The following is a 144179-nucleotide window of genomic DNA, read 5'->3' as shown; positions in this document are numbered from 1 at the left end:
AGTATTTCGGTGTAAGTGGATTAAAAATATTATGTAAATATTTTACACACGCACAGACGATACCTTTAAAGAGATCAAGGAGAAATTCAAGTGCATTCAGTGCTTACCACTTAGCACCGAGGAAAGGGAGAATCTTGGGCCATATTGAACTGTAGACGAGATTGGTTGTGGCTCCCTGGCTGGTCTGGAAGAAATCATCAAGTGAGTGGCTCGGTGGTGCTAATAAGGATGCAGAACGAACCAATGTCAGGTCTGTAAGAGAGCCTAAGAAGCTTTGGAATCCAGGAAAATTGTGAATTTGGTACATGGACTAATAAAATCCCTCCACCTACTTAAAACTGACAAGGTAGGCGTTGTTGTTGCGTGGGTCATTTACACACTTAGACATATCTATAATTCTAATTTACTCTATCTGCTGTACTCTCCTACCCTCTATGGATAGAAAGTAAAGAAAATTGACATCACCAAGAGATGGTGATCTATGAGGGACAGTGCTCGATATAAAATACACAAATAAATAAATCTCAGCAAAACACTTTCCTTCATTGAATGTGTCACAGTTCTTCTGCCGCAGGTGAAGCCCCAAGCTTAACTGGTGAAGTTCCGCTTCCTATAGCTAGATGGTAAACCCAGAGATGATGCAAGTTGGGCTTTATGGAGTAACATAGTCACTGGTTCCTTAACTGTTAACACTTGATTCTCCAAGTCCAGCCAAAGCTTCCATGTCTGCCCCCTAGGACCAGGCAGGCTGGTACTAGTGGTGCACAAAATCACAAAGCTTTTTCTTGCAAATTGTGAGTGTTTCTACAAAATATATCAAAAGTATGCTAAGTGTGGCATCCTGGTTGCAGCTCCTGCAGCAGGTGTCCCTTGTTTTCATCCTCCACACTAAGTTATACATGAGTTGGGCTTTTGCCTGAAAACTGGGACTTCTCTGAACATTTGGGGGCATATTTATGAGGGGGTTTGCATCACATTTGCACCATGCAACCTGGTACATGTGTGATGCAAGCCCCAGATGGGTTTATGAAGCCACGCATGGCCACTTTTTGTGACCCTGAGCAGCTTCATAAATCTAGAGTAAAGCAACACAGCGCAAATTGCTGCATTGCCTTACTCTAACCTGGGAAGGTGTTCCATGGGTGTTGCTTGGGTGTTGCCATGCAACTCCCATGGATTTTGAGGCATTCCCAGATTTACCATAACTGGTAAACCCGGCAATGCACCAAAATGCTATGCGGTCCCACAGTGGTGTACTGAGGAGCAACATCTTTATCTGTCCTTGTTACTTGCTCTTTCCATATGTGCTGTATTCTGCAGCACACATAGATAGAAGAATATGCATCAGGGGATTGTTTTTGTGCAGGAAGGTGTTGCAACTGTGGCAACCATGCACCGTGGTGCAAAGGTGCCTGCGTTTGGGGCTAGGCAGCCAAAGTGGCAGCAATTTAGGGGGAAATGCAGGAATGCACCATATTGACTTAAATATGGTGCATGCCTGCCAATTCCTGTCACACAGTGCAGCACAGTAAGGTGACCTGCTGCACTGCGTATTTTTCTCATAAGTATGTCCCATGTGTGTGAGCATAGTTTGACATAACATTCCCTCACACATATCATATGATTCCAAGGAATGCACTGGTGTGCAAAAGCTTTGCACACCATTCAATAGGGTTACCACTTTTTTTTACCTTGTTTCCTTTTGCTTGCACCTCTTCCTCCCTGCCCCCTCTTCCATTGTTGCTTGTCCTGCCCACCACCCTCCTGTTGCGTTGTTGCTTGTCCGATCCACCCCGACTCCATCACTTCTCATTGTTTGCCCCTTCCTGTCTCACTGGAAAAAAACACCCTAAAGTAACGCCAACGGATGTCAAGATACTGCAAAGGTGCAAACACCACTGTGCTCCCTACTTTGCATGGCCTTTTTGGTGCTGTCGTCATGCAGACCCAAAATGGAAAACTTAAGCTGAGACCTAAGTCTGTTTGGATTTTTTTGTGAAGTCAGAGACTAATCCTATCAGAAAACAGATCACTGACCAACATGACTGAAAGAAATTAACAATGCCACTAGGACTTCCATAGGCAACATAGTGGCTTTGACAATGCTTGTTTTTTGAGGCACAGGAAGATGAAGTGATTTGCCAAGAATCACAGGATATTGAACCTACTCCAAGACTTGAACCTGGTTCCCCAGTTCCGAAGTTGGCTGCTCTGACCATAACGTCACATCCTCTCCCCTCTTGTCCCATGTACTCTACCAGGCCCTCCTCCGCTAAATGAGGACAACTCTGAGACTGCTCATCCAGATCATCATCGGTGCTACAAGATGACAATACATGGTATAACCTAACTCTCCATGTCCGTCAGATCCAGAAGAGACTGCCCTCACTTACGACTCTTACTATAACAGTCCGTCATGCAGCATCTCGCTTGACACATCATGTCAGCACACAACAGCTGGGTGGCCATTCTGACCATGCGCAGTGGAGGGAGCTACTTTCTGCGGTGCCGTCTACCACATCCGCAGAACGCTTCCCCAGCTGTAACCAATGCATTGGGGTATCCAAGAAGCAAAAGCCTCAGCAAGTCTGTCCAGTCAGCTTTGCTATCTTGACCCTCAGCTCTCTCTGGAAGCCCAGGGGCAAACAGGTCTTGAACCAGCCCAACTCTGCATCATTCTCCAAGTCTCCACCACTCTCTTTTTGTTAACAGCCAATCCTGAAGGTGCCAACCAATTACAGACCAGTAAATCGGCCTGGGTCTGGATGGCAAGGGGTAGCAGATGCTTCCCCTAACACTTCCCTACGCCATCTGCTTTCTAGATGTCATAAAAAGGCAAAATATGGCGCTCTGAAAGCCCTAGTTAATTTCAGTAGTTTCGACTCCTTGCCCTTCCCTTTGCCCACGTGCAACAGACAGGAAGCTGTTGAGGGTCTAGAGGGGTCAACAAGGGGTCAACCCTGCAAGGTCATACAGTGTGTGAGGTCATTTCCGCAAACACTGGCATTTTGATGAATTGATGTCCATGGGGGATACGAGTCCCACTTAAGTTTCTGACAACGGGGAGAGAGCAAAAGACCAGGCCAGTGCTTCCTATACATGAAAAACTACTAAAAACAGGTTGCTACTTTGAAGTTGCTTCAGTATGTCTGCCAGAGCTGTCCATCTCACTCGCCTCATCTACTTCTCTGCCAAATGTGGTCTGCTGTCTGGGAACCACTATCCTTCCCATGTGGTGTGGTTAAAGGGCTTAAAGTCAGCTTCTGTTGTTCATGGCCTCTGCACGTGGCACTAATGCAATGTCCATGGACCTGGTTTGAGGACCCTGCCAGTAAAACTTTACTTTTTTTGATTAGTCAGCTATTCTCATAACGATTGGCCCTTTCATACAGGACCTGCTTCCACAGTCTCATATTGATGAATGAAGGGTAGAACTGATGTGAGACATCTCTGCTCTGGATGGTGATGCAAGACTCTCTTGATCACCTCACGAGGAGACCGCCATGTAAGTGGACGATGGATAGACGAGAGCCCACATGTCACTTGAGTACAGAACCCCAGCTGTGTGTGAGGAGGCATCACTGCCATAATCTAAACCACCCACGACCCAGGGCAAGAGTGGTAACTTCCTGCGTCTGCTGGTGAGCTTGCTTCATCCTCAAGGAAATCCTCCATGTGTTTTGAGTCTTGAGAAACACATTGATTAGAAGAAAATACAGTGCTTATAGCTCAAACACTACAAAAGCATTTGGGGTCACATTTATGGCTCATGAGGAGCTAAGTAGTTGTGGTTTCCTTCGTCTGTCATAATTTCACGTACATCATTTTGTTTGGCATGCATTAAATGTTTTTTTTTTCTATAAAGCAATTACTGCACATGCACTTATTAAGTGGTAGTACTAAGGCCAACTGTGTTATAAACCTACAACTCTTTGAGTGGGTCTTGACCTGCTCTGTTTTATTTCCCTGGCAGAATCTAATTCTAAAGAGAGGTAACCTCCAGGGATGTTGAATTTCTAGGCAACAAGTTTTCATGTTTATTTTGTCCTTGGGAGAAGTAGGCCCAACCCCCTGCAGCACAAACCCTTTGATTGCCAGTTTACAAAGAAGGGAACTGTCTGCAGTTGATGTAATAAATGCGTTTGTATTTATGGTTCATTATTTAAAAAAAACTTCATTATTAGGGTGAGCACTGTAAATAAATGTTTTGAGGTAACAGTGCACTACCAGTGGTTCCAGTAAAAATAAAAACGTGTACATACATGTCTGAAAAGTTTAACAATATGAGGCTAAGTATTATGGTCTCAGAATGCTCTCTAATTAGATATAAATGTGTGCGAAGCTTGTAAGTAAGAGTGATGATTATTTTCTTTCAAAATAAAATGTTCTGTAGAAAAAAAAACATTTAGTTACCATGAAATTTTAGGAGCTATTTCTTTGACGCGTCATTCAGTAAAATGTGTTGATGCATGCTAGTATTTCCAAATAGTGTAACTATTTTCAACAAGATTATGGAAAGCATCAAAATAAACAAGCACTGCAAAGCCAACTGATCTGACTTTTTTTGTGAGACTTTTGGTTTCGCCAATGCATGTCTTGTTTTGACATGACTTTTCTAACAATTTATTGTTGCGGGAGCTGCGAGGCCCTCACCATTAAAACAAACACTGGCAAAAAGAAAAAATATTTTTGGCCTCAAAAAACACACATTTCCACCAGTGTCATAACAAAGGCCCCGCAGCCCCCTCCAAGGGGCCCCCTCAGCACAGCACCTGCCCTGAGTGAGTCTGAAAGGGGGGCCCTCCATGCTCTTTACAGGGGGCCCCTTCCAGCTTGGTTGGTTACACCACTGATTACACTGTAGTTCCTGGCCCTGATCAACTAGTTTGTGCTCCAGTTTGCTCCCTGTGGAAGAGCAGAATGCGATTGTCTCAGTAAAGCCAGCCCATAGATAGAGAAATGGAAGTTCAATAAAAACAAAATGTCTTACTCATTCCAGCATCTCCATTTCTGACATCCTCGTGTAATGTAGTTGGGTGTGAATGTCTGAATGTACCTGCTCGCACATAACACAGATGTTGCCAGTGAAATATAACACAGACACCGACACACACACAATAACAAACCACCACGAAGACCCGCGTGCTTCTGTACAAATGAACAAGATGAGAAGTCAAGACTTTTGGCACAAAACCTATTTTTGTAAGGTCTGTGATGAGCGTTAACATTGGTGTGACATGGACGATATCTGAGTGTGGCTGGACATGGGTGCACTGTTGGTTGGGTGTGCAGAAGTGATAAGCACTATTGTGGATCGCTGAGTGAGCACTTACTATAGATAAGTGGTCATCTCTACAATCAATAGAATGTTGCTATATGGCCACGTCACACGTGGGTGCCATTGGTCCCGTGGCGTCCCCATGGCCTGATTGCTCGTGAGATTTGGTATTGTGGTGGTTGCTGCAGGCAATGTAGGTACATTGTACATAAGTACATTGGTACTTCCTTTATCAAGTTGCAAGGCACAGATTATGAGAAACACGTGTCTGGATGTCCCAACAGGATCCGTAGCTTCTTTCCCAGTTTCCAAATCCACCTGATTCCCACACTGAGACATATCCAGTATGATGTCCAGAATATTCAATACCGAACATCTTCCAGACTGGTCCGCAGCAGACTACAAGGGCACAGAGGAAACAGAGCCGAACAAATGTCCCTCCTTTACAATAATCACAAAAACTGACATCTGTAAGAAGCAGAACCCAACACATCCCCTTCCTTTTAAGGACCACAAAATTATATATGTATCTTCATTACGAGTGTCTCTGTTAATTATATATGCGACCATAGTGGGACCATAAACACCTCACTCATCCTGACATAGTGCATTCCACACAATATAGCTCTTGGGACCGGAATGTCCCATTGCATGGTAAAAGAGGTGTGCCCCCGCCCTGAGTGACCAACTGCACGTGAATTTGGTGGCCTGACTTTATTTTGCCCTCAGCACACTATTCAGAATTCTGCACGTGCCTAGGCCTGAAATTGACACTGAGTCACAGACTCTGGCTTTGAGTTCGTATAGGGAGCCATAAGCGCAGCCTTGGATCAGCACGCCACTAGTCTGTGACCCTGTCCTTGCACAGTGAGTGCTGGTGGACGTACTCGTGCTTTTCATCTCTCAGCAGCGGCCAGGCCTTTCACATCTTCAAGGATGAGTAATGCCTACAGGCCGGCTCGGGTAAAGTTCAGTTCATGCGTCATGACCACACTCAGCACTGAGCCCACAGCCACACAACCTGTCTGAAGTCCATGCAACGACAAGTATTGGGCTCCCCGAAAAGTAGCCTGCTACCCATTTGCCAAGCGCTTCAGCACCACGTCAAGAGTAGTAAGCGCTATATAAATACCCCTCCGATATCGTACTAGAGAGAAGAGAAGGGGAGGGTGTGGCGGAAGGGAGCCGAGAAGATGCTGAAGAGAGAGGAGAGGTGGAAGGATGTGTGACTGTGCAGCAGGGTGACAGGGAGCACAGAAGGAAGGGAGGACAGGAGGGCTGGGAAGGTAGTGGAGAGAGAAGGATGTGTGATTGTGCAGGAGAGTGACAGGGAGCAGAGAAGGAGGGGAGGGGCGGAGGGCTGGGAAGGCAGTGAAGAGAGAGGGATGTGTGATTGTGCAGGAGGGTGACAGGGAGCAGAGAAGGAGGGGAGAGGCGTAGGGCTGGGAAGGCAGTGGAGAGAGAAGGATGTGTGATTGTACAATAGGGTGACAGGGAGCAGAGAAGGAGGGGAGAGGCGGAGGACTGGGGAGGCAGTGGAGAGAGAAGGATGTGTGATTGTACAGGAGAGTGACAGGGAGCAGAGAAGGAGGGGAGAGGCGGAGGGCTGGGAAGGCAGTGGAGAGAGAAGGATGTGTGATTGTACAGGAGAGTGGCAGGGAGCAGAGAAGGAGGGGAGAAGCGGAGGGCTGGGAAGGTAGTGAAGAGAGAGGGATGTGTGATTGTGCAGGAGGGTGACAGGGAGCAGAGGGTGGGAGCAAGAGGTGGAGATAAGATGCAAAGGGGGTTTATATGGAGGATTGGCAGCAAGGGGTGCATGGCTGTGGAGGAGGGTGACAGGGAGCAGAGGGTGGGAGGGAGAGGCGGCGGGAAGGCGGAAAGCGGACGCAGAGACAGGCTGGGTGAAAACGAGGGTGACAGGAAGACGGATCACATACTTGTAATTTCTGAGAGACGGAAAGTATTTGCTGCTGTTGGCAGGAAGCCCTGGGGGAGATGGGAACAAGCCAGGGCCGGCCAGGGCTCACTCTCCTGCACTGAGGACCCCGGGGTGGGGGTGGAGGGGGGAAGGGGGAGAGGGAAGGCATGCAATGAGTGAGGGGTTCTTGAGGTCGAGAGATGCAGCAGAGGGAGCTAATGTGCATGTGGCCACCGCAGACTGACCACTAGAATACCCCGGGGAGGACAGAGGAGGGTGCCCGGGGGGGCTGGGGGAGGGGGCTGGGGGAAGCAGAGAAAGCACGGGGGCGAATGCAGAATGTGGGAGGGTGGAGAGAGGTCGAAGCAAAGGGAAGGAATACAGAAGAGTGTCTAGGGGAAGAGAGAATGGCATTGGAGGTACAGATAAAGAATGAGACACCAAGTGATATGAAGAGAGAGCGAACGAAAGAGAGTGCAGAGAGAAAACGTAAATAAGTGAAAGTGACTCTGGTGGAGACTGTATAGGGGAAGCTGCTAAAAAGAGAATATGCAAGAGTACAAACCGGAGGGTATAGGGTAAACCTAAGAGACAGAATAAAAACAGAGTATAGGTACAGAGAGGGGGGGATAGTGTAAACTAAAGAGACTGTGAGAGAGACGGAGGGTTTACGGGAGAATGCACAAAGAAGCTGCGGAGAGAGAAGAGAAGCAAGAGTGCCGAGAGACATCTCCGAGGAGAGTGTAAAAGGCAGATGAAATGGCAACGAGACCAGAGAGACAGAGCAAGGAATGAGGGCACTGAGGGGCAGCACTGGTCAGGATACAGAGACAGTCTATGGGAGGCCCCGACTGATAGCATTAGGGAGAAGTCAGGGGCAGCGCAGCGGAGACAACAGAAAGAGAATCACAGAGCAGAAAGAGGGCAGAGGGCAGACAGAGACAGACCAGGGGAGAGTGCAGCGATAGTGAGCCGAGAGAGCGAAGAGAGATAGAGAAGGAGAGAGAGAAAGATAGCGTCAGTGCCTAATTTGTAAATAAAAACGTGCCGGTGCCCAAAGCGCTCCTCCTAAACTCGTGGCCGCTGCAATTAAATGTTCGAACACGGAATACTGATGCGGCGTAATCCTGAAGCCATTTTGGGCCTCTTTAATCCATTTACAGCCACTCCCTGCTCCTCCAGCTCACTCTTGCAGCTTTCTGCTTTTTCCCATTGTGACGCTTTTTCGTTTTTCTCTTCCTCCGTTTTTACCATATGTGTCTTTTGATCGCAGTAAATGCTCGAGGAACAAAAATAAGTCCCGGCCCTCAAAAATAGTGCCGGTGCTCAGCACTGGAAACAACAAGCACAAATTAAGCACTGGATGGCGTGCAGAAAGAGACAGGACATCGCAGAAAGTGAGGGACGTAGGAGAGCTGAGAGCATCGAAATACAGAATAGGGGAGCGCCTAGAGTACTGACTGCTACAGGGAGTTACAAATGGACCTCGAAGGGGAGAATGAGAAGAAAGACGTCACGGGGGAATAAGTATGACGACAAAGTGCCTAGGGTAGAGCATAGAGACTGCACACATAGAAGTACTGACATAGTACTGGGAGTGTACTGAGGGAAATCACAGCACAGAAAGAATGGACAGGCTTCAGTGGAGACAAAACATGCACAGGGAGCTGTTCAGAGAGATAAGACATGGCATAGTGCAAAGAGGCAGCCTCTCAGAGTCTAATCAGACAGCGTAAGGGAGAGTGCTGAAAGGCAAAAAGAGAGCATTGGAGAGAGAGAGAGTGACTCACCTACACTACACTCCTCCAGGGTCGGTGTCTTCCACAGATATCTCCCTGCATCAGCCTGGGCGTCCTCTGCACGTTATTGCACAGAGGTCTTAGAACAATAACATAAGGACAGGGTCTTTTCTACATCACTCAGGCCTTTATAGCTGCCATCCAAGGTAAGCAAATTGTCTTCTGCACCTTCCATGGCAAATATATTGCATTCTATACTTATTTTAAGGGGCTTTGGGCCAGCCTCCAAAAGCCATTATATCCTCTTTTGTTCCGGAAGCTTCCCCCATTGCTGTGAGACTTTTTAAATCACACCTTGATGCATCCCACAGGAGTCCTTTCCATCGACTACTTGGGTGAATCCATGGGAATGAATGGCACTGTATTACATCTGAAATCTCTCAGTGAGCGTCCTGCCAGCACAGGGAGTGAACAATGACAAAATCATGTGGAAAATCGATGCTACAGAAAGAACAACTCTTTTTGTACTGTAGTATTTATTTTTAGGGCTGAGCACGCAAGTGCTCTGGCCTGTTGTCATCTCTCTGTGGGCTTTTAACCACGCCCACTCTTGCTATTCATTCTTTGTTGTGCTTGTCCTAAATGATTCATTTTTATTGGTGCAATTTGTGATACGTCCCCCCTTTGTGTGCTGAGTTCCCTCCCAAGCGATTTCACTAAGTGAACATTTTTGTTGGCCATCAAACTACGTCACGCTTTCTCCTGTTGCAGCTTGTGATGGCCCTTCTTCTGGTTTCGTTTTGCCTTTCATCCCAGCCTCGATCTTTTCTAGACATTCACGCAGTGAACCAATAACTCTCACGCTCACCTGCATGGCGGCCATGGTGCTTTGGATAGACTTACTTATGCCAAACTGTTTTACTTTTCATTTTCAATTTATGTGGCAAGAGAAGTCCAGTTAGGAATTTACAACCCTAATAGCTCTAACTCGAGCAAACGTGAGACCATTGCATTGCAAAAGCTTGTTTCTAGATGCTACTGTCATTTTAGTGCAATAGGTTTGTCATTTGCACAGCGTACAAGCATACAAGCATCAAACCGACTGGCTTTGCTAAAGCCTGTTCTCAGCAACCAGTGAGTGGGAGAGCCCTAGGCTCTGCCCCTGGAGGTCAGTATTGAAAATAATACTGCAGAAAGGGAAGGCCAAACACAATAGCCTAAGCTAGAAGCACAATAAATTGTCATAGCAAAGCACGAGAACTGTGCTTACAGGAAAGTAACATTTCAACTGTCCATCCATGGCTGCTTCACAGTGAACAGAACAGTAGTGGTCATCCAGGAAGGTCAGAGGTTAGGTTCTATCAAATCCCATTTTGTTTTCGGTTCTAGGATGGGCACCACGTGAGGCTGGTCTCCTCTAGATAGAGCTCCTGGTTTGCATAACTCTTGAATTCTCTCACCGATGAGGAGAATACATTTTATGGCGTGAATAAATTGTTCATAAACCTATGAATATTGCCGTTGAGGTAGACATGTAATGACAGGTAAGTAACATCTTACCTGTAATAAGATTGCAGTTTCACATGCTCTGAACAGAATGCCAAGCAGTGCTCATCTGAGAAGGTCAGAGGTGAGGCTCTATCATGTCGCATCTTGGCTTCTGGTCTATGGCGGACATCAGGCAAGGTGGGCCTCATCTTGGTAGAGCTGGTACTTTGCATAATTCTTGGAAGGAAGAACTGTCATGCATACCTGCTACAGCGACCTCTCCTCTTTTCATCTGGACACATGCGCTTCTTGTCAGCCTTGACATAATACATTTGTATACAGGAAACTATCCTTCTAGCTATATAGCATCTAGCCCCTTATGCATTGCACACACCCAACTATGGCACCTGTCATGCATGGCGGTGTGTGTTATTGCCACTACATAGCGAGGGGTCACATGCCCGCAAACAATGTGAAGCAGGCCTTGTATTTGTGTGTGTGTGTGAGAGAGAGAGAAGGTGACAGTAGAGAAAGAAAGACAGGGAGAGAAAAAGAGAGAAGAGAGAGAGAGACAGAGACAGACAGAAGGCCAGGCCCCAAACCAGCTTCACATCATAAATTGTTACATTAGTGCCTTCACCTGGGTCTTCAAAAGCAGGAATTCATTATATCTGCGGAATAAAGCCTCCCACACAGTTGGCTGCGTGCCATCTAGGTCTGTTTTTACTAACTGATGCCCTGATACAGAGAAGCCCCCAGCACAGGCCGTCTGAACACCTACAGAGAAGTGAACATACATAGATAATACATATAGCATGCCTACTGGACTGGAAACAAGCATCCTGGGACCAGTTTCATATGCAAATCAGTCTTGGCCCTGCAAGTGCACAACCTTTTTGTGGCATACTTTCAGTGTGCCTTCTAAAGGCATATTTGTCTCAGCACCCACGTCAGTAATATGGCGCAAGTGGAGAGGAAAAGTCGTGCCCTCATTTGCATAGGGCCACCCACTATACATTTGAGGGAACCCCTTCTGATGATAATGCTGGCGCTCTATGTACCCCAGCACTATCAGTAGTAGAAGCTGCACAACCATCTGTGGCCCCTTCTGTAATACCAAAGTCCCCCGGAGGCAGACAAAGTAGCTGCAAACAACTGTTCCATAATACGACCCAAGGTATCTGAACTTGTCTGTTTCGCGCAGACAGCCCAAGTCCGAGTAGCAGTACCCAAGGACAATGTCAAAGTACCCAGGGAGAACAGACTACTCTTATTTCTGTTGCGTCTCAGCCCCACCACCTTACCACCCCCTCCAGATGTGCCATCAGTGCAGGGACCGATTCTTCTGGCCTCTGCAGATAGAATAAAGCATTTTCGGTGTAGAGTGAGAGCACGTGTATGGTAGCTCTAAAGCAGATCCTCCAGTTTCCGAGTGCCTGCCGAAGCTTAATAGTAAGCAGCTCCAGGGCCAGGGCAAACAGAAGAGGAAACAGCAGCCAGGCATGTCTAGTGCTACTTTGTATCCCAGAGGTTTCAACACCACCCTTCCATTTAGACCTCAAGCCTTTGGGCTTGTATAATGTAAGTTACCCAAGCACAGAACTTCCTCCCAAATCCCGATGGCTATTCCACAGAATCAAAGAATTTGGCAGTGTCCACTGATGCCCAGGCCAACTATGTGTTGCGGTTGCACACCGAATGCCAAATATAAATTAGACGCATCAGACTGATAGCCGTACTGTGACCAGGTATAGATCCACACTGACCTTCATGGACGAACTGGCCAATCTCCGGCAGCAGTCATATTGCCAGGACCTTACAAAGGACCTTGGTGTTGGAGTTAATCATGGATAAAGGCCTGTAGGAAGTGACCTCCGCTGGATCCCCTCCCAGCTTTAGCATCATGTGTATGAGGCCCTGACCCGGCGCCTTCACAAAAACCTCCCAACAGTTTCTGGGCAATAGTAATGTCAATGATTTGTACAAGTCTATTGGAAAGGCATCACTCCCAGGAGCCTTATGTCGGGGTAGTGCTCACATGTACCAAAGCAACTCCTCTAAAGAGACATCTGTCTTCAGTTCTTCCTGGAGTTTCCTCGGAACTTGCAGCTTCAAACCAGCCAGGAAAGTTGTGATATCTTCCGGGGTCGCAGATACAACGCTCTGGTTCACCACGCTTAGGTGGTCCTTGAACACTAGGTTATTTGTGACCTGGCTGGTAGCTTTACCCTATCCAGTCACTGCAGCTTTAACACAGATGCGGCCCCTTTCTCTCAGTTAATATCCAGGCTAAAGGTGTGCTGGGTGTATCTCCCTCCCTGTGCAACCGCTGCCTTTACTCCTTCCTTGACTGTCTGTCTAGTCTGTCCACCATTTCCCCCAGGGACCTTCTTGCCACTGTCAGTGCTACTCCCATCCCTTCCCCCCTCACACCTCTGTGTTGTAGTTCAGCCAGCACTGATTCCCATGTCATGAGATCTTTCTTTAGTTGTTGCTTGACCATATACTTCGTCCCTAGTACGAATACCCTCAATAACAGGTAGCCATATAGTTAACAAATGCGTTGCATTCTCTGTGTCCAAGTTACATTTTCAATTGAATATTCCAGTACGAACCAACTCAAGCTCCTATTCTACTCCCTTAAGCATTAAAGGTGGTGAAGGCTACAGCCCACCCAGTCCCCGGGTGGAGTACGGGGCATAGTCCACACAGTTCTATCACGGTACACTCTATTCCGTGGCCATCATCAAGGTCTCCTATGACCCCTCCACCGGATCAGGGGACTCCTCTCCAAACTTCTCCCCCAGTGTTGCCACAGCCCCCTCCACAGTCAGTGTGCCATCTCCTTGCACTATTACTTGTGGCCTCCACTGCTGTCTCATATCTCCACGTTCTGACAAGGCCATGTGTCCCTGCCGATAGCCACTTTGCTTCTCTCTTCTGGACTGTGGTCTATGAGACCCATGTTCCTTACCAGGCACCCTATCCCAGAGCCCCATCCTGGACCAAACTCCTCTCCGTGCTCAATGAAGTGGCTCTTACCTGTGCCACTAGTATCAGTCAAGCTGGATAAAACAACATATATGGGAGACTCAGAGCTCTGAGCTTTTGGTTAACATCAATGAAAGTCTTTCTCCGTGCCTGAACCTTCCTGGTGTAATCGGGGTAGATTACGATCTTGTGGTTTTTATGTTGGGTAACCTTGGCCTCATGGGCCGCGGTGAGGATTGTGTCTTGATCCTTGTAATCGAAATCCCTGGCTATGAGTGGTCTGGGTTAGGGGCACCGCAGGCAGCCTAGTCACTAGCACTATATGCACTCCCTCAATGGCGAACATTTCGGATAGCCCCGGTGGTTTTAGTGTTTTGTAGGATCCAATGTTCCAGGAAACACTCCAGAGAGACTCTCTCCACTCCCTTCGGGAAACCATGAAATCAGAAGTTGTTGCAGCATGAGCACCCTTCAGCCTCCTCTGCCCTGTCCTCTAATGTTTTTGTCACTGCCATTAACTTAGACATTTGATCTTTGAGGGTTCTGACCTTCTGTTGTAAAATATCAATGGACTGGTCCGCGGTCTTGACGTTATCAGCTACCAAGCGTAAGTCTATGTGAAGCAAATTGACCTCAATTGAAACTGAGTCGATCTACCCCTCCACTTCAGCACAGGAGCTCTGTATGGCTGCCATTAGGTCCGCCCTTGTGGGCTCCCCTGGAAGTTCCCAGTGACCTCTGTTGTTGTGGCACCATCCTCCGTGCGAGACCCTCGGAGGACCCTTGCATGTATTGTGTTATTGTGTGGCCATGCAAAGCCCAGAGTACTTCATTCTTCCCCATATCACTAGGTCTCTGCCTTACTTTTGGGGTGGACTTTGGGCCCGTGACCCCAGGTGTCTACGAGCTCTCCGCCAGATGTTTTCCACCCTCGCCGGAGGGCAGCGGTAGAGGTGCTAACACCCTCAGCCAAACACCGCAGCCCAACATACCCATCACACTCCCATTTCAAGCAAACCCTGGCATCCGAAACAGGTGAAGGGAACTCACCTGGCAGGACCTCTAGGGTCCTAAAATTAATTTCTGGAATTGGTCTGGTTCACACAAGTCCTTATACATTGACATCTCTGGGAATCACTCAACTCAGCTACCCCTCGCCCACCCATCTAAAATAATAGCTTCACATTCTCTCTTCAAACATACTCCATCCGTCCCTCACATGCACATAACCAATTAGTCACTATGCGGGCACCATCAATCATGCCAGACTCTGCTCATGCAGAAAACTGTTCTTTCCTGTCATTCAGCAACAGCTGTGCCCCCCCCTTCCTTGAGTTCCGTAATCTTGGGCTCACAGGAGCATCTCAATCTGGTGGGCACACACAAACACACTAATTGAAGCCTTATTTAGAGTTTGGTGGATGGGATACTCATCACAAATGTGCAGATGTCTTGTCCATAGTATTACATGTGCATTATCGCCTATGGAACTTGTAATGGAGAAATAAGGTGACAACAGTCATGCTCTACAGAGTATGCTGTCGATAAAACTCTAAATAAGGCCCTTGGACTCCGTGGACATTCACATATTCTACTGCAGGCATGAGGTCTCTACATGCCCCTCCTTCAAACCGTTGCCATTCCCTTGGACACAAACTCTAACTCAGATATCACACACACATGTCCATCACTATAGCAGATGCTTTTCTGTGCAACAGACACAATCAGTCCTGGAAGATACATCCATCTGGCTAGGTGCACATACAAAATACATCACAATTATGTACTAGACACAGAACATCATGTCATAACTGATCATTCAACAATAATATTTTTTATTATACTATCACTTGTCTTAATATGGGCTGAGAATAGTCAGCCTTTAAAACTTCAGATAATTGGAACATTTGAGTCAAGATGCAACATTGTGTGATCATCACAAGAATAACATCCATTCAACCAGACCTGAGTCCCACAGTAATCCCAAAGTTCTTCCTTCCACACCACTTATGACATCTGCACTGCATGCCTGGAATTTACTTGGTGGTTTTGAGTTCCAAAGTGTCCCGGGACACAATTGTGGACCAATACATGCATCCTGGATGTATTTTTCCAGCTCACAGAAAAATAGGCACCTCTAACTCATTCACATTCACACTCAATTGATTAGACACTTTCAGATCCTGTGTTTCACATCAATCTCTCTGGAATCACATGCCGTCAGTAGACAGGCAAACCCAGATACTTCCTGAAAAAAGGAAAGGAAAATGAAGGGCTAAAGCATGTCACTTTAACCAGTTTTTACTTTTTACTCTGTTTGTTTTCTTTTCTTTTCACTTCATGATTGATGTACCTCACTGGTTCACTATGGTTCAGCTAAGCCGATACTCCCAATGTAGGAGCTGTGACCTATTCCTAGTAGTAAGCAAGGTCAGATCATATCCTCAAGGGTGAACCACCGCTGGCAGGGACACATCATTGTTTGCCAGCTGACTGCCTTGTTAGATATTGCGTGCCATGCCTTTAGCTGTCGAGATGGTGGAAAATAAAGGACCAGGGAATTTATAGGCTATCTGATCACATGTGGCTTGAGTCAACCTACTACAGCCCCATTTAGGTGTGGAATAACTTGATGTTCAAAGCTCTAACATGTCTTCTAAGGCTACATCAAGTACCAAATGATCTCCCAAGTAGCTTCCCCAGCCCATTGTGGAATTAAGTCCTTTGAAAGGGACCTACAAGTCAGCTTCTCTCTCCCGATGCCGCAGATATGATCTGTGGAGAAGAGAAAGTTGAACTGGTTCATCCCTGTATCCTTTTCATCTGCGGTGTTAGCTCGGGCAGCACCTCCTCCACTGACCTTGTGTGCCTCATGTTGACCATGAACAGAATAAGTTTCTCTCAATAGGTCTTTGAATGGGCGTACCCAGTTCCCACAGATAGCTGCAAATTAGTTTCCAGGTGCATCCTTCAACTCTAAGAGTCCCTCTAGAGATGGCTTGACTAGCCCTGAGCTCTTGCTTAATTCTGTTCAAATAAGTGGTGTATTTGTTGAAGGCTTCTATCCTCATGATTGTGACATCAAGCTTCACTTGGTGAGCTCCTCCTGGATGCAAACTCAGGCCCTGCATTACACAGCTCCCCTAGTACACAGTTTTTAAAAATGTCATAGGGAGGGATTAGTAATGTCTTTTCAATAATCTTCTTCACATATTTCTCTTCATATTTCCTGGTCCTCTAGAGTCTTTAGTGGTAGGAAGAAACACACTTGTGCTCCCCTATAAAGCAATCCAGGCTGATCACACCGTGTGTAGCTTTACGTCACCCCCAGTGCGGAGGGGTCCAACAATGAAGCATGTCACATCAGTGAGTAAAGATCTTTGTTCTTTTTAGAAAGAAAACACAATTTGTGCCTCATCCCAGTAGGTATCAATCATATTTTTTTTATTCTAATTTTTCACTGATTTGTGCCAGGTGTTGCACATCAGTGGGAAGGTGCACCTTGACACATTGAAGTTATTCTTTCCTTCTTCTCCCCCTTTTTTGTATAGAGTCCGCGCAGCTGGGTTTTTTAGCGCTGACCTTATACCTCCCTAGCCAAACCAACTAGCCTTCAACCTTTGTGCGAACGAAGTCAGGGATGTTGTGACACTAATCTATAGGGATTTAACATTCCAAACGTATAGGGTTGGGAAGATGCAGGAAACGTCTACTTTTCCAGATGTCTTTGTCCCCATGACCAGAGGCTGAGAGGTGAAAGAGGAGCACGTGAATCTTTACCCCAGCCCCCACCACCCACCGCGCTGTCCATCCTGGGGGTACGACTTTGGCGCTGACCAGTTTAACCCATAAGAGGAGAGCGCCAACAGCATGAGCCCAGGTGCACAGAGAAGCAGTGTCTGGTGTGTGCGTGAGGGTCCTTTAGGGCGATTACAACCCATAAACACATTAGAACATCCAGGAATAATTGCCTCCACCTGAGCCTTCTGTCCAGGAACTTGAAACACATCTATAAATAAGGAAACACGGAGATGGCCAGGTGCCAATGGTCTGGTCTTCATTCTCTTAACAAGGGGGCCCTGGCAGAGTGTGTGATTCCAGGGTAGGCAGACTGGCTGACTACAGGGACAGAGTGGATCTAAATCAAGATATATACACCTCCATCGGGAGATATATATACCAGTCACACAGGATCTACCATTCAACACCTCTGTTAGGCCTGGCCCGGGTGGACCATCTGTCTGGAATGAGGTTCTAGATTAAAGTTTTTCAATCATTCAGTTTCACTACGTGGCAGAGATAATTTTGCCTTCCCTGCATGCCCTTCTGGCATCTTTCACCAACTCTACTGAGACCTATAGGGTGCTCTCGTCTATCCCAGTGTGTGATCAGAAAGTAAACCTCTCCTGGTCCCAATAAAAATCAGTGCCTATTCTCCCTGTGTAAGAACTTTGGCCTGGAATCTAGCTGTGTGTGATGTCTGGGATGACCTAAACCGCAACAATGGCAGAGTTGGTCAGGTACCCATTCTCACTCGCATGCCAGCCTAGGTGGCTGGTGACAGGTTATGTGCCATCTTTTCCCAGTCACATCTTCAGATGCCAAACAATGTGTGGTGTTATGGGTACCCTATGGAAATAGCCCACTAGTGGTCTGAGCCTGCAAGTGATCTTCACCACTTGTGTCCCGGGTGGTTGTTGTCCCAACTCCTGGAGAATGCCTCAGGTCCATGCTGCTCGCCAACCTCCCCAACCAGATACACATATTCACGAATGTTCAATCTTCATACATACTAAGCCTCCCCTGCAGGCACAGAACGAATCAGCAAGCTGTTTGTTTCTCACTCACCGAGGCACCTAGGGCACTCACAGGGGCAGTGATGTCCCCCCGTCCAGCAGGGTCCATGGACTGCGGTACCAGCCAAAGAGACGGCCTGAAAACCACACCAGACTCTGTGCCAGGAATTCAGCCTCCAGAAACACAGTCGTTCGCCCCGTCAGGAAGAAGCCGCAACACATGCCTAGGCTAGAGCTGGCATCCTCACACAGCAGCTCTGCCACTAGGGAAGAGCCTCATGAAGGGCATGCTGCATGATGCATTCTCTGGAATATGAATATTCAGCTCGAGGTAGGCTTGCTCACGCTAGGATGGATGTGTATGTGAAAGGGTACTATGACCTCAAAATGTATAAGGGTGTTGGAAGGGTTTCACTTGTGTGGACATCCCTTCCTTGTCTTCTGTTTGTCCCTCCCCTGAAGCATGAACACATTCCAATGTTCATTTTTCAGGCGATAATTTTTTCTTTTTGTTTAAGCGCTCCTCAAGAGTGCATGTGTTTTCCAGCTGCCTCCCTAGTGTGTTTCTCTTCCTCTTTTCACACTCTGTGCTTTGCTCTCTTACTTGCCTGTGTGCTTCTCTCCCCCTCCTGTTGCTTGATTGCCTGTTATTAGTCCCTTGCTCTATCTCTCCAATAGTTTGCTTCCCTCCAAGTGCCCTCTGTGTTGCTTCGCCATGCCCTCCATGTTGCTCCCCTATCCTCATGTTGCTTCCTCCCAACCCCGGGATTCCAACCCTCGCCATTCTTCTGTCTCTTGCTGTGTTACCCGTTTGTGCTTGACTCCCAGACATCTGAGGTTATTAGGATCTGCTTAGCAGGGAGAAAATTACCTGCATGACTTTGGATCAACTTCACAGGGAAACACATACTGTAACTCCACTTCTAAACGGACATGGTGGCACCAAGAGCCCCAGGACCTGCAATCGGGGCATGGGAAGTAATAGTAGAGGGCAGGCCCTCAGCTTCCTATCAATGAAGTGCATGGCTTCCCCTTTTGATGCTTAATGCCAGCTGTGCTCTCGCCCTTCCCCAGACGCCGCAGAGTGAGTGCTACAGAGGGGCAAAGCAGTCGCTCCTACTTTCTGCTTCAAAAGTTTTAAATTTCACTCTAAGACACCAAAGTTTTACATCACTATTTTAAGTTCTCGCCTAACCTCGCAAAAGCCTATTATGGGCCACAGTACTTTAACTGGGATGAAAAAGGTGTGGGTGGTTTGCTAAGTATGGCCTAAGTAATTAGGGACCAGGCTTAAATCATTCCGTGGTTTACACACCTTGCTGCCTGACCAGCATCTTTAGGTCTCTGTGAGTTGTCCGGCTTTGCTTCTAGACATATTTCACAAAAACAAACATATGACTAAAACGGCCAGGCCTATTGGCTTTGTGAGTGTTTGTTAGCAGTGTGATACAAATGTGTGACAATGATTTTGCTGTAAATAATTAGATCTGGTAATTACAAATGGTGCATATGTGACCATCAGCCTGTGTGCACTAGAGAGAGGCCAAGGGCTGGATAAACATGTAACCTGAACACTATCATGGCCCACAGACTGACATCTTCCCTCAGTCTCAGCTCCAAAGCTCCCAGTAATGCCCCATGATGAACAGAACTCACCCAGACTCTGAAATAGGACTCAGCTCACATGCACCATACAAGCATTGGAAAACCCAGAAGCTCAGCCTTTTAGAGCAGAGGGGGATCTCTTGGCTTTGCCAATACTTAGTGGTCGGTCCCTATTATAATACAAAATTGCACTAAAGTAAAGAGAGCTTACAAGTGTTAACAAATTAAAGGTCTTTACTTCTGTAAATATGCAATGTATCTACAGTTAGATATTGCCAAAACCATTGGCAAAGCCAATAGGTTCCGAAGGGGACCTCTGGGGTGCTTTGCCACTGCTTGTCAGTTCTTCTTTCCACAGCAAGTCACGCGTTCCCAAAATGTTGGTGGTGGTAGTAACAATACGGGAACATTTGAAAAAGATATAGAAGGAACTGTAACAAGAGCTGAGTTTTAGGTTTATTCAGGTGGTCAGGACCAGCACAGTTCAGTAAATGACAAGTCACTTCAATTCTCTTCTAATACAACATTCCAGGCTAGTGTGAGGACAGCACAACACAGACATGAGGGCAGAAGAGATGATCAAGCAGGAAGGAAATAGAAAGGAAGCAAAATGTAACAATGAACAACCATTGGTTATTGCTCTTCAGGTGGAGATGTGTTCCAGGTTGTGGCAGTCTGCAGGGCTTGTGGTTCCAGGAGATCCTCAATTGGGCTACATTGGATCAAAAGTTCCTTCTCAAGTGACAGATCTAAAGCCGGGCTGCAGGGCAGTCGAACCTACACCACTGATTGCTTGGTACACAATGCATATGGCCTTTAAAGAGATAGGACTTGTGGCAAGCAGCCGGTGGAGTGCTTTGAAGACTGCTGTCAATCTTGGGTTCAAAGGTTAAGGCACTTTTTTGCAGCTGTGGTCTGGATCATCAGTTGTCCATGTCCCTGAAGTATATTCTATATGCAGGGTCTGGACTGGAGAGGTTGTACTACTGAATATTGACCCCCCTCCCCCACCAAATGCTGCGGTACAAGAATTTCAGGGACAGAATATCGAGAGCCAAAATATTGAAAACTAAGTGCAAATAGGGAAGTGCATATTTACTATTTGTAACTCCACACCTATGTACTTTGAAATTATATGCCCATAAGAGTATATGGTCTGGGAGTCTGTCAAACACGAACTCCACAGCACCATAATGGCTACACTGAAAACTGGGAAGTTTGGTATCAAACTTCTCAGCACAATAAATGCACACTGATGCCAGTGTACATTTTATTGCAAAATACACCCCAGAGGGCACCTTAGAGGTGCCCCCTGAAACTTAACCGACTATCTGTGTAGGCTGACTAGTTCCAGCAGCCTGCCACACTAGAGACATGTTGCTGGCCCCATGGGGAGAGTGCCTTTGTCACTCTGAAGCCAGTAACAAAGCCTGCACTGGGTTGAGATGCTAACACCTCCCCCAGGCAGGAGCTGTAACACCTGGCGGTGAGCCTCAAAGGCTCACCCCTTTGTCACAGCACCGCAGGACACTCCAGCTAGTGGAGTTGCCCGCCCCCTCCGGCCCGGCCCCCACTTTTGGCGGCAAGGCCGGAGAAAATAATGAGAATAACAAGGAGGAGTCACTGGCCAGTCAGGACAGCCCCTAAGGTGTCCTGAGCTGAGGTGACTCTAACTTTTAGAAATCCTCCATCTTGCAGATGGAGGATTCCCCCAATAGGGTTAGGATTGTGACCCCCTCCCCTTGGGAGGAGACACAAAGAGGGTGTACCCACCCTCAGGGCTAGTAGCCATTGGCTACTAACCCCCCAGACCTAAACACGCCCTTAAATTTAGTATTTAAGGGCTACCCTGAACCCTAGAAAATGAGATTCCTGCAACAACAAGAAGAAGGACTGCCTAGCTGAAAACCCCTGCAGAGGAAGACCAGAAGACAACAACTGCCTTGGCTCCAGAAACTCACCGGCCTGTCTCCTGCCTTCCAAAGAACTCTGCTCCAGCGACGCCTTCCAAAGGGACCAGCGACCTCTGAATCCTCTGAGGACTGCCCTGCTTCGACGACGACAAGAAACTCCAGAGGACAGCGGACCTGCTCCAAAAAGACCTCAACTTTATCCAAAGGAGCAGCTTTAAAGAACCCTGCAATCTCCCCGCAAGAAGCGTGAGACTTGCAACACTGCACCCGGCGACCCCGACTCGGCTGGTGGAGAACCAACACCTCAGGGAGGACCCCCGGACTACTCTACTACTGTGAGTACCAAAACCTGTCCCCCCTGAGCCCCCACAGCGCCGCCTGCAGAGGGAATCCCGAGGCTTCCCCTGACCGCGACTCTCTGAAACCTAAGTCCCGACGCCTGGAAAAGACCCTGCACCCGCAGCCCCCAGGACCTGAAAGACCGGACTTTCACTGGAGAAGTGACCCCCAGGAGTCCCTCTCCCTTGCCCAAGTGGAGGTTTCCCCGAGGAAGCCCCCCCTTGCCTGCCTGCAGCGCTGAAGAGATCCGTTGATCTCTCATAGACTAACATTGCAAACCCGACACTTGTTTCTACACTGCACCCGGCCGCCCCCGCGCTGCTGAGGGTGAAATTTCTGTGTGGGCTTGTGTCCCCCCCGGTGCCCTACAAAACCCCGCTGGTCTGCCCTCCGAAGACGCGGGTACTTACCTGCAAGCAGACCGGAACCGGGGCACCCCCTTCTCTCCATTCTAGCCTATGCGTTTTGGGCACCACTTTGAACTCTGCACCTGACCGGCCCTGAGCTGCTGGTGTGGTGACTTTGGGGTTGCTCTGAACCCCCAACGGTGGGCTACCTTGGACCAAGAACTGAACCCTGTAAGTGTCTTACTTACCTGGTAAAACTAACAAAAACTTACCTCCCCCAGGAACTGTGAAAATTGCACTGTGTCCACTTTTGAAATAGCTATTTGTCAATAACTTGAAAAGTATACATGCAATTGAAATGATTCAAAGTTCCTAATGTACTTACCTGCAATACCTTTCAAATAAGATATTACATGTTAAATTTGAACCTGTGGTTCTTAAAATAAACTAAGAAAAGATATTTTTCTATAACAAAACCTATTGGCTGGATTTGTCTCTGAGTGTGTGTACCTCATTTATTGTCTATGTGTATGTACAACAAATGCTTAACACTACTCCTTGGATAAGCCTACTGCTCGACCACACTACCACAAAATAGAGCATTAGTATTATCTATTTTTACCACTATTTTACCTCTAAGGGGAACCCTTGGACTCTGTGCATGCTATTCCTTACTTTGAAATAGCACATACAGAGCCAACTTCCTACATGTACCATGCATGTATATATATGTGGAGTTAGGTATAGAAAATCTAGACTTACCTGTTGAATTGTTTTTCGAAATTTTGTCCAAAAGATAGTTTTTCTGGGTCAACATTTAGGAAGCATGCTAACAGGGAAGTACAAGAGGGATGTAGCCTGAATCCAGAAAGGAAAATGGTATGTCCAGAAATTCATGGTGGAAAGAAGATTTGGCCACTTTACTTTAGATAACAGCGAGAGCTCTGATTCCATGATAACAACTTAGACCTTCTTAGCTAAGCTGAGAGGAGCTACAAGGGTGGATGGTGGTCTATGTTCCACAGGTTAGAATTTCCATTTAGGATACCATGCGTTTCAGGTGGTTGCATGACAAGTATTTGTGTATCAACAAAGGATGCAATCATCTCTGTTGTGTGTTTTTCCAGTTTAATTGGCGTTATGTCTGCTTCATGGTGGTGCAGTCACAGGAGAGATTGAAGGTTTTGATAATGTATTCATAATGTCTGTAAAAGCCCCTAAAAGGCAGGGGTGCAGTGGTCGAGCATCAGGGACACCTGTTTCTGCCTTGAAGGGAATCTATTGGAACAATGGGAGGGGCCTTGGATCCTCTTTGTGAGGTAAGACGAGATCCCTTCCAGGAAGATCCCATTTAGTTTATCCTAAATATGAGGATTGGAGGGTGTACAGTCTTATAAGGATGCAGTCTGTGGGCTAAGGATCTGATCAAATGTCTGTTAAAAGGACTGGATTCTGCTGGCAAAGGTGTCACAACAATCCAACAGCTTTGCTGTGATTGAGTCAGTGCTCCCTGTATAGATGCCTGGTTGTGATTGAGTCTGTGCTTGAGTCTGTGCTTTCTTTGTATAAAGGCCTGGCTGTGATTGAGTCAGTGCTCCCTGTATAGAGGTCTGGCTGTGCTTGAGTCTGTGCTCTCTTTGTAGAAAGGCCTGGCTGTGGTTGAGTCAGTGCTCCCTGTATAGAGGTCTGGCTGTGCTTGAGTCTGTGCTCTCTTTGTATAAAGGCCTAGCTGTGATTGAGTCAGTGCTCCCTATGTGGAGGCCTGGCTGTGATTGAGTCTGTGCTCTCTGTATAAAGACCTCGCTGTGATTGAGTCAGTGCTCCCTGTATAGAGGCCTGGTTGTGATGGAATCTGTGCTCTCTCTGTTCAGAGGCTTGGCCATGACTCAATTTGTGCTCTCTCTGTACAGAGGCCTGGCTGTCATTGAGTCTGTGCACCTTGTATAAAGGATTGGCTGTCTGTGATTGAGTCTGCACTCTCTCTGTATAGAGACCTGGCTCTGATTGAGTCAGTTCCCCTGTATAGAAGCCTTGACATGTGAGTTTGTGCTCGCTGTATAGAGGCCTGGCTGTGTTTGGGTCTGTGCTCTCTCTGCATAAAGGCCTGGCTGTGATTGAGTCAGTGCTCCCTGTATAGAGATCTGGCTGTGATTGAGTCTGTGCTCTCTCTGTATAAAGGCCTGGCTGTGATTGAGTCAGTACTCCCTGTATAGAGGCCTGGCTGTGATTGGGTGTGCGCTCTCGCTGTAGAAAGGCCTGGCTGTGATTGGGTCTGTGCTCTCTCTGCATAAAGGCCGGGCTGTGATTGGGTCTGCACTCTCTCTGTATAAAGGCCTGGCTGTGATTGGGTCTGTTCTCTGTCTGCATAAAGGCCTGGCTGTGACTGAGTCTTTGCTCTCTCTGTATTGAGATCTCACTGTGATTGAGTCAGTGCTCCCTGTATGGAGGCCTGGCTGTGATTGAATCTGTGCTCTCTCTGTTCAGAGGCCTGGCCATGACTGAATTTGTGCTCTCTCTGTACAGAGGCCTGGCTGTCATTGAGTCTGTGCACCTTGTATAAAGGATTGGCTGTCTGTGATTGAGTCTGCACTCTCTCTGTATAGAGACCTGGCTCTGATTGAGTCAGTTCCCCTGTATAGAAGCCTTGATGTGTGAGTTTGTGCTCGCTGTATAGAGGCCTGGCTGTGATTCAGTCTGTGCACTCTGTACAGAGGCCTGGCCATGACTGAATCTGTGCTCTCTCTGTATAGAGACCTGGCTCTGATTGAGTCAGTTCCCCTGTATAGAAGCCTTGATGTGTGAGTTTGTGCTCGCTGTATAGAGGCCTGGCTGTGATTCAGTCTGTGCTCTCTCTGTACAGAGGCCTGGCCATGACTGAATCTGTGCTCTCTCTGTATAGAGACCTGGCTCTGATTGAGTCAGTTCCCCTGTATAGAAGCCTTGATGTGTGAGTTTGTGCTCCCTGTATAGAGGCCTTGCTGTGATTGAGTCTGTGCTCTCTCTATATTGAGTCCTCACTGTGATTGAGTCTGTGCTCCTTGTAGAGAGGCCTGGCTGTGGTTCAGTCTGTGCTCTCTCTGTACAGAGGCCTGGCCATGACTGAGTCTGTGCTCTCTCTGTATACATGCCTTGCTGTGATTGAGTCTGTGCTCTCTCTATAGAGGCTTATCTGTGACTGAGTCTGTGCTCTCCCTGTATTGAGATCTCACTGTGATTGAGTCAGTGCTCCCTGTATGGAGGCCTGGCTGTGATTGAATCTGTGCTCTCTCTGTTCAGAGGCCTGGCTGTCATTGAGTCTGTGCTCCTTGTATAAAGGATTGGCAGTCTGTGATTGAGTCTGCACTCTCTCTGTATAGAGACCTGGCTCTGATTGAGTCAGTTCCCCTGTATAGAAGCCTTGATGTGTGAGTTTGTGCTCGCTGTATAGAGGCCTGGCTGTGATTCAGTCTGTGCTCTCTCTGTTCAGAGGCCTGGCCATGACTGAATCTGTGCTCTCTCTGTATAGAGGCCTGGCTGTGATTGAGTTTGTCCTCTCTGTACGGAGGCCTCCATGTGATTGAGTCTGTGCTCCTTGTAGAGAGGCCTGGCTGTGATTCAGTCTGTGCTCTCTCTGTACAGAGGCCTGGCTGTGATTGAGTCTGTCCTCTCTGTACGGAGGCCTGGCTGTGATTGAGTCTGTCCTCTCTGTACGGAGGCCTCCATGTGATTGAGTCTGTGCTCCTTGTAGAGAGGCCTGGCTGTGATTCAGTCTGTGCTCTCTCTGTACAGAGGCCTGGCTGTGATTGAGTCTGTCCTCTCTGTACGGAGGCCTGGCTGTGATTGAGTCTGTCCTCTCTGTACGGAGGCCTCCATGTGATTGAGTCTGTGCTCCTTGTAGAGAGGCCTGGCTGTGATTCAGTCTGTGCTTTCTCTGTATAGAGGCCCTGCACCGATTTGAGCCTGTGCCCTGTGAGTGAGTGTGTGACCTCTGTATAGAGGCCCTTCTGTGACCCAGTTTGTTCTGTTTGTGTAGAGGTCTCACTGTCTGAACTCTATCCGCATACGGGCTTCACTGTGAGGGAGTATGTGCTCTCTCAATGTTGGGAACTCTTTATGATTGAGTTGTTAGACTCCATATAGAGTCTCTGGTGTGAATGACTCTTGCCCCTATGAGCGCCTATGGGGTGACACTGTGCTCTACCTCTGAGTCAGGAGGTACTAGGATTGACGGACTGAAGTCTGGACACTGTGCCATAAGGTGCCCCCGGCCTTCTCCTTTCCCTTCTGGGACATAAACTCACACCTCAGGTTGGTAATTTCTCAGGACAGATCTGGGACATTTTACAATGATCTCTGATGGTTTCTGTGCCCATACAAGGCGCTGCAGAACGCTCGGACGACCAAGATATGTACACAAAGCAGGGAGAACGGGATACCAACTGTTTAAAGGGATTATACCCATTAAACAAGATATTTCAGGACGGAGCGAGGGCGGCGGACAGTGCCTCGGGCGCACGTGCCAGCATTGGGAAACCGCATAAAAGAAATGTTTGTTTTAAAGCCTGTCACTAAGGCTTTCAATTTCTAAAATTAACTTTTCCTCTACTTTATATATTCTGCATTTGGCACTAAACTACACCCCATTAATTAAAAAAAAAACTTTAAAGCTCCAAATGCAACATGTGGGTTCGGAAACAACAAGCATTGGCAAAGCCAAAAGATCTCGCCCATACCCATGCTGTACAGTAGCGAAGATGCTTTATTGTGGCTAAACTAATTGCCATTAAGCATTTAGGGCTAATCTGCTTTTTTCTTTAATAAAAAGTGCATTAGCACTGAATTTATCATAGTTCTTTATTTTTTTCTTATTTGTAACCATGCTGCACAACATCCAAAGTGCTATACATCATGGCTATGAATCATTGCCCCAGTCACAAATGCCCATTCTGTACCGCAGGAATAAAAGGCAATGGCAGAGTCAATGGTCTTAAAGGCGAGGTCTATTGCTTTTTGTCAATGCTTGTTAGATCTCTGCACAATACCCCTTTGATTATCAGCCAATCAGTTATTTTGTTCAAGCATGAAAAAGAAAAATAATGTAATTTGATGAAAAATCCTATCACATAAAGAAAGAAATTGATTGTGATTGCGCTCATGTCCATATCTTAGTGAAAATACATTTTGAAGCAGATACCATCTGTTGTCACAATAAACATCCATTTAAAAAAAGAAAAAGGTTCCTTTGATGTGTGTGGCATAGTAGAACATAGCTACAAATGGCATGAGGTTTAACAAGAATGACAAGGAAGAAGAACAAAAAAGTAGTACTGCGATCAGCGGTCGGACAGCAATCAAGCTGAAGCACTCAGTACTTGGTCCATGCTCCAGCTGAAAGAAGAGAAGTGAGCCCAGCACATGCTGGCCAATTAGAAGGCAGCAAATAAGAGAGACAATGAAGTCAACAAGTCGTAAGCAATGGGCGGGCTGCAAGCCCCTAGTTGGAAACAATATCTCCTTCAAGGAAGAGCTCATGCAGCACATGAGGTGTCACAGGAGAGACCTAAAAACTGCATTTTATTAAAGTCACCCCACTCGCAATCTGAAATCTACTATTTCAGATCTGTTGCTAGCAGAAACATTTGCAGCTCCTTAGCCATAGTGGTGCAAACTCTTGGGGTGTAGGCAAAATCTGTCAGTTTGTTGGGTGGTTACAAGGGAATTGACCAATAAAAAACCCAACTGTGGCTGGTAAACCTTGACCAGGGCCACTGGAATCATGCAATTTTGCAACATGACTTTTTCAGCATAATTATGGATTTCCCACATTTCCTGCCTTTTCTATCATATGTTGCATAATCAACAGATTTTAACAAAAAATGTTTTTAGTTCAAATGGATCAAAAGTTGATAAAAACACAGCAACACATGTTTCTGCGCAGAGGAATGCCCTTTGCAAAGGTTGACTGGTCACATTTCTGTTGTTTGTTGCTGTATTTGGGTGTTAAACTGGTACTAATGAGGTTAACCTATGCCCAGACAGTGTTAAGAAGAGAGAAAATATCAAAATAATGAAGTAACACTATCACAAAATGTGAAGCATTAGGATGCATAATTTGCTTTTTTATGCAATATAATTTAGTTAACGCTGCCACTTAATTTGGTCTCGCAAACCTGTAACGGTGATTCTGAGAAATCAAAAGATCTACTTTAGACAATTGTAGTAGTGTAAACAGGCGACAAACAGTACTTGCGTCCATTTTCACAAATATATTCCTTGTGTTTTGCTTTCACACTTGTCACCAGAATTCAGGGTCGGCCTGGCCTATAGGGGAATCAGGTAGTGCCCTATGGGCTGGTCTAACATATCAGTATGCGGTCTGGTTTTGTAGCAGTTTTTTTTTTTTTTTAATGCTAGTTTTTTAGCTACCTGTGGTGGCCATTTTTAGGCCCAAATTTACTAGAAAATGACGAAGCACAACGCAGCGCCAAAACTGGCAGCGTCGTGCACCATCATTTTCACAACACAGGGATGCTCTGTTTTTATTTGAAAACGGTGCACCCCTGTGTTGTCCCCTGTTTCTGGCACTAAACTGAGCTGCCTACTGCCAACCTAGGCATCCTTGCACCATCGTGCAAGGATATCTGCGTTGAGGGGTTTGGTTGTTTATGTGTGGGACAGTGGACATTCTACAGCACACACAGAAGTGCCAAATCGCCATTTTGAAATGATTGTTTATGTGCAGGAAGGGACACCGTCTCGCACATAAATAATCATGTCTGGTATTTTGCTCTTTCTATGCATGCAGCAGAATACAGCACATATAGAAAAAGCAAAAAACGAGGAGGAAAATAAGTATTCCTCCTCGTTGCGCCTTGCTCACGCCACCCCTGGGGTGGCGTTAGATGTGGCGCTGCCTGTGGTTTACGAAAACTTGTAAATCTGAGGCAGCATCAACCCCATTGCACACCCCTTCCAACCAAAGGGGTGCGTGTGAAGGGGCGTAAAGCCACCTTGTAAATACGTTGCAGGGCACTGCGCCACCAGAGCGTCACAAAAAGCACCCTCCAGTGGCACTAGGAGCTCTTAAATATGCCCCTTAATTTGGTGCCCAGGCCTATTTTTATCCAAGGCTGACCCTGCCAGGATTTAACTGGTGGCAGTTAAGGGATTTATCCATTCTGTGTTTTTAACAAATGTGTTGATATATGAGGGCCTAAGATATTGAAGTGGGTAACATGCAAAAGAATTAAACACAATACCCCCTTGTTCTGCACCGATGTAAAATCAGGCAAAAAAACTTTGATCATTTGACTCAAAAGTTATTTGTGCAGTAAGGTTTTTGCACCACCAATTTTGACACAATTATTAAAATAAGCATTAAAGAATTGCCATAAACAATTCGCATTTCAGGATCTCTCATTCATATTCCAGTTCTCAGCACATCTGCAAAGCACTATCTGAAAACCCCTCATCTTACTGTAGCCTTCAGATGAACTGTGCTCCAGTCAGTGTTAAATTGCAAAGACTGTCTCTGTCAGTCCTGAACAGTATTGTGTCTGGTATTATACGATGGGAGCCTCAGATCCAGTCTTTTTTAGATTCATGCTTTGGTCTTCCCCACACCTCGAGGGCTGACGTGTAGCCTGCACCTTGCTCGGGCTGGTGCTGAGTGGTGCAGGTCCAGAGTTTGGAGGAGGTGGCCAGTGCCCAGGAAGAATGCCAGTCCTGGGGATCTCCAAAGCCAGACAGACATGTCTGATAGGACCACAGGGAAGGGTCTGGCCAAAGGAGGGCATCCTTGGACAGTCTGTATGGTGGATGGCACACATTGGCCAGATCTACTGCAAAGGATGTGCAGTACCGCATGCCAGGGAAGGTTGTTGAGGCAACCCTTGGAGTCTGAGCTGCGGTGACAGGCAGCGGCGAGGGAGGACATGAAAGCCCTAAGACACCACAGCCTTAGAGACAAATGGGAAACATGGTGTTAGTTCATGCTCTACTTTTAAAATACGATGCACCCTTCCCTGTGAGCCTTTAGGGCCTACCTTAAGGGTGACTTATAAGTATTAACCAGGAAGGTTTAGGCCAGACAAAACCTTAGTTTGCAAGGTCGAAATGGTAGTTTAAAACTGCACCACAGGCTGCATTGGAACACCTTAGGCATGTAAACTTTGTTTATTATCCTTTTCTTTTAAAGAGGCGAGGCCACAGGCTGTGACGTGCTCTAAGGGGGAGTGCTCAGCACTCCTCCTAAGAACACATGTATGTTGGGCCGACCGTCTCGGACCGGCCAAACATACATGCCCAGTGTACTCTCTGCAACCCAGCAACACAGTTGCCGGGCTGCAGAGAGCCTGCATACGCTCCCAGTCAGCCTGGGAGCGCCCTGGCTGGATGCTCCCAGCCAATCCTGACGCTGCTTAGAGCAGCGTCAGGATTGGCCGCAGGGCAGGCTGGGAGACAGTGCCTGCGTGCATCCAGCCAGCAGGGAAGAGGAGCGCAGCACCGGTACGGCGTGGGAAAGGTAAGTGATGTTTTTTTTTAATTTCATTTATTTTAAAGTTTATTACCCCTCCTCCCCAACCCCACCCCTTCCACAACCCTCAAGCCGCTCCTGTATTCAGGGTGTCCCTTCAGAGAGTGTCAGGTTCAACAACCAGTATTCTGGGATGGACAGACAGCAGTGAGGGTGGAAATGAATGCCCTAAGACACCACAGCCGTAGAGACAAACGGGAACGAGGGTGTAGGCTGAAAGAAAAGCATCTCACACAATCCTCTAACTTAAGTGGTTCAACCAGAGGTTCTGGAAATCCCCCTCATCTAGTCTTAGAGTTGTGGCAAAACTGATCCTCTCTATCATGTGAAACACTGAAAGGGCCCAAGAACAAGGATCTCCCCATTGTTACAATATTTCATGTGTCGTGGCAGGGACACCAGCTCTTCTACCCTGGGCAGGCTCGTCATGATGGCAGAAAATCCTCATTGCAAGACGCAAAACAGCAGAGACGTAATTGTTTTTTCCATGCTAGTTTTTTTTTTCACCATGGCAAGACCATGTAATTCTTTATCAGGTCAATGCACCTTAATACATTTTTTTCCTCAGTCCTAAAGTCTGGGCCTGACTTTTAAAGGAGGGTATCAACAGAGTTCTGCATCTTGTTGAATGCGTTACCCCGTGGAGATGCAAAGAGCACGTCAGATGTCAAACGGTGAGCATGTTTTTTCTGACTCTTGGTGCCTGCTAATATTCTCAATTACCCAATACACAACCAGCTAGACCACAATTTGGTGCAGCGCATAAAGGTGGCCAGGGAACCCAGAAAAGCTAAGGCCATCATTTTGGTTGCACAGTTCAGTTCCGTGATAACTAGAGTAGGAAACTGGGTTGTTAGCTAAGAGGGGTGGAGGTCCCACTCAAAAATAAGCACAATACATGTCAGGGCCAACCACAAAATCACTAAATTAACCTCATTTTTAAATCTCTGTTGCTTGGCACCAAATTAGTCTGGCTTCACTTAGATGAACTGTGTAAAGTATTTATGCAGCACCAAAACACTAATAAAGTGAAAACACACAAAAAAAACAATTTAGAACAATAGAGTTAATTTTAATAAATAAAATGACACCCAAATGACAAAAAAATCAAAGAGTTAAACCTTGAGTTATGATTTTTTAATGATTGAAGTAAACTATGAACCAAAAAGCACAAAGTACCAATTGTAGTTATCTGGTTGCACTGGGCCGGGTCAAAGTCACAAGTTCAGGCTGAGCGAGATTGAGCACAGGTCATATACAGGGTCCAGGTTCATCCCGCTGAACATTTGACCTTCTTTAAGTACACTCGGCAAGCTGCAGCAGCGCTTCACATTGGCGATCAATGTGAGGAGATCAGTGTTTTTCATGAGGAGCAAGTCAGGCATTGCAGATCGTCGTTGTTTGGCGCAAAGAGTCAGCCATCACTGGAGCTTCGTGTTGCCAGTCTATGCAGACTATCGCCATTGGTACTGGATCTCGGAGCTGACATGAAGAGCAGGTAGTTACTAGAGATTCCCATTGATGTGCATTTTGGGCAGTCGCTGGGTGACATGAGGAGTCTGTTTGTGATCGTGAAGAGCTCAGAAATCCCTGGAACTTCACATGGAGCTAAGGGCTTGCGATTTTGAGGCAGGAGGAATACAACCTGAGGCCAGCCAAGGTTCCAGGACCTTGAGGGATGCCTCATGGGGATCAGGACTCACTCCAGCAGAGGACAGCCGCAGGGCTCAGGCGGCTCCAGGCACGTCCTGCTGATGCTGGTCAGCCGGCAGTTACCAGGAGGCCCCTGGAAGCTTGTTGTGTTCTTCAGACAGCAGGGCAGTCCTTCTTCTGAATCTTTCACAGGTTCTAGATTGTTCTTATGAGAGGTTCTGAAAGTGCCACATGAATCCCCAGGATCAGCCTGGTGGTGGGGAATGCCTCCTTTGTCTAACCTTCCCACTTTCCTGGGTTTGGCTCCAAACTGTCCAGGGTAAGAAAGGGCAAGCAGGCCTAGTTGTGAGTTTCATTTGTCAGTGGCCAGGCAGGCAGCCCTTAGAAGTAAAGAAACACATGGGCAAGCCTTGTGGCTAGCCATCTGAAGTTTAAGAAGGACTGAGTACAACCCCTAGGACATCCAACTCAGGAGAGCAACACCATGCCCCAAGCCCAAGGTCCTTTTGCTCTTATGTCTCGAAGGAATACACAAAACACCACAGGAGAGCCATTTGCAGTCATGTGACCATGGACAGTGACAGAAAGGAGCATTCACTTTAGGCTGAAAAATTACAACTTTCTAAAAGTGGCATTTTCTGAATAGTAACTTAAAATATGAATTTACAGTTAAAGAGGATTTTTAAATTACAATTCATATGAGTGAAAAATGCATTTCTCTATCTTTTCCCAAACTGAAGATATTACTTATTAAGTGTAATAAGGTACAGTGTCAGTCTGTAATATAGCCATACAACAGAGAAACATGACTTTAGCAGCTTTATTCCTATCAGGACATGTAAAGCTCAAGTGCACATGTTCTACTTTTTAAATACCACGCACCTTGCCCTAAGAGCCTTCAGGGCCTACCATGTGGTGACTTATTAGGATTAACAAGCATTGGCAAAGCAATAGGTTTCACCTTTGTTTTTTCTTTTGTATTCTAACTTACTAACTGAATTATAAATATTAGAAAAAGGTTACAGTAATGTTTGTTTTAAATTTGATAAACCGTTAATAAATGCAAATGTGACGATGTATGCTGAATTAATATCCAAGGGTTCCAAACTTGTAATTTGTACCTTACTTAATATGCATTGTATTAGAGTATAGTAATGTGTAGTTAGTAGAATGCCACGGCACCTGCTGCACCATTCAAATCATGACCCTAGTGCCTGCAAGATAACTGCACTCATGACTGCCTGCTTAGTAGTAAAATATAGCAATATTTGGTGCTTAGGGGAGTTCTGACAACTTTTGGCTCCTGTGTCACTGCACCTGCTGCACCATTCAAATCATGGCCCTAGTGCCTGCAAGATAACTCCACTTGTGGCTGCCGATTTAGTAGTAAAATATAGCAATATTTGGTGTTTGTAGGGGTTCATAGAGTTTTTGGTCCTGTTGTCACTGCACCTGCTGCCCCACTGGAATCATATCTCTAATGCCTGCTAGATAGCTACATTTGTGACTTCCAATTTAGTAGCAAAATATATCTGTATTTGGTGTTTAGAGGAGTTCTGACAACCTTTGGCCCGGTGCACCTGCTACACAATTCAAATCTTGGCCCTAGTGCCTGCAAGATAACTGCTCTTATCACTGGCAGTTTAGATGTAAAATATAGCAATAATCATTGATTAGTGAGGTGCCTAGAGCTTTTGGTCCCGGTGCCACTGTTCCTGCTGAATCATTCAAATGATCACCACAGGGCCTGCTAGATAACTGCACTTATGACTGCCTGTTTGGTAATAAAATTTAGCAACAATCTGTGTTTAATGGGGTCCCTGGAGCTTTTGGCCCCGTTGCCACTGCACCTGCTGCACCATTCAAATCATTCCTCCTTTAACTGAAAGGTAGCTCCAATTGTGACTGTCGGTTTAGTAGTAAAATACAGCAATTGTAGGCATTTAGAGGAGTTCTGACAACTTTTGGGCCCGGCACCACTGCACCTGCTGCATCATTCAAATAACGTCACTAGTGCCTACAAGATAACTACAACTATGATAGCCTGTTTAGTGGTAACATAAAGCAATATTTGGTGTTTTGCGGGGTTCGTAGAGCTTTGGGCCCCAGTGTAACTGCACCTGCTGCACCATTAAAATGACCCAACTGCACTTGTAACTGCCTGTTTAATAGTAATATTTAGCAATAATCTGTGTTTAGAGGTGTTCTGACATAATTAAAACTATGATCTTAGTACCTGCACGATAACTGCACTTGTGACTGCCTGTTTATTAGTGAAATATAGCAATGCTTGGTGTTTAGAGGAGTTCTGACAACTTTTGGGCCTGGTGCCACTGCACCTGCTCACTATTCAAATCATGACCCTAGTGCCTGCAAGATAACTGCATTTGTGACTACCTGTTTAGTAGTAAGGTATAGCAATATTTGGTGTTAAGAAGGGGTCCAAGAGCTTTTTGTCCTGGTGTCACTGCACATGCTGCACCATTTGAATCATATCCCTGGTGCCTGCTGGATAACTACACTTGTGACTGCCTGTTTATTAGTAAACTATAGCAGTGTTTGGGATTTAAGAGGCGTTCTGACAACTTTTTGCACCAGTGCCACTGCACCGTCTGCATCATTCAAATCATGACCCTAGTGCCTGCAAGATAACTGCACTGTTTAGTTGTAAAATATAGAAGAAAATCAATGCTTAGTCTGGTGCCTAGAGATTGTAATCCTGGTGCCATGGCACCTGCTGCTGCACCATTCAAATCATGACCCTAGTGCCTGCTAGATAGCTATCATTATGAGTGCCTGTTTAGTAGTAAAATTTAGCAATACTCAGTGTTTAGAGGGGTCCCTAGAGCTTTTGGCCCCTGTGCCACTGCACCTCCTGCACCATTGAAATTATGACCTTTTAAATTGCATGGTAACTGCAATTGTGGTTGCCTATTATTTGTAAAATATAGCAATCTCAGGTGCTTAGAAGAGTTCTGACAATGGGCCTGATGTCACTGCACCTGCTGCACCACACAAATTCTGCCCTTAGTGCTTGCAAGATAACTGCACCTGTGGCAGCTTGTTTAGTAGTTAAATATAGCAACATTTGGTGTTTGGAGGGGGTTCCTGGAGGTTTGGGCCCCGGTGTCTCTGCAGCTGCTGCACCATTAAAATCATGACCCTAGTGCTTGCAAACTAACCGCACTTGTGACAGCCTGTTAAGTAGTAACATTTAGCAATAATCTGTGTTTAGAGGGGTTCTGACACCTTGTGGCTCCGGTGCCACTGCACCTGGTGCACAATTAAAATCATGACTTTAGTGACTGCAAGATAACTGCGCTTGCAACCTCCTGTTTAGTAGATAATGTTAGTAATAATTTGTGTGTGGTTCCTAGAGCTTTCTGTCACGGTGCCACTCCACGTTCTGCACCACTCAAATCATGGCCCAAATGCCTACAAGGTAACTGCACTTTTGACTATCTGTTTAGTACTACAATATAGCAATATTTGGTGTTTAGGGAAGTTCTGACAACTGTTGGTCCTGGTGCCACTGCACCTGCTGCACCATTGAAATCATGACACTAGTACCTGCAAGATAAATGCACCTGTGACTACCAGTTAAATAGTAAAATGTACCAATAATCTGTTTTTAGAGGGATTCGGACACCTTGTGCCCCGGTGCCACTGCACCTGCTGCCGAAATTAAAATTATGACCTTAGTGCCTGCAAGATAACTGTACTTGTGACCTTTGGTTTAGTATACATTTTTTGTAATAATTTGTGTGCAGTTCCTAGAGTTTTTGGCCACGGTGCCACTGCACCTGCTGCACCATTCATATCAGGACCCAAATGCCTGCAAGGTAACTGCACTTGTGATTGCCTGTGTAAAAGTAAAGTATAGCAATATTTGGTGTTAAGAGGAGTTCTGACAACTTTTGGTCCTGGTGCCACTTCACTAAATCTGTATTTAGTGGGGTCCTTTGAGCTTTTGACCCTGTTGCCACTGCACCCGCTGCACCATTCAAATCATGTCCCTTTTAACTGCAAGGTAACTGCAATTATGACTGCCTGTTTAGAAGTAAAATACAGCAATATTAGGTGTTTAGAGGAGTTCTGACAACTTTTGGGCTTTTGATTTTGCTGGCTTTAGGACTCTGGACACTTTACCATTGCTGACCAGCGATAAAGTGCAAGTGCTCCCTCTGTAAGTTGTATTGGTAATTGTTTTCTCCAGGACTGGCACATTTGATTTAGTAGTAAGTCCCTAGTAAAGTGCACTATGTGTGTCCAGGGCCTGCAAATCAAATGCTACTAGTGAGCATGCAGTACGGATTGTGCCACCCACATGAGTAGCCCTGTAAACATGTCTCAGACCTGCCACTGCAGTGTCTGTTTGTGCAGTTTTGAACTGCTAATTCGACCTGGCCAATGCACCCACTTGCCAGGTCCAAACCTTCTCTTTTACTACATGTAAGTCACCCCTAAGGGATGCCTAAAGCAGACCCATGGGCAGAGTGTATTGTATTTAAAAGGTAGGACTTGTACTGGTGTGCTTTACATGTCCTGATAGTGAAAGTCTGCTAAATTTGTTTTCACTATTGCAAGGTCTATCCCTCCCATGGGCTAACATGGGGATTGCCTTGAAATATATTTTAAGTGTACTTTCCCATTGGGAGCAGATACAGATGTGGAGCTTGGTATCTCTGAACTCACAATTTAAAAATACATCTTTTGGTGAAGTTGGTATTCAGATTGTAGGTTTGAAAATGCCACTTTTAGAAAGTGGGCATTTTCTTGCTTAACCCTTTTGTTCCTCTGTTTGTCTGCTGGAATACAGGTCTGGGTCAAGATGACAGCTGGGCTGTTTGTGAATTCACTCTAGACAGTCACACAAAGGGAGCTGGTGTGTGCCCTGCATATCCTGATGGGTCTTCCTGTGCTAGAGTGGAGGGAGAAGCTGACACTTGCACCTCAATAGGGCTGTGCCTGTCCTTACACAAAGCAATCTCCAACTCCCTGGAGTGTGTCTGGGGCTGGGACGGGGAGAGGCAGGGTCTTGGGCACTACAAAAAAATTCCTTTGAAGTTTGCCTACTTCAAAGGCAGAAATGAGAATAAGTATTGGGCCTCTGAGACCACAACTTCAGAACACTTCTGGATTGAGGACATTATGCCAGGGAGAAGAGCTGGTTGCTGTGGAAGGAACTGCCAGTCTGCCTGCTGCTTTGATGTGCTGGACTGCTGCGTGCTGTGTCTGCCCTGGGAGTGGAAGGACTGGTCCCTGCTTTCAGCATCCTGCTTTCCAAGGATCGCTAAGAGCTGAACTAAGCTTGCCTCCGTTTAAGAAGTCTCAGGGACATCAAAGACTTTGTCTGCCAGTGCCTAGGCTTTTCTGCTGAGAGTCCTGACTTGCTAAGTGGTGCCAAATCCAGTCTCTGAGCCCTTGGAAGTGGAAGCTGGTGACTTGAGGAAAAATCCATACACCCGGCCACTGCAGCAGAAAAATCGACGCAGACCCGTACCGTGGCTGAAAAAACGATGCAGCGCCTGTCTCATGGCTGTGGATTTGACACATCTCCTGCTTCAGCGCAGATTCATCTTTGCCATGTGTCTGGATTTTCCATGCATCACCTCTGGGCGTTATTTTCTTCATCGACGCTGCACTGCAGTCAGGATTCCACACATTGCCTTTCCTGTGAGGGAAAGAATTGACGCATCGCCAACCCGGCAGGAAAAGAATCGACACATCGCCCATCCGGCGGGAAAAGAATCAACACATTGCTTGCTTTTCTGACACATCACCGCCTTTGCAGCCCACAATGTCTTTGTTTTTGAAGCATCCAAGGTACTGTGTGTTATAAGGATACAACCATTGATTCTGCAAGATTAAAACTCTTTTTATACCTTAAAAAGTGATATCTCTACTTGTGTATGTTGGATTTTTGTTGTTTTGATCTTGTTTAACTCAGGTAAATATTTGCTATTTTTCCAAATGGGTGTTCGGTGCTTTTGTGGTGTTTTCACTGTGTTAGTGTGTGTGTGTGTGTGTGTGTGTGTGTGTACAAATACTGTACACATTGCCTCTGAGATAAGCTTGACAGCTTGAGCCAAGCTACCAAGGGGGTGAGCAGGGGTTATCTTAGGTGTGTGACTCCCTTATCCTGACTTGAGTGAGGGTCCCTTCTTGGACAGTGTGCAAACTGACTGCCAACTAGAGACTCCATTTCTAACAGGTAGCCAGTGGAAGCACACTACCAAGTAACCAAAAACCAGAGAGTGTACTTTGGCCACTCTCCATGTGATGGCAAAAGCAGAACAAAGGGCAGAAGAAAAGCGGAAGAGCAGTAGGTGACCTGCTAGTCAATAACAATCAATTAAATTCAAGCGACATTGGAGCGACGTTTACATGAACAAATGGGAAGTTTACATAAGTAAGGGGTGAAGTAGGGGTAGGTTCTAAGTCCCTATAAAGATTTTTTCTTTTTAGAAACAAAAGACTTTGCAGTCAACCGCTGTGCAGGTGAAACCTAAAAAGGAATGTTTACGCCAGACAAAAGGCTTAGTTTGCCAGGTTGAAATGGTAGTTTAAAACTGCACTACAGGCTGCAGTGGCAGGCCTGATGCATGTTTTCCAGTGCTACTTCAGTGGGTGGCAAAATGAGAGCTGCAGCCCACTAGCAGCATTTATTTTACAGGCCCTGGGTACACGTAGCATCATTTACCAGGGAAATGCAAGTAAACTAAATGTACCAATAAGGTGAAGCCCACTTTTGCCATGTTTAAAGGGAGGGCACATGCAATTCAACACTGGTGAGCAGGGGAAAAGTGCATAGAGTTCAAAATGTCAAACAAAAGGGTTCAGCAAATGAAAGCAAAACTTCAAGGGTGGCCCGGCAGAGAGGGTCAAGTCCAACAACCAGTATTCTGTAACACTTACAATGTCCCTGACTGCTAAGATATTGGAAAAATCTCATAATACTAAGACTGAATGTATATCTCTTCCTTAAAGTTTAGCCATGTGGGTTGTTGCTGGTCTTCGGCTCTCTTACCAGACCTGGATGCAGGACATGGGTTTACAGATAGCACCGCATCCCTTTGTTTATGTGAGAACAAGAGGTTGTGCCCTTTTCCACTTTTTGTACCGGTTTTGCATCTTGAATGCCACTGCTCAAACTAATAGTGTATTCTGAGCCAGAGCCCATTACAGCTCCTCATTGCTAGGAGAGCAACATGGGAAGATGCAGAGGAGAAGGTTACACTGAGGTAGGGAGATAGTTACTCAGAACACAAGTGTGGCCTCCGCATGCGATAAGGAAAAGCGGTTTCAAGGAAGCAATCCGAGGAAAAGCGCAGGCCAATTGTCATGCAAAGGACAGAGGCAAAGTGGAAGGGACATCTCCATTGTGCACAGTCATGCACCTGGCCTACAAACTGATTGCATCAATTACCCTGGGCAAGTGAAATATACACTCCTAAATCACAAACACAAAACACACAACTTCAGTAAATTTCCAGCAAATGAGGAAGGAAAAGGGCCCCACGTTCCACACATTTCCTACACATGAGAAAAGCAATGGACCCAATTACAAGAATAGGGTTGATCTTTCAATGGCGAGAGTCACCCCACAGGAGTTTATTTCTGTTCCCTGGACTATTAAATGCTATCCCCTTTGCCAGGCGCCACATAGCTTGGAATTGGTGACTGGGGGTCAGTTGCCATTCTCAGTCGGGGGATACACTTTTGGAGTGAAACCCAACTCAGGTGACCAACAATAAGTTAAAATGTAGAGCATCTCCAGTGGATATGAAGGACGGTCAGATTCACTGGTGAACAAGCCAAGATTCACTGGTGGACAGACAGGGCTTGTCCGTAAAGACGACGAGGAAGGGCAGCATAGCACTCTCCTGCCCTGCAGAGTACTTTCACCCCACATCACCAGGCCACATAAGCGATGAGTGCGCTCATTTTTAGCTGACACATTTTCATCCCATTGGGAACTACATTTTTAAGTAACCAAGGAAATTAGCCTACATCAGACAGTAGCCCCGTTTTACTTACCTGAGAAAACACATTTTCGAAGGAGCAAAAAAAAAAACTCTCTTGAAAGGCACCTTTCACAGAAGGCAAGGAAAGTGAAAAAGAATACTGCTGTCTGAAGGAAAGAATCATGAATAACATGAGCTGGTGTTTCAAGATCCTGCTCTGAGAAGTGAAAAAAAAGATCTTCAATGACTCCTCTGAAGCTGAACAACCTAGAATGGTGCAAGCCCTACCGGCGGTAGAAAATGTTTTAAACCTACAGGTCTGTAGCACTGGAACTAGGGATTCAGGACGTGCTTCAGCACCCGCAAAAAACCTACTGGTCTGGGGACTATCAAAACAGAGTTATATGTGAGTTAGATTATTAGCACAAAGATGTATTTGACTTTCACTCTACATTCTAGTTACTATTAAATATTTATCTGAGTTAGGGCCTGATTTAGATCTCGATGGAATACTCTGTTACAAACGTGATGGATATCCTGTCCACCATATTTCGATCTCCATAGGATATAATGGGATCAAACTACGGCGTCTGGATATTCGTCACATTTGTGACCGAGTATTCCCCTCCGCAAACTCTAAATCAGGACCTCAGTCTTTATTGTTAAGAGAGGAACTGCAATCAATTGGTGTTATCATTACCAGACCTTAGTCCGTGGAGTAAAAAGAGCAGAGGTCTGAGCTAGTGTACTTTAATTACAAACAGAGTTCTGAGGGGCTATGGGTACCATCAGAGCCAGTCCTTTAGGCGACATCAGCCTTGGTTAACAGCACAGCTCTGGCTGATTGTTGGTTTTATTATCAGGAAGATATCTGAGGAAGTAAAGTAATTTTCTGAACAAATCTCTGCGTGTGAGCCAAATGCACAGTTATGGCTGACTGTGGGTAATATTAAGAATAAATCAACTTTCGAGAATTAAAGTAAAAAACAGTAGCACTGATATCCATTTTCTTTATCCTTTCATGTATAAGATAAACAGAAAGAAATTTTAAAACAATACTCGCTGTGCCTCTTCATAGAATATGCCAGCCTTCGGTATAACCATAAGTACTTACATGTCACAAGTATGTCTTTTGAGATTTATTCTTCAATTACAAACACAATGCTGCATTTTCGGAAAAAGCGTGACATTTACTGCACAAAATAATGAGGCCATATTCTGTGACTCAGTGATATCTGTGATTCATCTGGTCCAAATGTTCATAGGGCCATTGTCCACCACACATTATCTTTGGGCCTTATTCCATGGCACGGTGGTACCTGGGGCAGCTTTATCCCACTGCAAAGTGATACTGTGGCCATAATTTCTACTAAGCATGCAATATTCTGGTGACATCATTGCTCCACTATATTCTGCAAGGCAAGTCTCAATCATTTTATAAGAAACCTCAATTTCACCAATGGCTTGTATTTCTCGTGTAGACATAGCATCATATTGAAGACTTTGTAGCAGCTGGAATGGAATGTCATAATTTTCTATAATTTATTAGTGCAATAGATCTGCAGACTGTGCTCACTGTACCCCGTACATTTCAAATTATAGTTACATATTTGCAATAGGAGCCCAAACTGCATCTTTTGGAACCAATTTTTGTTGTAAAAAAATACTAAACTTGCCCGCCTCCTTCCAGAGACTCACAAAAGCACAAATTCAAGCTTAAATATTTTTTCGTTTGCTAAACTGCACATTTTGTAACTAGAGGATTTTTCGATCTCTTCCTGATTTTGAAAACCTGACACTACTGTCTAGCTCCGCCCCTCTGAACAGTATTCTAGTGCACCTGCAGCAGGTACCCTGTAGAGGGCTCTTAAATCAAAAAAACACTATTCTATGTTTTTTCTTTTTGGAAAAAAATACAGCGTCTGGAAATTATTCTAAAATCATAAACCGTTTTGCAGGAGAAACTCAGGCTCAGACACAAATATTCCAGGACCAGAAAGTGAGGGGAATGTTTTGAAAGTTTAATATTTCATTTATTGTACATTTTCAGTGAACTGATTCGCTCAAAACATCAGAAACACAGCACTTGGAAACAAAACCAAGACGCACACATTACAAAACTAAAGGACACTTTAGAAAAGGAGGAATGTACGAAGGGATTTCAGTACTCGAAGAAGGTCCCCCTCTCTTTGAGAAACAATTGTATTCATGGGATGCCTGAGATGTGAGGGCCAGAAGGGGCTGTGACACGGAGAAGGGGCTCCCAACGTGGAATGGTGTTGGGATAACATCGGCCTAGAGAAGTGAGGTATTGGAATATGTTCCAAATACACTTTAGAGATCCCTGGAACAACTCTTTCACTGGTTCTTGCTTGTGTCCTGAAATCTTGCCTTCTCTCTTCTGTTTGGATCTGGGCGAGATCAATGTGACCAGTGGCCCAAGTATGGGCATCGCCAGCTCAGCTGGACGGAGTGGGCACAAGAGTCTATATCGGGCTGAGCACATCAGTCTACCATGGTTCACCTTGAACCATGCTCTGATGGTCAAGGCTTGCTCTCTCACTCATCACTATAAATGAACGAATTTACATGTTTCTGCCACCAGATTGTGTGATGGTTATTAACCACCTCTATAGGACCCATCAGTTGCCTTTTCCATTATCCCCACACAGCTTAGTGCCAGAGGCGCAAATTGGATTTCCTTTGCTAGAAGTTGCCTGAGTTGAAATGGCCAAACTAGCTTTGAGTAGGGGAATGGCAGAAGCGAGAAGTTGGGAGGGATACTGAAGTGAAATTAATAATGGATCGTGGCAAACCATGCACTGATTGGTTCCATGGAGGGATATAGACGATCGGCACATCCTTAGACATTGGAGACACTAGGGATTGTACAGATTTGGATGGTTGCTGGAAGTTCACCTGGATGCCTCAATAGATCTCCCATGAACCATTGATTAGTCACCACAGGCACAGGTAAACTGCCCTTGTATCCAGCCCTCTCTAATGGAACCTGATCTCAGTCTTCAGTAAAGTTTGTTACAATCATCTTTTCTCTACTCTGGGTCTGTGTACATTTATGTCTGACTTCTTTCTTACTGACAACCTCTAGCATTCTGGTTATATCCAGTTCGTGCCTTTTTGTAAGGGATTGTGCTTTGCAATATATAGTTTAATGACCACTGTCTTTGTGCTAGTGCACCCTGTGCTCTTTCTGGAATTTCAAGTCATATAATAAGTTTGCATCAAATGTAAAACCTCGCGTAGGCATGGATTATCTACTGAATCTCTCAGAGAGCTCAGGGTACCATGAGTGATGTGTTTATGAACCCTTCACCACTTCCCGCGGGAAATGTTCAGAGCTGCATTTCTCTCAAATTATGGGACCAGGATATGGAGAAGGAGCTCACTCCATCTAAAAGGGGAACCAGGTCACGATAGGAAAGGAATGTGCTACTAAGAGAAGGAATCTCCTTTGAGGTATTTGGGAACTAGGCGACTCGACAATTGACTGTGATACAGGAGTTAGATCCCGTCGTCCCCTGAAGAGGCATGACCTGGTCAGGAGTCAAGAGAGATGCCGGCAAGGCGGGGACTGTAATACAGACAGGTGGTGCCTCCTCTAGCAAGCATTTCAGAAAGCAGAGACGCAAGGGCATGATTCCTCACTGTACTGAGGATGTAACGTAACATCCTGAGCTGCCGATTTCAGAGCTGAGGACGCTAGGTTTGCATCTCGGTGTCGGCGTCTGGCTCAACTTCCTGTGATTCTGGGCAAATCGCTTAATCTCCTTGTGCCTACAATTTAGCGCCTTGAGACACTCACTGGTGATTTGCCGCGCTTTACAAATGCTGGATTTACTAGAAGAGAGGTCTCAGCCATCCTGCAGCATTAAGCAGGCATCCCTAGGGTGAAGTTCCCCTTTACTGCAGAGTCAACCATTAACAGCTCTTACGCTGGTAATTCTAGGATGGCCGAAACTGATTAAAATACAGCCTCGCGCTTAGAAATACTCCATACACCTCTCAGCCATCTCCCTGCTAAAGAGCCAGTCCCAGTTCGGTGACCTAGAAATGGTCAACTTGTTAAAAGGGCAATCTCGGAATGTACTTGTATTGTCGCCGTTCCCATATGGCAGTGTACAGACTGGTCCACATATGGCAGTGTTCTTCTTAGAGGAATTCTCGGTTAACATCAGACATCAGGTGCATCTGCGAAGTCAGAACTTTTGTACACCCGCGAAGGATAGCTTTCTAGGAATAGGTGAGTAAAAAGACCATTTGACCCCACTGACGTGTGGTAAATCGTGCACGTCATTCAAATATCTGCACAGTGGTGATAGAGCTAGGGTTTCTTCCAACCACACGTCCTCCCCATCTCTTGTACACAACCTACACCTATCTCATTTTCCTCATCTACCTCAACAACCAAAAAGGTGCAGAGTGGCCACTATCTTATCATCGGTTACTGCTTTCAAAATGTCTGCCGAATCCCACCTATGGGCCTTGTGAATTCAAAATGGTTGCCAGAAATGCCTCCTTTCTCCTGATCATGGCTGCTCTTTACTTTAAGTCTCGTGGTCTAACAGTCGTTGTGTTGTCAAGATGTGGGAAAGTGCAAAGCTCTTCTGAGAGGCTGAGGGGGGCACTGAGAAAGAAAATCAGTTATAAAAAAAGGGAAAAAAACTACATTTCATGATAAGGCGCATAAGAATCACAACAACTGGAAGAAAAGACAGGAAGGAAGGTGCGCAGGGCTGGATAGGAAGTGGCGTCACAGGAGAGGGAGGAACATCGTACCAACGAAGGGAGGTTCCAGCAGGAGAGTTGCACGAGTTTTCAAGTGAAAAAGTAGACTGCAGGCCAAGCAAAGACAGAAAAGAGAAGGATAGAGAGGAATAAAAAAAACTTTACAAACATGACTAACATCCCTATTTTTCACCCACCCGGCACCTTCACTAACCCACGCGGGAGGGGCGGGCAATCTTTCTCAGCTATGATGGCCCACCTGGCGGCCTTTCCGATCCATACTTAAGTGGGCAATCTTTCCCACCCATATCCCCCTCCTTACATGCATTCTCCGACATGTTCCACCCACCAAGCCCCCCTTTTGACACACACACGAGGGGAGGCAATCTTTCTCACTCAAAGTCAGCCACAGTCTCACATGGGAGGGAGCTTTCTCTTTGCTTAATTTGTTGAAAATTAAGTACCGGGGCCCTTCTCAGGAGACCAGGGCAGCCTGTACCACCCAATGCTCCTGCCAGCACTGTCACTGAGAGCACCAACACAACTACTAGCCATCACACCCTACAAGTGTGACAATTCAGAATATTACAGGCCACCCAAAGCTTTTAGAATGGTGTGGAATAGTCTGAAATGTTATGTTTAATGTACATTTTTGATGTAAATTTTTAATGTACATTAAATGATCAAGCACTGTGATTATCCTCATCCCAACATTAGACAGAGTGGACTGATATTAGTGCCGATGCTGAGAATTATGTGCCCGCGCTGAGCACTGGAAACCACCAGCTCAAATTAAACACTGCTTTGGAGCCCAGCAAAGCTCCTGCTTTGCCAGACTGAGATGGGCTGCCTCACCACTAGGGGCCCAAGTCCCACAATTTCCTAATGTACCATCTCAGCCACTGAATATAATTATCCACAAGTTCGAAAATGGTTATAATTGAGCATGGAATACTGCTTTCAATGACTTTTAGAATATATCTGCTTTGGAGAACTATATCACAGAAAATAGAGGCCTGCTGTACAAATGGCAATGCATATACCAGTCAGTGTGTGCCCTGCCCTGCATTTTAAGTGGGCGATTGATGGGGCTGCTTTAAAAAAAATGTCAACATAGAGAGGAATCATGCAGTGGACACCTGAGCCACTGTCTGCAGCCCACCACCACCATTGGAAACATGCTCATGACTACTTGAGGGTCACTGCAGGCGGCTGCCTTAGGTCCTCACAGCAAGACTCCACAAGGGGGTGCACCTTGGCAATAAATCACATAAGAAATTGATTTGTTGCTAAGTGAATGGGAGCGTCTGGCACCAAAATGCAATTTGCCTCCAAAAATCTTCGTAACTAAATTAGTTACAAAGAACATAGGCTATGACTCCCCAAAGTTTCTCCCAGACTTAAGACTTTTTAAGGCTGGTATAAATTGCAAATATAACTGATAAGATTTAACTTCCGCATAAGTGTTTCATGACCATCTTGTCCTTTCTTTGTGGTACCTGTCGTATCCATGAGTCAGCGCCATATTAAATGGTCTTTTCCTTTTTAATAATTAATGTGACAACCATATTAGCTTTTGATTTTGCTTCTATCATGTCTTTGGGTCTCCTTTACATCACCTTAATAATTCTCATACCTCTCATGCCAACACAGCACTCCCATCATTTACAAACTTGACCTGCAATCCTATCACCCCAAAGCGCCCCCTGGTTTACACTCAATGGGGCTCTCGACACCACTCTATCCTCAGAACTCTTTCTGGCTTATGCTGAACGGTGCTGTGTTTACCAACATACAACATCCTGTATCCCAGCCAGGAGGCTGGGTGCCTCCATCCTCACCACACAGATCCCTCTTCTCTCATAGGATAGCTCCACCATTGAAACTCAAGCGTGCTACATCCACTCCCACCTCCAAACAGAAGACCCTGATGTAGGGTGCGCATACATGTCTCTCACCAAGGAGAGGTGGTAGACACCCTCAAAGCCCAGAATGCCTTACACTGTTCCCTGCCACTGCCACGCCGGACCTCATAGCATCCCACATGGATGGTGTGTGCACCTGTAGAAATCCCACCTTCCCAACATAGCTCCAACTTTCAATACAGAACCCATGTCTCAGACTGAAAAAGTTCCCTCTGCCTTCCCAAGTTAGCTTCACCTTTCAATCCAGAACCCATGTCTTAGACTGAAGGGTGTTACTTTCCCTCTCACTTCCACACAAGTACGGGCCTGTGCCCCACAAGAGGGTTGGTGTCTCCATCATTCTCATCATAGTAACGCCCCTTTCCCAGCTTAGCTCCGCCTTCCAATCCAGAACCCATGTCTTGTTGCTCCTGGGAACCGGTCATACTCACTGATGATGATGATAAGCACTATGGCACAGATAGCTCCCAGCATGATCATCATCTGTAAGAGAACAAAGATTCTCAGAGATTGTTGGACTAACCAAAAGGCAAGAAGCAAGTAACAGGTCAGTTCCTCCAGGAATAAAACGGTGAGCTTCCAATACCCAAGGATAGACTTCAAGCCGCAGATGCTCACCGCAAAACAACCCCAGGAGCAACTGCTAAGGATCAAACTAGCATCCGAGAAGCTGTAACAAGAACCCACCTTGGTCCCCAGCCTCTCCTTCTAAGCTCCAGGACACGCAGGTGCAAAGCAGGGCTCCAAGCATGTACTGGGGAAGACACAGTCCACCTGCAACAAAGTCACACCCCCTACAACTATTGCCAAAAGGGGCGTTTTTGGACACACCTAGTCCATGTCTTTCAGAAGCTGTGCACAGAAGCAGCACTCCCCAGCACAATGACAAACAAACTCCAGTGCCCAAAACGCACACTTCAGCACTGTTCCATGTGCCTTTTAGTCCTTGCAGCTAGTCAAGTAAAATATATCTCCAGGTTTTATGTTGTCTTTTAGTTGCAGGTCTTTGGAAATCACTTTGTCTGCCAGCATTTATCTCCCGCTCAGTTAGTGCAGGACCCTTCCCAGGTCACAGTTCTAGCCCCCTCTCCAGCTCGGCCACAGCAGAGGGATAATGGCTACCTGCAGACATGTGGAGCCACAGGAAGGGTACACATCATCACACAAATGTTCTTAATAGAGGCTTTTGAAGACAAAATAGTGGCACAACACTAACACAAAATTGACAGCAAATGAAATAGTTAATTAATTGTATTTTATCTAGGGTGTGTAGAAAGTGCTATTGATTCAGAATGAGCTGCCGGAGGCAGGGCCGGTTACAATCCCATAGCCCATAGCGACAAAGTAATTCTCAGCACTTGATTTTCTTTCATCTGTTTAACCCTATGCGCGGCTTAAGCCTCGACGTCATGTGTGGGACGTGGCCTACGGTATTCTGTCACCTCCACATCCACCAGAACTTTAACCAACATGCAGGACACAGTGTTTGTGCGTTAACTCTTGCAGCAATAGTTGTAGTCTGATATCAGGTTTGAACGCTGCAGCACTGAGGAAGCCAGAAGGGGAGGCAGGAGAGATCCTGTTGCTTGTTGGTTACTAATTTCTCTGCAGGAAGGCCAAGGTGTGGTAAACCTGTGGGGCTGTGCCTGTGAGGTACATCCACCTGGATGCAGAACAATATACCTCGGAGGGGCTGTCAGATAAGAGACGTTCAGGTGACTAGAAGCAGCCACTGAGTGACCAGGAGGAGCTATCTGGGAAGGATTACCTACCAGCGAGTGGAACCGACTAAGGTGTCGCTGCACGTAACTGAGCAGGCTTTGCCTACCAAATGCTGAAAGTGGCCAAGGTGGGCATGTGAGGAGATGCTGGGCAGGACACACCTACCAGAGATGGGAAGTGGCAGAAGTGTAGATGTCTGACAGGGATGGGAGGTGTCTTAGCTGTGGACAGCCTGGGCTGTCAGACAAGACATCCCTGCCAGAGATGGAAGCAGCAGAGGTGTGTACAAGAAGAAGTGACACCCCTGGCAGAAGTGGTTGTAATCGGAATGTGGGGCATAGGGTTCAGGATGGCACAAAGCAGATGAAGCCTCCAGGGCACAGCCTAGGTCCTCACCTTGCAGTTCTTCCACCAGTATTTCCTTTTGAGTTTGCCAGCGCTGCTTTCGAATTGGGAAGCCCCCGCCTGCAGTGCGTCGGCCCGGTCATCCAACTCCGACAGCTTCTGGTCCCTCTCTAGCACCTTGTCCACATTTACCCTCAAAATGTCCACCACCTGTGGAGGAAGCAGAGGATGAGAGAATCAAAAGAGAAATGGATGGAAGTGAGCGAGGGCGACGGGAGAAGGTAGACGGTGAGCCCTGAAGAAAGATGGATGAATACTGAAAAGAAGAAAAGGACACCAATAATGCGCACTGCTCAGAGGATTAAAAAGGGACAAAAGAGTAAGAAGGAAATCAGAGGCAGACAGGGTTTGTTGTTCTGTAGAATGTCTCATTGCACTGTGACCCGCCCATCGTGCCTATATTTTGTGTGCTGTGTCTGACCTGCATCTTTCCTGACCATTTGACTCGAATCTTCAGCCCAATGGAGGCTGCTCCACATGCTTTCTGTGATGGCTTCTGCTAACAGACATCTAGACTGTACTGGCCTGTGGCCACATGTAAACTGTATCATCACCTCTAATCAAGGGTTCTTCCTGTCTCCTCTCACCTGGCCATGGGGTAGCTGATGCTTGATGGCAGTTAAAAACTGACAGACAGGACTTATGTATTTTGCCTGCTCACTCTTGTGGCAAAATCGGATCAGTCTTTAATGCCCACAGTCCTTATGGGGTCTCCCATTAAATGTAATCCTGCTCTGGGCTTGCCAGAACCTGCACCCCTAGAGAGCATCTTTTACCACCCTGAATAGATTTTCTCTTTGTGGACTTTTGTTTCTAACACACAAACCCCAAAGCCTGCCAAGCAACAAGGCACATGCACTGGTCACCTGGCTGGGCGCAGCACTTCATGTGGATTTTAGGAGAATCAGGGAATCTGCCTATCTACAGGAATCTCGGCAAAGGAGCATCTGTGTTGTGTGGGCTATTTGCAAATCCCAAATAACTTGATGCCACCTGTCTGTACTCGGAGGAAGACTTTGGAAAATACATGTTTGTTCCTATTGGCTCCATCTGAATTGCACAGGTGGCCTCCACCAGGAAGGGAACTTGTTTCTCTGCCATTATCCACAATGTATGATATATACTGACATTCCTCTGTCAGTATTTCAGCCCCACCAATTAGTTTGGAATTAGTTTAGAAAAATCTCTACGGGCCTGTATTTAGACAATTGTCACCCAGTTCAGGCTCCTGTGTTTACGAGCCTCCCCAGGATAAGACTAAGTCTAGAACAGTAGAACCAACCAGGATCTGTATAGTTTGAGGAAAAAGAAGTGGTTGACTGCTCTGCCTTCCAAAAGCCTCTCCCTGACTTTGTATATTGGGCCTGAGGTTTGCTAACACACCTGCTCTGAAGACCTACTGGAGAATTAAATGCCTGCCCCAGATCAGAGAAGCATCTGCCCAGTGAACCCAAAACCAATATACTAACAATGAGCACAGAGGTCTACAGAGGACCCTACAGCAGAGTATGGGTCTGACTTAGATCTTGGCGGAGGGGAATACTCCATCACAAACGTGGCAGATATCCCACCCGCCGTATTACAATACCATTATATCCTATGGAGATCGTAATATGCCAAGATCCGCCAAGATCTAAATCAGGCGCTATGTCTTTTTAGTGACTAGCTCAATGCTCAGGCTCCTAGAACACCCACCTCTTTTCAATTTTAAAAACTGAGCTTGTATGTTTGTGGTGTGTGTGTTGTTTGGATAATGAAAATATCACTCCTGAGGTTTCACTTCTTCTCTCCCAATAAAGGGCAATCACTGGGCTTCTCTGGGCCTTTGCATCCTCTGTTCCTCTGCACACAGAAGAGGTTTATTTTACAATTACACCGGCAGTTACAAGTGCACTTATATTGCAGGTACTAGGTTCATGATTTAAATGGTGCAGCAGATGCAGTGGCTGCAGGGTCAAAAGTTGTAATAACTCCTCTAAACACCAAATATTGCAATATTTTACTGCTAAACAGGCAGTCATGAGTTATCTTGCAGGTACAAGGGTCATGGTTTGAATGGTGCAGCAGGTGCAGTGGCACCTTGGTCAAAAGTTGTCATAACTCCTTTAAACACCAAATATTGCAATATTGTGCTACTAAACAGGCAGTCACAAGTGCAGTTGTCTTGCCAGCACTAAAGACAGGATTTAAATTGTGCAGCAGGTGCAGTGGCACCGGGGCCACAAGGTGTCAGAACCCCTCTAAACACCGATTATTGCTGAATTATACTATTAAACAGGCAGTCACAGGTGTAGTTACCTTGCAGGCATTAGGTGCATGATTTTAGTGGTGCAGCAGGTGCAGTGACACCAGGATTTAAAGCTCTAGAAACCTTTCTAAACACCAAATATTGCTATATATTACTACTAAACAGGCAGTCACTAGTGCAGTTGCCAGGCAGGCAATAGAGTCATGATTTGAATGGTGCAGCTATATATTACTACTAAACAGGCAGTCACTAGTGCAGTTGCCAGGCAGGCAATAGAGTCATGGTTTGAATGGTGCAGCAGGTACAGAGGTACCAGAGCCAAAAGTTGTCATAACTCCTCTAAGCACCAAATATTGCACTATTTTACTACTAAACAAGTGAAGTTCTCTTGCAGGCACTAGGGTCATGGTTTTCATGTTGCAGCAGGTGCAGTGGCACCGGTGCCACAAGGTGTCAGAACCCCTCTAAACACTGATTATTGCTAAATATTACTACTTAAAAGGCAGTCACAAGCGCAGCTAACTTGCAGGCACTAGGGTCATGATTTTAGTGTTGCAGCAGGTGCAGTGACACCAGGGCCAAAGGCTCTAGGGACTTCTCTAAACACCAAATATTGCTTTATATTACTACTAAACAGGCATTCACAAGTGCAGATACCATGCAGGCAATAGAGTCATGATTTGAATGGTGCAGCAGGTGCAGTGGCACCAGTGCCAAAAGTTGTCATAACTCCTCTAAGCACCAACTATTGCAATATTTTACTGCTAAGCAGACAGTCACATGTGCCGTTATCTTGCAGGCACCAGGGTCATGATTTGAATAGTACAGCAGGTGCAGTGGCACCAAGCCCAACATTTCCCAGAACTCCTCTAGACACCAAATATTGTTCTATTTTACTTCTAAACAGGCAGTCACAATTGCAGTTACCTTGCAGTTAAAGAGTCATGATTTGAATGGTGCAGCGGGTGCAGTGGCACTTTATAAACTACACATTACTATACTCTAATACAATGCCATATTAAATAAGGTACCAATTACAATTTTAGACCCCTGGGATATTAATTCAACATACATCACAACATAAACAATTATTAATGGTTTATCAAATTTAAAATAAACCTTATCCTAATATTTATTATCCTGTTAGTAAGAGAGCATGCAAAAGAAAAAACAAAACTCGAAAGCTATTGGCTTTGCCAGTGCTTGTTATTAATGTGCAATTTATGGGCAAAGATGTCATGAAATTAATGATCTGACTTATTAGACATGGTCTGGTTCATGGAGACTTCTTTAAAAACAAAAACTGCCTTGACACCTTCTTGGCGGGCTTCCATCCTGAGACTGGAATTGAGTCAACATAACTGGTGATAATGGATGATTGGTGAGATGCTGTTGGTGCCCATAGTGCCAGCCAGGGGCGGCTTTAGGGTGGTGTGACCGGGGCTGCTGCCGTGGGTGCTGACCTGGAGTGAGGGCACTGACCTGGGGTGATCTGCATTTTCTGTGGCTCGCGGAGTGGACTAATAAAGTCAGCTCTTACCAGTGCTTTAAAACAAATGAAATGTATGTGAGAGAAATGAGGGGCACTTTTTCTAGGTGGTAGTGAGGATGTCAGAGGAAAAGGTCTGTGGGGTGAGCATGCCACCCAAAAATATTTTTGTAACACCAGGCGCCACCCATGCTAAAGCCAGCCCTGGTGCCAGCAGACTGATCTCTCTTGATTGCACATCATCAACAGTGCAATAATTCTCTGCTGTATTTCTGCCACTATGTCCATAGTGCTATCTTATAGTGCAACTCTTGACAGCCCCCTCGATTTCGCCTTCCAGGGATCACTTGTGAAGCACCCCAAAACTACTTGCCACTGCCAAGCCACTTCAGTCTTTACATTACGTCGACATCTTCTCTTTTCTATTCCAGCAAATTTACGTGAAGCAAAGCACACAGTAAAAATCGCAATGGTGCTGGCTAGGGGGGCCCTTGCACTGCCCAGGCCAAGTGCATGGGCAGTGTAGAGACCCCCGGGGCACCCTGCACCCCATCTCTGCCAGCCTTTACAAGGCGGGGCTACTGCCATGTAATTGCCAGCGGAAAAGGGACTCGTTCACCCCAGGGCAGTGGATTAGGACCGCCACCACTGCCAGACCAATGAAAAGTTGTGATCTGGCGGTGCTGGTGGTCAGACCGTGGCACGATTGCCACAGTCGTATTGTGGCTGCCCGACTGCCACCGAGACCCTGGTGGTGTCAAGACTGCCAGAGTTGTAATGATGCCCTTAGTCTAGTCCACAGGGGACCTGGGCATTCTCTAGCAGGGCTCCCACACTGTGAAACACACGTATCATGTAGCCTCGGCTCCCAGTCGGCCATCTTAGATTTTAATAACAAGGCTTTTCAAGGGCGATGGCCAGCTTCTCTCTGCCTGTGTTTGTTGCCAGCGCTAACAGTCCGGGAGGGGAATGCAAACACTTTGGAAATACCACACCTATCCCAACCATATTTCGGTGCCGGACGTCTTGTTGGGCTTTACATTATTTGTAAACATCTGAGGCTGAATGGTGAATAAACTGGCTACACTTTAGCTGATGAAAGGCAGTGTGGGGAAAACAAGGTGAGCAGGTGATAGCAAAGAGAAGGAAATGCTCTAGAGCTAGACAGCAGAAGAAGGAAGGAGGATTATAAGAGACAGAGAAGAGGGAGAGTGGAAGCAATGGAGAAATAATAAGAGAAAATGTAAAAAAAAAAAAAAAGCAAGGTCAAAAGAGACTGGAGATATAGGCAATGGAAATAGTGGCAGAGAAGTGACTGGTTGACCGAGCTGGAAGAAGAGGGAGCCTGAATAACTTCTGAAGGTGAACTGGCCGTGCAGTTCACTCAAGGACACAAGACACCGGGCCTCCGTGGTGACCCTCACCTCTCCTACTTGGGCCTGTGTCTGCTGCAGTCGCCTGTTACTGGTCAGGTTCGGAGGAGCTCCATGCGGTGGCCCTGCGGGAGCATCAGGACCTCCGGATGCTGGGGCGGTGGCGGGAGCAGACCTGTGGAAAACATTGGTACAGACAGTCAACTTTAAATCATCGAAACCATCTAAAGAGATCACTTTTTCCAATATCTCTCAGGAACCCACAGTGACAACAGGATGTAAGAGGTAATCACTCAGAGGAGGCATGGAATGGGCCCCTTTACACGATTTCTCGGCCACTGATCGCCTCGAATACACGGTCGCCTAGTAGGCAGGCTTTCTTACCCATCCTACAGTGGCTTGTTAGAGCCATCTACATGTCTTTTGTCAGACTGACATGAAGAGTGTACCAACTGTATGACGCTCCTACTATTTACAGAGTGGGGCGGGGGCATCTGCCTTAGTCAGGGGCCCAGGTGCAAGGGATGGTGTCTTACTGTGACCTGAGCAAGGCTATCACCTGATCCTTGTGCACCATAACCTCTGCTGTTTGAATTTATCATCATTATGTCCAATTGTACATTCCTTCAACAAGGGCTTTCATGCGGAGCTTCAACCCCTCTCACCTTTGGAAATGTCCTCTTGTCTCCGGAAAGGCCCCAGGACAGGGTACCTGGGAGCTCTTGTGTGATTAGAAACAGAACAATTCATCATCTATGCCTAGATCACCATATTGTGGCCTCAGAGAAGTGAGAATGTATTTCCACTAGTGAGGGATATGATTCAGTGCTCAAGTTAATGAAAGGAAAAAAAGGACACAAAACAGTAACGTTTCACGAGGATGAGTTGCAGTTAAGTTTTCAAAGGTGAGACATAGGTGCCATCACAGGGAAAAAAAGATAAAGAGAGCATGTGTTTGTCTTTATACCTGGACGTACATTAGCCAGCATACCAGAAGGAACAAATGTGACATCCTTCTCCCAGAAGACCAGCAGGACTAGGCCGGAAAGTTCATCCCAGGTGAGGTTGCAGCTCCACCCATCCAGCCCTTACAGGCCAGAGCAACATTCAGTGAAGCAGACAGGCTGTTGATATACCCCAAGTGAGGGTGGCCCTGACCTCAGCCCCGGTCCACTGTTTGTTGACTCTACCCAATCCGTAGACGGAATCCCTAAATGTCTACAAGGCGGTAGATCCCACTCCAGGCAGAAGAAGAATGGAACCAAAAATGTCTGAAGCTTTCATGAAGCCTGGGCTAAAATCTCCTACCTCTTCCCCAAACGCCATTTGTAAAGATAAATAAATAAATATATGCGTGACCACAAAGTATTTCTCAGGAGCCACTTGCCGGGGTTGCAGAACATCATGGTTGCATAGGCTTTATTATATCTCCAAGTCTATTTCTTCCACCGCGCTACACTTCATCCATCATCATATACCTTCTGCCTCTTTATTACACTCTTGCGAGTTATTTTTCATCCCTGCTTTCTCCATCGTCACGGTTTCCATATGTTTCATTCATCCTCCTGTCTGCCTTTTCTAACGTCCTCTTTCAAGTTCTGGGTCAAACTCTGCTGATGAAAAATAAATCCTAGTCTCAAAAATGAATGCTAGTGCCCACCACCTGTTGCTGGTGCCCACCACCTGCAGCCCCTGGCACAAATTAAGCCTAGCACATCTTACTTCTCTACTGACCTCAACTTCTTGAAGCTGGTGGCCAACCACATCCCAACAACAGTCAATCCAGTTGAAGAATCAGGGAAGATATAACCTGGATGCCACCCCGGCCCATCCATATCAATGCATCAAAAGGCATAATAGGGCATTGGAGGGGGCTCTGAAACATGCACCTCCTATACGCTGATATCCTTTATTGTAAACCTATGATGTAGGATGTGCACAACGCATTTGCTTTTTCACATTTGTTTTAGCATATACCACACTTTATCTGCTGTGAAACGAAAATAAACATGTTTCAATAACCACTTGTTAACCTGTGCTGTCTCGCCCTAGAAATTGACACTAATTCACAAAAATACCAGGGGTAGCAGAAGCAGCGTTATGCACCCTTTGCCACAGTAGAGTCAACGGATTGACCACTTGTCCCAAACTCATGCATCCAACGCTCTCTTACCTCTTGCTGGAGGGCAGGGAGGGAGGGATATACAAGCCCCGTCACTTTCTGCATCCACGACCTCCGTGACTTGGGTCAGCAAGGGCATTGCCATGGAAGACCTAGTAGCTGCCATCCCTGGCCACCCACAGCTAATGCTCGTGCCCCTAATGACTGATATTATTTATTTCTATCTCATTCAATAAAACCTTCAATAATTGCCAACCTTTTGGGATTGGAAATGCTTGTTTTGTTTTTTTCACGGCTTTTGCAAAACGTGATTGCTGGACAAGCTGCAGTGCCCTCGCAAAGCTAGACAAGAAACTGGATAAACACATAAACATGTTTTAGGTCTTGAACTGAAGGGGCCAACTTTGCATGTGAGCCTGATCCTTTCGAAGAGCCAGAAAGCCATCACTCAGTGGAGTTATAAAGCGGCTGGAATTGACTGTCCCATGCTGAAGTGAGCAGAATCAAAATGTGAATGAGACAATATCAGAATAATGAATAAAGACTGCTTGGCCGGAAGCCCCTATAAGTAAGTATTTTATACTTAACATTTTAGTAAAATCAGAAAGTCTTGGCTAATGCCAGACTTAAAAGGGCACCTTATTTTATGATTGAAGCGACAATCCTATTAACCCCTTAGCTGCTGGGCCGTTCCCCCCCCCTTGTTCTGAGCCCTTTTTTGGCTATTTGAGGAAGTTTGCGCTTAGGCCTTCATAACTTTTTGTCCACATAAGCTATCCACGCCAAATTTGCATCCTTTTTTCCAACATCCTAGGGATTCTAATGATACCCAGAGTTTGCGGTTTCCCCTGGAGGAGACCAAGAAATTAGCCAAAATACAGTGAAAATTTCGTTTTTTCCAAAAAAATGGGAAAAAAGGGCTGCCAAAGAAGGCTTGTGGTTTTTTCCCTGAAAATGGAATCAACAAAGGGTTTCTGGTGCTAAAATCACCATCTTCCCACCTTTCAGGAACGGGCAGACTTGAATGAGAAAACCACATTTTTCAACACAAATTTGGCATTTTACTGGGACATACCCCATTTTTACTATTTTGGTGCTTTCAGCCTCCTTCCAGTTAGTGACAGGAATGGGTGTGAAACCAATGCTGGATCCTGGACAGCTAAACATATCTGAAAACTAGACAAAATTCTGAATTCAGCAAGCGGTCATTTGTGTAGATCCTACAAGGTTTTCCTACAGAAAATAACAGCTGAAATAAAAAAATATTGAAATTGAGCTGAGAACAACAGCCCTTTTTCCTTATGTTTTACTCTGTAACTTTTTCCTGCGATGTCAGATTTTTGAAAGCAATATACCGTTATGTCTGCTGGACTCTTCTGGTTGCGGGAATATAAAGGGCTTGTAGGTTCATCAAGAACCCTAGGTACCCAGAGCCAATAAATGAGCTGCACCCTGCAGTTGGTTTTCATTCTATACTGGGTATACAGCAATTCATTTGCTGAAATATGAAGAGTGAAAAATAGGTATCAAGAAAACCTTTGCATTTCCAAAATGGGCTCAAGATAAGGTTTTAAGGAGCAGTGGTTATTTGCACATCTCTGAATTCCGGGGTGCCCATACTAGCATGTGAATTGCGGGGCATTTTTCAAATAGACGTCTTTTACACACTCTCTTATATTTGGAAGGAAAAAATGTAGAGAAAGATAAGGGGCAATAAGACTTGTTTTGCTATTCTATGTTCCCCCATGTTCCCCCAAGTTTCCCGATAAAAATGATACCTCACTTGCCCGCAACAGGAAATGCCCCAAAACACAACGTTGACACATCCCATTTTTTGACAGAAAACAGAGCTGTTTTTTGCAAAGTGCCTACCTGTAGATTTTGGTCTCTAGCTCAGCCGGCACCTAGGAAAACCTATCAACCCTGTGCATTTTTAAAAACTAGAGACCTAGGGGAATCCAAAATGGGGTGACTTGTGGGGTTCTGACCAGGTTCTGTTACCCAGAATCCTTTGCAAACCTCAAAATGTGGCTAAAATAACACGTTTTCCTCACATTTCGGTGACAGAAAGATCTGGAATCTGAGAGGAGACACAAATGTCCTTCCACGCAGCGTTCCCCCAAGTCTCCCGATAAAAATGATACCTCACTTGTGTGGGTAGGCCTAGCGCCCGCGACAGGAAATGCCCCAAAACATAATGCGGACACATCCCATTTTTTCATAGAAAACAGTGCCTACCTGTGGATTTTGGCCTCTAGCTCAGCCGGCACCTGGGGAAACCTAGCAAACCAGCGCATTTTTTAAAACTAGAAACCCAGGGGAATCCAAGATTGGGTGACTTGTGGGGCTCTGACCAGGTTCTGTTACCCAGAATCCTTTGCAAACATAACAAATTTGGCCAAAAAAACACTTTTTCCTCTCATTTCGGTGACAGAAAGTTCTGGAATCTGAGAGGAGCCACAAATTTCCTTCCACCCAGCATTCCCCCAAGTCTCCCGATAAAAATGGTACCTCACTTGTGTTGGTAGGCCTGGCGCCCACGACAAGAATAGATCACACAACGGTCAATGTTGGTCCTTACATGAGGCAGCTGTTGACCCTGGGGTGGTCCATTCCTGACGCAGGCACTAGGTGTAGGCACTCAGGTGGGGTAGTGTTTTTATCGGGACAGGTGAGGAATCACTGGGTGGTAGGAATATTGTGGATCCCAGCATATTCCTGTAGTTTGTGTGACAGAAATGCGAGAAAAATAGAGTTTTTATTCAACATTTCAGCTTTGCAGGGTATTCTGGGTAAGAAAACTTTGGGGAATCCACACAAGTCACACCTCTGTGGACTCCCCCGAATGTCTAGTTTCCAGAAATGTTTGGGTTTAGTGTGTTTCTCTATATGGCCGCCGAACCCAGGACCAAAAACACAGGTGCCTGCCTTACAAAACCAGTTTGTTTTGCGATAGATAATTTTGATGTCTCCACAATACGATTTGGGCGGTGGAATTTGGGGCTGAACTAAATTGGGCAGCTCCCAAGAGAGCACTCTCTCTCTGCTTGCCGCCGCATTCACCTGCTCTCTGGGTTGGGCTAACCCACTATTACTCAGTTGCACAGACTGCTTGCGAAGGGACAGCAGGACTGTCCTCATCACCTCCCTCATAATGTACTGGAAGAGGAGTTATTGAATGGGACTCCTCCGACTGAAAAATCACTCCCAGAGTCTGCGCATTGTCCTATCCCTCAGATGCTGTCTCAGTATCTGATGTCTCAGTCTCTGATCCTATGTCAGAGCTGTCCTCTATAACCCGAGTGACGGCAGCAGTCATCCATCAAGATGCCATCTCTGCTATTGGCTAAACTGTTGCTCTAAAACACTAGCCTACGTAGACAGTCACAAAATCGATGGTGTGTGTGAGATACGTGCAACAGTAGAGGCCACCTTACCTGCGCTTCTTCCCTCAATCAGCACGTTCTTTCAAGACACTCAACAAACCCCTTGTCACATACCATTCGTCACAGTCTTTAGCACCTCCTGCGCCCAGTCCAACAATCATTATTGGTGCTCAGACTCCCTCCTCCTCGGATTCCCTCATTACCACCCAGCAAAAGTGCCCTTCATCTCTCCATAGCCGCCCTCCACCCCGCACATACATTTCATTTGTATTATAGCGCAGGTAATGGCTGACTTTACTAATGTACAAAGCTATTTACATAAAATACAGATTTGCTCTTTTCAGTAGGCATATAAACCTTCTGCGCTTCTTTATGGCAATAAAACTGCCACTAGACAAGTCTGACCCTTTTGTAGCAGAAACATAATCACAATACTTACTTGACTTTTTTATTGCTGCCTAAAAGCTACAGTTGAAAAGCGTCCGTTGAAGTATGTGCATTGCTTTGAAGACGCAAGCTGCAACTGCAAGACAACTGGTGGCAAATCTATATACAAATATATATATATATATATATATATATATATATATATATATATATATATATATATATGTATATATATATATATATATATCACTTTTATATGTGGGTCTGTTTTCCTGGGGGCCGATCGCAGCCCCCAGGGAAACCACACACATATTGACAAAAGTGATATATATATATATATATAGATCTACCTCTATATATCTATATATCTATCTACATAGATATATCTATATATATATATATACATATATCTATATATATCTATAGATCTATCTATAGATATATCCATGTACATAGATATATCTACATAGATATATCTATACATATATATATATATATATATATATATATATTTTTTTTTTTTTAGTTGTTGTATAGTTTCCTTGGGGGCCAAAATGGCCCCCAGGGAAACCCTACAACAACTAAAAAAAATATTGCCCCCACAGGGGGTCGCCCTGCCCACGGGCGACCCCCTGTCCGTTTATTTATTTTTTGAAAAAAAAAAATAGCCCCCCGGGGGCACATACCTTTTAAAAAAAAAAAATATATGCCCCCGGGGGGGGGGGGGGGCGTTTTCCGAGCGGGCCGACCCCCCCAAGTGAAATCCCTGGTGTCTAGTGGTGTTTCCCGGCCCCCGATCGCAGCTGTGCTGTGATCGGGGACCAGGAAACACTTTCAGAAGGCCTCGTAAGAAAGGGGAGAGTCTCCCCTTTCTTACGAGGCCTTCCCGAACGTGGGGAAGGCCGTTTGTGGCCGTTTTCCCCATCGGAGCAGGAAGCAGCACCAAGGCTGCTTCCTGCTCCGATGGGGAAATCGACATTGTAAAGTCACAAACCAGGGGGAGACACGGAAGAGCTTCCGTGTCTCCCAGGGATAAAAAAAAAAAAAAAAAAGGATTTATTAACCCCCTCCCTGGTGTCAGCCACTGGGCGTGACCCACGCACTTAAGCGGTTAATCGTCTATATCGCCGAGGCGACCCTCCATCTTTTCATGACCTACCCTTCATTTTACCGTCTCACCCCCCAGTAAAATGAAATTATCAGTATTTTGCTTGGACAACCAGCAATATTACCAACTATATCAATAGAAAGTTAAAACTGGGAGTAATTTCAATGTCAAATGGCCCTTGCAAGACTGAAGGGTCGGGGCAATGATAAAGGGAGCTTCTATGTTTTTCACTGAAATAAAACGAATTTCAAGTTAAAATTCATTGACAGTACTTCAGAAAGCTACCACAATTCAGCCTTAAAGAGACAGGTATAACATGACCCAAGGCAGGAATCAGCTCCTTAATTCATTTGCATGATCTCTGCATTGGGAGTAAATTAAGGGTTTTTGGGGAGGAGTTAATGTTCAGCCTCTAAAAAATGACAAGTATTGGGTGGTGACAAGCTGCTCTCAACCCCTGGTTGATTTTTTGTAAAAGGTGCACGATTTTGACAAAAGAGACTGAGACTCTTGTGCACGGTGCCTTTGCTTAAGGAGTCCTTTCAAAATCCCAAGACAGCCTGCAGGTGGCATAAAAAATGCATGCAATGTTAAACAGCACAAAGAAAGTGGCCTTGTCTGCGATCTCCAAACAGCATCATTATCCGCAAATAAGAGGCATTAGCAAGCCACTGCAACCACTAGTCTTTGCATTGTTACTACACGCATAATAACTGTGTCTAGGGCTACTACTGAGCCACCATTCATGCAAGTACTATGAGGGCAAGCCTTTACACCTCACAGCATCATTTATACTTTGCCTATGTGCGTGAAACACACAGAGAATATGATGGAAAAATACAGCCTGGAATCACAATTTTCCTCATGTTCTCACCGCTCTGTTGTAGCTCTAAATGTGCAATTTTTTACCCCAACATTTGAAGTCTTTCCACTCAACTTCATCTTCACTCATTACAAGTCTTCATTCCCCAAAGACTTTTCCACCCAATTCGAAATAGTTCATCTTTGTACACCGCCTTCTCTTGGACGCACCATTAATCCTTTTTACCGGGAACTTTGACGTACCCACCCAAGGCCTAATTTGTTTGGATTTGGGAAGACGTCCTCTCATTAAAACAAAGGGTGACATCCCAGTTTCTGCATGGGGGGTGGACACACAGCCCATAATAACCTCAACTGCACTTCACAGTCCAGATGATTAGTCAATGGCATCTGTAAACTCTCATTGATTAATCTAGCAAACCTCTCAACAAGGCCATTGCTCACAGGATGATACAAAAAAGGTTTTCCTATGTTTATCAAAATAGAGATTACAAATAAACCTCACACTCCCTTGAGGACAAATGTGTCCCACTATCTGTCACCACCTCTTCTGGAACACCCTCCCTGGAAATCAAGTTATTAAAAAATGTAATCACATGAGGAAGTTCAAAAACTCCACATCTAGCCCAGACAGTGAGAAAACGAATCCATGACTACCACACCAAACCTAGGTACACCTTTTCTCACATTAATGAGACAGATGATATCTAACCCAAGTTTCTTCCATGCTTTTCTGGAATGGGTGCCGAATCCACTAGCCATGGAACAGTGACTAGGGACTTGTCACTAACTGTGTAGGGCATTCAATCTCTCATAAAATGCTCAACATTTCTTTCTAAACCTACCACCAAAAATTCTCCCTCACCTTTCTTTTCACATCCCTCATGGAAACATGAGCCTAACAACTTTGCTACGTAATTTCTCTGACAACTCTAGTACTTCTGTATATCTCAAATACCCTTCCACTGGGGCTCATTCCTGGTAATGGGCCAGTAAATAATCTTAAATCATCTTCTAAATTCATACACACAGGCCACCCTCACGATCATACTCCATCACTCTATTGATCTCTACCTTCCTCCACGGCTTCAGTATGGGACCTCCACAAGACCACACTAAGGAAAACACAACAACCTGGCCCTTCTGTAAGTGAACAATTTAACCCTAATTGTAAATTCTGAACCTCACAAATAACACCAAAAAATTCCAAAAGTGGTTCATGTCCCACCACCAAGTCAATGTCTCCAGCTCGGTGATGGAGTAAATGGCTTCAACCACCTCTAAACTGCCAGAATCAAGGCCTTCAGCTCATCCTAAACTGTAGAAGCTTTTATTTTTCAATACCACACAAGGATCTTGCAAATCAAATGGTTAAAGAGGAATGGCATGAGCAAATTCTTGCTTGACCTGTTGAAACTCCTCCTTGCAATCCTTGTTCCACACAAAGCTTTTGTTCTCCTTAAGAGGTTTACAGATGTAATAGGTCTTTTCTGCACAGCTAGGAATCAATCACACCTAAGAACAACTTCAACTGGTCCTACGCACCTGGTGTAGGGAAATTATAAAAAGCTCTAACTAAACTCTTTTGAGGTTCCCCACATCATGCTGGCAACTAAAAACCAAGACAATCCACTTTTGAGGCACCTGATTTTCACACTTGCGCCTTCAAGGTAACATGTTTGTCCTTTAAGATGCTCAATACTCAAACCAACTTCCTATCATTTGTATCCTTATTCTGACAGTAAACTAACAGATTATCTTGAAAAAGCACAACTCCACCTAAGTCCTTAAAAAAACTTTTCATAAGTTACTGGAAAATTTAGATCTCACAGATCTACATACATCTCTATAGCTCCATTAGCATATGGCTCAACACAACTAGGGATAAGAAATCAGAGCTCTCAATTGCTTTAATTATCTCCTATTTGCACATAATTTCTAATTCACTCCTCAACTCTGACCTGAAAGCTCATAGAACGCTTGTCACTGTATTAACAATGGAGCAGGCATCACACCTTAACTGTACACAATGGGAATACTCCTTGAGTTTTCCTAGTCTACGAGAGACCATGTCCTGAAATTCCTTAACCAATACACATCCCCCAAAGCACATACATAAGCATTCTTTCTGCAACAAAACTTGTTCTGGGTTGTTGGGCTCCAGAATGATTTCCAAACTTTTCTACCCGATCCATCCAAGCAAACAAGACTCACATCTAGCATTTTTGGTAGCGTAACTTTTGAGCGTTAGTGTAGCATCAAACGAACCCACTAAACCTACTACATTAATAGGCTTGCCCCGTAAGCCTCTGTGTTTACACGGGTCTCCCTCAAAACGATTCCCTCAAACTTTTCCCACTCATTGGTCCCTATTAAAGTTAATGGAGAACCTGAATTTGCCTTCATCTTAACAGGAGCACCGGACATATTAATAACACCATATGGTCTGTCGAAAGCACCCTTGTTGAACACACACTTGTTGGATCGAAGCTTTTTGTTACCTTCCACACTCCCCTACTCGCTTTCATCCCATCCACGGATAACAACACACATAAGGTCACATATTCATCACTACTACTAGACTCTAGAAGCAAAGTTCACTCTGAAGAAACGGATTTGTGTATCCTAATTGACGCAGATTTACGTACTCTAGTATCTCAACCTTTGTATTTACGTTTGTAAAAGAGACGGTCAATGGCAGGACCAAATTAAGCATTACCCAAATGTGGATTACTTCCACACCTATAAAACTACACCAATTTGCATTCTTACACTCGGTTTGTAGTTCTTCTTGGGTTTTTTAGCTACTGTCTTGACCTACAGTTTTTGTCTTATGCACGCTAATATATCAGCACACATCTCACAGGGTAATCACAAGCCTCGCAGAGTAATATCTACATAGGCCACACAGGCTAATATCACACTATACAGGCTGCAGGCTTCTAAAGTATAGGCCCAGCAAGAAAACACCTACAGAAACTCTCTTCACAGAGGGACCAGTTGCTGTTTGTGTGTGAAGAATGCACCTGGATCCGCGGCTGCCGCAACGCAAGGAGTCCTTTCCACTCCTTTCATCTGAAATGACAGCGCCATGTCTTATCCTCCTCCCATCTACCCACCTTTCCCAGATGCAGATCAAGAGGAGATGGACAGCATAAAACCACTTAAACCTGGCAGAAATCTAGAGAAGGATTTTTGTGCTTTCCTCTTCCAACTTTATAATTAATCACAAGCCTGTGGGATCCTTCATGGCACTGAGCCCAGAAAATATACCATGCTGCACCAGTCCTTATCAATGCTTAGCTGTACAGGTAATCCCTGATGGCACACCACAGCTGCCCTGGCTGAGGTGCCACTCAACAAGTCAAATACACAGGGGTGTAGCTGCATGGGTGCTAATTAAAAGGTGCTAGGGTAGAAATGCACTTTGCCCATGGCACCAAAAGACCTGCAGACATCTCCTGTGCCCTCTTCCCATCTCTCCTGCCTCGCAGGTGGACCTGGCTGGTCTGCTCCTCATCATAGTTTGTATTTCTATTTACTTTTTTATATATCACAGACATTATCCCAGGCCATGTTCCAGAGCCTCAAGGAAAAGAGTAGAAAATGGTAAACATTTATTAATCACAAAGGTATCATGAAAAGATGCATATTTACATTTCGGAACAAGATTAGGGTTGACATTGTTTTCTCATGGTATTTCGGTCTGCATATTCGGTTACAGTTTTACAATACATGTTATTTGTATAGCGCTTACTACCCCTGTGATGAGGCATCAAAGCACTTTACGGTCAGTAGCACGCTACCCAGAGCCTAGTTAGTGGTCAGTCCATTGGTTATTGGGGTTATTTTTGCATTCTCTTTCCGTGCATTCCAGCCAGTTTCTTTGTGATAATTGTTGACATAGACGTGATTATTACGGGAGCTACGTGAGGCACTATTGCTAGCTGGAATTAATATTGTTATGGTTTCCAAAGAGACTTAAGGCAGATAGACATGTGATTTTTAGAGTAACTTGAATACACATGAGGGAGACGGAAAGTAGAATGAAGCAGAGGTCGATTTAAAAAACAAGTGACGGAAGGTCAGTTTTTCATGCAGGATTTTAAGGGTTATAAGAGGTCGATAATTTTTGCATGCAATTTGTGGATGTAAACCTGTTGAAAGAAACAGTTTCAAAAGTATGTCTCACAATAAAAAAAGGAAGCACAGTGTGACAAACAAGAGCCTCTTACACTACACTACATCATTTTTAATGCTATAAAGTATTGGCATTTATGCAAATTATATGCACCATAAACAATATATTTTATAAAATCTTTGTAAACATCCACCAGCTTAAAAATATAACATGACAATTAATATAGACACATTGCAGTAACCATTAGTATTCTCAGTGCCGGGTTTGAGACCCATTCAGTGTCTGGATTTGACGGTGCAGGCCCCTTGATCTGCCTGTACCTGAAGAGCACCCCCACAGAGCAGACACCATGTCCAGCAGAATGGATGTGTTCGGGCCACCTTCTCCTTCTAGGATCCACCAAGCCTCCTAGTGGCAGATAGAAGTATCATATCCAATGAGGAGAAAACCCAGCATCGAGTTATAATGGCTTGTTGTGCATCATACAAGCTCTTTGGCCTACAATGACCGTACACGTGAAATTTTAAAGCACCTGGTAAACAGATTCTATACCCTACAGGCTACCTGTAGGCATGATTGGAAACCTCACCCATAAAATGAAACTCAGGCTGGGTGACAGTGCATTATAATGTACATATTGATATTCAAATTATAAATAGTACTTTAAGTAGTGTGCATATGCTACGTACTATACATGTAAACAGGAAGGCAATAGGCAACTCGACCTGCTATCCATCGAGCTTTGTATAGTGCTCTGAAACAAGATGGGTTAAATCAGCACTTTATAAAAGACTACAACTAAAAACGAGCATTGGCAAAGCCCAAGGATCTAGCTTGCATTTTAGGCAGTGACTAAAATATGGAAATAAACTTGCTGCAGTGAAAAAACAAAGCATAAACCGTTTGTTTCCTATACATAAATAAATCTACGAGATAAATAATTTAATGTGTTTTGATGGAGTGTACTTTTGAGATATAAAATCGTCACTCATGCAATGCAGTGTTCACACCTAAGGGAAGGTGGAATAATACACCAAACAGCCAATAGCTCGAGGTGAGAGGGAAATACTCCTCTGGGCACAGCAAAAGCCTAGTCTGGGTATGTTCAAAGGATCAGGGGCCTAGCTATCATTGCTACAGCAGGTGCAGTGCACTGGGGACCACAGGCCCCAGGGGCCCATTGACCCTTGATAATTGCTGTATTTTATCACTCACCAGCAGTCAAAGGGGCCATTTTTTTGCTTGCACCAGAGCCCATGGCATCCTTGCTAGCTAGATTAGCAGCTTGGTAACAGTGGGTTATGCAGGCAGCTGCCATGTCATGTCAGACTCAAAAAATAAATTCAAAAGTGAAAGGAGCAAAGATTTCTCCCAACAGATGCCATGGGGAGCATATCAGTGAGTAGAGGAAAGGAAAGGGGTAGGCGATCGTTTTTAATAGAGAGTAGAGGCCAGAGTGGAGAGTCGCGATTTTAATCCGTGTTTGTGCAGAATCCACCAAGTAAATCCATAATTGGCCAGAGAGACTCCTGGAAACAATTGCCCACAGATGAAGTTAATGTAGCCAATAAGAGCTGGACCCCTCCTGCGGGTTGTGGGAGTTGCTGAGCACAGCACGCTTCAAGGAGACGCAGCCCCTGACACATGGACCCTGTGAGAAGGGCTGGGTCCTTCCGCTTGTGGCTGCTTTCTAACCACAATGCAGGAATCATGGTTTGATAGCTCTGTGGGGTGTCCCAAGCATCAATGATCAAAGTTTAGAGGTTGCCGCTCCCCGGAATGGCGGGAATTCCTCTGCCACCCCTTCCAAGTCTCAGCCTTCCAAGACTTTAATTTACATGATCATGGTGCAGCGGCTCCCATGAGCAAGTAAGCACTTAGCAAAGCAACAAACACCAGAAAGGAGCACTTCAGAAGGGGGTGGGAACAAAGGACAACGAGGAGGCAGATGGAAACGTGCAGTTTCCTTGGTGGGGGCGTCAAGTGTTGCAGCCCTGCCCCCCTTCTTGCAGCGCATCATCCCTCATCTGGGGCAAGTCTCCCATCTTGGAGCACAGTCTCATCCTCGGTCATTCTTATTGGTGCCATTGATTGGAAAGAGTCGCGCGCCAGAGCCTTTAGTCTAAAGACCCTCAAACCTCATCCCTGTGGGCTCCAAGCCTCGCGATCTCTGCCCAGGCGTTGCTGAGGGCCCGGGTAGACATGAGTGGGCCCCTGAAGTGCCGGGCAGGGTTTCCAAAGTAACTTGGACTGGAGATAAAACTCATGATTACAGAGGGATGAGTGGAGGTGGACTATGAAATACCCCGCAGTGGCGTAACAAAGGCCCCCGAGGCCCCCGTGGTGCGGGGGGACTCGAGCCCCAGGGGCCCCCCTCAGCACTGTACACTGCCCCTGACTGGGACGGGGGAAGGGGTCCCCTAGAGGTAGTTAGCAGGGGGGCTCCCTTAAGTTTCGCTACGCCACTGATAGCCCGGTATTCAGTTCCTTTTGTTAACAGACCACTAACTATTCCTTGTCACAAAGCAATGGAGCTTCAAAAGCAGCTTCATCAACCTGAGTCTGGGATTAATCCCTTCTGTATATATTTTTGTCTATAATACTCCACTTTAAATTCCCTGAATACATCTTCCTAGGTTTAAGTTCACAAAACACTAAAATACTCAACAACAAATTCAATATGGCCTCCCCTTCCCTGTGGATCTGAATACCACTGTATCATTTTGAAAAGCGACGAAGCCATTCATATATTTCAACAGATTACTCCCTAACACTCTATACCACTGAGGCCACTCGAAGCCCAAAACCAGACTAGAAACCACAGTCAGCCCTTTAAAAAATGTTCAGCGCACTCTCCACTGCAAGGGGTTGCATCTCGGACGGGGCCATGGGTGCATGGTTTGGTCATGGCAGCCCATCCTGGTCTGAAAGCAGACCTTGAGCGCAAGCCTAACCCGGAAATCCCAGAGGGGCAGAGTGGCCAGGAGTTTCTGTCCGAGCAGCATCCACGTTCACTGGAAAACAATGCCAGGTAAGATAGAAGCTACCACATCCCTCAACCCTTCTGAAATACATCCTCACAATAAGCAGATCTTAAATCCAGTTTGGAGAAGCATTTCCAATAACCTAGGGTTGCATTTAACTCAGCAGTCTTGGATTATGGATTACCCTCAACCAGCTTTGGTTTGGTTTGAACTCCTGATTGCAATGGGCACATTGTTCACGATTATGCTTCTAAGCTACAACAATTGGGAAAGGTAGGTGGAGGGTTAAATACATTCAGTAATTGTCTTTGAACATAGTAAATCCCACTCTTACAGTCAAAGTAAGATTTGTGTAATTACATTCAAAGGTCACTAACATTATCAGAAACTACTGCGTGCTTCTTTCAAGCCCCTGGATGGTCAGCCTTAGGCACAGACCGCAGAGAAGGGGCCACTGGCCGCAAAGACTCGAAACCAAGTAAGTCTAGTTATCCTGGTGGTCTGGGGCAACCCATGCCACAGACTGGCGCTCCCTGCACTGGTTAACCCAGATCGCATGCCCGAAGATGAGTCCATCTCAGTGAAAGGGTTTAGGTGGGCTGAAGAGGGACCCCCCTGGGCAGAGCTGTCCATGAAGGTGCAATGGACCAAGCCTCAGATGGATAGACATGTTCCCTGGGTTAGATGTTGAATGTTTCTTAGGGGATAACCCACTGAAATGTTCTATCATTTCTTTTTCTCCTCGCTCTTTCTCTAGGCCCTTTGTCTTTGCCCTCATTTGCTATCTTGCTGTTCTAATTCATCTTTCCCTTTGTCTCCGTCTCTTTTCTCTCTTCCATTCCTCTATTTTCCTTATTTTGAATCTCCTCCTTTTCTATCTTCTTTCTTCCCTTTGCCCTTTTCTTCCTCTTTCAAATTTGGCTCCTTTGATTCTGAGCCCTCTTTCTCCTTCCATGTCTCACTTACTGTGTGCCCTGTCTTACTCTTCTTTCTTTTCTCTCTCACTTCCCCCTACTCTTTCCACTCTCCTGCCTCTATGACTCTCCCTTGCCTTCTCCTTTCCTTCTGTATCTCCACTTTGTCTGAACACCATCCTTATTCTTCAGCCTAGTTTCCCTTCCTTCTCACTTTCTGCCTCTTTTTCTCTTTCTCTATCTGTTTTACTTTAGCTTTCTTTCCATCTATCACTGTTTTCTTTCTTTCCTCTTGCCTCCTACGCATCTCTCCCCTTCATTTCTCTTCCCATCTATCATCTTCCTTCCTTATTGTATTATTTTTTTCCTCTTGAGTGTCTTGGTTGCTCATTTGCTCTCTCCTCCCCCCCTTCCCCGCTTCTTTCATCATGTTCTCTTTCCTCACTCCCATTCTCTCCTTTTCCTCCCCTTCTTTTCTCTCCCTTCCTCTTCCCACCATGTATCCCGCTCGCCTTTCACTTCCACCCTCTCTCTCTCCCTCTTTGTATCTGCCCCATTTTTCTCTTGTCTTTGACTCACCCTTTTACCTTCATCTCATATTCTCTTTCCCTCCACCTTTTATCTCACCTCTGCCACTCTCTCTCGCCTTCCTCATACTTTTCTGTCGTGAATCTACTCCTCTTCTCTTCTGTTGTCCTCTTTCATTTCCAAGTCTTTTTTCTCTTTCTTTATTTTCTACACTATCACCCTCTCAAACTATATCACAGCGCCTGCTCCCTCAAATAGCCAATGCACTAGATCTATCCAAAACAAGACACTAGGACATCAGAACTCACCTCTTTTTCTTTCTATCTCCACAGAAACAAGTATAAACAACCATCAATACACCAGCACATAATACATCCAAGAAACCCAACCCATACAGATAGATGCTCCAAAATTCTACTAACATCCAGTCTGTACAATACCAGCCTTGGAGAACAATATTTTAAAAAAGTAATTGCTTTAAAAGAACTTCGATTTAATAAATGAGCAACTTTCAACTGCTTGACTTGTGAACCCTCCATGTAGGCTAAGATAGCAGGACATTAGAACTGCATTGGGAATCCTCAAACACGTCTACTCTACAGATTTAGGTTTGACTCCTAGATAAGTGACCACCCATACAATCACCTTAAGTTACATCTCCCAAGTCAAGAATCCCTAACGCAGAAGATACATCGATTCCAAAATGTCAAGCACCTTAGCCAGGATGTAGGTGTCCCCTGCATAAAGAGCTGGACACTCTGGTAAATGATAAACCAAGACTGGGAAACATGGAACCAGGGGCAATGGGTAGGACTTAACCACACTAGCATAATGACAAGTACTTACAATCTCAAGCATTAGTCTAAAAATATCTATCGGCCTAGAGTAAGGAATGCACAATACAGGTCAACATGATGAGATGCTAATTCAACATCAGGATAATTACTATAACAGCTAGCTAGAAGAGCTACTACAGTACAGCTACTTGCTCCAGCCACACGTAGAGAAATTAGAAAAACACAACGCCTTAAATCCGGATCTGCAATGGACTTGCGTCTTGCAAACATAAGATGACGTGTGTTAGGCGGCAAGCAGAAAGACCAGGAACCCTTCAATGAGCCAACGAACAGAAAGGAGCCACAATTCTAACAGGGGTTAGGATGGAAGATATTTCAAAACAGCTAATATTCAGATAATTGAATGAAGGCCTCTGCTCCGCTCTGAGATGGGGACCACATCCATCGCCAAAGAGCAGGAAAGAGACCAGAGTGAAGACAGAGCCACCCGACTTAGGGCCTGATTTAGAGTTTGGTGACCGGGCTACTTGTCACAAACGTGATGGGTATCCCGTCCACCATGTTACGAGTGCCAAAGGATATCATGGACTTGCACTATGAGGACGGGATACCTGACACGTGCACATTTGTGATGGAGTAGCCTGTCCGCCAAACGCTAAATCTGGCACCTAGTCCTTTTCAGCATGGCCAAAGTGAAAGGTGACCAGGACCTGCACTTAATCATTTCTTGAAACTAATGGGAGGTGAGAGGGAAACCCATACTGGCCTTTCTGCAATTTCAGGCCAGACTCTCTTGTTTTCAGAACATATGTAAGAAGTAGAGAAGATGCAGTCTACTGGTTGCAGGAAAACTGAGGCCAACCTCATCTGGAGGGCTTGTTTTCTTCTTGGCTTGGGGTTTAGGCCACAGAGTCAGGATTTATGCTCCTTTTCTGCTGGAGGTACCAAGGCTCGGCCTTCCACAACTGGAAAGACAGGAGAATTGCTAACAAGACCCAGTTGTCGGTTGTCTGTGTTATTAAACACTTGCAAGACAAAAGCACTATGCCTCCCACAATGCACTGTTCTGGACTTGAATCTGCACCCGTGCCTTGGTGTAGGTCACCATGCAGCCATATATTATATTGACCTCATTGCTTCTCTTAGCGCGACTGATATCTTCAGTGGGTTCAGACCTTACACTGGTATGCGTATTGCTCGAATGAGTGGCTTTTCCACCTCACCCGTTACTCATCAATAATGAACCAGGCACCAGAGACTAAGCTGTGCTTGAGGCCCCTGGGAGTGAACTGTGTGCTGTGCACCTGGGCCCTCAATCCGGTGCCTGGGCAATGTTGTTAGCCCTGCCCATGTGGAGAAGGGCAGCCATTTCCTTTTGAGCAGCATGATAGAAAACAACCCAGGGGTAGGGGGAGAGTTCTGTAGTGATACAAGTGATTCAAAGATGACATTGCTCAGCTCAAAGAGCAAAACTATAAAACCTAGAATGGCAGAAGCCCTAGTATGAGGCCAAGGAAGCCAAAGCCACTGAAAAATACAAAGGAGTGTTTCATAGTGCCATGAAGTGAGACAAAAAGTCATACTTTGCTGACTGCATCAGCGAAGCTCCCATGCAAATTATTGAACTTTTCACTACGTACCAGGCACTGTCTGATCGAGACACCTTGACAATCACTCATGTGCCTCACAATATTGTTCACGCATACTTGAATTCTTCTACTTTAAAATCAAAAAACTCTGCAATGATTTTGCTAACACACTGGTACAACTGCAATCTCCCCACCCTGCCACCTCTGAACAAGCTTTTTTCCCCAAATTCCAACATCTTGAAACTGTTAAGGTCATACATTTTGCCTGAAGACACAAGCGCCAAAGTCCTGTACACACCCCTGCTCAGCGGCATGTTATAAACACTCCCCCCTCACTATAATCTTTCAAGGGTTGTCACTGTTCCTCCCAAACATGCCATCATCACCCTTCTCCTGGAAGAGTGTCTCAAACCAAAGGATAGTGGTAAACTGTCTGCATACCTCCAACCTTCCTATAGCCAGCAAATCCTCCAAAGTATGGCAAAGGGTCAAATTCGAAAGTATGTGAAACAAAGTCTTATTGTCCACATCCATCAATCAGGATTCAGGCCCATATGGGGCGCAGGATTCTTCTTAGTAAACATCAGCGACAACTTCCTTCTCTCAGTGGACAAAGGTAAGACAGCACTTCTCATTCTTCTGGACCTCTCCGCTGGCCATGGCACAGCCAACCACACAAGACTGCTGGAAAAGCCTGGAAAAGGGCTGGCACATGAAGACCAACTCTACTATGGAATCAATCATTTCTTGTCAAAAGAAATCACAAAGTAAGATCAGGTCAATCAAGACATCTGCACACCCAGTGTCATGTAGCGATGTTCTATAGGATCATTCCTCTCAGATGAACATCTCTATAAACCCCAAGGCAAACCTTCTTGAGCAGTATGAGGTGAATTAGCTGAACTTCTAAATGTGCTTTCGCAATAACTAAATCCACACCTGGGTGGGTAACAGAGATGTTAGAACCTATACTACCTTGTACATTTCTGTAGACCAATGGGGGCTTTTACAGCACAAATGGAGCTAAACAGAGATTCTAAGAGTGTGAAAAACAGAGCTTGACAGATTACCCTTTAGCTAGCCTGCAGGCCTGCATACCCCTCCATCATTCGCTTCAATGCTAAGAAACCTGCAAATCATTTTTGACTCAGAAGGTTACTTTGCCTCCAAACTCTGCCACAAGTCAATGCAGCTCTCGCTCTCATCTCTGAAGATTCCACCTTCTACTCCAAAATGACCACAGGCTGGAGCTGATGAGAGTGCTTGATATAATACATCTCGAATACAGCACTAGGACAGGCTCCATAAGAAGCTCATTGCCAGGCTTCCAAGACTTCAGAACTAGCCAGCCAAACTGCACTTAAACCTCTGGAAGTGCAACTCTATTAAACCTGCTTTCAGTGTGCCCATTGGACTCCAATAGCACCAAGGATGAAGTTCAAGGTCCTCTGCACCAGTCATAAAGCATAGAGGAACAAGCCCAGAGTACTTGTAGACCCTAGGAACACACTGTACCCCATCTAGAAACATTCATCCAGCGACAATGAATTTGATCATCGCAAAAGTCTTTCAAGACACAGCAACATGCAAATTCCAGTGGTTCAAGACTCTAGATTGTGGAATTCCATGATTCCATGAAACCAGACATGAGATCCAAGCCAAATCACATTCTACTCAGTAAACCCTTAAGGAGCAAGCTTTTTGGAATTTTTTCAACTACATTCATCACAGAAAAGGGGTTTAATAAGTGGCATGATAAAACTTGCGGAGCCCCCCCTGCAAAGTACATGGCGCCCCCCACTCCCTGAGCCACCACCTACACCTTTTGCTGTGGGGGACCCTTGGAGCTCAGGCCTCCCGCCCCACACCGCACCATGGGGGCCGTGGGGTCTAATGCTACGCCGCTGGCTGTAATTGAGGAATACTGGTTATGGGTTTCCATCCCCCCGATTGGACGGTAATGCCTCTCCTCTTGACCTGCATTTTTCATTATCTTCAGTGGTCCCCTGATGTAATGAAAGGAAATACGTAGTTGTGAAAAACTGCCACTTTTAGCATTGTCACCCTCCTTTTTGTGGACTTGTGCTAATGATTTTCAGAACTCTGCACACTGGAGTACTGCTGTCCCTTCCACAATGCATGGGCTCTGACCCCCAAGCCATGGTAAAATTAACTATCCCCAAAGGGCATATTTAACGTTCCATAACGGCCAGAGTATAAGTGTAAGAAAATATCTCAGCGCATCAGAAAGTTAAATGTCCCGTACGGAATGCAGCACCAATTGTGCCAATCACTGTGCTGACAAAGAAAATATGGCATCAGGTTTCCTGCAGCTTTCAAACTTGTCTGCAGATCTGTCAAATTAAGGCTTTTAATAGGAGCGAAAGTATGTTAATTCTGTATATTTAAATTCCAATTAAATTGTGAAGTCAGATTTTTTAGACATATACAACTTAAAAAACAAAAACACTTTCCCTGCCTGAAGCCCATGTAAGCTAATACATTGGCCTGTGTGCACCCGGCCTGTCAGTGCTACTTTGATGGTGTGTGAAGTTAAGCAGGGCAGTTTAGATGTGTCCAGGAACTTCACTAACTTAAAAGGGACCAGGAGAGAAATGTATGTGTATTTCTCAGAGATAAAGGAAGCCTAGAAAAGACATCTCAAGGCACACTTTTGCCTCCTGGCTTTAGTTTCAGTGGAGGAGGAGCTCTCCACAGAACCACTTTGCAGTGGTTGAGTGGGTGGGGACTGCCATTACCTTAAACACCCCTCGACGTGCCACAGGGTCCCTTGAGGGTGAGAAAGATTTTGCCAAGTTGAAATTAACTGAATATGGTGTACTGTGGTTTAGTTTGCTTTGAGACAAATAGGATGTTCTGCAAAAGATGAATGTTTTGCCCTGGGAGACTTTTTGTCCATTTGTCACAGAGTCTCCAGGAGTCATCCCCATCCACTGGCTAGTGAATGAAACAAAAGTAGCACTTTACCCTCAGAACACTTCCTGGACATGTGACAGAACAGAGGAGGCCTCGACCTGCTGTCTGGACCCTGACTTGTCTGCCTTGTGCCCAGGAATAAGATGTGGATGCCAAATATTAGCTGCCTAATCTTCTGTGTGGCTACAGGGATAAAACAAGCCACAATAAACCTTTTTCCTGGTAAGTCTTATAAGTGGCTAAGGGAAACTGCTGCTGAAAATCTAAGAAGTTGGGACTTTCAAGACCTCCACAGCTTTAGCGAGACCTTGAGGCTAAGGTGTCCAATTTAAAAAGGACTTTGGCAGGCTTCAACTTCAGGATTGCCACTTGGAAGATTCTGAACTTTCAACTCAGTGCTTTTCTCACCAAACACAACAGCTTCAGCAAAACCTTGTTCAGTGGCTATCTAGATTCAAATGGACTTCATCGGATGAAGCTTTCAAACTTTCCATGCTGCAGGATCATGACGTCCATGAAAAAGACTAAGGGCCTGATTTCGTTGACAGATGGCTCGTCTGTCGAAATATAAATCCAGTGGGATATAATGGAATTTATATTTCGGGAGATGGGCTATATGTCATCGTTGTGACGGAGTGGCCCGTACACTGAAATCTAAATCAGGCCCTAAGTCATAAGGTAAAAACTTTGACTGAGACAACTCTCTGGGTGTATCTGTCACGTGCTCCATTGCAGTCAGCCTGAAAATGTGCCCAGGTCCCGGTCAACCGCGAACAGTGCTTTTGTGATGGCACTTTACTTTTTCTTTGTGCTTTTTGCCTTAAAACTTTAAAATTCATATTACCGGACCCCCCTTATTAAACATTTGTTATTTGGTGCCATTTTTTTAATTCAATTTTTCTTAATTTTTGGAAACTGGTTGTGGGATATTTATTGAGTTGTGTGTTGACTTTATGACTGTTTTAATGTTGCTAACTAGTTTGCAAAGTTTCCTAAATTAACCCTGTCTGCTCTGGCCATAGCTATTAAGGGTTTAGGCCAGGTTTAAATTATTCAAACTGTGTGTCTGACCTAATAGAATGTTGGGAAATATTACTTGGATAAGACTCATATCCTCCCTAACTAATAATCCATTTTCTTACAGCAGTATATTAAACAATACTTGCATAAATACATGTATGCTGAGATATTATTTTGCTCATGAAAATGCCAAGTTCAGAACGAAAAACCCCAAAGTCAACACCAGTTAAAATTGTGGTGCAGAATCTGTGCAAAAACCCCAAAATATTGTTTTACTATCAACAGGTAGCATTTCTCACCATTGGTCAAATTCAGTAAGCCCTACAATATAGGATGGTACAAATAAGTGATAGATGCCCCCATAGGTGCATTAAATCTCGGACAGGTACAGCATGGGTCTCCATTTGATGACCCTACCAGAGAGATTACATCTGGATTTAAAAATTAGGCAAGCAAAAACCACTCCAAGCAGTCATGCAGACCTCTTATGTGCTGGCCAGGGCCCAGAGGGTGGTCTTGTCCATACTCTTGAAAATACACCAACTTTGGTCTAAATGTGTGACCCAATTTCAACATTTTGGGGATCTCGTTTGACTAATTTTTCCGTTCACTGAGTACATTAACCAATAACTTGAGAGGTCACTGAAGGATGGTTGCAGCTTTTCAAAACTTTTAAGTATTTTCAGAAGGTGGTAGTGAGAGACATTAAACATAGACATATACTGTGGGGCATATTTATGAGAAAGTGGTGCATCGGTCCCCATGCACCACTTCCCTTGCATCGCCCTGCTCCACCTAACGACACCATGGTTGTGCCGTAATTACAATACGGCGCACCATGGTGGTCGTTACCAAAACAGCATCATAATTTTTACTGTTTTGCTGCACTAGCGTCAAAAATGTTGATGCTGGTTCAGCCAAACCCAGTGAGGCCCACTAATTTTAATGGGTGTGTCTTTTTAACGCTTGCCTCAAGCAGGCGTTAAAAATGACGGACAAAATGTCAGCGTAAAATCTAGTAAATTTCACTGCACCATTTTTTCAGGACTCCCTGCGTGGGAATGCCTCTCTTGCACACATTATGCTTGACGCAGCCATAATGTGGCGAAAGGGGTTGCAAAGTGGAGCAATGCATGCATTGCACCACTTTGAAAATCTGGTGAGGGGGAAAGGCCACCTTAGTGCCAAAAAACTTACGGTATGGCGGCAATAAGGCATTGCAAGGGGCATACAAATATGCCCCTATATGATTCAGAAGGTAACTGTTTTGCATTTTGTAAGGTGGACACTTTAAATGTTTTCTAAATTGCAAACTCCATGAGTTACATTTTGTGTTTAACTGTACTTAAATGTGTGCCTTTTTTTAATTGTGCCTCCCACACATTCTCCAGAAGAATGAGGTCTCGCTGGCCCCTACTAAAAGAGAAGTAAATATTCTTTTTACTCAAATCCCCTTTGACTCCCTTACCCCCTTCCTCATACCGCAAGGTTTCACTTTTAGGAGGCGACCTCAACTAGAGTACGCTGAGCCAAGCACAGCTCACGGGTTTACTAAAGGATGATGAAACACATCAAAAATTGGGTGATCAATCCTGTGAAATTTTCCATACAATTGACTTGTACCTGTACTTCAGGAGCAACAAAAGTGTAAACATATTTTTACTCTTCAAAAGTTTTGAAAAATAGAAAAAATGAAGGATGTCTGTTCCCAAAATGTTTGAATGTAAATCCAATGTTCCTTGAGCTACTGTGCAGGCAAGTCACAGTGCAAGAGCACATGCTGGCTCATGAAATAAGGCTAAATCCAAGAGCACATTTTAGTAACAGGAAGCAAGACAGCACCGAACCCGGACCTTCTCTCAGGGGGGTCAGACGACGCAGACTTTGTTACTTCTCCTTCTCCAAGGTAGCCCCAGTAGTCCTTCCCAATCTACCAAATTGCCTTGTTTCTTCTGCTGGCTGGATTAAACACAGAGGATCCAGATACCCTGGTGGCAACAGACAGTGTCAATCTTACACAGTGAAAGGAGATGACAGAGGATGGCCAGAAGCCTACAGACAGGTTGGTAAGAACCAGCCAAGGCGCAGTCTGCAAGGCTCACGTTCCCTTGGAAGGGTGCTTCAGTGGATGGATGTGTTGGAATGGATGGCTGGAGTTTGCTTGTGGAAAGAATGTAGAATTAGGAAAATATTCAGGAGTAGTCATCATTCACTGAGAAAGCAAGATGCCCAAGAGCAATGACAGCATCTTTTGAGAGTGCACTGGTGGATCACCCACAGGAGAGTGGTCCTGATGCAATGGTTGCCTGCTGGAGTGTACAAAGACTATTCTGGAGCTATGAGAGGAGAAAGTGGAGGTAATATAGTCAGGTGGAAGTTTCAGTACTGAGGACATTTATTAAGCCCCCAGAACAATACAAAATAGAGACCGGGATTTTGTAATAAGGAAAATATGGTGTTCAAAGGCTGCATGGTTAAGAATTTGGAATCATGTAAATGGGTCACCTGTAAAATGCTATTCATTTTAAGGGCCGCTGGGGAACTTTTAAATAATGACTCCCTGACTTAAATGAGCTCTGGGACCCCTGTCAAAAATCAGGAATAAAGGGATAAAAGACCAGGCAAAGAGGTCAGACAACGGGTTTTCAAGAGTTAAAAAAACAACAACTACAGTCACTGGTACTGAAGGAATGAGCGAAGGGTGGTGCTCGGCTTGCTATCACGTATGGCATTAGATGTAAGACACTGAATATCCTAGACCTAACCTCACACCCATAGTGCTGGCAAGTGTGGGGTTTGATGTCATCAGTTCTCGGGTGACAAAAGGGTAGAAGGAGCTCTAGTTTCCCTGGTTGCATTAGATGATGACTTAGAGACGAGGAAAGGCCAGGTGGTCAAGAGCACCTTATCCCCAGGGAACCTAGGAATAGTTCTTGAACACGAGGGTACCTTCAATGGATAGTGGTCTCTCCAGTGAAAATGGCAGTGGTCATTCCAAGTTACACAGTCAATGCATTCTGCACAACAATATGTGCAGCTTCAGTCATTGTGTTGGCTGTGACTAGGTTGCAGGCAGTGAAACAGGAGAATACTGAAGAGTGGCCCCTAGTCAAGAGAGCAAACGTAGGATAATAGGATAAGGTAAAACTGGAACATAAGCATGGTAGTTTTGACAATCCCAAGTGAGTTATTGGAGCCAGATGTGGGTGAAAATGGGACATTACTTGTGCGTTAGAAGAGCTGCCCAGTTGTGGCAGAAGAACGTACCAAAAAGTAGTAGGAACCTGGTATGATACATCATCAGTGTACTGGCTCATAAGACTGCATGAGCAGGCAGAATCCCCAGTAAGGCTCCATGCTTGTTTAATGTGTACTGGAAGGATAGTGAATGTTACATTACGGCCTAGAAGCATTTGAAGGGATTATCCGAAGGCTGACAATGCTCCAGTGCCAGGGTATTTTTTGATTAATCAGGTACATCTGGTCCACTTGTCTGACCACTTGGGGATGAGAAAGACAGATCACTATTCCTGGCCAGAAATGTAAAACAAAATACAATGTGAATCGTTCAATATCTGACATGTGAAGATGGTGACTGGAAACTAAGGCATCTTATATCCCATTCTTAGTAGTGAGTGTATCTGTTGAGAGGCTTGGGAAGAATACTGGGCAGGTGAATATCATGGGAGTGGTTGACTATACCATGTGGTACCCAGAAAAATGTATCTTCAGACTTATAACCATGTTATGGAGTGCAAGAGCCATGGTGGCCATTGAAGCCAGTCTAAGGTTCCCCAACAAAATTGTCTCAGACAGGGGGACTAACATCATGTTGGTTAATATGAGGCCTATGTGCGATATGGCATTCCACCCCATGGCAGCAGGATTAGTTGATAAAGTGAATAAAACTCAGTCACATGAATGAAGGTTTAGAGGAACCATTCAAAGGAAGTGGCCTTTGTCGCTGAGGTCAGAGGTCCACCATTCTTGGTGAGTGGGGCTGTAATGGGATACCTCACTTGCAAAGTGTTGGCAAAATAAGTCTGGCCTGAGGAGGACAATTACTGCTTGTTACAAAATGTGAGAGGCTAACTTAGGAGAAACCTACCACACCATCATCTAAAGCCTACAGCATGGGAAGGACAGGTGTGTGAAGTTGCAAGATATTTCCTCCACACACCTCATGCAGCTTTTTCAACACTTTAATAGCTTTGCAAAATATTAAACAGGCGTAATAAAAAATTGTGAGTGTGGAAATAATGCAAAATTAGCTTTACTTAATAAAGCTCTGCAAACAGATGATTTTAGTGTGATAATTATATTCCCCAAACAGGGTTTTGTGAGAAAAACTCTTCTGGAAAACATTTTTGTAATCCTTTTTACTTGCAGACAAAGTTGTTGCCTAAGATCTCACTACCAAACTGAGGTAAGAGTTGCAAGATATTGAAGACAATGGTGCATTATCTACGTTTCAACTCCTGCCTGTCCTGATGGCGTGGCGTTTATGCCTATGATGAGGCCTGGATGCAGCCACACTGATGAGTGAATAGCCAGTTGACTCACTGAATCACAATGAGAACCTGGCATTGGTTCACAACACGCCTTATATGGCGTCACCCTTGAAGAAACCAGTGGCAAGCGTTGAGTCTTGGTAGCCGGTGAGGGTCTAATACACTGTGTCATCACAGTGCCAATGCCACATGATGAGGCTCGAGCATCTTCTGACTACAGCCCAATAGTCTCAGCCAATGGGGAAACCATTGGTATCTAGATAACTCTAAGTATCCGGAAAGCAATTACAAAAATATGGGGGTCATTTTTGATACTTAAATCATGAAGACCAGTGTATTGTCTGTTTCAACACAGCCTCCCAGATGGGAAGGGAGTGGTCCTACTCGGTGTAAGAGAAGCGAGAAAGGAACAAAGAATCCTACAGTGTAATATAGCAAAGGTAGCAATCCACTGAGAATGTCAAAGCTTGGTGCATCGGCTGCCAAAGTACTCTCGATGCGAGTTTTGTCTGGAAGTATAGCAACAATTAATTAAGGACATGATAATCCGTCACAAACGTGATGGAAATCCCGTCCCCTGTATTACAGGTGCATTATATCCACTGACATTTGTAATATTGTGGACAGGTTATCCATCATCTTTGTGATGGAATAACCCACTGCTAAACTATAAATGGGGTCCTAAATCCTGATACTTTGCATGAACAGCTAAAAGTCGAGGAACTTCCACAACAAATGCAGAGCAAAAGGAAATAAATACTGTGGAGTCTTGCATAATGTAGAACTGAACCTTTATGGCACCCAGAGGGCTTCGTATCAGTAATCGCTATAATAAAATGTATGAGAGTTTGCTTCAGAACAGTGGTTCCCAACCTGTGGTCTGGGGACCCCGGGGGGGGGGGTCCACGAAGCCTCCTCAGGGTGTCCCAGACTGCTTAGAAAATTAAATAATATTAACAGATAATTACAGTGTATATTAATAAAGTGGTTAATGTACAATTGAAGATTTTGAAACATACTTTAAATGTCAAGGAATTTGAAAAAAAAAGATACAAATTGAGATAAAAATGTAATTAGTATCCTCAGATTGATTTGTGGGAGCAGTGCAGGTACAACAAATAGAACACAGTATGGACGATGTGTGGCTTCAATTGAATTTAGAAAAGCTCCAACCTTATTTTTTTTTATTTATAGTTGTTTGCAAATTAAAATAAATATGTTATCATTTGTGTATGTTTTTGATGAATGCTTGTTTTTGTGTATTGTTTTACAGTTCAAATCATTGACAACATTTAGGCCGGGGTCAAAGGATTCCAGTAATTATTCAGTGGGGAGTCCCCGGATTCCACTAAAGATTCAGTGGGGTCCCTGGGTTGCAGTAATGATAAAGTGGGGGTCCACAGAAGTCAAAAGTTTGGGAACCACTGCTTTAGAATGTTTAGGTTGACAGGTACACACAGAGGAATAAAGGCATGTGATTTACAGCTCCGTGTGTGGCCGTGTCATACAACTGTTACCACGCTACAAATATGACCAAAGCAGGGCAGGTGCTCCCGGAGGCAACCAACGACCAAGTCATGTTGCTTCAACAAAGGCTTAGTGAGTGAAAAAGGTATCGACCTAACTTTATATGTATGCACTTCTCTTGAGCTATGCAATGAACATCAAAGAAGGACTATATGGTTTAAATAGTTGAATGTAAAATGTCTGCCAATGTCCTGTTGAAGGCTTCGGCCGAAACGCGTAGACATTTGGTTGGGACAGCGTGTGTGTCTTTTTAATGGTGAGCACATTGTCGACCGTTTCTTTGTGCTTTTTGTACCAACTTTTGCTGGTGTGATTTACCTGCAATCTAATCTTTTTTCAATAAACAGCAGCCGATGAACCTATCGAGAATAAGTGGTTTTCTGAGTATTTTACCAGCTGGTATTGAATGATGTGCAGCCCTTGGTGTGCGATTTAAATACACAATTTTTCTGGATATTTTTGTTCCGCGTTATGTCTGGTTCGCGGTAGGGCTAGCACGCCGCTTGGAGTGCGCGTGATACAACGTTACCAGACTTGCTTTCAAAGGAGGATTCTTCACGCTGCACCGCGTCGCTTGGATACATTGTAGCTCCCCCGTAGAGATTGCTGTTGCCATCGTAGCAAATCTTTCCCCCTTGGAGGTAGGGAGGATTGGTGCCGGGGGTAGCCGAGATTCATTTATTGGATGTATTACGACGCTCGACTCGGATAGACTAGTATAGTCGTACATCCGAATCATTCATTTGAACTGTGTCATATTGCACAGATTTTTTCTGTGTAACCAGCGCTGCGAAATACGAACCACTGACATACATCGGCGTGCTTTGTGTTTCTTTGAACTTTTCACACACGCTGTCCCTATAGTAACGGTCCGGCATTTGAGTTTGGTTGAACTATTTATTTTGTTTTGGATTCTAATTTTTGAATGAAGCGTTTGATTTTTTCTTTCTTCTTCGTTTTTCTATCTGGAACTCTGTATTGGGACTGATTCTGAATAGACGACAGTTTTTTCACATATTTTCACACTGGTAACTTGGTACAATTTCTTGGACTCAATTTTTTGGACTCATTTTTCAGTTTTTGAATTGTTTAATGCATCATGGCGAATCGGAAAGCCCTGTGGGAACAAGCTGCCACTACTCTATTTGATAATGTTTCTGGAACCTCAATGCCTTCGGACTTATCTACACGCACAGCAACCACCATTATTTCTGAACTAGAAAAGGCAAGAATTTTAGAATTAAAAAAATGGTGGGAAATGACCTCATTGACCAAATATATACAAAATGGTCGTGTGCCACGAGGTCTCAGAATTCTAATATTGCCTACCCTGGGTGATATAGATCCCGATCTTCTAGAACAATGGAGAGCGCATACATCTGAATGCTCAGTTAAATTGATGGACACTTTGATTATTCAATCAAAACGTCGTATGGAAGAACAAACCCATAAAATTGAACTTCTTACTAAAGAACTAGAAAAAATGGGGACCTCCTCAGAAATACAACAATTGTTAATGAAGATGGAAGAACGTATAACCAAAAAAGAGGATGAAATCAAGCTCCGCAAGGCCTCTAAATTCAATAGAGACAAGAAAGATTATGAAATAGGTAGAATTTATACATTTGCTCGTAAATACAATACACTCAGAGCACAAGACAAAGTTATGATGATGGACAGTCCCAATATAACAACCAATACAGCAGAAGACAGCTCGGATTTGAGCTCATCAGCTGACGAAGCTTCAGCCAATAAACTGGATTTTCACGGGGAAATGAGACTACTACGATCAATCACGCCACAATCAAACAGAAGTCGAGGACGAAGTCGAGGAGGTTCAAGACACGGAGGGGGAAGAGGCAGAAATCACAAATATCAAGACTAGAGAGGACCTTTCGATCTGACAATTCCAATATCATTGTAAATATCTCTAAAGTACAGCTCACCTCTAATCAGGAGCGAATTCTAAATTTAGGATTAAGTTTTTGTCCTGACAATCATTGGGATTATGTTGACACCAGAATAGAATTGTATAAATATACACGTAAGTTGCGGCTGTTGAAATATTTTTCCAAGACAACACAGGCCACTACATCTTGTTCCAACATTAATGTAGACACTTTATCTGGTTTTCATGTCAATGAAGCGCCTGATTTAGTAGAAATTGGCAGGTTGGGTTGTTTGGATGATGTCAGCAATGATACAGGTGAAGAGAATAACATTTTGATTGACATGGGATTTGTTACTAACAAGACCGTGGCCAGCAGGCTTAAGCCCTCCAGCAGATTTAATCCCCAATTACCGACTGGTAATATGATTGATTTGTTCTATGAATTGGTAGTTGATGACGTTGATCGGTTTCGGAATGATTGGAAAAGGGTTAAAATGAAAAAAGCCCAAAGAGTGAATTTCTCAGCCTCAGATTGGAAAGATCTAAATGAGCTTAAATCCAATAACACTATTATCATCAAACCCTCCGATAAAGGAGGGAATATTGTTATTATGGATATTAATAGCTATATGAAGGAGGCTAATCATCAACTTTCCAATAAACAACATTATCAAAAACTAACCACTAATCCCACTAATGAATATCAAACCATCTACTGGGAGATGCTTGATAGCTGGCACACTAAAGGGCTAATTGACCAAAATGAATATCTTTATCTCAAAGTTTTGTTTCCTAGAATCCCTTGTATTTACTTTCTACCAAAGATCCATAAAAATACAAAACATCCTCCTGGTCGACCTATTGTGAGTATGAACTCATCCCTATTAGAAAATACCTCCCGTTTCTTGGACCTTTTCCTATGTCCTTTTGTCACCGAATTGCCGTCTTATCTTCGTGACACCAATGACTTTCTTGCTAAGATTCATAATGTTCCATGGCAACCCAACTATCTATTGGTAACCATGGATGTGACTGCATTATACACTTCCATTAAGCATGAATTTGGCATTCAAGCATGTTGTCACTTCTTGGGCACTCGTAAAATTGAATTTCTTCAACACACTAACATGCTGATTAGCATGTTAAGATTTTGCCTCACCCACAACGCCTTTCTATTTGACAATCAACATTACTTGCAGAAACAAGGGACTGCAATGGGAGCTTCATTTGCTCCCACGTACGCCAACCTTTACATGGGCTGGTGGGAAAAGGAGATAGCTTGGTCTGACTCTAATGGCAAATACATGGAACAAGTGATACTATGGGTCAGATATATTGATGATCTCTTTCTTATCTGGGATGGTGACGAGATTTCTCTCAAACAATATGTTGATATCTTGAACAACAATGAGCTGAACATTCACTTAGACTTGAAATATAGTGCACAAACTATAGAATTTCTTGATGTCCAGATCTCTATTGAAAACGATGTCTTACAGACAACCATTTTTCGTAAACCAACAGCCTGTAATTCAATCTTGCATGGCAATAGTGGTCATCCAAAAGCTTTGAAATGGAGTATTCCATATAGTCAATTTCTACGGGCTCGTAGAATCTGTTCTAATTATGAGTGCTTCAAGATTGAAATCATGACGATGACACAGAGATTTTTAGAGAGAGGATATCCTTTGAAGATCCTTAAAGATGCACACTTGAGGGTTTTGAATATGTCTCGAGAAAAATTGCTTTTCAAGCCTGATAATATTCATAATCAAGATCACAATAAGGTATCATCACCTAGACTATTCTTAGAGTTTAATTCTCAACATTCGCATTTAAATAATATCATACAGAAAAATTGGCATGTTTTGAGACATGATTCTGCCATCAAGGACAGTATAGGTCCACATCCATGTATCACATATCGCAAAACTCAATCTTTGGGTAACCATCTTACCAGAAGCCTATTTCAGAGTCCCAAAACTAATATGTCATGGTTGGCCAAAAAAAGCTTGGGCTTTTGGAAATGTGGACATTGCAAATCATGTTTGTATGCACAGAATACTCAGACATACACCACGTTCGAAGGAAAAATTTGTGACATAACTGAACGTATCACATGCGAAACTGAATACGTTGTATATGTCATTGAATGTGGGTGTCGCAAGAAATATGTGGGCAGTACCATTCATAAACTGAAAATCAGGTTCCTGCAACATCTCAGAGCCATTAAGAATCATGATCCATCCTATCCTTTAGCTAAACACTTTTGGGATGTACATGAAGGTAACTGTAGTTCCCTAGCATTTTATGGTGTTAAAACCATTGCGGTCCATCCCCGAGGAGGCAATAGAATTGCACATTTGAGACAAATGGAGTCCAAAACTATTTTACTTTTAGGTACAGAACACCCTTGGGGTCACAACTTGGACGCAGAGCTTCATGTACATCTGTAAGTTTTTAGATTTTCCCATACAGAGATATACACATTTTTTTACACTTTTTTACATTTTCTCACACATAGATTTTGTCCAATAGAAAACATGAAATGAAATTGATGACTTTTTTAGAATATTGTGTTTTGTTAGGATCCTTACTGATTGATTTTATCATTATTGTTATTACTATTAGTATTAGCATTTGCCGGATTGATATTTAGTGTATTTTGGTAATAATTTTTTATTAATAATTTATTCACTTTTAGGGTGTTATACTCATCTATTTTATTCCTATACTGTTGCATAGGTCCTTGGGGAGGATAGCGGCGCACATATACATTCTCCTGTTGCTGAATTTGTGGGGTCTATTTACAATTTCCTAATCGATAACAATTTGACCTATGATATGGATCTATTAATTAATCTCTTCAGATTCCTTTTAGAATATATTAATTTATAGGACTATGACTAATTTAATGAATTATGATGATGAATATCCATTTATTTATTTATTCCACGTTGAAATCGCTTTTACCTGTATTTTACTTTGCATTTTCAGAATTGACTGAATTTACTCTATTTATTTGTCATCATTTGTCATCTATTTATAGCCTTTATATGAAGTGGATGTATTGCAATCAATTGGCGGTACATATATTTATATATATTTATATATTTATATTATTAATTAATTGCATTTATATATCAGGCTTTTAAAATTAAAACTAAAATCAAAATCAAAATTAAAATTATTAGGTATAAGTGGGTAATATGTGGACATCAAAAGTAAAAGGAAAAAGGAAAAATGAAAATTGAGAAAGAGAAGAGAGAAAAAAACAGCATACATGGGATTTGTTTTGTATTCAAGAATTGTAGACTGTGATTACAATTAATTAATTTTTTAGTGTTCACAGGTGACCAGACTATATTTGTGATAATGTATTATAATATGAGAGAAATATATAATGTCACATTTTTAGTTCATAGTTTATTTCAAAACATGCACAGGATCAGGAGTTTCTTATTTTTAAGTTAAAATTGTGACGTTATAAAATGGCCGCTCCATTTGCACTTCTCTTGAGCTATGCAATGAACATCAAAGAAGGACTATATGGTTTAAATAGTTGAGTGTAAAATGTCTGCCAATGTCCTGTTGAAGGCTTCGGCCGAAACGCGTAGACATTTGGTTGGGACAGCGTGTGTGTCTTTTTAATGGTGAGCACATTGTCGACCGTTTCTTTGTGCTTTTTGTACCAACTTTTGCTGGTGTGATTTACCTGCAATCTAATCTTTTTTCAATAAACAGCAGCCGATGAACCTATCGAGAATAAGTGGTTTTCAGAGTATTTTACCAGCTGGTATTGAATGATGTGCAGCCCTTGGTGTGCGATTTAAATACACAATTTTTCTGGATATATATATATATATATATATATAATTTATTTTTCAGCAGTATTATGAAATGCGGACTGGACCCATTGACTGATAAGGTGCCTTAGATAAGTTCACTTTCCATCCTCAGTTGTACAAATATTTACAGACACTACAAATACACTATCATGTTATGTGAAATTAGACACCCATTAATTTACATATAATCTATGATAGGGAAAGAGAATAACAACTTTAGTATGTACAACAGTGGGTATAAGACAGACAGCCAACATATTTACAAACTACTGCCAACATTTATAAAAATCGTATGTGGGTGCTCATGGCACACAAAGCAGAGATTTTTTTGCACGCAAAGTTGTCATCAGTGCAGCGCTACATGAATTTCGGTTGTGTATTACCAAACACCATATAATTCATTCAAATTGGGCGTAACAGGATATGAACACCTAACTTTGCACTGAGTCGACAAAAAGTCTTGTTAACTATAGTAGCCCAAACTGGCTTTCCATACAATCCTTGCATGCAATGAAATCGAGCACAAAAAATGGGGAAAAAGGGAAACTGCATTATTTTAACCATATGTAAAATGTGCAATTTGCGTAAAATTACACGTTATGTGAGTGACAATGGCAACTGTGTGCACAGTTCATACTCAGCAATGTTCACCTCATACATTGCTCGCCCTTGCATCGTTGTGCACCGATGAGTGTCACACAAAGACGCCAATATTTGTGTGAGTGCAACCAATAACATTATCAGCCCGCGACTCATAGTATAGACAGCAATGTGTTATTTGTGTCAGTTCGCGCAATGCAGCACTACAGATTTCTGTGCCACGCAGCACGAAGTGTGGCAAATTTTAGCCATAGTACTTAGTTGTGACTTTGCTCTCCAAACAGCTCACATGGGTTTGCTTGGAGCCAAGAAGCCCCAGGGCTGATATTTATGAGAGCTACAAGGAACAGTGGTCTAGGAGGGGTCATGCAGGACCTAAGCAACTCTAAGACAACTGTACTTGGAGGAATAGATAGGGGTCCAAGAGATCAGTGGAACTACTGACTGCCAGAGAATGAGGAAACGCAAAAGAAGTCAAGAAACTTCACAAGTTCATCAAGATGCTAAGGGTCTGGTGGAGCCCTGGTTGAAGGCAGCAGTATCTGGAGGCCAATACTGAGCAGTGAAGCTTGGAAGTGGTTCACAGGTCCTGAACATCTGCATACTATCTAACAAGAAGAGTTTACAACAGCTGCTATTGAGACATAGGGAAGGGCTAGCGTTCCTCGGTGCAAGAGCCATCCCTGGGGTAAGTGAAGTTCTCCTTCAGCCGCCCAAACATATCATCAAACAGGAGTTGACCACTCGGACTCGGTGCAGGAGGATAGAGCACAACTGACTCTCTCATCAGGCATGCCTTGTTCAGTGCACTTGCCGATATGTGCTGAGACCAGGTTGTCCCCAACTGCAGTGGAAACCAGAAAATATTCCCTTTGATTTGGTAAATTTACTTTTAGCAGAAGGAAGAGAGGAAGGCACCAGAAGCAAGAAGGGTGAGAATGGCACCTGATCAAAAGATAGCAAGACATTTCTTGCATAGGCAGGCCAATCAGTGAGGGAATCAGTATCTATGCTGGAGAGTTTGTTCAAGTCAAGTGGGCCATTGTGATGGAGGTGCCAGAAACTGAAGCATGGCCAAGGGAGGGGCAGGGATGCGGCTGGAGGTGAAGAGGCTTGTGTTCTCTATGGGCAACATACCACGGTGCACCACATCAATAGCCAAAGTTCCAAAGGATGCCAAAACGATGTAATTAGACTGGCTTAGATGTACCAACTGAATATTTTGCCCCAGGAACCAGCTGCTTACGCTCAATTCCAGCCACATTAGCTTTGAAAATACCTTGATGTGACACAAAATAAAGTCCTCACAAATAAATAATACCAATATTGCAGCTCATGTTCCCTCTTTCACTATGGATCTGACAAATGTAGAACATGTGCAAGTATCAGAGGGATCTAAGGGCAAAAATAGAAATCATCCATGAGTCTCACCAGCATTATGCTTCACTGAGTGAGAGGAGAAACCAAAGATCATGATGCGACCACACCGAAAAAAACAGACCAGTATCAGAGTATTAGACCATGAACTGTGTGTATTTCCATAGGCGACACTCCCAGCACCGTGACTAGAAGACACTGTTTTTCAGTATTGAATCTGAAAATAGCTGTTTTCAGTTTCCTGGAGGAAGCGAGGACCAGCAAAACGCAGCTTTCAGCAGATGTCCTCCCCATCCACCTGCAACAGACCATCTGCAAAAAGAGGTGCATCCAATGTTTCTGATTCACCCATAGTCACACTGCTGTACTTGTGGCACATACTACAGTGTCTAATAAGAAGTGCAGTCCACTTCAGTTCTACTGCAACAACCTCAAGCTGTTGGCCACTTCATCGCTAATAGTCTAATAGACGTTGGCCCATCAAATGCGCATGCTCCCGGAACCTAGCTTGCCGAAATATCCAGAAAGAGCTACAGTGTTTCCTGGGTTTTTTGAGCAGATATTGAAACTTCATTGGTGGCTTTACAAAACCATGGGGCAGCTCTCTAAACAAGTAGGTGTCCACTTTCCAAGAAAAAGATACAGTAGACTGTTCCACCAGCTCGCTACCACCACGTACAAGTGCCTTTAAGACCAAAGTAAAATGGAAATTAGCAGGGATCCGGTTGAAATTAAAAATACCTTGGGATTCCCTGGTTATCACCTTTATCGATCGGGACCGCAGGTATGATTAAAAACCAATCCGATGGTATATGAGAGCAAGGGCTCATGCCATCCCTTTAGGCCAACATGTCTCTGTCCTTTATAAGGCCTAACAAGGTCCTGGGCATTCTCCAAAGGATCCCTATGAGAGAAGCCTAGCTGCTAATTAGTCAAAGAGGCACACAAGAGGGAATTCCTCCCTTAGTTTGGGAGGAGCATTACCCTAGATTAGCCAGGCTACTAGCCTCATAGTTTGGGGGAACGGAGTCCTCTATAGTCACACTTTTGTCAAGAGAACGCTGTGCATGCACACCTAATTGGATCGAGCCCACCTTCCAAGCCGTAACAATACCTTATCTCATAGGGATCCTTTAGCCCTGAAGAATGCCTGGTACTTGGGTACCGGTACTTAGGCAGATAGCTGAGGGACCCATTTCAGGTGCACCAAGTCCAAAAGGAATCCCTCAGCCCATCTACAAGATGAGTCCCACAATCTGGGCAGATGCCATGGCCCCATTCTTCAACAACGCTCCGCCGGGGGCCACGATTTCGGCCTCCTGGAGAGGCTCTATAATTGCACACATCTTTAAAGGAGGGAACTAACTTGACCCAGAGACTTACAGGCTGATCTCCCTTATTGATACCGAGGTGAAACACTACGCTGGTATTTTACTTGATCATCTGAGCAAATGGGCAAGTTTCCCTTTAAACCAAACAGGCTTCATGAAAAACATAGGCACTACTACGAACCTGATGGCTCTGGCACTCATCGTCGACACCTCCATAACAAAGAAGCTATCACTCTACTTGTGTTAGATTAGCTACAAAGCAGACTTTGACTGAGTCATTTGCAAGAGGTTATGGGAAAAGCTAAACAGCTGGGGTATACTCCTCTTGAGAGTAATCGAAAACCTATACTCTAACACATGGATCAAAATCAAACTGGGCAGTGGTGGCAGCCTATCCAGGGCCATTCTGACAGGGAGTGGCCTCAAGCAGGGGTGTGTCTTAGCACCATTATTAATGAACCTATTCCTGGCAGATCTTCCCTCAGCCTTGCTTCAAGTTAATTCCCATCCACCGAAACTGGGGTCAACGCATCTGTCAAATCTCCTCTACGCCGATGACCTGGCGCTACTTAGCCGCACCAGGGTCGGCATAGTTCGCCTTTTGGGAACAACGCAGGAATACTCTCTGGCCAATGACCTGAAAATAAACAGTAAAAAACTAAGATGATGATCTAAGCTAGAAATAGCCGTAAACGGGCAGTTAACTGGTATCTTGATGGGAACAACCTTGAGGAGACGAAGGCATACAAATATCTTGGCATTTTATTCGATAAAAGGGGTTCTTTCAAACCCCACCAGGAGGAAATTAAAAGAAAGGGGATTGCCCTTCCTGCTGAGCTCTCTGCAGTGTTTAAGAACTTGAAGGGCACGCACTTACTCCCATCTTGGTAATCGCCAGAGGCCAAGTCGCACCCACCCTGGCATATGAATCAGAGGCCTCTGGGGCCGAGATGCAACCACACTGGGCATAATAGTAGCACGTATACTGTATACAGACACATTTTTCAGGTCCACAGCTACACATCACCAGCCTAGATAAAGCTTGTAAAGCAGCATTTGTACTCTTTTGCCGTACGCTTAAACTCGCCGCGGTACACTCATTAAACTATTGGGTATGGGTGGACATCATTAAAAGGCCACGCTCGCCCGCAAGAGATTACCTTGAAGAAAAAATTACTATGTGTGGCTGGCCGAACTGTGGCATGTCGCTGCAAGTCATGATAATAAAGCTGTTCATAAAACAGTCAAAATGATCTCCTCATTGGAGGATAGATCTACTTTAGAGCACTGCACACATCCCTGGGCCATACTAAACAGCTTTATGGCCCTAGAACCCCAGGAATATCTTGGATTATAGCTAAATAGCTACATTTCAGGGTCACGTATTGGGACCCTGCCATCCCTGATGCACAGCAGGCCCTGGCACAGGACAGGAGGGGCAATGACCTGCTGTCTATGCGGCTCTGGAACTGAAGACCGTCTGCACACCATTTGCCTCTGCAGTTCTACTTTAGATACACAACGCAAATGACTTCGCCCATCTCGAATCAGCTTGGGACGTGCTCCTGTAGACAAGCTGTCCTGGCTTGTCTTAACTCTACTCTCCCAGGAAACATTGCGCGAACAGTGAAATAATTTTGGGGAGTTGAGACAACACAAGTAAAAGCAATCGGACAGCCAGCAGGACACGACTCATGACTGTCCTCTTCATGTGGTGCTAGCTGACCACTGACCAACTAAATGCAACCCTGTTCACCATGCCCTATGGAACGCTGGCCCCTCCCTATGTCACTGCCTACGTCCTGCACCCGTCTTGATGTGACGTCCACTTGTAGGACTAGACTTTTAAGAAGTCCATAATTTTAATGCTTTTATAATGCTTATTGCCCTGTTCCACTGTTTAAACGGTGCTATTTTCTTGTGATTGCTTTGTACTAAAGGGGCAGCCCCTGAACAGTCTGCGTTTTTTAAATGATGCAAACTAGTGTGATGTTTTTCTGCAGGCCTTAACTTTTAACCAGTGTTATACCTTTGTTTTATTTCTTTTATAGCAATACTCCTCCCAATGCAGGGCGTCAGAGCGCTTTACATCAGACATACACATTATACATTGACAATAAATTCTATAAATGTGTAAATCAGTGTCCAAGATGTTTAACATAAGACAGTGAGGGTTACAAGGTGTAGGAGTCACATTTCCATCATAGCTTGCTGTGCTATATTGGAAGGATTACAATTTCCAAGCTGCAAGTAACAAATGAATGCCTGTGTTAAAAGCAGTAACTCGCTTACTTAGCAACATAAAATAAAAATCTGTAATATGCAAATACTTTGCAGGAGACACATTAATCCTCTACGTTATGTTGATTCAAAATTTGGACTAGAGATTACACAGGTCTCTCCTTCAAATGTGTTACCCTCCAAAGTTATCTTACAATTATTATTGTTCCCTGGGATGTACTGGGCAATCATAGATCTCTGAAGCAGGTGCCTTAACCCCATAAAATATTTTAAAGTGAAGACTTTGCAACCAATTAAGCAGAATAGATTTACTGCTACGTTTCTCCTAGATGCAAACTTCTGTGTGGCAGAGTTAAAAAAAAAATTAGAAATTGAGGGCCACGTATTGTGTTGGGTTGCGTTGCGATTTTGGCAGAAACCATACACAAATTCTTATTTGTTAAATCTCATAATGCGCTCAAATCTACTCATGATAAACCTGCAAAACGTGTGTGAAGGGTTAAGATCTGATGTCACTTCTTGTGATGTCACTTCCTGTGAGCTCATGGGTTATGATATTACTTCCTGGGATGGCGTGATGTCGCATTGTGATGTCACCCACCATGATGTCACTTGCCTTCTGCCTAACTTGGTTAGTCCCATCACTTCTTGCTTTTTAGGACTTGTGCCATGCTAAGCCCCCTGTGTCACTTCTTTTCCAGGGAAACAGAGCTGGTCCGACTGAAAAACGTTTTCACATTACACATTTACATTCCTCCTCGGTGGCCCTGTGGTAGATCGTGGCCACTTTTGCTTGCCTGCGGCTCTCTGACTGCACTGCACGCTCCTCTGAGAAGCAGATGGGGGAAGGGTCTTTGTGCAGGCTGCAGGCAGAACCATTACATTGCCTGCGCCGGCTCCATCGAGCTAGTGACAAGAGGCTGGAGAGCGGCCTCTGGCAGGGCTGCTTCCTGCAGATGCAATTACCAGGCATCAAACAGCCTGGACACGGATGACGCGTTCTGCAGTTACTTGTGTTCTGCGCATGTGCATGAGCGTGCGCGTGCATGTGGGTTTTGGGCTTGCATCTGCACTGATGTGCGTGTGTGTTTTTATTTTATGTGTAGGAGTGTGAACCGCTTGTGTATTGGCGGGTGCCTGTCTACATGAAGAGGGAGCGCTTTCCTTGTTAGTGGACTGTGTGAATGGAGAGATGTGTGTGTATATCTTCAAACAACGTGTTAGTGCTTGCGTGGAGAGATATCTGTGCAGGTTGTGAGTGTCAGGTGTATATTGTGTCGAAGTAGGAGCAGGGTGTTGGCTGGGTGGGTGTTTGATTGGTGTCTGTGCGTGTCTATCTCTTCTGCATGGCTGGGTACCTTCTGGGTACGCAGGTTCGCTCAGTCTGGGTCTGCTGGTGGTTTGTGTCTGGTGTATGCCAGGGACGGAAGGGGCCAGGGAAGGAAGGGCACACTGGAACGGCCTCCACATTCCTCCTTGCCTAAATTATCATAGATAATTGCACCAACCAAGGTCCTGGTTTGAAATTTCGGACAAAGAGGAATAAACAAAACAGGAGAGCGATTCACCACTGATCCCCACATTATCGTCAGCAGGTGCCAAGACATTCCGGCGTAAGAACCTCAGATGCTAAGGTGGTACACCAAAACCATCACCTCCCTGTGCGGCATACAACAAGACTTCAGGACCTAAACTTCAGCAGCATGGCCTACACCTTCACGGGCAGCACGGGCAGGTCCTCAAGAGGCACAGAAACTTATTCTAGTTCACATCACAGGAGGATAAGACCCTCAGCTGCTAAGGTGGTGGTACACCGAAACCATCACCCCCTTGTGCGGCATACAACAAGACTTCACGGCTAAACTTCAGCAGCCTGGCCTACACCTTCACGTGCACCATGGACAGGTCCTCAGGAGGCCCAGAAACTGATTCTAGTTCACATCACAGGAGGATAAGACCCTCAGGTGCTAAGGTGGTGGTGCACCAAAACCATCACCTCCCTGTGCGGCATACAACAAGACTTCAGGACCTAAACTTCAGCAGCATGGCCTACACCTTCGCTTGCACCATGGACAGGTCCTCAGGAGGCACAGAAACTGATTCTAGTTCGCATCACAGGAGGATAAGACCCTCAGGTGGTAAGGTGGTGGTACACCAAAACCATCACCTCCCTGTGGGACAACGAATCGGGGCTCCTTCACTAAACCTTAGCACTAGGCCCAACGCCTTGCAGTAGAGCACACCAGAAACTGACTCCAGCTCACACCCAAGAGCAACTAAACAGTGATTAGGAGAAGATGATTAGACTCTTATTTATGAAGATGGGACTGCAACCTCGGCAACTCCTCCTCCACCTGCCAAGGACATTGGAGCGGCATCACAACCTTTTACATCCTACTGTAACCACAGCTCTGGGCGGAACTGAGACTGCCAGGCGTGTGCCAACCAAAACCCAGAGCTAGTTCCCTCCCAGGAGCAACAACATTAATGTGTTGTCACTGTCTACCGCAGCGCGTCCTTGAAGGAAGGTCCCAGGGTCACAATGAGTATTGTGGTAAACGAGTACTGCACTACCCTCATGGGGGCCTTCATGGACCCTATTAAGTGTTGTGAAGATTCCATACATACTTTTCAGGCACACAGGTTTATGCATCTGCCCGTTAGGGAGAGCATTTCTATTGTCAATTGAGCAATTTGTATTGATGTATCAGAGCTATCCCTGTGCCACATTCAGCTCAAGTAGCCAGGGAGATTGGGCATCCTGCCCAAGAGCCCAGTAGAAGAATAAATTTGCCTCTGGACTATTTAGGTTGAAATCTACCAGACAGTGCAGCTGTCTGATAGCTAAAGACTACTGGGAGACTTTCTGAAAGCTGAACAAAGAATTAATTCTGTCCATTGCTTACTATTGGCTTTGTGGCTTGAGCTAACATTTGCTTGCTTTCAGTTTGCTGGCTTTATTTGTTTTAGACTGTCTGGAATGTCTTTGTCCCTCTGTGGAGCATACCCTGTTTACTGTATTCTTCCACTAGTGCTCTCTTTCTGTAAACAGGTCTTTAAATGTTGTTATTTTGTCACGCTTACTGTGCATTCAAAGACACAGATCTGTCTGACTCTATCTTCCACTTGAGCTTGGTGTTTACTTTTCTTTCTCTGAATTAAAACTCAGAGGATTTATCTGACAATCTGGGGGTATGGAGGGAAAGTCTTTTTTCTAGCACACAAGAACATTTAAATGTCTGCAAATGGACTGTGCAAGTATTTCAGAATATATCAGAATTAAGAAAGCACAAATGGAGCACATGTTTTTGTGATTTTGGAGTGTGCTGGAAACAAATATGTTAATGTGATTAAAACAAATCTATAAACTGGGTGATGCCATTTCCACATATTACTGTTAGTGTGCTCTACAGTATTATCAGTAAATCTCTATGTATGTGCAAATGTAAAGGTCATTTCAATGGAATATGTGTTTTGTGTAATAGCATGTTCACTACCTCACCAAGCATACGCCACTCCACACCACTCTATGACACTTTACTCCACTCTATGCCACTCCACTTTACGACACTTTACTTCCCCTATGCCAGGGCATTCCATACCACTCTATGCCACTCCACACCACTACACAACACTTTATTCCACTCTACGCCATGACACTACACTTTAAGGTTCTCCACTCCACAACACTCAACTCTCCCCTATACCATTAACTTTCATCCATGCTGGTGCTGAACAGCAGCTATGCTGGTGTACAACGTGGCTAAAACACATTGGCAAAGCTAACAGCTCTTGCTTATGCAAGACCTATTGGCTTTGTCAATGGATGTTTTAAGGGGTTTGCTCTAAAAACAGAACTAGCACTCTGTTATTTGCACCTTTTAAGACGAAACACAGCACCAACTTCCACTTCCACAACCCTAGGGGTCAGGGATAGTTGTGTCACAGCATTTAGGTCATTGAAAGTTATCCAAATACTTTTTCAGATATAACTGCCCATCTGTCTTCACATGGTCCGTCTCCATCACACTCTTCACCACTTGTCAAGGGAGTAGAGACAGTCCTTAAATTTGTAAAAATAATAAATAAGTGCAACTGCACACCTTTTTTAGGAGCCTGCTACTGGTGCTGTCGAATGTTCAGTTGAAAAATACCAAGACAGCCTAGTCTTTATTTCACCCCATACCTCTTTCTTCTACCACCCTACACTTCCTGTATCTGTGTCTTATTCGTGTTATGTTCTTTTTCACCCCTGCTTTGTCCCTTTGTCACTGTTCTACTAGCTGCTACTTGCCCCTTCATTCACTCCCATTTTGACTGTATCTCCTTTGCTCTGGGTCAAAGTCTAATGCTGAACAATTAGCCCTGGTCCCAGTAAATGAGTGCCAGTGCTGGCCACCTGCAACCACTGGCTCCTATTAGGTACTGTTTTTGTGTGAAACAGGTGTTTCTGAAAGGTATGGAAGGGTGGAGTAGACTCAGTCATGGAACAAAAGATACTTTTTTGCCATATAAGTGGTGTAAATACATTCCTTCAATTGGATTCGGTTTATTGGCATTAGGAGGAAGGAAGCTTTAATCTGCCTTTCGTGGTTTGAATGAATGACTTTCAGATCACTGCATTGACTGTTAAATCAGTGCACTAAATTCCCATTGGTGTATTCAGGCTGCGATATGCAACCAACTCTGATCAAATTCCACCAGCGCCAGCCTGTGCACCTTTGTTGGACAAATTCTTATATCTCCCACGGGGCAGTCCACCTGTGAGAGCAGGTGTGCTCCAGTGAACACGACTGACACCAAGCATGTGGATGGTGAATTGAAATGTTTGTATACATGCCAACATTGTAAACCAGGCAAGTGAGAGAGTTTGAAAAAAATCGAGGGAACGTAAGTCCCTATTTTGTTTTATGGAAGTAGGGGCAATTCCAGACAGCTAAAATGCAGACATTTTTTACTTAAAACATCTGGTGTCTACTATCTGAATCATGTCTGTTGGCATGTTGGTGTATGCTGGTTGGATCCTGGTCAGGGGTATTTATGTACCATAGCAACACAAAAAGATGATGGACGGAGTGCTGTACAATGCAAACACTCACCCCCAGTCACAGATCTGGGTTTAATCCATTGTTATTTTGCTCACCATGCCACCCCAGTTTGGACCCAGCCATATGCAAATCAGTCTTGACCCTGTTCCTCATGGGAACAGTCCAGCCCGAACTGCCAAGCCAGGTCCTCCCTGGACCGGAAACAAGCATCCTGGGACCGGTTTCTGGGTTTCACCATTCATCAGCCAGGCTAGCTTGAATTCAGTGGCACAGTGAGCAAGGGACCCACGTCTGGACATACCCTTCCCACGTAGGGCAACTTAGGCAACACAAAAGGATGATGGACGGAGTGCTGAACAATGCAAATACTCACCACCAGTCACAGATCTGGGTTTAATCCATAGTTCTTTTGCTCACCATGCCACCCCAGTTTGGACCCAGCCATATGCAAATCAGTCTTGACCGGTTCCTCATGGGAACAGTCCAGCCCGAACTGCCAAGCCAGGTCCTCCCTGGACCGGAAACAAGCATACTGGGACCGGTTTCAGGGTTTCACCCTTCATCAGCCAGGCTAGCTTGAATCCAGTGGCACAGTGAGCAAGGGACCCACGTATTTATGTACCATTCTGGTCTTGCCCCCTGCACGAAAGCAACCCTTCTTCGTCATGCGTCTCTATAAACCCAACCAAATCCATCTACAGTATATCCTCCAAACTGGGCCACTGTTACCAATCTTTTGGGCCACTAACAGCCATCCATAAGTACTGAACCACCCACCATCACCCTGAGGCCTCTTAGACTATATCTCTCAGGAGTGCAGTTCCTGTGTGAGGCTAGGACCTCATTAGGAACTGTTTATACTGGGCCATCACTAACGGCCCGCCAGAGCTAGGCTTGGGCAGTATAGGCAACTGCCCAGGGCCACACCCTCAGGTCACCAACATGAGGGCCCACACCAGTATGCCACAGCCAGGCCAGGACAGACCAATCCTCTTGTGCCCCCTGCTCATCTAATTAAGAACAAGGTGCCTTGTTGCAATTGTGTCCACAGGAGGGCCCCTACCCCTGGACTCGCTGCTATGGTGTAGTGAGGGAGGCCTAGGGGTGGGGGCCCCCTGCTGTGATCCATTTGCAAGGAGAAGCATTCTGCAAGTTTGTCCCTCAATCAGGCTTCCTGCCCCACTGCCCATAGGGGGCGATGCGGGACACACATCGGCCGTGCTGTTTAGTGTCTGCCAGTTTTAATCCTTTCTCATGATAAGCAAACCTCACACCTTCAGCCCTGTATGTGCTGTAAAACAGGTGCTTGTTGCTGCATAAGAGGGAGGGGCTGCAAGCCTGGGAGGGGTCTGCACAAAGCAGCTTCTGGAGCAGGGCAATCTATTGAGATACAAACAGCCGTGAACGTGTCATGTAGTATGCAAATAAAAGGGGCCTTGCACATTCCCTTTCTGCCAGGGGCCCCTAAAATATAGCATCGGCCCTGCCGTCTGCCTATTGTGTATATACGGGCCTGGCCTTGTTTCTTCCGTAGATGCTCCAGAAATAAACAGTTATTATTCATTATTATCACTTCACCCGTCTGTGATAAATATTTTGCTCGGTCTCCTGCTACTACAGAAAGCGAGCAGATTTAGAAAGCAGAACCACCTTTTCTTGCCGGCCGAAACCAGTCTAATCATTGCGGGGTGCAGCCAGAAATGCTCACACCTGTGTTTTCCCACTATCACATGACGTTCCTGGTGCAGGAAGTACGTCAGCAGGACTCCCACTTGTCCTTTTATCCTGTCATTGAGGATAGAAGCTGTATGAGTGACAGGGGCGGGCGTAGCCTCACTGTGTTGCCAGTGTTTTGTTGAGGGCTATGCACCTAACATTATAGAGGTACTGTGTTGTATGTCAATAATTACTCAGAACACAGTTAACATTTCACACTGGTGGTCGGCATACGCGGCATCCACTCTCCTCACTCCCGAGTGCACCACCTCACACCCTTTTTATTAATTCTCCTCACGTCACCCGGGTTAGTCCTTGGGCATCTATAAATGGTAAGGGGAGAGGCAGCATCCCCCTATGTTACAATGCACCATTGGGAGAGTCCGAGCCACAGTTACGTCACTGATGCCACTCAGCTCTCCTATTAGATCGTTTATTGTAGGTGTGAGGTGCCTCTCCCTTTTTATGGCCGCATTGGGCAGCCGCATGTACACACAGATATGCACCTCGCCAGGCTGCTTGGGTTTCTTGGCGACCACAATTTGGGATACCCAGGGTGTGGGCCCCATAACCTTTTCGATGATGCCGGAGGCCTCTAGTTTGTCAAGTTCTCGCTCTACTTGCGGTCGCAGATGGAAATCAATCAATCAGGGATTTGTAAAGCACGCTACTCCCCCGTGAGGGTCTCAAGGTGCTTGTAATGCCACTGGTTGGACAGTTTTGTCAATGTGCAACTTGATCTCTCGGCTTTCCAACGCATCTTTTCATGAGACACTTGTATAAGGCTTATCATGGCCTCCACTCTCATCGGCACCTTCTCAGAGGTCTCCAAGGACAAACTCCATTAATTTTTAGAATTTCGAATCCCATAGTTGCCTTGATAAAGTCTATGTGACGAAACACGTGTCGGCTGTATTTTGGATTCGTCATCTCTTAACAAGAATAAATCGTCATCAACCGAAAAGATTGTGTCTCTGGACTCTGCTTATACTTTTCTACTTGGATGAACACTATGTGGACAATTTTAATGTTCCCTTGTTTTTAAAATGATATCTCTGGTTCTTCTGGTCTCCTTGCTGCCTCATCCCAGCTTTCCATCCCTCCCTCTTTAGCAGTAGGCACACAGCTAAATGTAACTACTAGGAGCAGGCTCATGGAGCAGCTGTGCAGTCTCCTGTCTCAATCGAGCTGTCTGTCCTGTCTTACTATCTCGTGTTATGGTAATACTGCAAAACTCACGAAGGATCATGAGGTCTCCAGAACCCCTAATGGCATTAGAGGACAGTCAGGCACAGGTATGTGAGCATTATGAAATCCTTCATCAATGTTTGCTAAACTTCACATGTGTAAACAAGGCCATTTTATCTTTCAATGACGTTAAAGCTGAATACACCACTATAATAATTATTTGCTCACATACCTGTGCCTGACTGTCCTCTAATGCCATTAGGGGTTCTGGAGACCTCATAAATATGTTCTTTTCCATACATTTTTGAGAACCACTGTTACGTGAATTTGTAGAACTCATTAAGCACAAATTGTTCAAAAATGATTCCTATCAAATCTAAGTATACTACAAATGCACACATTTATTTATCATTTTAGTTTACTTGCTAAAGCACTTTTATTTACACCACTTTACAAAAGTACATGAAGTCAGTATATAAGTAATTAGTGCAGAATTGTAAGGCAACATCATAATCAATAAGAAAAAGCAAAGGCCAGTGAAATGATGCACAAATCCACAGAGAAACAGAAATTGAGTGTTATGAATCAGTTGCTTATGAGTAGAAATTACTCCCTTTCACATGCAAAGTTTACAAGGAGGTATGTCTCCATCTCTTTTCATCGAATGAAAGGTGTGGTGAAGGGTCAACCCTGACAGCTGAAAACATGTGAGGAATGTCTGGAGACTACAAGTTACACATTCATAGTGTAAAAGGCAGATAAGGCTCAATGGATACAGGCTCAAAGTCAGCAGCAAAACAGTAGAAACACTCAAGTAGTAGCAGATGGTAAGTACCCTTCAATCACCCCAAGATTCTCAAAGTGTGAGAGGAATGGAAGTAGATGCCAGAATATCTAAAAGCTAGGGAAATTGATGCAGTTCCTGATGCAGCATGCATCACAAGAGGCAAACTACCTTGAATTCATAGAATGAGCACCAAGCAGCCACACAGGTCCTCTGCATCTGACAAGACCCAGAAAAAATGATTCAGCAGTATCTCAAGCACAGGTCCAGAAGTACTGGACATGAATGCTGAAGAAAGGGAGTGGAAATGGAGATGATGGGTGCTAGAACTGGAATGTCCCCAGAGTAACACACAGGAGTGTTCCCTGAAAGCCCGACTTCTTGTGAATCTGATATTTTTGTATTTTGGCTCTGGTGTCATGCTAAGTAACCATATGCACAAAGGCCTAAGATTGTCCCTGACAATGAGATATCCAGGATGTGTCCTGTGACCTGGAAGGATGTACCAAGCACATCCTCATAGAGAGAGTGCACTAATGCCCCTGTCATGGGTTTAGCGCATAATGTGGTGGTGGCATTATACTGTTTTGTAATTCATACTGTGACTAGACCTTTGCATCTATGTTGGCCAATTGTGGGCTACTTTCATTTTTAAAGTAAAGTTCCACTTTTATGTGTGATTCAGAAACGTGCTGATATCTAGTATGCATGTCAGGCTTGTGTGTACAGTGAGTATATGGTACATACATGATAGTAGTGTGTGTTGTGTTTGTTGTGTGTGTGTATGTGTAGGTGCTGAAGCCAGTGGGATCCATTTTGTATGCCTCAGGTTTGACATGGCACAGGATGGGAGATGAGGACAGCTTCCCCAAACAGTGGAAGTTAACTATCTGCCTTTATATAGCTGCAGGATGGACACCCTGACACTTAAGTGAAAAGAGTGGAGAAAGGGCTACCTATAGAAATTCAGGGAAGACTTTGTAAGCAAAGGGCTTCTGATTACTTCTCCTTAAGCAGTGTCATTCAGTTGATGGTGGAACTGAGAGGAGGGACCACAGTTTCCATTGTGCAAGATGGAGAAGTTTCTTGGCCAGGCCTGTCTTTTTGTCTACCCGTGACTAGTGCTCAGAAAGGCTGGTCACAGGCAGATGTAGAAACCTCACATGACACTTTGTTTATGTTGTGGGTCCTTCTACTTGGAGACAGCCCCATTGGTACTTGCGGTGAGAAGCATCATTTTACACAAATATGATGTCTACAGAGCAGCTAGAGAATGACACCTTGAAAGAGAACCAACCAAAACTCATTCTAAAGGTTGAGCAATGGATTCATATCCCCTGTCTGGAAGACGTGTAGAAAAGTGGGAAGCAAATCACCTCACCTTGTTCCAGTTTCAAGTTCTTCATGATGAAGGAAGAGAAAGCACTACAGGGTACTCAAAGGACTGTTGTGTGGCAAGGGATGGCGTGTGTCTGACAGCCAGTCTCCAGAGGTGGTGGCACATTACCTGAAGTCTGCACTTTCTGCTGGAGGTTCTAGGCGTCTGCCTAGTGCTGAGACGTCTGCCAGCCTCCTGAGACACAGAAGGAGTACCCCTGGCCCTGCAGGAGAAAAAGCCCAGCATGTTCTTGGTCTGAGGGACACCTAGAGAAAGTGGACTGCCTGAGAGAGCAAAGCCATGAGTGGTCCATGCTGTGATTGGTCTCCTGGTCTCTCTCTGTGGTTCCTGTTGAGAACTGCACCACAAGACTACTGATGTTTCTACTCCACATGTGCCACACGGATCGCTGCTGTGGGTCATAATTTGGTACTAATAGAGCTAGTGTGAGAAGACATGATGTCGCTGAAAGATGACTGATAGGCCTAGGATGAGTGCAACTGCCAGGAACGCATATTCCTCTGCACTGGCCTGGAGATGGGGTGCAACTACAATGCCGCGAGGTCCATCTGCTCTGTCCACAATGTGGAATCCCTCGACACCGTCTCAGAGGTGGACTGTAACTACCTTGTCATGGGATCCACCTGCACCGGCCTGTAGGTAGGTCGCAAGTGCCTTGTCATCTGAGCAGACTGCACCAGCTGAGAACTGGGCTCTGACTGTTGAATAAGCCAGATCGCGTAAAGGACCCCATCGGGTTGCATTGGTCTGTTCCAGGAAGGTCACAAATGCTGAGGAAACGAACTGACCTCCTTTTCAACAGCTACAGGAGCAACATGCAGGTCCGGTGGGCCCCGACTTCTGTTCAGGACAGAGGAGCTGCAACATGCTGATGAGAGAGCCAGGACTTAAGGCTCTTTCTACCTGCAGGTGTCACAGGGGTCAGAGCAAAGCAAACTGACTGCGTATTTAAACCTGTGGCAAATGTAATCTGCATCAGAACCTGATCCCATTTGTCATGTTTCAAACAAACACACACAAACACACACACTCCAAACGGTGTCTGACAATGGAAACAGATAATCAGAAATCAGGTCATTAACCCACAAAACATCATACATGTTTGGTAGGACATTATCCTGGATCTTTTGTAGGCGTGTGGAAGTAGTTTCCTCTCCCACAGGTGATTAGCACATGCCAGCAGGCTTTAAGAGTCCATTGGGTGTAGACTATAACACTAGAAAATACTTTGCAAAAGTATTGCATTACATCAGCTAAAGTTGCTTCGTAATAAACCACCTCCTATTAATACCCAAAACCCTTAATTCTGACTGACCATCTGTAACACTCCACAGCACACATTGCGACTATGCACTATTTAGGAAGAGTTATAGTGCTATAACTTCTTGGTGTAATAAAATTAGTGTAACTGATGTGCTGTTGCACTTTTCAGACCTTTATTCGGTGCTGCCTTCTATGCCCGTTTTAAACTTGACCTTCATTTGTACCTCTGTTTATTCAGTTAACAAATATATAATTTTCTTTTCTACAGAGCACTTAGCACTGCATAAATTACAATTTTGCAATTCTGTATATGGCAAATAGCATTCAGGGACATCTATTATCAGAAGGATGAATGGTAAAAATGCCCTGCTAAGAATAAAAAACAGAGCATGTTAAACAAACATCTTTGCCGAGGGCGGAGTGCTGGCTCACTTCTGAATAAAGCTGCATTTCGTGTATTAAGTAGAAGGATCTAGAGAGTTTTTCATTTTTTACCCTACGTGAGAATGGACTATTGTTTCTATTCTGCATTATGAATGGCATCATGACATTTTAAGCACATTAAACACCGCTGTAGTATGTTGTGTTTGCATATGCCGTTTTAACTTTACATATTTTTTCTTTGGAAAGCAGAAATGATGTGGCTTTAGATAGCAGGGGCTCTCTTTGGCTTTTTAATGGGAGGTTTTTTTGTTGGAAAGGGGTGCTGTAGGGCACCCCTGTGTTCATGCCACACGAGTGTCCTTGTCATTATTTTAGTTAGTATGTGGGCCTAGGGCCCACTACTTTACAAGCAGGTCAACAACTTCACTGAAAGCACTGAAAAGTAAACAGCTGCCAGCTGGATAAGGATGTAAGAGAAGAAAGTTCACTTAGCTGATCTAAGATTAAGTGCCTGATTTAGAACTTAGCGGAGGGGAATACTCAGTCACAAACATGTGTAATGATCCCATTATGTCCTATGGCAATCGTAACATAATGGACGGGATATCTGTCATTTTTGTGACGGATCATTCCAGCCGCCAAGTTCTAAATCAGGCCCTAAAACCTTGCTAGGATTCTTTGGAAGTTGATTCATCCGCTGGTATTGATTGCCAAAGTGAGATCACGCGCCCTTTGACCTCTGATGGCCTCATGGAAGTGACTTGTTGTCTCATCCTTAGTTCTCTATTTAACCTCTATTTTGATGCAGAGGGGCTTGGGGAAGGGCAAATATTGGAAAATACAGAAAGAAAACGGCGCCCAGAGTCTCCTCTACTTTCTGTTCCATTGACAACAAGAGGGTTTGTAGCTGCTACACCTGGCTCTGCGTGCCCTAAAGCAGAGAACTTCAAATTGGGGGGTTGGGTGTGACAAGTCCTGACCAAGTGGATCATCAAGCTGCAAATGGCCATTAGTAACTTCTTTGATCACTCATTTCCTGCCTCGTACTATATGTCAGAGGGCCTTTAATTAACTCTGAAAGCCCCCTTCCCCCACATTATCCCCCATTTCTGATAAAAGATCACACTGTGGATACTTTTACACTCAGTGAATCAGGCTGCCCATTGCATGTTGGCAACCATAGACTTGACTGAACTTTTTAAAGGTATTACTGAACATAACTGAAATATTTTAATTGTTAAGTACCTCTAGAGCTGCTGCATTTATAGAATAATTGTGAAAATATATGTTTGTCATTTCGGGGTGCCCCAGTGATTTTTTTTTAACAGGGGAGGCAGATCACCGCAGTAAAAAGTTTGAAGTCCACTGCCCTGTGAACCCTTGCTCTCCAGAAAAGTCGTTCCTTTATATACCCTTTCTAGTACTTTACAAAGGCTGCCGTCATGCATGCAAAGAGAGCCCTTCTCCCCAGGCCCCTTGTGCAAGGGAAAGCCATAAAGGTTAGGGAGGCATTGGGCCCCTCTCCCCTATGTGCTCTCGCACCACTGTACCTGCAGCACCATTGATAGCTGCACCCCATCACCAAAGCCTCTTTTCAGACAGTCTTAACTATTCCGGATGCCTGGCCTTAACTGCTTGTTAACCGCACTGGCCAATTAGGCTCATGAAACAGCCTTTATTTGCCAACCTAGCCATAACAGAAACAATGCCATGCCTCACTGAGGGCAGGGTGGGACTGGGAAGGAAGATATGCCCAGGCACCAACTTTAAAGTGGCCCTACTGGTAAATGAAATAGCTAAAAGCGTGGCCCAGTTCCCAAAATTGGGGCAGTTTTGAACTTGTAAATTAAAGACAAGCTGTATAACTGGTTTGCAAGGCATGGATGATTGCATGGATTCAGGGGTGTAGCTCCAGGAGGGGTGTTTGGGGTGTTACACACCTATAATAAATGTATTTTCAGATAAATAGTTGGGTAAAGCTGCTTTCAATCAGGTATGGTGAGATGTCTGTCAGATTACACTGAGCATTTTTACAAACAGACAAAATCACACAATTACTCTCATCCTCTGTGTTCTGAAAGTCACTGAAAATATTGGTTATTTTGCAAAATATTGTGTTTTCTCTCCTACCAATCTGCATACCTCTCCCTTTCCATTACCACTTAGGACCCTCTCATGCACCCTGCTTGTGGTATAATGTATTTAAATGTTATATGGAAGCAAGATTGTTGGAAAAATCTGAATATCACCCCTCCCCCAATCTTACTGACCAAGCTACGCCCCTGCATGGATTGGTGCTTGCTGCAGGCGATGTTTGTTTTCATATCATGGAACTCAACTGCAGAAAACCAGCACAGCAGACCATAAAAAAGGCCCATAAACAGCCACATAATATGTCCCAATAACTGACCTGTGAGGCCAGTCCTTCAGTCCCTATAGACCAGTCCGACCCTGATTGAGGTGGCCGCTGTTTGCATACACCAGAGGTCTTCAAACTGTGTGATGCGACCTCCTGGGGGTCCGTGAATGCCTTCCCTGGAGAGAGGGGGCAAATGAGTCTGCAAATACTTGTAAAGAAGATAGCCTAGAAGCAGGACTAGCGGTTTCCTGGCTGACTTCATTTACATGTAGCACTTAAAGTGCATAAAAGAGTGTGCAAACTGTACTACCGAGTGCCATGCAGGGTCAGTGAGTGTAAAGTCTGGGTCAAAGATATCTCAAAAGAAAAAAATATTTCCCTTTTTATTGTTTCTTTCATCTTCATATAACTCCATACAAAATAACATGCAGACACTTCAAATAACAAATAAATGCAAGTTAAACTAATCAAAGGGAAACATACTCTTTTACGTTATGAAACCTCAGTTGGCTACTGCGGTCACTGCAGATGTCTATGTGTGACCAGAGTCAAATAATCCTACCCTGATTCATAGTGAGGAATAGTGACTTGACTTTTTATGACGCTTAACATCTGTAGGTATAATTGGTGCTGCAGTTGCAGAATTGTGGCTGTTTCAGTCTTTCCTTGCTTGCAATAGAGGCCCAGGGCATACTTGCTGTGCCAGAGTTGCTTTGGACCTCGAAGCAATAGCCGAAGGGAGGGGAAAAATAAAGCAAATCACGATCCTTAATTTGGGCATCAGAGAAACACGGCGGAGAAGATGAGAGATGGGAGGGAGAGCTGTGGTGCTAGATGGGAGGATGGGTGATTGTGTGAGATGGGACCCATGTTGTTAACAAAGGATAGAGGAGACAGCTTGCTTCGCAAGGCAGTAGCTATCATTAGTGAAGCAGGTGCAGTAACACTTTTTCCCAGAGATTTGTGGGGTCCACTGCATCACAGTTATGGATGTTTTGCTTTACAAAATAGGTGTGGGGGCTCACTGTTCTTGCTAGCATTAGGGCAGGTGGCACTTTTGCTGACAAATGTGAGTGGGAGCTTATTGTTTTCCAGAAAGGGACAGAGCTTGTTTTAAGATTCAAGTGATGGTCAGGCGTGGTGGAAAACAGTGAACGAACAGAAGGAGCTAGCCTGCTTGTCAGCGCTGCAACCATCATTAGTGCAGCAGGTGGACTTGTATCGGGGCCTACAGCACTCCAGTTGTAGAAAGTAGTGTTTTTGGTCAGTTCTGTTTTTGTTTGATGACGTTGCAATTTTATAAATCCCACATTTAGTAATTTAGGGCCATATGTACGAACACTTTTTCCCATAGACACAGAATGGGGGAAAACCTTTGCTACATCTGGCCCTTAGTGTGGATTACAAGCTACAGAAAAGCACCCCTGAAAATGATCTCATAATCCCTGCCATCTATGACCAGCCTTACTGCTTCCTGCTCCCTAAATCCTTGCTGTCCGGCTGCCTTACTCTCTGCTGGACTGCACCTCTTTTTTCCCTTACTAAACGGAGCTCCTTGCTCTCGCGCAGCGCACGTTCTGCCCCGTGCTGCACTGCACCTCTTTCCCCTTACTAAACGGAGCTCCTTGCTCTCGCGCAGCGCACGTTCTGCCCCGTGCTGCACTGCATCTTTGCCACCTGCGCCACGGCCCCCTCGCCACAGCTGCATCGCACTCACAACTCACTCCAATGCCCGGCCCGCACCTTGTTGCATTGCACCTCCAGACTCCTCCTACATGCAGCAGAACACGCACCCCGTCATGCTTCATTCAGTCGCACGTTGGCAAGCTCTCTCCTTTGCTGTGTTGCACTCCCCCCCTGCATTCGCTATCTCCGCACGCTGCATTGCACCCCGACACTTTACTTCACTACTCCCACTCTCTTGTCATACAGATCTGTATTCCATCCTCTGCTGAACTCCTCTCCTATCCTTTTCACAGTGCTTAATTTGTGCTTGTTGTTTCCGGTGCTGAGCACCGGCACTCATTTTTGAGAGCCAGCGCTTATTCTTCTGCCTCAAGAATTTGCTGCGAGCAAAAGACACACATGGGAAAGACGTATGAAGGGAAAAACGAAAAAGCGTCACAATGGGAGAAAGCAGAGAGCTGCAAATGTGAGCTGAAAGGGCAGGGAGAGGATTTAAATGGATTGAAGAGGCCTAGATGGCTTCAGGATTACGCTGCCTCTGTATTCCGTGTTCCCACATTTATTTGAAGCAGGACCGTGTTTAAGAGGAGGGCTTTGGGTACCGGCACCTTTTTATTTACAAATTAAGCACTGCCAGTGCTTAATTTGTGCTTGTTGTTTAAGGTGCTAAACACCGGGACTTATTTTTTAGTGCCAGCGCTTATTCTTCTGCCTCAAGCATTCGCTGCGAGCAAAAGACAAATATGGGAAAGACGGAGCAAGGGAAAACGAAAAAGCGCTACAAAGGGAGAAAGTGGAAAGCTGCAAGAGTGAGCCGAAGGGACAGGGAGTGGTTTTTATATGGATTGAAGAGGCCCGAGATTACTTCAGGATTACGCTACCTCAGTATTCCGTGTTCGCATATTTAATTGCAGCAGCTGCGTATTTAACATAAGGGCTTTGGGCACCGGAACCTTTTTATTTACAAATGAAGCACCGAGCACTGCCCTTTCACCACTTGTATGCCCTTGTGGCATTACAACTTCCACTGCTGTTCTTCATTGGAACCCCCCTCCTATGTCACACTGCAATTCTGCACCATCTGTTGCTGCACAACTTCCCCTTGAGTTACGTCTCACACATACCACGCCTTTGCTACGCTACACATCATCCCCCACCATGCATTGCAGTGTGCTACCCGCTGTTCAGTGCCCATCCTCTAGCTACACTGCTCCTTCTCCCAGTGCTGGAGTGAAGAGGAACTAGCCGGATCCCTGATCTAACAGCTGTTATTCAGCAGGATCAGGGATCCCTCGAGCCCCAGTGAAATATGTTGGGTCGGTCCCAGTGTAGTTTACCTGGACACATTTAAGCAGCGCCCGCACCTTGTCTGCTTGGAGCAGTAACGCGCAGAGAGTGAGGGGAATTTTTATTTTCTCTTCCAGCTTGGGCCCAAAGCAAAGGGCAATTTGAGGAGCCCTCAGCCCACCTTTTGTTGGATTAGAATCCTAGCTGGGGGCTCTCAGCATCCTCACACCCAGATGCCAAGGCAATGGGAAAATAAAGGCACAGCTTGTTATCACTTCACAGGTACTTATGAGAAACTTAAGTATTTAAGAGATTTGGAGTCATGTTTTTTGACTCTGTGCACTCCTGTGTGTAAGAATGCCATGTGTATCAGTGTCTGTATTTACACCAATAAGGATTTAAATAGTACTTGCTATTCTATTATTTCATGCTCTTATAGCACTATTCCTCCCACTGCAATGTGCCAGAGTGCTCTACATCACACGCATGCATCACACACTGACAATAAATCATACAACTGTGTAGTGTAAATCAATGTCCAGGACCTTCCGTCAGACAGAGAGGGTTCCAAGGTGTAGGAGTCACACGTCATCTTTACTCTGGTAAGAGCATATGGCCAGGAGAAACACAAAGTCAGATTTAAAACACAAGACAGAGCTTTGTGCTGTCCTTTATTCCTACCAACACCCCCCCTTTTTAGCAGCCTTATAATAGAAGGTCTTGCAGTTTGCATGCTGGTCCTTGGTGCTGGTTCACCGCTGACTGTGCTATGCCTGAAAGGTTGCACTTTAGGAACTGCAAGTAATGAACTGAGCTGTGTGTCAGAGCCAGTGACCACTTACCAGTCCACCCAACATAATAATCTGTCACCCGCATGTTGCCCCATGTGATTGCAAGAGACGCATTAACCTTCTATTCTACTTTATGGGTCAAACCTGGGACAAGGGAAAACAGATCTCCCCAGCAAGTGCTTTAACTGCCAGAGTTATCTTAACATTAGTATTCCCTGTGATTTACTGGCCGGACAAAGCCCTCGGCACAGGTGCTTTAACCCCATATGTTTTTAAATGCAGCATTTGCAACTAATTAAGCCAGGACATATTTGCTTTAACATTTCTCCTTCGTGCCAATTTCTTTATGAAAGGGTTTCTTTAAAAAATAAGGTATAAGTTGACTGTTAGACTGCTTTTTATGACTTCACCCCTTGTGACTTCACCCCCTTTTTGTTGCACAACTTGACCCCCAATTAATGGTTCCAGGTGCAATAGACCCCAGTCATCCCTTCACCCCTCTTTGCTCCACCACACCTCTCTCCTGCACTGCTGTCCATCCATCCTGCTGCATCGGTGCTTCAGCCCCTGCTGCACTGCAACTCCCTGTTTAATCCCTCACCTGCACTGCTCTTCATCCCCCTTGTAGCACTGCATTTCAATTGCTACACTGCATGACCTCTTGGCGCTGTACTGCGCCCAATTACACTCCATGGTTATCCCCTCAGCTGCACTGTTTCCCATCTCCTTCATAGCACTGCATCACAACTGCTGCACTGCACACTCACATCATCGCAGCCTTCGCCCCCTGGGTCCCCCCTACCACCATCGGGCGCGATGGCAGCCCACCCTTTCACCCTTAATGAGCTGCATCCCTCTCCCTTGCCAATCTCCGGTTCGGCACTGCAAACTCCGGCTCTGCACTGCATCTCCACCCCTTGCTGTCACGACCGCCTTACCCGGACCACTCTCGGTACACTGCCCTCCAGAGTGCCTGTCTGCACTCTCTTTCTGCACTGCATTACTTCTCATTACTGCACGCTCGTGCTGCACTGCATTGCTTCTCATTGCTGCACTGCATTACTTCTCATTACTGGACGCTCGTGCTGCACTGCATTACTTCTCATTACTGCACACTCGTGCTGCACTGCATTACTTCTCATTACTGCACTCTTTACGCACTGCATTACTTCTCATTACTGCACGCTCGTGCTGCACTGCATTGCTTCTCATTACTGCACACTCGTGCTGCACTGCATTGCTTCTCATTGCTGCACTGCATTGCTTCTCATTGCTGCACGCTCGTGCTGCACTGCGTTACTTCTCATTACTGCACGCTCCTGCTGCACTGCATTACTTATCATTACTGCACTCTCTTTCTGCACTGCATTACTTCTCATTACTGCACGCTCGTGCTGCACTGCGTTACTTCTCATTACTGCACGCTCCTGCTGCACTGCATTACTTCTCATTACTGCACGCTCTTGCTGCACTGCATTACTTATCATTACTGCACGCTCTTGCTGCACTGCATTACTTCTCATGACTGCACTCTCCCGTTGCAGCTCTGTTTCCAGTGGGGCCTTTACTGCCACACTGCACCCATCTCTGTATTGCCCACTAACACACCGGAGGGCTCCAGTTGCTTCAGGCCCCGCTGCGTCACCCCGTCTTGCTGCAATGCACCTACCAGTGCAGCACTGTCCCAGTTTGCACTTTCTTTTGCACTACAAACCATCCTCTTGATGATCTACACCATTCGCCCTTACTACGCTGTCGCCGTCTGTCATCCACTGCACTCCGTTTCCCTTGCTGAACTGCACTCTCCCATGGCACTGCGCCCCCTCTTGTTGCTCTGCCCGTCCCCGTTGCTACACTGCACCCCATCAGTGCACCGCACACCCTCCATTTGATTCAGTGCAGGCCTCTCCCATGCAGCACCGCACCCCCGCCGCTTGCTGCACCGTACACTTCCCGCACTGCACCTTGCTAAGGCCACCCACCTTTGCTGCACTGCTTTCCCTTATAATTTACTGCATTTTACTTTTTTGCTGCAATGCACCAGTTACTTCTCGTGCACTGCACCTAGCCCGCCTCATCTGCACCCCAATCAATTGCAAACCTCACCCCTGCTGTAAAGCACTCTCACTGCACTGCTGCACTGCATCTCTCAGAAGCTTCGGTGCACTGTAAAACCTCTCCTGTGCTGTACTGTACCCCTCTGCTGTACTCTACTGCTCCACTGTCCCTCCTGGATGTACAGATCTCCCCCTTATCACACTGCATGGCCCTTGCTGCACTGTATACCCACTTTGTGGCACTGCAACATCCGAACACTGCAACTGCCCTTCACATTTGCCACCCCCTTACTAAACTGCCCACATCCTCCTCTGCAACAGGATCTATTACCTTTCCCTCACTACACATCTCTCCGTGCACTGCTCCTACCAGTGCTCTGTCCCACTTCCGCCTGGTGCCCTTGCTCGAACACACCACTACCCTTCACCACGCTGCATCTCTTGGAGCAGTGCACTGCAACCCGCTGTCTCATCGTCTACCCCTTCTCCACCGTAGCTCCCACTGCCCCGTCTCTAGGCGCCGCTGCGCCCCTCGTTGTACGGTGTCCGGTCACTTTGCTCAACCGAACGACCTTGCTGCACTGCTGCTCCCTGCAGTAGGTCACTGCATTAGGCCTCTCGACATTGCTGAGCCTCCCTCCGCCCCAACGGTGCACTGCACTCCTTACCCTCGCCGTCCACCCGCAATACCTCACCACCCTCCTCGCTGCACAGTATTATCCCTCGTGCTGCAGTGCACCATTCCGGCTTCACCTACCCGCTGACGCTGCACTTCCCCCTCGCTGCACCACCCCTCGCGCCGCGGCCCTTCCCTCTCCCACCCCGCACCCCTCTTCCACCCTTGATGCATTGCAGCACGCCCCGGCCCCTGTTTGCTGCACCCCCCATATGTCCCTCTCCCAAAGTGCACCTCCCCCCGCCCTCCCCCTCGCGCTGCAGCACCCCCTCACTCACATGGCTGAAGCTGGTGCTGATGCTGCAGGATGCTGAGCTCGTGCCCGTCTTACTGCGGCTCGGCATCGTGCGCGCGCCTCCTACCCCCCTCCCTACAGATCACTGACAGGCGCATTCAGATTCATACCGAAGAGCGCCCTCTGCTGGCTCAAGGAAGTAATGCTCCCTCTGCAGGGATCTGCGGTTAGCCTCATGTCCCAACCCCAGTAAAATAGCCCAGGAGGTAAATGCAGAGTGTGAGCAAAACTGCAGATATCGGCGTGGCATCTGCCGGTCACGGTCTTCCATCGTAGTCAGTTCTTACCTCGCCTGCTGCAGAGAATTTTATAACGAATTCAGGTCGGGGGCTACAGTAAGCCGGGGGTTACATGCGCATATAACATCTGTTGGTAGTACATGATGCTACCAGCATAGCTCAGTGTGTTATTGTATCTGCTCCAGAGATATGTGTATCACCTTCAAGTCGCGCGCACAGATCCAGTTATTGTGGCCATCGCACACGAAGGTACATAAAACGCAGACAAGGGTTTAAATCCCCATTAGACAGCTCAGGGGAATAATGCAGCCACTCCAGGGCTTTGTGTGTAACCTGCTGGGCTGCATTAGTGCCTCTCATCTAGCAGGACGAGACACCATCCTCCTGGACAGGTCGGGAGCAGAAACGAGCGAACACGGATGTTTGATAGAAGTCTACTTTTTAAAGTTGTGATGAGAGATTATTTGGAAAAGGCGGAGACTCATATTAAAACGCCTGGGAAGTTGCAAAGTTTAAGTCTTGCAAGTTTTGCAAACATTTTCACAGAAACGAAGTAAATAAGGTATTCACATTTCCACATGCTTGGACTTTCGCATGAAAATCGGGACTTTACACGTTTGTGAGCGAAATGTGACAATTTACACACAAAGCTATGAAAGGTGTGAATCACCTTCAAAATACTCGCAAGTTAGTGATGCAAAACAGTTTCCCAGTACCTGTCATGCTCAGCTTAGCACAGCACATCCCACCCAAGCGGCTAGAACTCCACCTACTCAATTGGACTGTGAGCATGCTGCCCACACTGGAGCTGCACCCAGGCACTTCAGCATCAGGGCACTAATGTACAGGAGGCCACTCTACACCCATGTGAGCACTCACAGCTACAGATGTGTTAATAGAGAACTGTGAGCACTCACAGCTACAGATGTGTTAATAGAGAACTGTGAGCACTCACAGCTACAGATGTGTTAATCGAGAATTATGAGCACTCACAGCTACAGGTGTGTTAATAGAGAACTGTGAGCACTCACAGCTACAGATGTGTTAATAGAGAACTGTGAGCACTCACAGCTACAGATGTGTTAATAGAGAACTGTGAGCACTCACAGCTACAGATGTGTTAATAGAGAACTGTGAGCACTCACAGCTACAGATGTGTTAATAGAGAACTGTGAGCACTCACAGCTACAGATGTGTTAATAGAGAACTGTGAGCACTCACAGCTACAGGTGTGTTAATAGAGAACTGTGAGCACTCACAGCTACAGATGTGTTAATAGAGAACTGTGAGCACTCACAGCTACAGGTGTGTTAATAGAGAACTGTGAGCACTCACAGCTACAGATGTGTTAATAGAGAACTGTGAGCACTCACAGCTACAGATGTGTTAATAGAGAACTGTGAGCACTCACAGCTACAGATGTGTTAACAGAGAACTGTGAGCACTCACAGCTACAGGTGTGTTAATAGAGAACTGTGAGCACTCACAGCTACAGATGTGTTAATAGAGAATTATGAGCACTCACAGCTACAGGTGTGTTAATAGAGAACTGTGAGCACTCACAGCTACAGATGTGTTAATAGAGAACTGTGAGCACTCACAGCTACAGATGTGTTAATAGAGAACTGTGAGCACTCACAGCTACAGATGTGTTAATAGAGAATTCCTTCAGCTTAATTAAATATATTCATTTTCACAAATAAATCTTTTAAAACGCATAGCCCAAGCTTTGGCATGAAATGCATGAATGGATTGCTAGTCCTGATGAAGACCCTGTAAATGTCCCATGGGTCTGAAACGCACCGCATCAACAGACGAGCACATGCACAAGGACCAAATCAAAAAATTACATTTCTGATCAGGAGCCCTTGTAATTGAATGGACATCCAACTAGCTCCCACCCATAGGTCCCCTGCTTGAAGGTTTTATTCAGAATTTTCCTTTATTCATTAAAAAAACTAGTGATGCCCAACATTTAACAGGACTAAAGTACAAATAAGATTGGGGTCCTTGGACAATGTTTACGTTTCTGAATTCTTTCTCTTTTCTCACATAACCAATAACTTTGTTAACCACTCTCTATGGTGAAAGGGTGTGTTCACTATAGAACAACAATATTGTGTCATAAGGTTTTAAAACCATTGTATTTCTTGGTGTTTAATGTTGTTTATGTGAAATATTTTGTTGTGAAGAATATATGTGAATTATATGTCCATTCACAATAACTTGGTGCAAACAAACAAGTAACATTTTTGTTAAATAGATACATGTGATTAATTCACACTCACAAAACTGTGACATAATAGTGCTTCGTTTGCATAAACAATATGTTGTATTTAATGCGACAGGGGTATTGTCATGTATTTCAGATATGAATCGGGCATGTTACCCCTTCAGGTTGATAGGGCCCAGCCGCATATCAGCTAGCCCAAATGGCTATCAGGTTGCAAATGTGGTTACCACAGTAGAACAGTGCTTGTCTGATTAGGATCTAGTTTATCACAATCGTGAGAAACATTTCACTACTTTCTACAGTTTGTACTAAATCGCCTGTGATTGGGCCAGATTTATTTTCACACGCATGGCATAGGCACATTTGTCTATCATAATTAGTAATGCTGCTTTTGTACGAAGGTGCAGTTTTCCATACCGTTCCATTTCACTGATGAGCGGCAATGTTTACATTGGCATACACCATGTTCTTGAGTTACAGGCGTGATATAGCTAGCGGTGCTCTGGAGAAAAACACATGCAGAGTCGCCCGAACTAACAGGAAGGAAAGCAGCGAGCTCTGAAACACTATGTTGTCGAACAATCAACAACTACATGAAACTTCAGTCAGAAGTAAAACTTTGCACAGACCAATGCTTCTTGAGCCTTGCTTGGTGCAGTCAACAGAAGCCTGTGCGAAATGCAACCAATAAAGACAGATCCAGTAGCAGCAAGAGCAGTTCATACAGTGCCCATCCCACCCTGCAGCCAGCGGCTAAGTCCTCTTTTTAGCTCCAGGCTGCAGACAGCTGTATCGTCTGTTGGCAGCGCTAATGAGTTCCATACTATCACAGCTTTTATGGACCTAACATGTGCCTTTGATACAGCAGACCTTTCAAAGCTATGGTCCTCCATGCTGAAATGGGTATTGACTGGGACATTGTTTCCCTCCTTAGTAGGCACCATGGTCAGACGACAGCTAGAGTCTGCTACAGCAATGGAGGGGATCTTACAGAAGAATTTCCGTCACTCATTGGGGTCAGACAAGGTTGCATCCTGGCCCCTTTTTTATTTATATTGACTCCTTGGGGGAAATACCTGACTAGGGCTGGAAAAAACATCCCTAATGTGAATTCCAGAGAAATTCCTCTTCTGCTTTACGCAGTTGATGCTGTTCCCATTGCTTGAACAGCCAATGCCCTTCAGGTTCTTTTAGGGGCTTTTAATAATTTTATGGTTAGCTTAGGCCTTAGAACTAATCGCACCACATCCTTTGTGATGAAGTGCGGCCTACAGATTTCAAAGACCAAAAAATCTTTACTCAGGGGTGAGGACATTTTGAAAAACCCCCATTTTACTTACCTCAGGATCTTGTTCGACGTAGACCTCAAATGGAAGTTTTTACTTAATGTGAGAGTGATACAGTTTCAACGGACAATAGATGCTGTTTTCAGATTCTCTAAGTGGTTGGGCCACAAGCTGGTGAGAGAAATACTCTATTTTTTCAAAATCAAATGCATGCTGGTAGCCGCGTTTGGGGCTGGAGTATGGGGCCATGTGAATTGTAAAGCACTGCAAGGAATCGAAAACAAGTCTTTAAGAAGGTTGCTGGCAGACCCGCAGCCTACCTCAGCCATTCCCTGTCATGAAGAGGTTGGGCTCTCTAACACAGAAGATTGTATTAAGCTGCAGCCCTTGCTGCTCTGGGCTAGGATATGGAGAAACCCTGAGGCACAGCTATGTAGAACTATTACAAGGGATTGTATGACCCTTGATAAGAATCAAGGCATTCCCTGGCTAAAGTATATCAAAACAAGTTGTCAAAGTCTCTGCACTCCAGCTTTTTATAACAACCTCTACTGTTTAGTCTCCATCTCCTGTAGAAAAACCAAAGAACTCTTCAAACAATACACTGGTATGGCGCGGGGTGATTCCACATGTGGCGTGACCACCAGCAGTCCTTATGGTGTCTCAGCGCACCCGGAACTATACTTACAGCTTATGCCCAAAGAAAGTCATACATTTTTATAGACAAGGGTCGCCTTACATCAGTTCATTTTTTAAAATTATAACCAAAAAGCACCTGGTTTCCAGCTCTCCCGCCTTGTCACTGTGAATTGTCAGCAGAACAAAGCACATTGCATTTTGTACTGTTTTGTTCTTTTTATTCTGTTCAAAGAAGAGTTTTTATGCCCAATATTACGTCCATTAGAAATTGCGCCAGTTGGGTAATGTAAGGGTTATATATATGCTGTTTTAAATTTTGTAATAAGTACTATGAGGGTACACTCTGGATATTGAGGTCTGTTTTTAATCTCAGGACCTCTGTATTTTATTTGTTTAGTTTAAATGTTCTGTGTATTTTTATGACTTTATGGCTCAAAAGAGCTGCATAGTGTTATGATGATGATGGTACCACTACAGCCAAAGCACAGAGTTTTCTTTTACATTACGTTGCAGGTGTGGCAGAGTATTGGGTTCACAATTTGAAAGGTATGGAATAATGGTGCCACCCTGTGTTCATTTTGTATATTACATGCAAGCAGATGAACTGGCTTTGCCCAATGCTCGGTAGGACTCGCCTGAGACAGCGCTATTGCACTGCCGCTTGCAATGATGTATTGTTGCTACATAAATAAAAAACATATATTTAAAAAAAAAGCGTATTTTAGGCTGCTCATTACTTACCATTGGTTAGCTTAATTGTCAGTCTTATTTTCTTCCTTTCTATTGGAAGGTGGGCGTGGTATGAATCTTATTTTCACTTTGTCTCCCTGTATTTTTTTTCTTCTCTGAAGCATGGAACAATTACTGATTGATTTCTCAATTGGTGTTCTTCTTCGCTGCTCGTGCTCAGATTGTGGTGCTTTTTGTGAGTACTCATTGATTGTCTGTTCTGCTTACACACTCATGTCAATCTAGCTCGCGTTTTAGCAGTTTTTATGCCACTTCGTTTTAGATTTTTCATTTTGGGCCCACTCCTTGCTCATTGTTCGCTTTCCAGATTTTTCACTCTTCATTTTCCAGTCAGTCGCTTTTCGAAGGCCAGAATTTTCCAAGCAGTATAACAACATCATTTATTACATTTTAAGAAATGTACACGTTGTAGCATTCATTAAGGGTGCATTTGTTTAGGATTTCCCTTCGTTTTGATCGCATGCTGTGCAATGCTGCCCTCCTTCCCAACTTGGAAAAGCCAACACGAGTTCCATCTTTTTAAACTGCACCCACTGGTGATACTGGTGGTTACCTAAATGCATGTGTACACATGCTGATAGAGGTTCATAGCTTGTACACCACAATAACACAACATACATTAACAAAAGTCCATACCATACTGTACAACAACAAACCATATTACACAATATCAAACCACATATAACGTACCACACTATTTTATAACAGTCCATACCGTAGCCTACAATACAATGACCGTCCATGCATATTATACCAGATTAAACCATACTATACAACCACAAGCCACACCAAAACATACCATACACTAACAGACCATACCATAAATCAACAGGCCATACCATATTATACTGTACCGTACAATGACAGGCCATACCATATCCTCACCCTCACCTTCTTTTACCTCTGCCCACCTCTGAGCAATCAAGTCACCCCACCTCCCTTTACCTCTACATAACCCTGAACTCCCATCACCCTCGCCTCCCTTCACTTAACCCACCACTGAGCCCTCAAGTCACCCTCACCTCTGCTTAACTCTACCCAGCCTTGAACCCTTAAGTCACCTTCACCTCCCTTTACATCTACCTACCCCTCAGTCCTCAAGTCACCATCACCTCCCTTTACCTCTACCCATCCCAAAAACCTCATCACCCTTGCGTTCCTTTACCTCTACCAACCAGCAAACCCTCAGTCACCCTCACCACCCTTTACCTCTACCCATCCCTGAATCCTCAAGTCACCCTCACTTCACCTCTACCCACCCCGTGGCCCTTAAGTCACTCTCTCCTCCCCTCACCTTTACTAGTCCAAGCCCTCAACTCACCCCCTCTTTACCACTTCCAACCGCCTAACTCTCAAATCGCACCACCTCCCTTTACCTCTACCCACATTCAGTCCTGATGTCAGTTCACTTCCGTTAACCTCTTCTGCCCCTCAAGCCTATATTCACTCTTACTTATCTTTACTCTACCCATACGAAGCCCTGGCATCACTTTTTTAAATAACATAAAAAATATTTTACAAAAAGAAAAAAAAAAAAACCTAACTTGTACGGTAAAGACTGCTGGGTAAAGGCCCTGCATGGCATAGGCTCTTTCCCCCTCAGACAGGACACACATGTTTTGGGGAGCACTCTGTTGTTTTATGCCCTTCAATATGTTTGGTGGGCAACTTCCCCTACGTGACAGTCTGCCTCTCCCACACCCACCACAGTCACCCTTTACCATATACTTTAGGTCTTGCCTGAGATAGCACGTGCTGTCGCTTGCAGGATATTTTGTTTACTTAGGTGGCATAGTGCCCACTGATTGCTTACTATTGGTTGCCTTCATCACTACTTTCATTTCCTTGCTTCTCTTTGGTCAGCTAGTGCTGGTTCGTGTCCTCTTCAAGTGTTTTTCAGTAACCTGGAGCATGGCCCAAGTACTGGTTCCTGTTCCCAGTGTCTTTATACTGCTCGCTGCTTTCACAGGTATTTTTTTCCTTTTAAGCGTACTCCCTTCCCTTCTCCCACTCTCGCATTGTTACTTGCTCTGACCCCATCCACTTCCGGCGTTGCTGCTTGTCCTTTCTGCATCTCTACCTTTGTTGATTGCTCAGTTCACACACCCAGCCTTCTCTCTACGTTGCTTGCCCCCTCTTGTTCTGGCATAAAACAAGCACCCAAAAGTCTAGCCAATGGGTGCCAAGATGCTACACAGAAGCACGATACTTAATAGTCTTGGTCGATCAATTCTCATAGTAGCTCAAGGTGAAAATTGTAAAGAAAGCTTATCGCAACAGCGATCCCCAAGTTTTTAGACACGGTTTCTCAAAGTGAGGGGTTACGAAAGGCACTGAAAGTGACAACTGGGTGCAAATGAAATGCGCGTGCGCTGAAGGATCCTTGGAAATGAATAGTATGCTGCAGAAAACCACATCAGTCTATCACTCGGGAGGAGGAGAGGGGAGACCTAATCGGGTGATTAAAGGGGTAATGCAGTTGGCCGACTACTGTAAGCCGAGTTGTGTATTGTAGGCGAGGAAGGCCCTGGAGGTATACATAATTACTCTCAGTAAAGTCCCTGCTCATGGTCCCTGAAGTAATTAGAGGTAGGACACTAGAGAGAGTTTATCGGGGGGTGGATGAATAAACCCAGAAGTTAGGAAGAATGCTGACGTTCAAAGAACCTACAAGGAATATTATGACAAAAAAACAAACACACGTGAAAGATGTGGTTTTGAGGATTGGCCCATAGATCCATGTGAAGATAGAAGAAAAAGTTTAGAAGTGTGAAATCAAGTTCACGGGACAGTATAGAAGTGGAGAAAATAATGAGCATTTCTGCTTTAAGTGGTGGCAAGGTATAGCATACAAGTGGTTTGGCACTAAGCAGGCATGAGTATGGAAGGGAGTAAAAGGAGTTTGAAAGTAAAAGGCTTTAGTGGTGGATGGACGAAGAGGATGGTTGTATTGATGGTAGCAATGATGAAGGTGGAAATTGAAGATCAGAGACTGATTGCATTGGAAGTGGTGAGAATGATGGCAATGCTGGCAATTCTCCTGAAGCTCAATAAGTAGTACCATGATGAAGGCCAGTGAGGTGGTTAAGGGATGGAAGGGGACGCCTTGGATTGAATCAAGGAAAGGTTTGGGAGGAATATTGTTAAGACCAAAAAGAGTAGGTAATTACATATGTGAATGTACTGTCCTGGAGCTGGTTATTTTATGAGACGGATATGTAAATGTATATACTCCAGGGTGTTGGAGAAGTATGACTTTGATCAGTATTGTAGATACACTCTTTCCCTTTAACATAGTTCTGTGTTTTTCATTCTGTAATTCTATCTTTGATTATGCTCTATTTTACATTCTGGGAGAAGTTGATGAGGTGACACTGGAGAGGCTGCTCACAAATTGAGGGCTGCTCATAAAATATTTTATTGTGTGGAGTATCAATACGACTTCTGCATCACTACTGTCAGGATAGGTCTTCCAGATGTACTAAGTGTGTGCAGTGCCTTCATGAGTCTGGGATACACAAATGAAAAATTGCCTTTTACTGTGGTGTTCAATATGGAATGGGGCATACAGGATGAAAACATATGCTAACATAATATTAAGTAATAGCGTTACGTCTTATGGAACAATAATGAATAACAGCCTTAAAAAGCCCCAAGCATGTGAGCTGCTAGACGGTGAACCATGTTGGCAAAGAGCTAAGCAAAAATACCTAAATGAGGCAGTGTTACTACACAAGTTGCTAGAAATAAATAAGAACATTTAGAGAGAGAAAAAACACCAAAATAAATGGTAGTCTTGGTAACACATATAGTGATTTCATATACATTAGTGACTGCCTTGTTTTTGCGGTCCATGACCCACTAAGTACCATGCAACAATAACACTTTCCACATAGCTGCATATGGCCTTCAGCAATAACTACCTGCTTTTGGTTCCAGACCATCCATTCCACCTTCAAGTAGATGCCCCTCCAGATTCACAATCTAGCGAAATGCAGATATTTATTCTCCCAGGTATCCGTGTTTAGGCAGTACGAGTCCACTGAAAATATGCTTTGAAATTCTTCATGAGCCTTCTTTTTCCCCAATAAGAACTGGTTTTAGGGATTCTAAAAAACACTCATACTTATACACAGACACTCACGTGCAGATACACACACTCGTTCAGAAATGCCCTGCCATGTTCTTCATCCCTCCTTCCATACCAAGCAAGATACCTTTGTCAGCTCACAAAGGTTAAGAGTCATGTAGGAATAGTGCATGCTTACTATACACTCTCTCATCCAGTAGACGAGACACCAACACTTTTAGGTGAAGCCTAGGCATCGCACAAGCGCTGTCTCTCGACATGTTGTAATCTACATCTGTGGGCTTGCAACACTCCCATCACTTTCATTCGTTCCTTGGCCTGCCTTTCAAAATCCCCTTGATTTCATAGGTAAATGCTTTACGTTTGTTCCGCCTTGAGGCTGCTTTGTTACCATCTTGAAGACTGACCCTGTTACATGGCTTATTGTATGATCGGCCACATACCTTAGTGTGGCGCACTACTTTTTTTTTTTTTGCCCCACCAACTCACACTGCGTGGCCATATGTTGTTTATTCCTAATTCTTGTGATGGGCACGCTGCTGCTTCTTTGTGGTGTCTGCACACAAAGGCTGTAAGCTGGATTTTTTATTTTATTTTTAAATGTATTTAATAATTCTTTTTAGAAAGGTTCATATAGCGCAATCTCAATCGGAGGAGCGCTTTACATGACTGTATGAAGCTTCATATGGCGAGACCTCAATCAAAGGAGGGCTTTACATGAGTACCACTTAACAAGTTTAGCAGTTGAAAAATATACAAACTGGTGCATTTAACACACAAAAACCCAGAAATCCTCAACGCAGCTCTACTGGCACAGCAGGAGAGCCGATACTACAATATTCACTGCACTCAAGAAACTCGCCCCATAATACTTTGCTGGGCATTTCTTTTTCAAAACATATTTTGCCCATAACATAGCCTGTGGAGGTCCTACAACAACGGGACCACCACCAATCCTTTCAGCACAACACGCTCTTTCTGTCTAGGTCATCCCTGGGTCCCCACACTAGGTTGGGGGGTGGGGGGGCGGGGGCAAAATAGTAACCTCTCCCACCATTCGTCTTTTTATGCTCTCTCATGACTGGAACTTTTGTTTTACTGCTGGGAGCAGTTTGTGTTTTCTGGCCTTGTTTGTATTGCAGTAGGTCTGCTAGGCTTGAAAATGTGTAAGGCAGCACACCCTCTAGGGGTTACATATAAGGTTACACTGCAGTACTTTCTGCCATTCTCATTTCATGTTGTTATGCCCTCTACGGGATGACTATATAGTTAAGTGACCATGGGGGTCATTACAACATTGACAGTAAAAGGCGCTTACCGCTGTGCAGAAGACCGCCAAAACACCGCTGCAGCCACGGAATTCCGCTACAGCTATTATGACCCACATCTCAGAATCCGCCGAAATTCAGACACCCACACAAGACCGCCACACCAAAGGTCAGTGATAAACTGGCGAAAACAAAACCTCCACCATCACACCAACAGAAACACGCCCATGCTATCACGACCCACGAATCCACGCAGCGGTCTTTCTACCGCGGTATACCATTGGCGGTACACACTGCCGCGCTCAAAATACACACAAATCTTCAAAACACCGCCACATTGGACAATTCGAAAGACACACACCTGATACACATACACACACCACTCCCACACACCCATTGCAATATAAAACACACACCCACATCACCCACAAACCCCTACGACCAAAAATTAGAGACGAAGGCAACAGAGAGAGCACAGCAATAGACAACCCCACCACACAGAGGCACACCACACCATCACCCACACAACATTACACGCACAATACACCACACACCACTACACATCACCACACACATCAACACTTACATCACCCCACACATCACTCACACCACCTCATGTCACGCCAAAGACACCCCAGGTTTTCCGAGGAGGAGCTCAGGGTCATGGTGGAGGAAATCCTACAGGTAGATTCACAGCTATTTGGCTCACAGCTGCAGCACACATCCATAGCCAGGAAGATGGAGCTATGGCAAAGAATAGTGGACAGGGTCAACGCTGTGGGACAGCATCCAAGAAATCGGGAGGACATCAGGAAGAGGTGGAACGACCTACGGGGGGGAAGGTGTGTTCAGTGGTCTCCAGGCACAACATCGCGGTACAGCGGACTGGCGGCAGACCCCCACCTCTTCCCCACAACTAACAACATGGGAGGAGCAAGTCTTGACCATTATGCATCCTGAGGGCCTCGGAGGAGTCGGTGGAGGAATGGACACTGGTAAGTCAAATCTCAACTATTATACCCCCACACCCTACCTGCATGCCATTAAACACCCCCACCCTCACCCCCTCCCCTATCACTCCAACTCCTCACTAATGTACTCATAACACAAACCACACATCCCAACACCAAGTCCTGCATGACACAACTAAGCATGGTCACCCATCACTAAAGCATACTCACTGCACATACCCATAACAACCCCCTAACCATCATGACAAAAGCCCCCACACAGGAATGCTTGCACTCGGGTACACGGTCACCCACCCATTGCACACCATGACACACACACATGCAATAATCATGCCCTTATATCCCTGCAGGACCACTACGGAACGTCACCACACCAGAGGGTCCAGACAACTCCACTCCACCCCACCCACAGAAGAGTCCCACAGTGACGACAGCAGCCCTGCCCTACTGGATCCTGATGACCAGCTGGACCATCGTGGGCCTCGGGACAGTCGGTTCCCCTCACACAGGCACAGCCCAACACTGACCTTCCACCCTCTGGTAACACCAGCACAGCAACCACCCAGTGGGCCCATACCTCCGTACCCAGGACACGTCAATCAGCTGTGTGTCCACCACTACAGGGAACCCAGGATAACCCACCACCCCAACAACAACAACAGGGACCTGGGGGCAGTGGTAGTGGGCACACGGTCCAGGGGACGGAGGCCCAGGAACAGAGGGGAACTGGGAGGGCTGCTGTGCGACAGGGGGCGGACAGGCCAAGGGAACCCACTCTCCACGAGGCCCTATCCTCCATCATGGGAGCATACCACCACTCCCAGGAGACAATGGCGACGGTCCTGGCCAAGTTTCAGGAGACCCAGCACCTGCAGGACGAACTGTATATGGGGTTCAGGGAGGAGCTCAGAACCATCAGCTCCGCCCTGGGCACCATCGTAGGGGTGCTGAAGGACATACAAAAGACCATGAGGGACACCGTGGCACTCCAAGGGGCCCCTGACGCTAGCATGGACGATGAACTGCCCACCACCTCCGCCGGCGCTAGTGGACAGGACGCCCCGCCACAGGACCACCACACCTGCAGACGGACAACCACTCCGCAAGCGGTCCCTGAGATCCAGGAACAGGACAGAGCAAGATGGCAAGACCCCTGCCAGGAAATGAGACCACCCTGATTGTCCTCCCCCTGTCTCACTTTGTTACCCTGTCCCGATTAGAACTGCCCCAGCTCCTCTTCCTATGCCCATATGGGCAATGCACATGTGAGACTAATAGACTGGACTCTGCCATGGACATTTCTCCACCGTCCCCCATCACCATATCACTACCCCCCTCCATTTTTGAGCACTGCAATAAACACCCTTGAACCACAAAACAATCTGGAGTCAGTCTGTGATTTGGTAAATATGTATAATCAATGACAGTGTCAACATGCTTTCCATTTTTATAGCCAACATACCTATGTCACACATCACAAGTCCTTGAAGGATGCAAGCAGTTGACACACGTTGCTAACCACACATGTGAAACCGTAATGGAAAGGTACAACTCAGTGACCAAATACTGCTATGAAATGACAGACAGGATAGAGGTAGAAGTGTGAAAGTGAATGTCATGGTAAAAAGAAAACTGTTCTCACCTGTGTGTCACTGGAAATATTGCCGTATGACTGACTCCCTGTTGTCTATGTCTTCTTCCTCAGCGTCGTCCTCATCACTGTCCACAGCTGCCACAACACCGCCATCTGAACCATCCTCCTGCAGAAAAGGCACCTGGCGTCGCAAAGCAAGATTGTGAAGCATCGAGCAGGCGATGATGATCTGGCACACCTTCCTTGGTGAGTAGAATAGGGAACCACCTGTCATATGGAGGCACCTGAACCTGGCCTTCAGGACACCAAAGGCGCGTTCGATCACCCTCCTAGTCCGCCCATGGGCCTCGTTGTTGCGTTCCTCTGCCCTGGGATTCCTCACTGGGGTCAATAGCCAGGACAGGTTGGGGTAACCAGAGTCCCCCAATAGCCACACCCGGAGCCTCTGGATTTGACCCATCATATAAGGGATGCTGCTATTGCGCAGGATGTAGGTGTCATGCACTGAGCTAGGGAACATAGCATTTACTATGGGGGGGACATGGGTTCCATCAATAGCACCTATGATGTTGGGGATATGTCCAAGGGCATAGAAGTCACCTTTCACTGTTGGCAAATCCTGCACCTGAGGGAAAACGATGTAGCTCCTTACGTGTTTCAGCAGGGCAGACAACACTCTGGACAACACGTTGGAAAACATAGGCTGGGACATCCCTGATGCCATGGCCACTGTTGTCTGAAACGATCCACTTGCAAGGAAATGGAGTACTGACAGCACCTGCACTTGAGGGGGGATTCCTGTGGGATGGCGGATTGGTGACATCAGGTCTGGCTCCAACTGGGTACACAGTTCCTGGATTGTGGCACGGTCAAACCTGTAGGTGATGAGTAAATGTCGCTCCTCCATTGTCAACAGGTCCACCAGCGGTCGGTACACCAGAGGATTTCGCCATCTTCTCAAATGTCCAAGCTGACGGTGTCTAGGAAGGACAACAGCGACCACAGAGTCAACAAAATCCCAGGTATGAACCCACAGATACACAGAAGACGACACCAAAGACAAAAATCTTCGTGTATGTGTGTCGACTGTAGGCCTAGGTATGTGTGATGCAGTTGAAAATTAAGCCATGTGGGCTTCTGAAATGGCGGCTGCCTCACCTCTAAACTGGGACAGTGGGATGTGAGGTAACTGCGCTGGCGTTGTACACCGTCGTGCTAGGCGGGCGAAGACCTTGGCGCAAAGCTGCATTGGTTAACATTGGACCCAATGGGTCCCAGGAGCCAATGATGAAGTGCACCGGCGGTGATGATACGCACCGTCGCGGACGTGACCGCCATTTTCTATCTGTTCAATCACTTGATACCTGATCTTCGACAGGAGAGGACCTGCACTGCAAGTGCTGCTGTGACCTCGGTCTGGAAGAGACAATGGCTGCGGCGTCTAGGGAAAGGGCCCCTGCCTTCACTGCTCAGGAGTTGGAGAAGCTCGTGGACGGGGTCCTCCCCCAGTACACGCTACTCTACGGTCCTCCAGACCAACACGTAAGTACACAGGGAGCACGTTGTATGGGCTATGCCTGGGTGGAGAGTGCTGGTTGTAAGAGGGAAGGGGGCAGAGTGCAGTGAACATGAAGGACTGTGAATGCATGTGCCACATGGCAAGGGCAGGGATGGGGGCCACTCACTTCGACGGTGCTCTTGCTAATGACTTCTCTTCTTCCCCTGTGCATGTCATGTAGGTCAGCACCCACCAGAAGGACATTTGGCGTGCCATCGCCAAGGACGTCCGGACCCTGGGGGTTCACCAGAGACGGGGCACCCACTGCCGTAAAAGATGGGAGGACATTCGCCGCTGGAGCAAGAAGACGGCGGAGGCTCAGCTGGGGATGGCCCCCCAACGTGGGAGGGGTGCCCGTCGCACCATAACCCCCTGATGTTCCGGATCCTGGCGGTGGCCTACCCTGAGTTGGATGGGCGCTTGAGGGCATCACAGCAGACACAAGGGGGTGAGTACACAATCATTCTGGGAACTTTGCGCGCAGTTGAGTGGTCTAGGTGTGGGAGGAGGGCTGTGGGATTCCCTAGGCCAGGGCGACTTCTATAGGCTAGGCCCCTCCATAATGCAGGCCATGTGGCACTCCACCCCACCACAGTAGAGTGCCAAGTACAGGTATACATGCCCCTGTGGCATCCATGTGTGCAGATGTCCACCATAGCCATGTAGGCCAGATCCCAGGAATTGCATCTGTAGAGGCCAGGAGCACGGCGTAGTGCAGGGGGCTGCTGTGTCTGTATTGTCCGCCAACGGTAGCGGTATGCCATGCACTCAACCTGTCTTTCTTCTGTCGCCCCCCCCACTCCCTTTTCTGCTCTCCATGTTCTTTTGTGCATGTGCATCAGCATCATCAGGCGGAGGTACAGTAGCACCGGAGCACGAGGGAGCTGCATCCCACATGGCCATGGAGGGCCACACCACGAACTCAGAATGCACCAGTGGGACGGAGGGCGAGGGGAGCTTCACATCGGGCACAGGATCACCAAACAGCGACACATCCTCTTCCTCCACTCCCAGACCCCCTCCAACTACCCATCCCAGTGTGCGTCATAAACTCTCCCTCAGCAACGTTGACCTCTTTGCCCCCATCCCCACCCCTCCAATTCATAAGACCCGTAGTAGCACCTCAGCCAAAAAGACTCCAGTACCAGTGGTACGTGTTCAAGGTGTGTGGAGTGCACCGGCCACCAGGGCAGGCAGTGTGACACGGAGCCAAAGCACTGCCAGTCCACCCCCTGTAAAGCACCCAAAGTTGGAAAGTGGCCGACGGGACAGGGTGAAGACTCCTGGCGGCAAAACTGGTCACAAGGATCCCAGGGGGATTGCAGAGTCAGCGGAGAAGGGCGCCATCCTCCCCGGCGGCCGGGACGCCACCGCCAGCACCATCGTCACTGGTCAGGAGACCACCGCCAGAGTCATTGCCCAGGAGGGTACGAGTATCGTCACTGGTCAGGAGACCACCGCCAGTCAGTGCCCAGGAGGGCACGAGTATCGTCACTGGTCAGGAGACCACCGCCAGAGTCATTGCCCAGGAGGGCACGAGTATCGTCACTGGTCAGGAGGACACCGCCAGAGTCAGTGCCCAGGAGGGCCCGAGTATCGTCACTGGTCAGGAGACCACCGCTAGAGTCCGTGCCCAGGAGGGCACGAGTATCGTCACTGGTCAGGAGAACACCGCCAGAGTCATTGCCCAGGAGGGCACGAGTATCGTCACTGGTCAGGAGACCACCGCCAGAGTCAGTGCCCAAGTATCGTCACTGGTCAGGAGACCACCGCCTGGAAGGCACGAGTATTGTCACTGGTCAGGAGACCACCGCCAGAGTCAGTGCCCAGGAGGGCACCGGCTGCCACAGCCCCGCTGGAAAATGAGGGACCGTCATGCCACACACCAATGCACAGATCAGAGACCGCCATGGCAAAGCACCGCTGAACAAGGGAATCACCGCCATGGTGAAGACCGCTGAACAGGGCACAGCACCGCTGAACAGTGCAGAGAACCGCTGAACAGATCAGAGACCGCCATGGCAAAGCACCGCTGAACAAGGGAATCACCGCCATGGTGAAGACCGCTGAACAGGACAGAGAACCGCTGAACAGATCAGAGACCGCCATGGCATAGCACCGCTGAACAAGGAAACACCGCCACATCAAGCATCGTTATCCCATGTACAGCGGGGACTGTGACGGTACAGGAACCGTCACAGGGAGCTAAATGCAGTGTGGGCACCATTCCCCCTCCAAAACCGTTGGAGACGGTTATCCACTTGAGAGACTGTGGCTTTGCACTCCCCAGGATGGTACAGTGGGCAAGCCACCCACTGTAGAGACTTGAGAGACTGTGGCTTTGCACTCCCCAGGATGGTACAGTGGGCAACCCACCCACTGTAGAGACTTGAGAGACTGTGGCTTTGCACTCCCCAGGATGGTACAGTGGGCAACCCACCCACTGTAGAGACTTGAGAGACTGTGGCTTTGCACTCCCCAGGATACATCAATGGGCATGGAGCCCCGTCGTGGATCTGGCGTGGTGCTGTAATCCGGCTGAGGTGCCCCCCCCCCCCCCCCCCCCCCCTTCCCTTCCCCGAGGTGCCTGTTGTATTTCTATCTGATGCCCCAGCAGTGTTCTCTCCGTTTGTGGACAGGTATCGTGTGTGGGCCTCGCCCATGCATTTTTGGCCCAGTGGTGCACGGACATTGATATGTGCATACCTGCACTGCTTCTCGTAATGTATATACTTTTGAATGTGTATATATATATATATATCTGTATATATTTGGTAACTGTATTTTGATACATTACAATTTTTTGAATGATTTCCTTTGGTATTTGCATTCTTCCGGGGGGGTTGTGGGTTGTTACTGTGATGTTTTGACATGCATAGCTGTGTGTGTTATAATGTGCGAGGGTGGGTGTTTTGCGTGTGTGTCCCCCTGACTTTTGCCTCCCCTATGTCGTAGGTGCAGTACTCACCGTTGTCTTCGGCGCCGCCGTTGCTGGTGTTCATAAATGAGCAGGAAGACAAGGGCAGGTAGGATTTGTAATTCTGGCTCCATGGTGGCCTCCTTCCTCGTGGGATGTGTAGAAGGTGAGCGTTTTCCCATTGCAAAAGCTGTTTCCGCCGTGTTTTTATCCACGGTGAATCCGCCCCGGAAAAGGTGGCGGATTGTGATACTGTGGGCGGTACATTGTCTTCCGCCTGTCTGTTGGTGGTGACCGCCACGCTGCTTGTCTGTACCGCCGTGGCAGTCGGAGTGTTAAAGTGGCTGTCTATGTTGGCGGTTTCCGCCATGGTCATAATTACCTTTTTTTGTCCGCCGGCCTGTTTGCAGTATTACCGCACCTTTAACACCGTCCGCCAGGGTTGTAATGACCCCCCCATGTTTCTTACAAATTCTATTTTCTATTATGTACTGAGCATTACAATTAAGATACTACAATATTCTCTGCGGTCGGACTTGCCCCATAATGCTTTGTAGGGCATTTCTTTTACAATTTTTTTTCCCCATAACTAACCATGTGGTGATCCTAGGGCGATGGGACCACCATCAAAATGTTCAGCACGACACACATTGTCTAGGGCATCTCTGGGTCCCGACACTAGTTTTGGGGTGGGGGCGCAAAATAATAACCCCTCCCATCAGTCAGTATTTTTTCAAGTTCTCTCATGGCTGGAACTTTTGTTTTACAGCTGGGAGAAGTTTGTGTTTTAAGGGCCTTGTTTGTAATACTATTCTAGCAGGCCTGCTAGTACACTTACTAGGCCTGAAAATATGTAATGCACTATGGCCTGTAGGGGGTAAATATATGGTTACACTGCATTACATTCTGCCATTCTGTTTTCATGTGGTTTCAATCTCTAGGGGCTGACTATATGGTTACATGACCATATTTCTTACAAATGTTATTTTTATAGCGGTGCTCTCTAGGGGCTGTAATGAGCGTTACAGTTAAGATGCTACACTATTTGCTGCTCTCAGAAACTCGCTCCATAACGCTTTGCTGGGCATTCCTTTTACAAAACATTTTTGCCTGTAACTCACTGGGGAACCCAAAATAATTATTTAAAAAAATATGATAAATAAAGGCAATATTTTCTTTTTTTGCTGCAGATAAAGGAAGAATGTAAATGCAAGTGCTTTTGTTATACGCAGGGCCACTGGTATTATGCAGTAGAAAGGACCAAATTATGCAGCAGGGCTGACCAATTTATGTGGCAAGTCCAGTTATGCATCTACAATGCCAATAGCTCTAACTTAAGCAAACGCGAGACCTACTGCATTGTAAATGCTTAACATCTGCCATTTACAGTGATATGAAACAGGACTAAATTCCAAAGCAATTGCTATACAAATAGGTATTATAGAAAGTATACATCTTGTACTCTTTTTGATGCTCATGCTACTTACGGTGCATTATTCTAAAATGGACCTCTATACTCAAGCACAGACGCTGCCGTACCTTCATTTGCTATGTCACAAATACATCGATTTTCATTCCTTACATTATGTAGGGAGAGAATGCTTAAGAAGTTTAGAACCTCAGCTACAGTACCCCACAGCTTCTACTCTAAAGCAATATTTACGAAGTCAAATCAGAGCACTATTTCTTTTCTCCATGAACAGATGGGGGGGGGGGGGAGGAGGGGACAACAAAACCCTAATGACGATGCAATGAGCACAATCATCCGCATCACATTATGCAGCCATGCCTTTCGAAAGACTCATGTATGCAAAAAGACGTATACATGTGTAACTATGCATGCGTGAGCCTAGTGAATGATAAGAGGTGTCATTTTATTTATAAGCCACAATGGAGGAAGAAGGAAGCAACAGGGAATGTGTGGAAAAGGGGACAAGTATACATTGGAAAAGCAGCACACGAGAGATTTAGTTGGGGAGGGGTGAGCAACACTGGTGCACATCAGATCTGGAAAACACATGCTCTCTCATGTGCTTAACGAAAAAGACAACAATAGTTTCCCAAATGTGAACAGTGGACGGATACAAGTCAGCCACATAAAAAGTATGGTAAAGAGGCTACGCTCCAACTATGGGACAAACGCAAAAGGATGGCATGCCAGTCAATAAGCAAGCAAGCAAATAAAAGTGACAATAAGCCAATCAATGGTAACCAATGAACAGGCTCTATTGGTATATATATATATATATATAAAACACATATATCATATACACACAAAAGCGTACTGAAAAAACAAAGGTTAAAGTGGTGTTACAGTAACGTGAAGAGGTCAGCTATAAAATGCCAATTTAAACATACAAAACCACTACAAATCACTAGTTATAGGTATCTGAAGTAATTATAACTTGTACTCCATGATAACTATAACTCGTGCCCTCACCATGAACAAGCAAGACATCTTGCATCTGCATACAAAGAGGCAGGTTTCCAAAGAAACCATGAAGCCTTCTCATTCTCTACTGATACCAACAATAATGTACCCTCAAAACGCAGCCAATCGCTGCCCCTGTGCGCTCTGCCTTTTGCAAGCACGAAGAATGTACAGACAGCCCTGAACTCGGGGGACTCACTACCCACAGCTCCTACTTAGGGCAGACAACCCCTATCCTTGGGTATCACTTCCTGTGCCCCCAAAGCCCCTCTACCCAGTGGCAAACACCAGATGTGCCTGGGCATTACACTTCTAGTATGTCCCTGGCTTTCTAAACTCCTGGTCTTCGTACTGCCTTCAACCTCTCTAAACAGAGGTGTGTGAGAAAGACCCACCCCCACTGGGCCTCATCATCTACCCCTCTTTAACAGGTGGATCCCATTAGTTCGCAGACTTCCACTTAGAAACATTTAGTACTTTTGACACTGGAAATCGATGGGGAACTTGGATGATACAGATAATAATCATGGAAAGGTAATTCATTATTTAATTAATGTAGCCATTTAATTTGTATTTGGTTAATATGTGGGTGTCACTGATGTCAGTAAGGTGAGGTTACCTAAATGTAATTTAAGTAAATTAGGCACACAGAAAGGGGTTGATGATGGATACGCATAGTTTTGCTTTAATACCATTTATTTAATCTATGGTTGCAGTTGGCATTAGGGATACACTTACTGCCTTTAAATTAATTTCATTATGGTCCAGGGTAGATAGCAAATTATGACCGTCTGGTGCTCCAAGCCATAAGGCTTTACAAACCTCCTCTGCTGACCTTTAGATAGGGTTGCGGTGTAGAAATACCGAAGAAGGCCAATTAAATGGCAGCTTTCCTTAAACACTGGCCTACAAGGTCTGTAGGCTCTGCGAAACACTATGATAGGACCACCTAAAAAGGTACATGATTGAACATAAACAAATATATGATGTGGAAAGTGGAAGAAATTGGATCGCAACACTGTCAAATCCAAGAGACAGCCAGAGAAGCAGCCTCCTTGTGGCAAATGACTAGATTGTAGAGGAAAACTGTGAAAACAAAACAATATAAACACTATCTATGAGGGGAGTTTGGATCATTATATATTTTTTTCATACAAAGGAGCTGCAAGAGCAGTGGAATAAGGCAAGCTGCATCAAACTAATTACATGAGATAGTAAACAATTTGTGTTTAAGGAAAGTGGACTCAAAACCCAACAAAAACGGTCTGTACAAGAATAATAGGCAAGCAGGTATATTTCTGCTGTTGTGTCTGCAAACCTGTTCCTAAGTACTACCTGGTGATAGCAATGCACACTGCAGAACATATTTCTTTCCATGTGTGTTCTTTCATTGTAGTTCTTTCCAGTCGACTGCCTGACCCCCTCCTCCACCTCAGACAATTCGGACCTAGAAAGATTTCAGGAAAATCTAGCCTATCTGCCTAACATATTGTGTTTCCTCACACTAAGAAAATTAAGAGCCAGGCCCTGCCCATGTAGGCCAGCAGGTCACCCATATGTTGCTAAGGGATACATGTGCTTCATCCACCCCGCTTGGCCATGTGCAGCACTGCCACCTAAGGTGGGTGAGAACGAAGTTATGACATCTTGCTCATATTCAACTTTCCAAGAATGACATGTACAACAGCGACATAAATCACTGCATCCATCCAACATCCAAGTTAGGCCCCCACACTTTAAACCTCAACCATGGTCTGAATATTTATTAAAAACAAGATTACCATCAGTGAAATAAGATGAATCTACAGAGCTGAGAAAATAATCTTTAATTGCAAAGATGCCTCTTCCCTTCATTTCTCCACTTTGGAGCATGCTAGCAACATCACAGTCTTCCTCCTGCACGAGTCAGCGGTGTTTGCCATATCGGTTGAAGCGCTTGTACAGGAATTTAATTCGCTTGTTAAGATTGTGAAGGTCATCTGTAAACATAAGGTGCCCAACAAACTTCTTCTTTCGGATGCAGCGCTGCAGCTCATTGCCTCGCCAGCCCTTCAGCCACTTGGGGGCAATGATGAGATCCTTGGGGTGTGCCTTGAAGTCTCCTATATGGGGAGGAGGGAAAGAGACATCATGGTCATTGTATGGGAGGGCTACATGTACTCCATGGTTTCCAGGTAGCAGCATGACTCGCTGGTGCACATCCTACCGGGTGCAGAAGAACATCCCCCAACAAACTGTATTTAATCTGCTCTGTGCCGGACTCTGTGTGCTTTGAACCTCAGCAAGGATAATACCAACCTGTGGTCAGGTGACATCCCTCCCCGTCTGCTGGTCCTCCTTTGAAGGACAATTTATTGTGGAAGTCGTGATTTGAATTTCCTTTGTTAGATGTGGGGTTGGTTAAAACGACAACAATTCTCCAAATGGGGCAGATCTGGAGCAAAAAATAATATTGCCACCCGTTACTCCCATACCGAAGGGAAAAGGTGCTACGTCTTGTAAACACCTTGTGACTAGTGCAGCAGGAACTCCACTCGCGGCAACCAAGGGAAAATATTGCTGTCATATTACGGTTCTATCGAAAAAAAATTGCATATCATGATGGAGGGTTTGGAGGGTGCAGGGTTTAACATGCAGTTTCTATTTTAACAAACTGTAAACTGTGCAAACTTCTCCAGGTAGGCCGATATGGAAAGTGGGACACAATGAGTGGAACGAGCTGGGATGACCAGCACTAGAAAGAGACTTCTCAGTGTCTTTACACCCATTTTGTTTCCTTGGATTGTCATTGGGAGTCCTGTCCCTGTGACCTACTAGTTTTCCATTTTTAAAATGTGCTCAGGCTGCGCTAGCTTTGTTATGTTATGTTTAATCTATTTTATGTTATTTTGCTTTATTTTCCTTAGTTCAAAGTTGTCAGGAATTGCGGGGGGGGGGGGGGGGTGACTCGCTTTTTCTGCAGTGAGCAACAGGGCTCACGTTTGTATTCCTTCTGCCTGCCCCGTTAGTACTATTTGGTGCCAGATTTGCAGCGCACAGCACCCGTCATCTGGAATTTGTCCGACAACAAAGTAAGTCTTCCTTGTCTCACTTACTCACAACATATATCTTCTCTTTTTAAATCCACGCTTCCCTTAGGCAGATATTTCCACTCCTAACAGGAGAGAGAGAAAGAGAAGAAAAAAAAAAAAATAAAAAAAAAACACACACACACACACACACACACCCCCCACCCCCCCCCCCCTTTCAGCAATATTAGCACTTGTTGGGTTAACTCCGCTTCTCCTTACGTAACTAACCCTACCTCCTAATCAGCATGCATGTTAATTAATGTGCTGGTACTCCATAAAGACTATATGGACACCCACAATCTCATTCAAGATGCACATCTGGATCGGTTATTCATCGAAGGGTTTTTGACTCATGTAGCATCTGACTTGACCTGGCTTCTACACCTGGTTATTTGGCTACGCACATCCCTCACCTCAATAAAAGGGGAGTGGCCTAGATGTAATTTTAAAAGCTTCCCTAACTGCATTACACATGACTCTTGATCCTTTTCTGCATACAAAACAGAAGGTACTAAGATCACCATTGCTCCTACTTACTCACTTAACTGCATTCTACCATGTTACTCTCCTGGCTCGGCTAGCACATTTTGCAGTTTCTTAGCAGAGTTCCTTTCTCTAATCAAACTTGGCTCCTCTCGTTGCCTCCTCTTAGGAAATTTAAATATTTGGGCAACCTCCGACCTTGCGGACTCCTGCACAGCTTTGGGATTAGTACAACTCATGACTGGTCACACAAAGTATGCATGACTTATCATAGACATTCAGTTTGCCACTTAAACTTAGTAGATTAAACATGGACTGATCACTTGGCCTTTACCTGGTCTCTCTGCCCACATTCAACCATCAGAAGTCCTTTAGACTCTTTTTCACTGTCATCACTCTTGATACAAACTAGATAGAGTAGTCTTACCACCATCCTCAATTTGGATCTAACTGCATCTCGCTCTGCCCCTTTGCCATTTTAAATGCATAGATCCTTTAAAGCAGTGGTTCTCAACCATTTGTCCTCTGTGGACCACTACTTTATCATTACTGGAACCCGGGGACCCCCACTGAATCATTATTGGAATCCGGGGACCCCTCTACTGAGTCATTACTGAAAGCTGGGGATCCAATCTGTTTTTAATTACATTTTCCAAGCAGTCACAGACCCCCTAAGGAGGCTTTGCAGACCCCCAGGGATCCCTAGACCACAGGTTGGGAACAACTGCTTTAAAGCATGATGATCAAGTTACTCTAAAAAAAATTCCTTTGCCACTGTGGTTTAGCCTCAGCCCCTGGCTCTCCAGGGACCTCGAGCTGGAAAACTGCTTTGTATAAAAGCAGTAACCATAGTGCTCTAACTACTCTACTAAAGCACACAATAGGCACTTATTAGTGCTTTGATTCTATAGAAAATCCATCTACCATGCCCAGGAGCAATAGTCTGACGCTTTCATGCCTCTGCAAGCCAACTCCCACACAGATCTTTAAACTTGTTTCATCTTAAAGTAATCTGATCTGCTCTAAAATTCCTATTCAACCTCCAAGGCCTCTGCGACCTTTTTCGCCTTCTTTCACAAAATAGTGATTTAATCTGCAGTTATTTCTTAGGGGATAATGGACCACTGCTTACCCCCTTCTACCAATTAACTGGTTTCCCATCCCTACTCTTATTTCTTCCAGCATCTCGACTGGACCATCAAACGTAGACTCCCCTTTTGACCCATATCCTCCATCCCCTACCTAAGGCAATTAGATCCACTGTAGCTAATCTCTGGAAACTTTCTATGGCCAGCCCGTCTACCCCCTTTGACTGGAAACAAGCACTCCACAGTTAAACCCTCACACCTTCTCTTCCAGATTAAAATTTTGAAAAACACTTTACTTCTGTGTTCGTTTCTGGAACCCAGGAGAAGTCTACCCTCCATTCAATACAGTTTCCTTCCACTGCACAGTAAAGGAAACAGCACTCTTCTATACCAGTGACGAACTCCGGTTTACATTAGATTAAGGGCCTCACCAGTTCTTAAACTGTCCACAACTTTTGAAATGGCAGCACACAAAATCCTGCTATTGCGTCTACATCACACTAGATTTTGAGAGAATACTTACGCCTGGACTGCTGACCATCTCAATGAATGATCCCAGGGAATAAAATGTTCACCCTCCCACTCTGCCTTTAGCAAACTCGAATATGGTGTCCCTTAAGGTTCATCACTCAGCCCTACACTCTTTAATGTCAATGTTGCTACACCAGTCAAGCGAGTTCCCTTTCATTTCTTGTTTTATACTTTTTACAGATGACACAAATCTAGCTCCGGCTGGATGGTCACGATTCTTACAACTGCACCAATTTAAAGAACTTTCTCACTGCAGTAGTCACCTAGATAAGTCAAAACTTGTTAAAATTCAAAGAAGACACACTTCCACCCGAGATGGTGGCGGCACTGAACTGCCTCCTCACAGCTCCAATCAGGACGTTGAGTACTGAAATGTAAAGAGGTGTTTCCCAGCTCCCACAGACTGCGCAAAGTGCCTGATCATACTAAGAGCCAGGAAAGATCAGTATGACACTCCCCACTCTCTTGCACAGATCCAGTCTGCTGAGGTGAGCGCAAAGCTTAGGGAGGAGTGGCTCCAAGATGCAGATTACAAGGAGGAAGCAGTGAACAGAAGCCACTGGGACCGGCCCGCCCAACAGGAAAAGTAGTACTGGACCAAGGCTTCAGCCGGGGGCAAATGTAGTGCAGTCCCCCAACAGAACAGTGGCAATATCATTGGTGCCAACAAGTATTGGAAGAGGGTGCAAGGCTAGGATTCCGGCACTGTGCATGGAGAGCCCATCAAGGGAAGCCTAAAGAGGCGAGAAAAGATCTGTCTGCCCAATACAGCCTTCTGACCTTTGAAGGAATTTTGCGGAGGAATTAGAAGGACGTATGAATACAGCAAAGTCCCCACTAAAGCTGAGAGGCGATTGGGACTGCAACAAGGTGCAGAGGAGGACCTGAACTCAAAGGTCTTGGGGGGGATTGCACCAGGAGTGGACAGTCCAGGCCCTGCCTGTATGACCACACACAGAAGATATGTCAAAAACACTAACCGGCAGTGACTGAGTCTAACAGAAGAAGTGAGCAGGATGGCAGAGAAAAAAAGTGGAAGTGGGTGTTTGACCCTGTAAATACAGTACTATGCAACAGTGAGTAGCAACATAGTAAGTGAGACAATGATTTTGATGACAGCCAAGAAAGACAAAAAGAAACTCTGGGGGATGCTACAACAGCACAAGATGCCAAGGACCTATTTTCAAGGTGAATCCGAGGAGTATGACTTTCAGGTTAACTTGCTGTAAGTGTAAGGAGGTCTAAGTGCCCCAAAATACAAAACAGTGTGGACTTGATCTTTGATAACAGGACCTAGATATAATCAGGGCCACTGGAATTATGCGCGCTTCGATTTTCACATAATTACATATTTGCCAGATAATCCATCATCTTCCACATAATCTGCAGATTTCACCAAAACAAATTTAGTTTCTAGCTTTAACGGTTCAAAAAGTTATTTAAAATGCATTGACACGTTGCAGCGCAGTGGAAGGCCCTTTGCTAAGATAGACTGCACACCCTCCTGTTGCTTATTGCTATAACTGGATGTTAAACTGGTACTAATGAGGTGCAACTAATGCCCAGAGAGTGTTACCAAGTTTAAAAACAATTAAGTAATGAAGTAATACTAATACAAAATGTGCACCACACTTTGCCTTTTGCGGCCGTATAATTTACTCAACCCCGCCACATAATTTGGCCCTCTCCTGCCACATAATCCAAGTTGTTCAAAAGGCCATTTACCGAGAATGGATCAATTTTGAACGAACAATAAAAATGAGTCACTTCATTTTTGGCACAAGACTGAAAACTGCTGGTGTTGCCATCCTTTGCAAGCAAAGTACAAACATAGTCCCTGAATATGGCAAGTGTGATCCTGAAGTGAGACACCTTGTTATCAACATAGAGTAGTGTGTAAAGTTTTACACAATTATAACTATAGATGGACCCAACAGACGGCAGGAAGCATTCCTAGCGAAGCCTAAAAGGGAGCAAATGAGGAAGTTAGTAGTGAATCTTTTTATGGAAAGAAAATTCATCAGTATATTGTGGGACTATGTTTAAACAGATAATCACACAACTCAAACATCATCAAAGTAATGGCCAAGAGACTGCAAGCATTGATCCTAGACCAGGGTCTGACGGCTGCTTGATGCCATCCCTTCCTTCCTGCAGCGGCAAGAGTACTCATTCTCCCAGGTACACATCTAGAATACTAGGCTGGATTACCTTTCTTGTACCCAAACCACTTCTTAGTAGACTGCATGGAGCACCCATGGCAGTTATGTCAATCTTGGACCATTCCCACCAAACAATAGAATAGGTAGTTGGAGAAAGACAGAAATCCAGAGGGAGATAGACACTGTGACCCAGGATACGAAAGGACCCAGGCAAGAGACTATAAATGAGCCAGGGAATCTGATAAACCCGTTGCCCAACCAACAGTGGGATGCGTGTAAAACGACGAGGGCGAGCACCATTGCCCTATTAGCTACGGTGGGAAAGAAGATCTGTTCCTAGAATCTCGGCTTGTTACGAAACTAAATAAAGCAGAGAAAAAATAAATAAACAGAGCACTAACACGGAACAGGCAAAGAAATGGTGGCGATCAAAGACCAAAAACACACCCCAAGAACTCAACAGCACAACTGACCCTGCTATGCCTAAAGAATGTTTTAAAGAAAGGTCAATTATGAAAATGAACTTCCAGCGATGAGCATGAGAGCCGAGAGATATAGAACCTTAGTCACCAAGTTTAGATTCCCAGTTGGCAAGTTGATAACAGGTAAAAGGCAAATAGGGACTTATTCTTCTCCTGGTTTAAACAAATATAATTACCTCAAAAGAATCATTGGATGAGGTTTAAGAATACTTAATTTGGGCCATGAACGTTTCATCGTCCTCTGCCCCCACGTGACATTAGCAGAAAGAGGAAATGGATAAGCCTATAGAGGCACCAGAAGTACTCTTAGCCATGAAGAACATGCTCCAAACTAAGGCCCCCCAGGCCGGATGGGCTTACAGACAGTTTTTAGTGTGCCGGCTTTTAATTAACAGGCTGACCCACTTTTTCAACTCATTCACAGGTGAGGTGGGTGTTACAATTACAAAGCACAAAGCTGAGATCACACTTCTACTCAGACCAAGGAACGAAATGCAAATTCTACAGACTCACTGGACTGTTGAACACTTTACTAAGGTCCTAACAGACTGGACAGAATCCTCCCATTCCCAATCGACCCAGATCAAGTGGGTTTTGTGTGAGCTAGACACACTCGAGATAATGCATGAAAAAAGTCACCCATCAGGTAGAAAAGATCCAGTTCAAAGGAAGGAAAACTGACTTTTCCTCATGGTGTTGGATGCAGAGAAAGCATTTGACAGGGATAGTAGGGACTTTCTTGAAGCTTTACTGCGTAGTATAGGATTAGGGCACACAACGAGAGGGACGATATCAGCAAAATATCATTCAGCAAAAGCACACATTAGTTAGATCAGAGCATGTTCTGGAAACCTGGGACTTCAAAAGGGAAAAGGATAGGGTTGCACCCTTGTCTCTAATTAGATTTGTTCTGGTGATGGAGCAACTGGAAGCCC

General features: G+C 45.3%; 2 protein-coding genes across 2 annotated transcripts in view; both read right to left on the bottom strand.

Moving 5' to 3' along the window:
* Positions 1-42549: 42549 nt before the first annotated feature.
* Positions 42550-115535, bottom strand: VAMP1 (vesicle associated membrane protein 1). Its single transcript, XM_069243114.1, has 5 exons — positions 115435-115535; positions 54509-54632; positions 49339-49497; positions 47652-47703; positions 42550-45402 (listed from the first exon to the last, which is right to left on the bottom strand). Coding segments are annotated over exons 1-5 (354 nt in total). The 5' UTR covers positions 115437-115535; the 3' UTR covers positions 42550-45385.
* A 21703-nt stretch (positions 115536-137238) lies between these two features.
* Positions 137239-144179, bottom strand: part of MRPL51 (mitochondrial ribosomal protein L51) — a 26064-nt gene continuing 19123 nt past the window's right edge. Inside the window, exon 4 of the mRNA XM_069243113.1 lies at positions 137239-137529. Within this exon, the coding sequence (XP_069099214.1) occupies positions 137333-137529 (197 nt within the window). The 3' untranslated portion in view covers positions 137239-137332. The remainder of the gene's footprint in view (positions 137530-144179) is intronic.

The sequence above is a fragment of the Pleurodeles waltl genome, chromosome 7, assembly GCF_031143425.1.
Source record: "Pleurodeles waltl isolate 20211129_DDA chromosome 7, aPleWal1.hap1.20221129, whole genome shotgun sequence".
NCBI lineage: Eukaryota > Metazoa > Chordata > Amphibia > Caudata > Salamandridae > Pleurodeles > Pleurodeles waltl.
The sequence above is the reverse complement of the archived record's forward strand: the minus strand, read 5'-3'. Positions and strand labels throughout refer to the sequence as shown.

Coding starts and splice junctions, on each gene's coding strand:
- VAMP1 (XM_069243114.1), bottom strand. Junction 49,498..54,508: donor CACAGGCCCAAGTAGGAGAG/GTGAGGGTCACC, acceptor CTTCCTCCACAG/GTGGTGGACATTTTGAGGGT. Junction 47,704..49,338: donor ACTGGTGGAAGAACTGCAAG/GTGAGGACCTAG, acceptor GTTCTCTTACAG/ATGATGATCATGCTGGGAGC.